Source organism: Pelophylax lessonae (genome assembly GCF_965119305.1).
Source record: "Pelophylax lessonae genome assembly, chromosome: 1".
Lineage (NCBI taxonomy): Eukaryota > Metazoa > Chordata > Amphibia > Anura > Ranidae > Pelophylax > Pelophylax lessonae.
This window is the reverse complement of record NC_138768.1, coordinates 814,332,086-814,476,264: the sequence shown is the minus strand read 5'-3', so window position 1 is coordinate 814,476,264 and position 144,179 is coordinate 814,332,086. Positions and strand designations below refer to the sequence as shown.

The window sequence follows — 144,179 nt, the reverse complement described above, 5'->3', positions numbered from 1 at the left end:
TGTATGTATATCACACGTACACAACCACACTAGGCCCCAATTACTATTGTTTGTACCCCTAAAAGGCTAGGAGTAGGGGGAGTATGGAACAGGCAGCACCCTCAAACCTTCAGAAGTATGAGATGAACCTCAACAACTTGGAAAGGTGGATCTCTCTCACACGTACCAACACAGACTATCCCCCAATTTAACTGATCCCCAAAGGTTTTTGATTAAATAGCGGAATAGAAAATATGATCCCAAAAAAGTGTATGTATATCACACGTACACAACCACACTAGGCCCCAATTACTATTGTTTGTACCCCTAAAAGGCTAGGAGTAGGGGGAGTATGGAACAGGCAGCACCCTCAAACCTTCAGAAGTATGAGATGAACCCCAACAACTTGGAAAGGTGGATCTCTCTCACACGTACCAACACAGACTATCCCCCAATTTAACTGATCCCCAGAGGTTTTTGATTAAATAGCGGAATAGAAAATATGATCCCAAAAAAGTGTATGTATATCACACGTACACAACCACACTAGGCCCCAATTACTATTGTTTGTACCCCTAAAAGGCTAGGAGTAGGGGGAGTATGGAACAGGCAGCACCCTCAAACCTTCAGAAGTATGAGATGAACCCCAACAACTTGGAAAGGTGGATCTCTCTCACACGTACCAACACAGACTATCCCCCAATTTAACTGATCCCCAGAGGTTTTTGATTAAATAGCGGAATAGAAAATATGATCCCAAAAAAGTGTATGTATATCACACGTACACAACCACACTAGGCCCCAATTACTATTGTTTGTACCCCTAAAAGGCTAGGAGTAGGGGGAGTATGGAACAGGCAGCACCCTCAAACCTTCAGAAGTATGAGATGAACCCCAACAACTTGGAAAGGTGGATCTCTCTCACACGTACCAACACAGACTATCCCCCAATTTAACTGATCCCCAAAGGTTTTTGATTAAATAGCGGAATAGAAAATATGATCCCAAAAAAGTGTATGTATATCACACGTACACAACCACACTAGGCCCCAATTACTATTGTTTGTACCCCTAAAAGGCTAGATGAGGAGTAGGGGGAGTATGGAACAGGCAGCACCCTCAAACCTTCAGTATGAGATTGTGTTCACTGTACCCCACAAAGATTGAGTTCACTGCACCCCACAATGATTGTGTTCACTGCACCCCACAAAGATTGTGTTCACTGCACCTCACAAAGATTGTGTTCACTGTACCCCCCAAAGATTGTGTTCACTGCACCCCACAAAGATTCTGTTCACTGTACCCCACAAAGATTGTGTTCACTGCACCCCAAAAAGATTGTGTTCACTGCACCCCAAAAAGGATGTTGTTCACTGCACCCCAAAAAGGATGTTGTTCACTCCACCCCAAAAAGATTGTGTTCACTGCACCCCACAAAGATTGTGTTCACTGCACCCCAAAAAGATTGTGTTCACTGCACCCCAAAAATGATTTTGTTCACTGCACCCCAAAAAGGATTTTGTTCACTGCACCCCAAAAAGGATGTTGTTCACTCCACCCCAAAAAGATTGTGTTCACTGCACCCCAAAAAGATTGTGTTCACTGCACCCCACAAAGGATTTTGTTCACTGCACCCCAAAAAGATTGTGTTCACTGCACCCCAAAAAGGATGTTGTTCACTGCACCCCAAAAAGGATTTTGTTCACTGCACCCCAAAAAGATTGTGTTCACTGCACCCCACAAAGGATTTTGTTCACTGCACCCCACAAAGATTGTGTTCACTGCACACCAAAAAGGATTGTGTTCACTGCACCCCAAAAAGATTTTGTTCACTGCACCCCAAAAAGATTGTGTTCACTGCAGCCCAAAAAGATTGTGTTCACTGCAGCCCAAAAAGATTGTGTTCACTGCAGCCCAAAAAGATTGTGTTCACTGCAGCCCAAAAAGATTGTGTTCACTGCAGCTCACACACAGAAAAATGGATGTGGATCACTGACACCTGCCTATCTCCAATCCCACACCACACAGCAATATCGATTGTAGTTTGTAGAACACAGTTTCCCTAAAATTCAGCAGACTCTGTCCCTAACAGGATTGAGAAGAGATCGTAGATCAGGATTGAGTGCAGACCCCACCCCCCACACAGCAATATCGATTGTAGTTTGTAGAAGACACTGACCCTATATAATTCAGCAGACTCTATCCCTAAAATGCCTACAACTCGCCCTGCCTAAACACTCCGACCTGTCCCTCAATTCTATCCGGACACAAATGGTTTTTTCCTGCCTATCTTTCCCTAATCAGCAGCCAGCACGTTGATGTGTGCTCTGTCCCTGAATCTAAGCAGCATAATGACGCCGCTGCGGCTGCCTCGAACTTATAAAGACTTGGTCACATGCTTCAGACGGCCAATCACAGCTACTGAGACATTTGCAGGCATGGCTGGGATGGCTTAAGGCACACCAGTTAAACGATTGTTGATTGGCTGTTGAAAGCCCGCCATGAAAAGAGCGCCAAAGCATGCAAAACCCGGAAATAAAACGACCGAACACGGATTTTTACCCGAACATACAGTAAAGTGTCCGTGTCCGTGTTCGGGTACAAAAAATCCAATTATTCGGTACGAACACGAATAATACAGTCCGTGTTCGCTCAACACTAGTTGCTGGTTTAAACAGGGAGCAGCTGAATCAGTCTCTGAATCAGTCTCAGGTGTGCTGACATTGATATTTTACCATACTGCTTTGTTGTATGTCTCTAGGAAGTCTTTATAAGTCCTTCTAATAAACAGTAAAATGACAGTAGGTATGATATAGAAAGAGGGTTTACTCCTCTGTGACTCACGGTTTTGTAGACTGTCCCTTTTTAAAAGTTTTTTTTTTTTTTCCGTTCGTCTTTAGACTGTGTACTCTCCTGTCTCCTTAGCTTCCAGCCCTCAGGCATCAGGACATCAGCGTCTCCAGATGGGTGGGCTCAGATGGACCTGGCAGCTCTCTTGGGGTCCGCTCCCTCGGGACCTGCTCGCCTACGAACGTTTACCGACCATGTCCGGCCCCCCGCGCTGGCGGTTAGCAAGGAGGTCTCTCCTGTCGCCGCTATGGCTGCTCACCTGCGTTCCCGTGCAGGAGACAGGGCTCTCCAGCGCCGACTCCGTGTGCTGTAGGCGTGCAGGACTCCTCCGAGTGTTGGTGCTGCATGAAGTCGTAGCTACAAACTATGGAGGGAGACGTCAGGGAGGGTGGGGGGGGGTCAGCAAGGTTCTCCGCTCACAGTGCCCGCGCTCATCCCCGGGAGCTTAGGCATCCAGAGTCTGGCCGGAGGTGGGTCGGGAGCGGTCAGGATCCTTGGTGCCTCCATTCAGCAGGAGATAGCCCTCTCCCCCTCCGTCCTACGTGCGTGCCGATAGGCTCCTCCCCCTCATGACGGCGAGGTAAGTATTTCTTCTAACAGGTAAGTGCAACAGTTCAGAGGCTTTCCATTGTGGAATGTACTAGCCGGGGGTGTCACAAGGGGGGTGCGGAGGGGGCGGACCACACCAGGGTGACACCACTCTGCCTGCCTCTGCCCAAGCTCCCAATCCGCTTCGCTCTATGTGGGTAGCGGCCCAAAATCCCGGTCTGTGCATCCACGGCAGGGTTGCTGGCTGCAGTGGTAAGCAGAGAGTGTCGGTACACTCTCTCTTACACTGATCAGAGCCAGCAGTGACAGCCAGATCTCCTCGCCTGCCCCTCCCTCTCCTCTCACACTGACAGGACGGGAGAAAGAGAGACTGAGCTAGATCTACTCTTCCTCCTCCTCCCCCTCCCAATCAGATTGGAGTTTGGGCGGGGAAGAACAGCTGCGGGGAACAGCATGGAGAATGAATGTGGACTAGGATATGCAGGCTGCATAAGCCTCCTTCCTTACTGGGGTAAGTTCACTATCCATTCATTCACCCCCTCCCTTCTCTCTCCTGCCTCTAAATCAGAACAATAATGTATGTGGTCTTTTTTTTCCAATTTTGTGTAGATGCATTTGTTCCTTTTTGTTTTGTTTTTTTTTTGTTTTTTTTTGTTCAATAATGTAAAGGGACCTCAGATTTAAAGGGTGCTCCGCAGACCCTGTTGTAGGGGGCTTTGGTGAGCAGAGACCCCTTTACATCAGAGATCCCCTTTACACCAGAGTCCACAGCATTCCCCCTTACATCAGAGCACCCCTATAAATCGGGTTTCCTAGAGCACCCCCTTCCATCAGAGACTCTTCCATCTGCAGACTCTGATGTAAGGGGGGGCTCTACGGACTGTGATATAAGGAGGGCTCTGCAGACTCTTATATATGGGGGCTCTCTGGACTCCCATGTAGGGTACTCAGGGAACCCTGGCTACCAGAGACCCCCTAATATCAGAGTTCCCCTTTACACCAGAGTTCTCAGTGTCCCCCCTTACATCAGAGTTCTTAGTGTCCCCCCTTACATCAGAGTTCTCAGTGTTCCTCCTTAAAGCGGAGTTCCACCCAAAAGTGGAACTTCCGCTTTAGGGAGTCCTGACCCCCCGACATGCCACATTTGGCATGTCATTTTTTGGGGGGGGGAGCGGGTACCTAGTTTTGACAGGTACCCGCTCCCACTTCCGCTCGGAGCGCCGCGGCGCCCTGAGCGGAAGTTCTCCTCTCCCCCTCCCTCCCTGCAATCTTCTGGGACACGTCAGAGGTCCCAGAAGATTGCCGGCCAATCACGGCGCGCAGCGCGACTCGCGCATGCGCAGTGGGTACCCGGCTGTGAAGCCGCAAACTGTAACAGCCGGGTGCCCACAGCAGTGATGCCGGCGCCGAGGGAGAGGATCGAGGCTTCCGGCGGCCGCATCGCTGGACCGTTGGACAGGTGAGTAAATGGCTGGAACTCCGCTTTAAATCAGAGTCTCCAGAGTTCTCTCTTACATCAGAGTCTGCAGAGTCCCCCTTACAGTGTAAGGGAATTCTGCGAGTTCAATTGTAAAGGGGAGCTCTGTAGATTCAGATGTAAAGGGAAAACTCTGCAAGTTCAGATGTAAAAGGAAAACCCTGCAAGTTCAGATGTAATGGGAGAACTCTGCAGATTCAGATGTAAAGGGGAACACTGGGAGTTCAGATGTAAAGAGGAATTCTGCAGATTCAGATGTAAAGGGGACCTCTGCAGATTCAGATGTAAAGGGGACCTCTGCAGATTCAGATGTAAGGGAGGACTCTTGTCATTAAATCCATATGATTAGAAATGTTATTTAACGATAAAATATATGTATAGTGTATACAACCAAAAAAATTTCTGTGTGCCACTAAAGTGTTCATGTTTGGCATGAAAAAAAGGTGGCAACGCTATCCAAGACAGCATGAAGGGGGCCACTGCAGAATATGTGAAAGGGTCCCACTGCCCCGGAATCAGTGGGAACGGCCTGGGTTCTGAGGAAAGGCCAGAGGCCTGGGACCAGAGGTCAGGGGGGCCCTTCATGTTTTGTGCACCGGGGCCCTGAAAGTCGTAGTTACGCCACTGGCTATGGGATATGATATTGTAATTTAAAGGTCATTTTAATTCTCCTAGTGATTAATGTCGCTATTTCCATTACATTTAGTGTTATATGGGAGCTATGATTTACGAAAAAAAAAAAAAAACATTATTAAAACGGGTTGGGGTGACACCGCACCGGTACTAGCCCTGACTGTCCCGGGGGTATTTTTATCTAAATTTGACCCCCGAGGCCGGTACTCCGCTTTAATGACCAGGCCATTTTTTGCAATACGACACTGCTTTACTTTAACTGATAATTGCGCGGTTGTATGACGCTGTACCCAAATACAATTGATGTTCTTTTTTTCCCTCATAAATAGAGCTTTCTTTTGATGGTATTTGATCACCTCTGTGTTTTTTAATTTTTGACCAACAATTAAAATAAAAAACAATAGGTTAGAACTTTGCATCCTCCTACTGGAGGCTTCAGATAAACATCTAAACTACTTAATACAAAAATCCTACTCCCAGGCAAACAAAGCCGGTCAGTTTTTAACAGATAGAGTAAAAAAAAAAAAACAGGCGAAATCTAGAATCCCATACCTCGTAGACCCCATCACTAAAGCCAAAATAACACACCCACAGGCCATAGCTGATGCCTTTGCGTCTTTCTACAGCTCCCTGTACAACCTAAAGGATGACCCCCCAAAGGAACACCAACCATCAGCAGTAGCTATAGAGCAATTCCTAAATGCCATTAATTTACCGTCACTTTCCGAATCCCAGCTGGCCACCCTTAATACACCCATATCGCTTGATGAGGTCAAACATAGCATTAAAACCCTGCCGAAAGGCAAATCACTGGGCCTTGACGGCCTCCCCAATGAATATTACCAGCTATTTCTCCTACATATAGGGCCTACGCTGACAGCTGTTTATAATAAAGTTATGACTGATGCCAGCCTCCCCTCTGATATTTTGAGCGCACACGTAGTCACCCTGCCTAAACCTGGCAAGGACCCTACCACTCCGGCGAATTTTCATCCCATTTCCTTGCTGAACTCGAACGCCAAAATTTATGCGAGGATACTATCTAAACGCCTTCAACACTTTCTCCCCAAATTAATAGCTAAGGACCAAATGGGCTTTACCCCCGGTCGCCAGACCTCTGACGCCACCAGACGAATGGTAAATATTCTCCACCTAACACACAAAAGTAAGACCCCAGCAGTCCTCCTAACTCTTGATGCCGAAAAGGCGTTTGATAGGGTCCACTGGGGATACATGCAGGCCACATTACAAAAATTCAGTTTTTCAGGCCCTATCCTTTCTGCAAGCCTCGCTAAGGGCCTGGCGTAAAGTTACTGGGCCTAATAATGACCATGCACTTATCCCCACCAAAACTATTACGTCCTCGATCCTGCATGTGCATCTGCCTGACCTCCCCTCAAGCATCACTGCCACAGGGAATATTACTTCCATACAGCACCTCTACGAGCAAGACATCCTGCTATTCCCTGATCAGATACAGACCAAATATCATGTACCATGCTCTGGGTTTTTCCAAATATATCGTATACACCACTTCATGTGCCAACACCCTGTTTAGAGCACTAGAGTAGAGGGGAAAGTATGGGATCTACTCACGGCGGCTCCCATAGATTCGCCGAAGCTGTCCAACTTTTACCATGCTATTTTGGACAACGACACATTCTTTAAAACACTAACCATGTTCAAGTGGGACAGAGATCTCAGGGAGAGCTTCTCGGTGTCTCAATGGAGACGTGCATTATCGGAAGCCAACCGACACACTCACTGTGCCAATCATTGGGAGATGACCCTCAAACTCACCCACAGATGGTACTACACCCCATACCGGTTAGCGGGCTTTTCCAACAAATACTCCCAACTGTGTTGGAGGGAATGCACCTGCGTGGGCACACTATTTCACATAATGTGGTCCTGCCCGTCTCTTACCAGCTTGAGGAACCAAGTGTTCAGCTAAATAGCGAAACACACGGGATGCATAATCGCACCTAACCCAGCTCTAGCCATTCTACACTTAGGTATTGACAACCTCCCCCTAGTATATAGACCGTGGACCTCGCACGTCCTGCTAGCCACTAGAACGCTCATATTGAGGAAGTGGAAGTCCACTGACACACCTAACATGTCAGAAGTGATTTCATTGTTACGTATGAACTATCAATTTGAAAAGTCTCTTGCGACTAATAACTCGCAGCTACAGAAATTTACTAAGTTCTGGGACTTCTGGTCCACTGATTGAATGTTATGTTATGTCATGTTCTTGAAGTTTAACTGCATCTCAATGTATATGCTTGTTCACAGTGATTGCCATGTACTTGCTATATTGAAACGCTATTTGCTTTCTTTTCTGTTTGTTTTGCATTTACCTCAATAAAAATTATTTTCAAAATAAATAAAAATAAAAAACAATAAAACAATTTCTGCTATAAAACCTAGCCAATGAAAAAAATTGAAAAAAAAAATCGAATGTCTATTTTAAAAGGGAAAGACAGAGCAAGTTGTATGGAAGGTGTGTTTCTTTCCCCTCTTTTTTGTTTTTGTTTTCTTTAATAGGAGGTGTTATTAGTAGTTCTATTTTTTTTGTATTAATTAGCCAGGTAATTCCCAAAGGCTATGGTTTGTACCTATACATTTACATTTTTTAATAAAAAATAAATTTTCAAAAAAATATAATAAATGTATCAATTTAGGGCAATATGTATTCTGCTACATATTTTTGCTAAAAAAAAAAAAAAGAGTATATTGATTGGTTTGCGCAAAAGTTATTGCATCTACAAACTAGGAAATAGATGTATGGCATTTTTATTTATTTTATATTTTTTTACTAGTAATGGCGGGGATCAGCGATTTTTAACGGGACTGCAACATTGTGGCAGACAGATCGGACCCCTAACTGACATTTTTGACACTTTTGGGGGGACCAGTGACATTACTACAGTAATCAGAGCTAAAAGTATGCACTGTTACTGTAATAATGACACTGGCATGGAAGGGGTTAACACCAGGGACGATCAAAGGGTTAAGAGTGTCCCTAGGGGATGCTTTCTAACTGTGTGGGGGATGGACTCACTAGTTGAACACAGCGACCCGTGTTCCTATATAGCAGGAACACAAGATCCCTGTGTTCATCTCTAAAAGAACAGCAGTCTGCCTTATTTACATCGGCAGACCGCCATTCTGTCCCTCTGGGGAGCGAATGTGGGTGGCCGGTGGACATTGCATTTGCCAGACCCGCTGATTGGCTCCCCCTTTGGCCAATCTGCTGGATATCTCATGAAACTAAGTACAGGTACGTCGTTTCACGCAATAGAGCTGACTTGCTGCAGTATATGTACTGCTGGCGGTCAGCAAGTGGGTAAAAACACTATATATAGCTGGTTGTTAAGGAGCGTGACATGAAGCCGGTCACTGTATCAATAACAACCAATGAGTTATCAGCTGCCAGCAGCTAAAAAGCTTGTTAAAAAAACTGTGTGGTCCCCCCCAAAATTAATACCAGAGCCTTATCCACCGCCCAGCGGGTCAGGAAAGGGAGGGGATGAGCTCTGCCCCCTTCACCCCAAAGCACTTTGTCCCATTGTTATCAGAATCTGGAAGCCCCCTGTAACAAGATTCCGCCCCCCCCATGTGAATGAGTATGGGGTACAACATAGTACCCCTACCCACTCACCAAAAAAGTGTAAAAGTGAACAAAGACAAGAGCCAGTTTTTGACAGTTCCTTTATTAAAAAATAAAAAAACATGTGCCTCATTGTAGATTCATCAATCCCGATGACGACGCCACCCCTGGACCCAAAAAAGCTCCACTCGCCATGAATCCTTCAGCGGTCTGCCTGCCCCCCAAGTGTGACATTTCTTAAATAGCTATGAGGCAGGGGCCACTCAGGGACGCCACCTGGTGGCACCACTCCCTGTGATGTCAGGGGCCAAGTATGCACCGTTCGATGACATCACAGGGGGCGGTGCCTTCAGGTGATGTCGCAGAGTGGTTACATCATTCAATCACAGTGCTCTGTGAATGGGAAACTACAAGTACCGACAGCCTTTGCTTCAATTAACTACCAAGATGCTGTTGAGCGCTTTGCTAGTTAAAGCGGAGTTCCAGCCATTTACTCACCTGTCCAACGGTCCAGCGATGCGGCCGCCGGAAGCCTCGATCCTCTCCCTCGGCGCCGGCATCACTGCTGTGGGCACCCGGCTGTTACAGTTTGCGGCTTCACAGCCGGGTACCCACTGCGCATGCGCGAGTCGCGCTGCGCGCCGTGATTGGCCGGCAATCTTCTGGGACCTCTGACGTGTCCCAGAAGATTGCAGGGAGGGAGGGGGAGAGGAGAACTTCCGCTCAGGGCGCCGCGGCGCTCCGAGCGGAAGTGGGAGCGGGTACCTGTCAAAACTAGGTACCCGCTCCCCCCCCCCAAAAAATGACATGCCAAATGTGGCATGTCGGGGGGTCAGGACTCCCTAAAGCGGAAGTTCCACTTTTGGGTGGAACTCCGCTTTAATTCCCTCTTCCTGTCAATGTGTATGTGACTGTCCGTACAAGGTACAAGCAGACAGATACACAGACAAGTCTACAGGAGTCCTGCATGGCACCCTGCTGATTGCAGGTGCAATGCTTTACAGGCTCCAAGTAAAAAAATAAAAATAAATGCACATTTCTTTACCTGCAAAAAGATGTGCATTTATTATTTTTTTTAAAAAAAAGATTGAACTTATCCTTTAACCACTTCAATACTGGGCACTTTCACCCCCTTCCTGACCAAGCCAGTTTTCATTGCTGTCACACTTTGAATGACAGTTGAACGGTTATGCAACACTGAACCCATATGAAATTTTGATCATTTTTTCCACACAAATATAACTTTCCTGTGGTGATTTATTCCCCTCTGGGTTTTTTCATTTTTTGCAAAAAAAAACGCAAAAAGTCCAAAAAATTAAAAAAAACAAAACTTTTTTTTAGTTTCTGTTATAAAAATTTGCAAATAAGTCGTTTTTCTTTTTCACTAATGTGCACTGACGGGGTGCACTGATGGGCACTGATGAGGCAGCACTGATAAGGCTGCACTAAAACGTAGCACTGATTGGCACTGATAGGCAGCACTGGTGGGCACTGATAGGTGGCAGTGATAGGCAGCACTGATAGGAACTGACAGGCAGCACTGATGGGCATTGATAGATGGCACTGATGAGGAGGTACTGATAGATGGCACTGATAGGAAGTACTGATGGGTAGCACTTATAATTGGGGCGTTGATGATGTAACGGATCAACCGGCACCCCGACTGGGTACCTCCGCTGACGGATGCTCCTAGTGCTTCCCGAGGGCTCCAAGCACTCCACCAGACACCATAACCACCTCAGACTCCACGAAACGACGCAGCTTGGTTTGGGTCTCACCGTCCCCTACCCACCCTGGACCTACGACAAGGCTCCAGGTTCCAGTGGGTGAACCTCTCTTTTCTCAGAGAGTGAAGCAGGAACAGGAACAAGCTCTTACAAGAGCTTAGTGATTATCCAAGGGAGTATGAAGAGCATAGCAATCCCTTGTAGCAGGTTCCCCCAAGACTTCATGAAGGGGTAAAAACAGACTGTTTATTCAAACACATGCACAAAGAGATATACAGTGTGGGACAATCCCCCCTCCCCCTTAGCAGCCAATTCACATACACATATACATCCCATAATAAGTTTATCTTAAGGCAAACAGGAACAATAGAACAAAGGAATACAGGCACTTACCAATAACAAACCCCACTCATCTCACTATCTAGCAATCTGAAAAGTCAAACCATTCGTCTTCCTACATTTCCTGAGAGATATTGCTGACAAATATTACTGTCTCATCTGAAGCAATTCAAACCATTAATTATCTGTTTTTTCACTTCCAGTGATGGTGAATACGGTCACAGATGATCAGTGCCCTGATTATCTGTATAAATGTCCCCTGTCACGCTTGCCAGTTACCGACTCTCCTTTCCTCAGATTGTGATTGCCTGTAAGGAAGGTACTGCTGATAACCGGCAAGTCTGTTTATATTGTGATCAGTTGTGATTGGACACAGCTGATAACATGGTAAAGGGACGTTGTGATTGGCCCTTTACTGCAACCTGTGATCAGCTGTGTCTAAATGCGTGATAATGAACTGGTTAAAGAGGAGATGTTGCTAACAAGGTTGGCATTGTCTAAACCTGCCGCCACACATTCTGTACAGAAATAAATCCACAAAAAAAAAAAAGAAGAGGAACTAAGGTCTGCAGATAGTCACCTTCCTTCCCTCCAACTTCCTTCGCTCAGTTTCTTCGCAGGTCCTCCACCATCTTAGGTGACCGGTAGGGAATAAAGTAACTGTCATGCAGGTCAGTCTACATTCTGAACAGCAGGTTTGTTTTATTTCGGGATAGACATAGCATGTCTGCTCTAAGTTTTTTATTTTCACACTTCAGTTTTGTTTTAAAGTGATAAACTATCACCTTGTAAAACAACCCATTCAGTTTAAAATAGAAATGAAAGGCAAAACATCTGTATATAAATATAAAAAACATTATAAATACCTTTTTTCCCTTTTTTATATATGTAGCAATATCCCTGTAGATGTTGCTGAAGTTATGGTTCCCCAATCAGTTTTGCCAACCGTCAGTATTTTTACTGGCAGCCAGTAAAAAATGGGCATTTTTCTCCTGCCAGTAAATGCCAGTGACAGGAAAAGGTTGCCAGTAAAAAAATATGGCTGTGATGCTCAGCTTGGAACCGGAGCTGGATGAGACCATTCGAGTGTCCTGTCCCTAAGCATATATATATATATATATTAAATATATCTGCTTTAATACCTACTTTAAATCCTGTAATTTTAAATTGTAATTAAAACTGTCATTTTGTAACTTTTGAAAATGCCAGTAAAAACTTGGCTATGCCAGTAAATTCTTGGTGTTGTGTCAGTAAAATAAAATCTGGAAGGTTGGCAACACTGTCCCCAATCCCCACTGCTGCACAGCCATTCACATAGCATTTCATTCATTCACTCCAAAACAGAAAACAGTCCTTGGCCTGCTTTTCTTGTTTTATTAGGGGACGATAACTTGGATGGGGTAGGGAGTTATGGGATGCCCAATTTGACAATGTCCAGAACACAGGACAAGGGACAACTTCCTCTCTATTTACAAAGATCCTCTTCTTCCTTCCACCTGCACACACTTGGTTCCTCTATGCACAGCTCCTGCTGATTCACTCTTGAGGGAACTAACAGATGTATTGCTAGTTCAGCAAAGGCCCATTACAGGCAGGAACTTGCAATTCCTTTGACAAAGTAGCACAATTGGAGTGAACAGCATGACACATTTCCTCCTGCTTTCTGTGGCCACTGATCCCAGCGCCACTTGCTTGCAGAATGCTAGTCCACCTAGCTGCCACCAGCCGCACCTGGCTGTCTTCCTTCCCAGTCCTCCTGACTGGCTCTCTGCCCCAGTCTTGCCTGACTGACACATACACATGGAGATTCCCCAGGGCAAGATTAGATGAAGACTTGGCACACTGCTGTCTTCAAGAGAGACCTGCTACAGATGGCAGTCTCTCCCCTTGTCTGTCGGTGCACAGTGCTGATCTACTCACTGCCTCTCCTTGCTCTCTCCGATGCCTCTCAGGCTTGAATCCCTCCAACTGTCTCCTGTGATAGGATCCTTCCAGGCCCGCCTCCTGAGCTCCAGCCGGAGGTAACCCCCCCTTCCCCTCCCCGTGTAAGGGGTCTCTCAAGAGCCACCAACAGCCTCCTTTAGGACTGCATCTCCATTTGCCACCAGACTTCCGTGCTGCTACGACCAATGTCTATTTATGGGTTTTCCAGTCCCCTGCCAGGCCCACTCCTGGGGTTTGGCCAATAAATATTCATAGCAACCCCTCCTAGCCTCCACCCACTAGTTCTAGAATATTTTCCAATGTCCCAGAAACAGGGGGAGGCACCAGAGAGTTGCCAGGATGAGTCATCCAGCCCTTGCCGCTAGTAACCCTGACTCAGATTTAATGACTCAGGCCTGACCCAGAGCCAGCTATGTTTTTCCTACTCTCACCACTAGTAGCACACACTACATAAGTGATCACATTCCTTCTGGTCTCAGCTGCATAATGTGCACACAGAGCTGAGGGAAGCAGCAGCACACTGGCCTTCCCAGTGAATGGCTGTGCAGAGAGTGTGTGTCAGCAGAAGTTTGCTCATTGGAGGAGAGCAAGCTGAGTTCCCAGCACAGGTAGAAATCTGACAACCCTGTGCTCTCACACCTAGTGGGGTCAGTTTTTGATAGGAAATAAGGGGGGCTGGCAGGAACATCAGGGATTTCACACAAAGAAAGGAATACAAAGAGGATACTTTTTCCTACAAGTACATAGTACAGCAGCCACATATCAGGAATATGACATTTTGGGTTTACATATTATTTTAGCTCAACTAAAGAACTAAAGACACAGAATAAGATGTGCAATTACAAGGACATTGTACTAACAGCCTCTATAATCACAGGCTTCTTTGTACAGTTGCAATGTCTTATAGGAGTTGTAAATTCTCCTAGTACTTTTTCACCTTAATGCATTCTATGCATTAAGGGAATAAAAAAAAAATGTCTGCCCCCCTCAACCCCCCTTTTTCTTACCTGAACCCAATCGTTCCAGCGATGAGCCTGAGCCCAGCTGTTCCAGCCGCTGTCTCGGGTCCTCATTGGATAGATTGATAGCAGCGAAAACTATTGGCTCCCGCTGCTGTCAATCAAATCTAGTGGAATGGAAGCTAGGGGGCAGGGCCGAGTCTTGTTGTCTGTGTCAATGGACGCAGCAGCTGGACTTGTGAGCGCGCCCGCATGGGTGCCCCCATGGAAAAAGGCTCTCCATGGGGGCACCTGATGAAGAGGAGGATAGGGGCTGCTCTGTGCCAAACGCTTGCACAGAGCAGGTAAGTATAACATGTTTGTTATTTAAAAAAAAAAAACAACACTAACCTTTATAATCACTTTAACTGCGATCATGCGACCACTGTGATTGGCTGTCACAGTGGTCACATGATTAGGAGCCCGATTGTTAATGGGGGCAGAGAGCTGTATCTGAAACACGGGCCGCCCAGTGACGCATATGTACAGCATGTAGATGTTAAGATTTATGTGCGGCTGCAAAAGTATGGGTTTGGTGGACAGCAACAGGTTAGTACAACTGTGCAGTACAATATTGTTATCTGCAATACTATTCTGTGTTGACACGCTGAGGGGTGTGGCTATTACTAAGCTCTGCCAACACGGAGCACTGGAAAAAGCTACTTTAAGGCTTTTCACAGCAAAAATTTGTCACAAATCAGAACATGCAGTGATGCAGGACTACAGAAAGCTAAGGAATACTGCGCTGATTAACCAAGGATTGTAAAGGAGCAGCCAGCACAGCAGAGGACAGTCTTTATACAAAATGAAAACAATATGTGCGGCGCTATTATATCCTAGATAGCACTAGTGATTGAAAAATAAATGTGCATAAAATCACAAATCAACGATGAATAGTTGATAATAGAAATCAATAACTGTTATCACCAAAAAAATATATAGTGTAACTATATACAGTATCTCACAAACGTGAGTACACCCCTCACATTTTTGTGAAAATTTTATTATATCTTTTCATGTGACAACACTGAAGAAATTACACTTTGCTACAATGTAAAGTAGTGAGTGTACAGCTTGCATAACAGTGTATATTTGCTGTCCCCTCAAAATAACTCAACACACAGCCATTAATGTCAAAAACCACTGGCAACAAAAGTGTGTACACCCCTAAGTGAAAATATCCAAATTGGACCCAATTAGCCATTTCCCCTCCCCAGTGTCATGTGACTCGTTAGTGTTACAAGGTCTCAGGTGTGAATGGGGAGCAGGTGTGTTAAATTTGGTGTTATCGCTCTCACTCTCGCATACTGGTCACTGGAAGTTCAACATGACACCTCATGGCAAAGAACTCTCGGAGGATCTGAAAAAAAGAATTGTTACTCTACATAAAGATGTCCTAGGCTATAGGAAGATTGCCAAGACCCTGAAACTGAGCTGCAGCACGGTGGCCAAGACCATGCAGGGGTTTAACAGGACAGGTTCCATTCAGAACAGGCTTCACCATGGCCAACCAAAGAAGTTGAGTGCACGTGCTCAGCATCATATCCAGAGGTTGTCTTTGGGAAATAGGCGTATGTGTGCTGACAGCATTGCTGCAGAGGTTGAAGGGGTGCGGGGGTCAGCCTTTCAGTGCTCAGACCATATGCCGCACACTGCATCAAATTGATCTACATGGCTGTCGTCACCCCTTCTAAAGATGATGCACAAGAAAGCCTGCAAACAGTTTTCTGAAGGCAAGCAGACTAAGGACATGGATTACTGGAACCATGTCTTGTGGTCCGATGAGACTTATTTGGTTCAGATGGTGTTAAGCGTGTGTGGCGGCAACCAGGTGAGGAGTACAAAGACAAGTGTGTCTTGCCCACAGTCAAGCCTGGTGGTGGGAGTGTCATGGTCTGGGGATGCCGACACTAGGGAGGTACAGTTCATTGAGGGAACCATGAATGGCAACATGTACTGTGACATACAGAAGCAGAGCATGATCCCCTCCCTTCAGAGACTGGACCGCAGGGCAGTATTCCAACATGATAACGACCCCAAACACACCTCCAAGGCGACCACTGCCTTGCTAAAGAAACTGAGGGTAAAAGTGATGGACTGGCAAAGCATGTCTCCAGACCTAAACCTTATTGAGCATCTGTGGGGCATCCTCAAACCGAAGGATGGAGGAGCGCAAGGTCTTTAACATCAACCAGCTCAGTGATGTCGTCATGGAGGAGTGGGAGAGGACGCCAGTGGCAACCTGTGAAGCTCTGTTAAATTCCATGCCCAAGTGGGTTAAGGTACTACTGGAAAATAATGGTGGACATTTTCACTTAGGGATGTACTCACTTTTGTTGCTAGTGGTTTAGACATTAATGGCTGTGTGTTGAGTTATTTTGAGGGGACAGCAAATGTACACTGTTATACATGCTGTACACTCACTACTTTACATTGTAGCAAAGTGTCATTTCTTCAGTGTTGTCACATGAAAAGATATAATAAAATATTTACAAAAATGTGAGGGGTGTACTCACTTTTGTGAGATACTGTAAGTAATAAAACATAGTGCATATGATAAAGTGAGCTACATAATAGTACAATGGTACATATTGAATTTACCATGACACTGTTATACAATAAGTGATAGAAAAGGAAAAAAGAAAAAACCCATGAATAAAAAAGTCCAAACCAGTGTGTAAACGTGAATTTTCAATATGTGATCCAAGTGAATGTTGAATAACACTGTGAATAAATCCACCACCAACATTGGAGGCTTCCTGAAACAAGTAGACCCAGTTTAGCATACGCCTATTGGGTCAACAGAAGCAGTGGTGTATATACACCTAGTAGGGAAGGGGAAAAGATGAAATCTCTCCCGCCACTTTCCACTCTGCTCTCCGCACACCGGAATACTCCACATCCACCCTCAATGGAAACAGCTCAATAAGGGATCCACCGAATCACAGTTAAGCAAGGATCGAATCTTCTCCAGTTAAGCTCAATGGATAAATTATCCAGAGGAGAAAGACAAAAAAACCTCCACATAGTGTAAAACCGTACAATAAAGGGGTTTATTAAAGGTTAAGAACACTTACAATTCGGTAGATAAAAAACGCACTTTTAATTTAGTATTCTGTCAGCAGCATCGAACGTAATGGCACAGAGCTAGACCCGACGCGTTTTGTCTAACAAGCCATCATCTGGGGTATGAGACCATTATTGTCATTACGTTTATATATTAAAATGTGACCCCAATTATGACAGATTACCTGTAGCACCGCGGACATAAGTGTAAACCATGTCTTCCGTGTATCAAACAACAAAGATAAAAAGAAAAAAGTGATGCAGGACTACAGTATACAGAGATAAAAAGGTGTGGGACTTCAGTTGGGCTTTAACAGAATTAGACCAGTGTTGGGGTAGTTACTCAAAAAATTTAATTAGTTACTAGTTACTAGTTACTTCTGTAAATTGTAATGAGATTACTTTACTAGTTACTGCATTTGAAAAGTAACTTCACTACTTATTACTTTACTTTCCTCTTTCTTAATTGACCGTGTAGAAGAAGATACATGACACTCTTTCTGCATAGAGTTTATTGTATAAACACAGGCTTTGGGAAACATGAGAACAAAACCTGAAAAAAACAGAATAAAACATAAAGTGCAACAAAAAGTCATAAACTTCATCCCTCTCTATTCTTCGAAATAACAATTGTATCGCACGGCTTGGGTAACGCAGGAAAGCGTGTTCCTATAGCCTAGTAAAGTAGTGTAGTTACCTCCTATAGCCTAGTAAAGTAGTGTAGTTACCTCCTATAGCCTAGTAAAGTAGTGTAGTTACCAATATTAGTATTGTAACTAGTTACATTACTTAGTTACCAAAAAAAGTAATGTAGTTACTGTAATTAGTTACTTTGTAACTAGTTACCCCCAACACTGAATTAGACACAGCATATACAGAGGCCAGAATAACGGAGGGTGATTGGATATGAACATACAGAATATTATCTCTAAATCTAACTTTATACTGTATATCCTAATGAATTGTTGTGGGACTAGTAATCATATCATCTGCAGCTGTCTAGGCATAGGATTTCATCAAAATTTTACAGACATAACTGATGAATGAATCAACTCACAGACCGTCCACTCCTTGGAATTCTGCGATCATTGTTATATCTTGTTTGGGAGTGGTGATTAGGCAAAAAAGGCATTCATAAGGAATTTAATAAATCTTCCAAACATGATATGTCCACAGTCCGTGTAAGTTTTTGAGAGAAGATAAAATAAGATACGAAGATAAAATATCAGTTATCTAGATACACAGAGTTGAATTACAGATATCAGATTCAACACTTTGCAGAACTTAAAAATGTATTCTAATGACAAGAGAGCTTTGGAGAAGCATGATCAGAAGAATGTTTCAACCCTTCGGCCATGTCAAACTAGTGTTTTCTGGGGGCATGTTTTTGGCCCTCCAGTTCCTTCCTATTAGTCATTGGCCAGTAAATGAATTTAAAGTATAGCAAAATCCCAAAACTTTTATTTTTATTTTTGGAAAGCCCCTCTTAGACAGCTATCACCAGAAGTGTCCCCACTTGGAGATTTCCTGTTACAATTTTTAAATTGCTTTCAGTCTTGGTGAACACTGTGACCATTTTGAGGGTAATTATAACATATAAGGACACAGAGATCACACAACATGTCTATATTTATTCCAATACTGAAAAAAAGACTGTGGATGTTCAGAAGCTCGTACCTGCTCCTTGGTAATCTTCCTAGGAATGGTGGAAGGGCATATACCCAGGGCTCTCCATATACAATTGTAGCTTCAAACTTGGAAGTAGAAGTCCCACAAAACCTCATTGAGAGCTCTCTGTGGAATTTGTTCTTTCTTTGTCTGGCCAATACACAGGCAAGCATTGCAAAGCAGGGTTGTGGAACAGGTACAGTTCTTAAACAGAAAGTCAGTATTTACATCTGTATTTTCCTGGGTTCTCCACCTTCTGGACTTTCTGGAAGATGGACACAGATGAGTGCAGGCATGGCTAGACACACACCTTTGTATGGCAATGTTAGTGTCAACATGTGTTTAAAGAGGTTGTAAACCCCCAAAAAAATTTTTTTTTCTTTTTGCAACCTGCAAGAGAAACACATAATGAGCTAGTATGCATCGCATACTAGCTCATTATGAAATACTTACCTTAGAACGAGCCCCCGCCGTGCAGTCCGCTTACCTGCATGACGGGCGACATGTCCAGTTGCCCGTCTTCCGGGATCGCGGCATCCGGCCATCTGATTGACCGTGGCCGCGGTGACGGCACTCCACGGAGCTCTGAAGGAGCGGCCGTTCCTTCAGAGTGCATGCGCCAGTGACGTCACTGAATGCATGTAAGGTAAATATCTCCTAAACGGTGCATGTTTAGGAGATATTTACAGTACCTATAGGTAAGCCTTATCATAGGCTTACCTATAGGTAAAAGTGTCAGAGGAGGGTTTACTTCCTCTTTAAACAGCCACATCAGCCCTTTACTGTATTTGGCATCTCCTAGCCAAAAGTCTTACCTAAACTCCACCCTTGTCCCCAGCTGAACTCCACCAGCTGGAGGGCAGCTCCAAAATTGACTGATTTCAACTTCCCGATCCCCATTAAACAACTGACACCATGGTGGGAAGCCAATACCACCACATGGATACCCCAATTTTTGTAGTCATTTCATAGACCCCCAAAGGCCCCCTATCCCACCAGCCTGCCATGACAATCAGCTACAAAACCAACTGACATAACATGAGGACAAGCAGGTGGTGCAACCCTCTTCTTTGTTGATCTTTTGAAAAAAAGAACTCCTAGCACAGCCCGTGCAAGTCCTGTTGCTTCTTTCTTCCACCTGACCTAACATTTTAACTCTTTCCTAGAGACTATCCCCTCCTCCAGTCATGCAGCCCTGCTGTTTATTTCCTCTGGGTCTCTCTTTAAAATTAGAAGACCTCTGCAGAAAGAATAAACTTATAAAACTGTTAGCATCAGTGCAAAGTAGGACCCAGCAGCACCTGATATATTTTCAAATACCAGCAGACACAGCTAGAAATTAACTTAAATTGAGCTTGGCCCTGCCCCTTACCTCTTCCCATGACTGACAGTGAAGCCATCAATCATAGCAATGAGATGTTGAGATATTAAAGGAAATAATTAGTTAAAAATGGTCACACACACATAACAATCTGGCTGTACAATATCTGGGCTATCTGCTTAAGATTTTCCAACAACTTTGTAGTGTGAGGGCCTACCTAAACAATCTATTTCATCTGTATCTAGTAAGGTAGGCCCTAACACTTTAAAGTTGCTTATAAATCTACAGGGAATTGTACAATTTGCAATGTATTGGGCTATCTTTAATTACAGGTGTTCTATAAGGCCCAAATGAGCTTTCAGTTTAAATCAACTATTTACAGTATATTCGATTATTTCATCAAAAGACTAGTGGTGTTATATACTGTATAAATATGTTAATACCAGTGGCGGCTGGTGAAGTTTTAAGATGGGGGGGCGCAAGACCCCGCCCTTCCATTTTGACCCCTCCCATTTCTCAGAAGCCACACCCCTTATAGACTCCACCCATTTTGTCCCCTGTATTTTGCTTGCGTGAACCAATTATTCCAATATAACACATATTAAGGGGTCTCTCAGTACTAGTATAATTCCATAATAGGGAACAGGGGCCCTATTATGGGATATACTGTGAGAGACACCCTATTATGGGATACATGGACTGAGATTGGCACAAACCCCACAGTACAGACCCCTCCAGAACAAACGCGCACAAACAACTCAAGCACAAACCCAACAGTACATGCCCTCTAGCATAAACCCCACAGTACAGGCCCCTAGCACAAACCCCACAGTACATGCCCCCTTCAATATAGTGACCACCAGTATAAATGCCCCCTTTCAATGTAGTGACCAGCATACATGTCCCCAATGCAATGACCAGTATACATGTCCCCAATGCAGAGCTATGCGTGCGTGCCTCCAATGCAGTGACCACCAGTATACATGTCCCCAATGCAGAGCTATGCATGCGTGCCTCCAGTGCAGCCAATAAACATGTCCCCAATGCAGAGCTATGCGTGCTTGCCTCCAGTGTAGCCAGTAAACATGTCCCCAATGCAGAGCTATGCATGCTTGCCTCCAGTGCAGCCAGTAAACATGTCCCCAATGCAGAGCTATGCATGCTTGCCTCCAGTGCAGCCAGTAAACATGTCCCCAATGCAGAGCTATGCATGCGATGCGTGCCTCCAGTGCAGCCAGTATACATGTCCCCAATGCAGAGCTATGCATGCGTGCCTCCAGTGCAGCCAGTATACATGTCCCCAATGCAGAGCTATGCATGCATGCCTCCAGTGCAGCCAGTATACATGTCCCCAATGCAGAGCTATGCATGCGTGCCTCCAGTGCAGCCAGTATACATGTCCCCAATGCAGAGCTATGCGTGCGTGCCTCCAGTGCAGCCAGTATACTTGTCCCCAATGCAGAGCTATGCGTGCGTGCCTCCAGTGCAGCCAGTATACTTGTCCCCAATGCAGAGCTATGCGTGCGTGCCTCCAGTGCAGTCAGTATACATGTTCCCCAATGCAGAGCTATGCATGCGTGCCTCCAGTGCAGCCAGTATACATGTCCCCAATGCAGAGCTATGCATGCGTGCCTCCAGTGCAGCCAGTATACATGTCCCCAATGCAGAGCTATGCATGCGTGCCTCCAGTGCAGCCAGTATACATGTCCCCAATGCAGAGCTATGCATGCGATGCGTGCCTCCAGTGCAGTCAGTATACATGTTCCCCAATGCAGAGCTATGCGTGCGTGCCTCCAGTGCAGCCAGTATACATGTCCCCAATGCAGAGCTATGCGTGCGTGCCTCCAGTGCAGCCAGTATACATGTCCCCAATGCAGAGCTATGCGTGCGTGCCTCCAGTGCAGTCAGTAAACATGTCCCCAATGCAGAGCTATGTGTGCATGCCTCCAGTGCAGCCAGTAAACATGTCCCCAATGCAGATCTATGCATGCTTGCCTCCAGTGCAGCCAGTAAACATGTCCCCAATGCAGAGCTATGCATGCTTGCCTCCAGTGCAGCCAGTAAACATGTCCCCAATGCAGAGCTATGCATGCGTGCCTCCAGTGCAGCCAGTAAACATGTCCCCAATGCAGAGCTATGCATGCGTGCCTCCAGTGCAGCCAGTAAACATGTCCCCAATGCAGAGCTATGCATGCAATGCGTGCCTCCAGTGCATCCAGTAAACATGTCCCCAATGCAGAGCTATGCATGCGATGCGTGCCTCCAGTGCAGCCAGTATACATGTTCGGATGTTCCCCAATGCAGAGCTATGCGTGCGTGCCCGACTGAGAGTGCACTTACCTGTGAGTCACGGCAGCTTCTCCCTCTCCTCTTCTTCGTTCGGCAGCGGGAAGGTGAGTGGCGCTTCTCCCTCTTCTGCGGCGGGTGACCGGCGCGGGCTTCTTCTCCGGACTGGACTCCAGGTCTTCGGCGGCGGGAAGCTGACCGGGCGGTGACGGTGAGTGACTGATGCACGCACCGGCACCGCCCCCATTGCGACGTCAGCGGCGTCGCAATCGGATGTCCTGGATGATGATTGGTCCAGGCTGGAGACTGGACCAATCACAGCCAGGAATCCACAAAGTGGGGGTGTGCAAGCGCTGTGCCCCGCGCCCAGGTTACGCCCCCAGAAGGCAGCCAATCAGCGCCTCTTGTGGGTCGTAACCCCACCCCCCCCCCACCCCCAGCCTCCACATAGGCCGGCGGCGGCGAAGTTTGCGAACGCAATTTTTTTTTTTTAAAACGTTATTGCTCATTTTGTCTTTTTTTTTATTATTTATTTAGGGGGGGCGCCTATGCACGGGCCGCCACTGGTTAATACTCATACGCATATACCATGACCTTAAAGTGGTTGTAAACCTCAGTCATGAAATCAGATCTAAGCGTATATATCTGTAGTGTTTACTTGTCTATCTCCAAAACGTCATTTCTCTCTGGTGCTTCATTCCTGTTATCACTTCTGAGAAGTTTTCCCCAACACATGAGATAAACTTGTGAAAGGGGAGGGAGCTCAGAGCTCAGCACACAGCTTGTCTATTCAGAACACAGCTCTGCATGTTCCTTTGTTTCTGTGCAGTGTGTGAAGGGGGTGTGTCTCTTTCCTCCAATCAGCTCTCACACACTGTAACTGCAGCTCTCTGCCCCCTCCTCTGTGATACTGTCAGATGCAGAAGGATTTTATCACAATTCTGCACATTAGAATGGATGTAGTCTGTAGAGTAGCAAGTAAAACGTATGTAGGAGGATTTGCTGCATCTCTGTGTATCTCATGAGGCCAGTCACTTCACTAGGTATGTGAGAGGGTTTACAGCCACTTTAAAGACACAGTTCTACCATTAGATACAGATATACTCGTATCATTACTACATATTCCTGAATATATACAGGCATTAAATGGATGCTGGATTCAAAAATTACCCCTAATTGGTGAGGGTTCCCTCACCTGTTAAATCCAGGGGTAAATGGTAACTGCTGTTTGTGGTTTCTGATTTTCTCTGGCTTACTACAGGCATGGACTAATTCTAAATGAAGTCTGACTACTGAGGGGCTTGCCTTTCCCCCCATAAAGCCTGACAGGTCACTGCTCCAGATTCCAGCCCGGTTGTCTCCCTAGACTAGGGTAACCAGACATCCCCAGTTTCCGGGGACAGTTCCCGGATTGAGGGCACTGTCCCCGGACCAAGTCTGTAACTGGTTTTGTCTCCGGCAGGAGCGGAGCCAGGTGGGTGCTTGGGTGTTCTTAAGCACCCCCAAAAATTCTTTAAGCACCCTCATAGCACCCCAAAATGCAGATGCCACTACTTGCATATATCAATTTTTTTTTCCTTTTTTTTGTAACTGCACATCCTCTATTGATTCCAGAAGGCTGTGAACTCTTTTTTTCCTGTGGAGGGATACAGCTGCTCTGGCAGCATAAGCTAATAATCTTTAGTTAGACCCAGCAGCCTGATTTCAGAGGCGGATGGATATACAGCCTCTCTGCTGCTTCCTCAGCCATAGAGAAGACATTCTACCCGCCCCCTTCCTCAGCCTGCCTAATTCAACTTCTAAACTAAGCTGTATCAGGAGGAGGTGCCAGCAGAACAATAGGAGGGGGATAGGAGAGGAGTGGAGAGAACACAGCCTGCTATAAAGGATGGATTACAGGAGGCAGACAGATCATTTTTCAGCCTCTGCAGTGAGTCCGCTAGTCTAAAAAAACAGCTTCTGCCAGCAATGAGACAGCAGAGGCTGTTTTCACAGTGTGTGATACAGATATTTAGAAGAGCAGCACAAGGACAGGATGTCTGTGTGTTCTATCCCTCCCTTCCTCTGTCCATCCATCCCTCTCTCCATCCATTCATCCCTCCTTCCATCAATTCATCTATCCCTCCATCCCTCCCTCCCTCTATCTATCCCTCCCTCCATCTATCCCTCCCTCTATCCATCCCTGTATCCATCCCTCTCTCAATCCATCCATCCCTCCCTCTTTCCCCCCATCCATCCCTCCTTCCATCCATCCATCCCTCAATCCATCCCTCCTTCCATCCCTCGTTCCATCCCTCTTTCCATCCATCCACCCATCCCTCCCTCTATCCATCCCTCCCTCTATACAACCATCCCTCCCTCCTTCCATCCTCCATCTATCCCTACCTCTATCCTCTATCCATCCCTCCCTCTATCCTCTATCCTCCATCCATCCCTCCCTCTATTTATCCATCCCTCCCTCTATCCAATCACCCCTCCCTCCATCTATCCATCCCTTCCTCCATCCATCCATCTTTTCCTCCATCCATCCCTTTATCTAACCAATCATCTAACCATCCCTCCCTCCATTCATCCAATCATCCATCCATCCCTCCCTCCATCCCTTCAACTATCCCTCCCTCATCTATCCCTCCATCTATCCAACCATTCCCCTGTTCCATCATCCAACCACCCCTCCCTCCATTCATCCCTACCTCCATCCATCCCTCCATCCATCCCTCCAACTATCCCTCCCTCCCTCATCCAACCATCCCTCCATCCATCCAACCAGCTCTCCATTCATCCAACCAACCAACCAACCAACCATCTATTGTTCCATCCATCTAACCATCCCTCCTTTCCTCCATCCACCTGTACCCAAATAAAATGAATGTCCTTTTTTTTCCCCCACAAATAGAGCTTTCATTTGGTGGTATTTGATCACCTGTGCGATTTCTATTTATTGCGCTTTAAACAAAAAGGTGCGACAATTCTGAAAAAAAAAAAAAAAACAATATTTTCACTTTCTGCTATTTAACATTCCCAAAAAAAAATTTAAAAATCAATTTTTTTCATCCTTTTAGGCCAATTTGTATTCTACTACATATTTTTGGTAAAAAAATTGCAATAAGCATATTTTGATTGGTTTGCGCCAAAGTTATCGCCTCTACAAACTAGGGAAAAGATTTATGTCATTTTTATTTTATTTTTTTATTTTTTACTAGAAATGGCGGCGATCTGCGATTTTTAGCGGGACTGCGAAATTGTGGCGGACAGATTGGACCCCTATCTAACATTTTTGACACTTTTGGGGGGACCAGTGACATTACTACAGTAATCAGTGCTAAAAATATGCACCGTTACTGTAATAATGACACTGGCAGGGAAGGGGTTACCACAGGGGTAATCAAAGGGTTAAGTGTGAGCCTAGGTGGTGTTTACTAACTGTGAGGGGGATGGGCTTGTGGAATCAACACAGAGACCTGTGATCCTATATAGGAGGATCACAGGCGCTCTGTGTTCATTCCAGCGAGAAGAACGGTCTGCTGTGTTTACAACAGCTGACTGTCGTTCTCTCTCAGTGGTTAGTGATCACGGGTGCCCGGCGGCAATCTCGGCCCAGTGCCTAGTGGGGGTGGACGCATACTCGCCCCCAGGAGCGCTCCTGCGAACCGACATACCCATACGTCGGTTCGCGCAGCTGAGCCAGCCTGCCTCAGTATATCTGCAGTAGGCGGTCAGCAAGTGGTTAAATAAGGATAGCTTCAGATAACAGAGACAATCACACCGTTCTATTTTTGAATAACCAAAATTGTAAAAAAACTATTTGTTTTTGTTGCCCCACTGGTATAAAAAAATATGTTTTGCTATACCAAAATTGAGGAAGTCTTTGTTTTGTATGAAACGATGATGTAATAGCATGTAGAGAAACAAGGTTTATTTACAAAGTATTTTCAGTGGTTGCCACAGTGGTCACAAGACCCAGACGTGTATTGACTGACCCATTTCTGTTGGGATCATGGCTGTCCAGTGAAATCATCAAACAAGCATTGACTTTGACATACTGTATTGATGTCCTAAATGAGATGCAAGCCTGATTATGATATAAGCACTGCAAGCATACCTCCCAAATTTCTGAGATGGGAAACATAACATTTTGTATATATCTAAGCATTGCACACACTCTAGCTGCACCAGGAGCAAGAAGAAAATAAAAGTGAAATTATAAACCATAACAATGAGCTTCTCTTAATTACTTTCATTTGGTCTGAAAATATGCAACAAAAATCTAATCATATGTGTTTATTAGGCTTAAAAAAAAAAAAATCTATTTGGTCCCAGCTAGAATTGAAAACCTCATCCCAGTGTTTTTGGAAATGTGGCCAAGTAGGCTCTATGATTTATATATGGTGGCAATGCCCCAACCCAGATAGCAAGCAATTGTGCTGCAAGTTTAAAAATGACTTACCAAGCTATTGCTAGGCTTCGCAAGCTTGTTGCACAATTACAGTAATTCGGCATTGCACGAATCCAGATTCACTTTCTTAGCAAACTTTCTGCAAGTCTGCTGCAAGTTCTGGTTCGGTTGTACAATAGTCATCCCACCACAGGGGTCACTGTGGCTACATTTTCATGCTGTAGACTTGCTGAGCTCTTGCTGTAGACTCACCACTGCAACTTTGCTCTTGCTAGAGATTTGCCATGCAAAGTTTCAACTAGAACTTGTGCTTCAAGTGTTCTGTAAGCGTATAACTTGCCAATGAAAATGGGCAGCAAGGTAACAGACTTACAGTTTAACACTGACACAATTTTGTGGCAAGTTATTCTTGCTATCTGGGAAAGTGGCTTGGCTTTGGATTAGGACGTTCAACCTCATTCGTTCTGTCAAAAGCCAAAATATTTCTAGGAAGCCCGAAAGTGCCCTCTTTCAAAAATAGGCGATGATATCCCTAGCAGCCAAGTGGCCATTGTGCGGTGTTGGAACCAACGAAAGCCAAACTTGACTATCTGAAACAAAAATTAAACTGGATCTTGATCAGTGATAAGCTAACATTTACTCTCCATAATAATCAAGCTACATATGATAACACCTGGCAGCCGTGGATACAATATCTCTCGGTGAATGACTGAGCTGGAGGGGGGCAGTCACTTTCGCTCTTCTCTTTTCCCATTTCTTTATTTCTGTTTTCTTTTTATAAAATGCTCAGGTTTGGAGCTGCTTGCTCCTTGTTTTTCTACATTCTTAACCACTTTAAGACCGGAAGTATTTGCCCCCTTAATGACCAGGCCCTATGTTGCGATTCTGCACTGCGTTACTTTAACGGACAATTGCGTGGTCGTGCGACGCTGTACCCCAATAAAATTGACGTCCTTTTTTTCCCACAAATAGAGCTTTCTTTTGGTGGTATTTGATTACCTGTGCGATTTTTATTTTGTGCTCTAGAAACAAAAAAATAGCGAGTTTTGAAAACAAAACAATATTTTTCAAATTCTGTGATATGACATTCTAAAAAAAAAAAACATTTAAAAATCTAAATTTTTTAACATTTTAACCACTTTACGACTGCTCACAGTAATATTACTGCGGCAGAGTGGCTCGTTATCGTCTGACGACGTAGTACTACGTCGTCAGACACTCCCCCTTCTGGGCGGCGCTTGCGCGCCGCCGGAGGCTCGCTCCCACTGTTTTCATTCACAGCGGGAGTCGGGCCAGGGGAGGAGCAGCGGCGATCGTCGGGGATCGAGTCTGGAGATCCGCCCGCTGTGTGTAAACACAGCGGGCGGATCTCCATAGTGACAGGGAGTGACAGATCGGAGTGTTCAGCATAGCTGGACATCCGATCTGTCCATGACTCACTCAGTCACCTCCCCCCCTACACGTCAGTAAGCACCAGGCATACATTAACCCCTCCCTCTCCAATAAAATTAACCCCTTCCCTGCCAGTGTCATTTTTACAGTAACAGTGCATATATATAGCACTGATTACTGCAGTAATGTCACTGGTACCCCCAAAAGTGTCAAAAATGTCAGTCAAGGGTCCGATCTGTCCGCCGCAATGTCGCAGTCCTGCAAAAAAAATCGCAGATCGCTGCCATTACGCGTTAAAAAAAAAAACACCAAAAATGACAGAAATCTTTCCCTTTGTTAGTAAACGCAATAACTTTTGCGCAAACCAATCAAAATACGCTTATTGCGATTTTTTTTACCAAACATAGGTAGCAGAAAACAAATTGGCCAAAAATTTTTTAAAAAATAGTTTTTTACATCTTTTTCATATAAAAAAAATGTTAAAAATATTGTTATTTTTTCAAAATAAACGCTCTTTTTTTTGTTTATAGCGCAAAAAGTAAAAATCACACAGGTGATCAAATACCACCAAAAGAAAGCTCTGTTTGTGGGAAAAAAAGGACGTAAATTTCGTTTGGGTACGGCGTCGCACGACCGCGCAATTGTCAGTTGAAGTCACACAGCGCCGAATCGAAAAAGTGGCCTGGACGGAAGACAGCAAAATCCTCCGGTGGTAAAGTGGTTAATGCCAATTTATTTTCTGATACATATTTTTGGTAAAAATAATTGCAATAAGCGTATTTTGATTGGTTTGCGTAAAAGTTATCGCGTCTACTAACTACAGGAAAGATTAATGTTTTTTGTTTTTTTTTTTACTAGTAATGACGGCGATCTGCGATTTTTTGTGGGACTGCAACATTGCAGCAGACAGATCGGACCCCCAACTGACAATTTTGACACTTTTGGGGGTACCAGTGACATTACTACAGTAATCAGTGCTACATATATGCACTGCTACTGTAATAATGACACTGGCAGGGAAGGGGTTAACCCTGTGGGTGATCAAGTGGTTAAATGTGAGCCTAGGGGAGTGATTCTAACTGTGGGGGGGGGGGGGGTGTGGCTTCTGAAATGACCATAGAGACATGTGATCCTATATAGAAGGATCACAGGGGCTCTATGACCATTCCAGGGAGAAGAATGGATGGCTGTGTTTACAACAGCCGACCGCCCTTCTCTCTCAGTGGGGAGCGATCGTGGCTTCCCCGCTAACAATCGGGGGTGCGACCACGCCGCTGCTGGCGCGCACTCGCCCCCTAGCTGCCACCAAGCGAGAAACGTATCCATATGTTGTTTTTCCTGTACGAGTCACCCAGCCACCGTATATATATAGTAAGCAGTCGGCATGTGGATAATGGTTCATTGTATAAGGTTATGCAAGTTGGTTGACAACCAATAAGTACTTTATCAAATAAATGTTTTGTTCACTGTCCTGGTTGACGTGGATTACACCACAACTAGAATATGGTTGCTCTTCAATTGCAATACAGATGTCATCTCACCATTATTGTCTATATTTTAATGGCTCTTTTTCTGTGATATTTCCGGTCGCCACCATTATGGGCAAATGTACACATTACTACCTGAAAATATTTAGAGAGAGTCTGCATGCATAGCACACTTTCTGTGTGACAATGGTAACAATGCTTACAGTCAGTGGGCATTGTCATCCTGAATGTGTTACTGGTAGGACCACCAGGTAAAAATACATTAAAAAAAAAAATAAAGGACTACTGTATATTTTTGTTCTTGGGTTTGGGGCAATTAACAAAGTGCTGTATATATTGCCGGTGCTATATAATATGTTGTAAAAAATGTAAAAAATAAAAAACAAAACGGACCACTGCCAGTTTGAAAAATGGGTCCCTAGTAGCCCCATTTTTTTTTTCTATGGTGGTGAGTAGAGCTGCACAATTAATCATTAAAAGATTGTGATCTTGATTCCACCGCCTACACCAAGCATGTCCAACCTGCGGCCCGGAACCGCAGGCAATGCGCCCACTGCCCCCTGACAATTTTTTTTAGTTTTTTGCTGGGGAGGAAGGAAGTTGAGTCGGGGGCACGGCCACAGCGGTTTCCAACCAACTGTAGACAGAGGCTGCCTTGGAGGGGAGGGGAGGGGAGGGGAGGGGAGGAGGGGAGGGAAGGGGAGGGGACGGGAGGAGGGGGAGGGCGAGCACCGCCGGATTACAAACAGAGGGGGGATCTCCTGCTTACCCGGCGACCAATGTCATACGAAGCCCCGCCTCCATGACTGGCTCCTAAGAAAGACAGCACATTGGTGACGTCTATCATAGGAGCCGGTCCAGGAGGCAGGACTTAATATGACAGCGGTTGCCGGGTAAGCGGGAGTTCCCCGCTCTGGGTAATCCAGCGGCTTTCCTCTCCATTGCAGACTGCATTGGATGGGCTTGAACTGGTGAGGCTACATTGGATGGGCACTGGTCAGGCTGAATTGGATGGGCACACACTGGTGAAGTTGCATTGGATGGGCACTGTTTAGGCTGCATTGGATGGGCACGCACTGGGCTGCAAGTGTCGTGCGATCTTCCGACTGCTGCGGGAGACTTAGGATATCTGCAGTCAGTGACAGAGCCACTGCTTCCTGTATAGTTCCGGCTCTGTCACAGGTGGAGTGATATGAAATGCACTCTACCTGTGACAGGAGCCATACAGGAAGCAGCGGCTCTGCTCTCTACTGCAGCCACTGCTTCCTCCAGCAGTACCCGACGTCATGACCAGCAGTACCCGCCAGCAGTCGACAAAATGAGTAGAAAAGGTATGTGCATAAATATCCTGTTTTTATTTATCTGTAATGGTGTGCCAGTGATATCTCTGTGTTTGGACTTTGCTTTGGATGGCGCCATCTGTGTTTTAACTACAGCACCCATAATATTTTAGGTCTTTGGCTGTAAGGAGTATGCTGAATTACATAAATACAAATATATATTTTAAAGGCAGGAATGATCATTAACCTGCCTTGCATTTTTCTTTCTAATTAGTGTAATAATCTGAAGTATTGAAGAAAGTTGTATAATATAAAGTGATGTAATATAAACAACTTTAGCAGTCAAAGCATATTTAAAGTGGAAGTAAAGTCAGCTATATTTTCTTTAATTTAACCGCTTGCCGACCGCCCACAGTATATTTACTGCGGCAGTCAGCCCCTCCTGGGCAAAGCTCCCGCCCCCACTCGTTCACGGCCATCCCCGCACGAGTGACCGGCGGCTCCGATGTCTGCCGGTCACTCGCGATCTCCCGCTGGAGAGGGAGAAAGGCAGGCGGCTGATGTAAACAAAGCCGCCTGTCATTCTCCCTGGTAACTGCAGAGATCATATGACCCTGCTATGTAGGATCATATGTCTCTGTGGTTACATCACAAGCCACGCCCCTGGACAGTTAGAATCATGCCCCTAGGGGCACACTTAACCCCTTGATCACTAATAAAGTTAACCCCTTCCCTGCCAGTGTAATTTTTACAGTAACAGTGCATATGTATAGCACTGATTACTGTAGTATTGTCACTGGTACGCCCAAAAGTGTCAAAAATGTTAGTCAGGGGTCCGATCTGTCGGCCGTAATGTCGCAGTCCTGAAAAAAAAAAAATCGCAGATCGCCGCCGTTGCTAGTTAAAAGAAAAAAACAATAAAAATGACATAAATCTTTCCCTTAGTTAGTAAACGCAATAACTTTTCCCTTATTGCGATTTTTTTTACCAATAATAAAATTTTGATTTTTATATTTTTTTTGTGAATTTCATATAAAAAATGTGAAAAATATTATTCTTTTTTTAAAATTGACGCTCTTTTTTTGTTTATAGCGCAAAAAATAAAAATTGCAGAGGTGATCAAATACCACCAAAAGAAAGCCCTGTTTGTGGGAAAAAAAGGACGTCAATTTCATTTGGTACAGCGTCGCACGACCGCACAATAGTCCGTTAAAGTCACACAGTGCAGAATCGCAAAATAGGCCCTGGTCTTTGAGCAGCCAAATCCTCCGGGGCTTAAGTGGTTAAGGCCCCCCAGGTGGGCTATGCCATAATAAACTAGTATGCACAGCACATTTGTACATTATGGCAGACTTACCTGTCATATGGTGTCTTCCAGCGCAGCGCTGAGACCGATCTGGCGGGCCGCAGCGCTTCCATCTTTGCCCTATCTTCCTTCCATGTCCCGTGCCTTCGGCCAATTAATAGGCCAGGCTATAATGATGCCAGTCCCGCACATACGCACAGGATTCACATCACCGCGGCAAGGATCGGGGGGCTGATCAGGGCTGTAAATGTTCGCTGCCCTGCGCATGGGCGGCTCAGTGAACATGACAGCTGACAGGTAGAAGGATGCATTTATGTCAGAAGAGACCAATAGGGTCTCTTCTGTCATAAATACCCTGTCTGTCAGCCATTTGATGTAAAAACAGGGTTAGCTCGCAGGTGTCTCATCTAAAGTTCCAAAGATGCCCATTTTTTGTACCTTGTCTAGAGAGGGTAACCAGATTGGTGACCAGGTGTTTCTCTGCTGCAGTTATGTGAAAGACCGCCTAGCACCCAGCTTGGGTACTTCCACCAAGATACACTCAGGAACCAGGTAATATAGCTGAGCGTTGCACCCAAGAACTAGACGACACTGGCTTAGGTGCAAACTGAAACTGACTTTATTAGAAATTTACACAGAATATATACCACAAAAAAAAAAAAAAAAAGGTAAGAGCTTGATCACATTACCCTAAACAATACAAACTGCAAACAGTATTTCTAATGAACAGTCAACATAAACAGTAAGCTAATTAAAGAGTAAGCTAATTAACAACTAGTCACCTAGACAAGCCTAGGTGACTCAGGTCACTGCCCACCCACACTGCCCACCCAAACAGTGCTTTGATTAATCAGGGATCCCACCCCACCTCAGATTGTCCGGCAACAGTCTACAACAAAACTCATACAATGTTTCTGCAATCTGAAAAAGTGGAAATAATTTATCTTCATAGATTTCTTGAGGAATATTCTTGATAAATATTTATATCCCAAGTGGAGGGGCTTCTCCAACTCAGTCTGCAGGAGAACCACCATATTTCCTCTGACTATTAACAAGATTAATATTACACCTTTCCATTCCCTCCAGAAAGGATACTTTTTTGTCCTTATTCAGAGAATTATTCTAAGCCTCGCACTCAGCATTCATCACATTGTTGTTCATTAGGGTTGAGCGGACACCTAGATGTCCGTGTTCGACGGGTTCGGCCGAACTTTAAAAAAAAGTCCGGGTCCGTGTCCCGGACTTTTACCGAACTTTTCCCGGACACCGAACCCCATTGAAGTCAATGGGGACCCGAACTTTAAGGCACTAAAATGGCTCTAAAACACCAAAGGAAAGGGCTAGAGTGCTGCAAATGGCAGCAAAACGTAATTAAGAGCATGGCAAGTGCTCTGCAAACAAATGTGGATAGGGAAATAACTTAAAACAACAAAAAAAAACAGAAAAATAAAACAATGTTCTTCTTCATCTCTGAAGGACGAGGCCCATATGGAGTAGGAGGGAGGTTGAGGTGGTGGTGGATGTGGCGGTGACATAGGCGTGCGCACAGGGTGTGCTGGGTGTGCCTGGGCACACCCTAATCACCTAGGGCACATAGCATTGCCAGTGAGGAGATGGGAAAGATCTCCCTGGGACCTGCTCTGCTCTATTTCTCCTTGCCTACAGGTACATGGCCCCGATACATTACTCTCCCTGCTGGCAAACACATGCATGTGTATTTCAACTTTGGGGTGCACACCTTAATGCAATAGGCTGCGCACACCTATGGGCGGTGTAGGTGGAAGCGGCGGTGGAGGAGGACCAGGGCCGGATTAACAGCATCATGGGCTTGGTGCTGAGGATTTTGAAGGGCCTTAAGGGCCGTGCCTTGCCATGCACCCAGAGGAGGAAGGGTGCAGCCATGCATGCCTAATTCAACATGGGATGCTGTCTCTGAAGCCCATAAACACATCCATGCATCGCCAACTGTCCCTCCTTGTCCGGCCTTCACGCTGTGTGGGGAGGTTCTGAGGGTGCTGCCTGGGGAAGCGAGCATAGAAGCCAGACTTCTGTGTTTACAAGTGACAGAAGAGCGGTAACAGTGAATATGGCCAACCCGGGGCCTATATAAAAGGTAGGGGCCTGGAGCTGCAGCTCCAATAGCCCCTACATTAATCTGGCCCTGAGGAGGAGGACGAGGTAGCCAACACTGCTTCTTTTCAAAAATTTTAAATGAGGGTACACCCCAAAAGAGTGAGAAAGAGCAAAAATGGAACAATGGGTGGGTAAGGTCGGTATCCATTGCTATTCTGCATAAGGTACGGAAAAGTCCCGTGGGATCCATGCCTGGTTCATTTTAATGAACGTGAGCTTGTCCACATTGTCTCTGGACAGGCGGCTGCGCTTGTCTGTTATAACGCCCCCAGCCGTGCTAAATACCCGTTCAGATAATACACTGGCTGCAGGGCACGCCAGCACCTCCAAGGCGTAAAGGGCAAGCTCAGGCCATGTGCCCAATTTGGAGACCCAGAAGTTGAAGGGGGCAGACCCGTCATTCACTACATGTAGGCGTGTGCACACATACTGCTCCACCATGTTGGTAAAATGCTGCCTCCTGCTAAGACGTTCCATCTGAGCTGCTGGTGCTGCTGTTTGTTGTGGCGTGCTGACAAAGCTTTTCCACATTTCGGCCATGCTAACCCTGCCTTCTGAGGTGCTGGCGGTGCCCTGGTTGCGTTGGCGACCTCCTCCTCCTCCTCCTCTGCCTTGTGCTTCCACTGTGGCCCCGCTGTCAGATGGGAATGCCAGCAGCATGGCGTCTACCAGCGTGCGCTTGTACTCGCGCATCTTGCGATCGCGCTCCAGTGAGTGAATTAAGGACGGTACGTTGTCCTTGTAACGGGGATCCAGCAGCGTGGCCACCCAGTAATCAGCACAAGTTAGAATGTGGGCAACTCGGCGGTCGTTGTGGAGACACTGCAGCATGTAATCGCTCATGTGTGCCAGGCTGCCCAGAGGCGACGAAAGGCTGTCCTCTGTGGGAGGTGTATCGTCCGTGTCCTCTGTATCCCCCCAGCCACGCACCAGTGATGGCCATGAGCTGGCCTGGGTGCCACCCTGCTGTGAACATGGTTCCATCTCCTCCTCCAGCTCCTCCTCCTCCTCATCCTCCTCATCCTCCAGAACTGTGCCCCTGCTGGACAATTGCGTCCCTGGCGTTTGCGTGTGCAGGAACCCACCCTCGGAGCCCCTTGCGAATGACTGCCCTGAAAGCCTTGGAAATGTTACCTCTTCATCCTCCTCCTCCTCCTCATCCTGTGCCACATCCTCTTCCATCATCGCCCGAATTGTTTTTTCAAGGAGGCATAGAAGTGGGATAGTTAAGCTGAGAACGGCGTCATTGCCACTGGCCATGTTGGTGGAGTACTCAAAACAGCGCAACAAGGCACACAGGTCTCGCATGGAGGCCCAGTTATTGGTGGTGAAGTGGTGCTGTTCCGCAGAGCGACTCACGCGTGCGTGCTGCAGCTGAAACTCCACTATGGCCTGCTGCTGCTCGCACAGTCTTTCCAGCATGTGCAAGGTGGAGTTCCACCTTGTGGGCACGTCACATATGAGGCGGTGAGCGGGAAGGCCGAAGTTACGCTGCAGCGCTGCCAGGCGAGCAGCAGCAGGGTGAGAACGCCGAAAGTGCGCACAAACGGCCCGCACTTTCTGCAGCAGCTCTGACATATCGGGGTAGTTTTTAAGGAACCTCTGCACCACCAAATTCAGCACATGCGCCAGGCAAGGGATGTGCGTCAAACCGGCTAGGCCCAGAGCTGCTATGAGATTTCGCCCGTTATCGCACACCACCAGGCCGGGCTTGAGGCTCGCTGGCAGCAACCACTCATTTGTCTGCTGTTCCATGCTCCTCCACAACTCCTGCGCGGTGTGTGGTTTGTCCCCCAAACAGGCAAGTTGTAAAACTGCCTGCTGTCGTTTACCCCTGGCCGTGCTGAAGTTGGTGGTGAAGGTGTTACGCTGTCCGGATGAGGAGGCGGTAGAGGATGAGGAAGCGGAGTAGGAGGAGTTAGGAACAGGAGGCAAACTGAAGCGCCCTGCAATCCTCGGTGGTGGAAGGACATGCGCCAAATTGCTATCCGCCTCAGGCCCATCCGCCACTGCATTTACCCAGTGTGCCGTTAGGGAGATATAACGCCCCTGACCGTGCTTACTGGTCCACGTATCCGTAGTTAGGTGGACCTTGGCACAGATGGCGTTGCGCAGTGCACACCTGATATTTTCCCCCACTTGGTTGTGCAGGGAAGGGATGGCTTGCCTGGAAAAGTAGTGGCGGCTGGGCACGACGTACTGTGGGACAGCCACCGACATAAGGTTTTTAAAACTGTGCGTCTCCACCAGACGGAATGACAGCATTTCAAAGGCCAATAATTTTGAAATGCTGGCATTCAGGGCCAGGGATCGCGGGTGGGTAGGGGGGTACTTCCTCTTCCTCTCAAGTGTTTGGGAGATGGAAAGCTGAACGCTTCCACGGGACATTGTGGAGATGGTTGTTGGTGACCCAGGTGGTGGTGTTGCTGACAGATCGTCTGTTTGCGGGGTGGCAGGTGCCGGTATCACTACAGATGTGGCTGGAGCCGCCGAGACTGCAGCAGAAGAGGAAGCAGGATGAGCCAGAGACGTTTCTTGGTTTTGAAGGTGTGTACTCCACTGCAGCTCGTGCTTTGCACTTAGATGCCTGATCATGCAGGTTGTGCTCAGGTTGAGAAGGTTTATGCCTCGCTTCAAGCTCTGATTGCACAGGGTGCAAACCACTCGTGTCCTGTCATCAGCACATTTTCTAAAGAACTTCCACGCTAGAGAACTCCTTTGAGCTGACTTTGGTGCGCTCGTTCCCTTGCTGCGTTGGGCAGTAGCGGGCGTAGTGTCTAGGGCACGGCCGCTCCGCTTCTGCACCCTGCTCCCTCTTCTGCTGTGCTGGTGGCTCTGTGCGACCACCGCCTCTTCCTCCAAACTACTCAGGTCACCTGCATGACGTTCATTCCATGTGGGGTCGAGGACCTCATCGTCCTCCACATCATCTTCCACCCAGTCTTCACCCCTGCCCTCCTTGTCGGTCTCCACAATGCTGAACGCCGCAGCAGTTGGCACCTGCGTTTCGTCATCATCGGAGACGTGCTGCGATGATCCTTGCATGTACTCATCTTGAGAAATAAGTGGTTGGGCATCGCTGCACTCAATCTCTTCCACTTCTGGGGCAGGGCTAGGTGGATGGCCCTGGGAAACCCTGCTGACAGAGTCCTCAAAAAGAATAAGAGACTGCTGTATGGCTTGGGGCTCAGACTGCTGGCCTGATTTGCAAGGGGGTGAGGTGAAAGACGGTTGGACATTGGCTGCAGGTGCCAACTCTGACCTTTCTGCAGTAGACTGGGTGGGAGACAATGTGAAGGAACTGGAGGCACTGTCAGCAGCAAACCAATCTACTATCGCCTCAACTTGTTCTGGCCTCATCACTTCTAGGGGCGTTTGATGCCCTACCAAATACTGATGCAGGTTCTGTCGCCTACTCACACTTGAGGAAGGTGTTTCACTTGTGCGTGTAGCTGGCACAGATCGACCACGTCCTCTCCTTGCAACAGGAGCTCTACCAGCAGCACCACGACCCAGGCCACGGCCCTTATTTGACGGTCTCCTCATATTTCTGTAATTTAAGATCTTGCCCTAGAAAGGTTTTTATTGAATAGCGGAATAGGAAATATGATCCAAAAAAGTGTATGTATCTCGCACGTACAAAACCACACTAGGCCCCAATTACTATTGTTTCTACCCCTAAAAGGATGGATGAGGAGTAGGAGGAGTATGGAACAGACAGCACCCTCAAATCTTCAGAAGTATGAGATGAACCCCAAAAACTTGGAAAGGTGGATCTCACACGTACCGACACAGACTATCCCGCAATTCAATTGATCCTCAAAGGTTTTTATTGAATAGCGGAATAGGAAATATGATCAAAAAAAGTGTATGTATCTCGCACGTACACAACCACACTGGGCCCCAATTACTATTGTTTGTACCCCTAAAAGGATGGATGAGGAGTAGGAGGAGGAGTATGGAACAGGCAGCACCCTCAAATCTTCAGAAGTATGAGATGAACCCCAAAAACTTGGAAAGGTGGATCTCACACGTACCGACACAGACTATCCCGCAATTCAATTGATCCTCAAAGGTTTTTATTGAATAGCGGAATAGGAAATATGATCAAAAAAAGTGTATGTATCTCGCCCGTACACAACCACACTAGGCCCCAATTACTATTGTTTGTACCCCTAAAAGGATGGTTGAGCAGTAGGAGCAGGAGTATGGAACAGGCAGCACCCTCAAATCTTCAGAAGTATGAGATGAACCCCAACAACTTGGAAAGGTGGATCTCACACGTACCGACACAGACTATCTCGCAATTGAATTGATCCCCAAAGGTTTTAATTGAATAGCGGAATAGAAAATATGATCAAAAAGAAAGTGTATGTATCTCGCACGTACACCACCACACTAGGCCCCAACTACTATTGTTTGTACCCCTAAAAGGATGGTTGAGCAGTAGGAGGAGGAGTATGGAACAGGCAGCACCCTCAAATCTTCAGAAGTATGAGATGAACCCCAAAAACTTGGAAAGGTGGATCTCTCTCACACGTACCAACACAGACTATCCCCCAATTTAACTGATCCCCAAAGGTTTTTGATTAAATAGCGGAATAGAAAATATGATCCAAAAAAAGTGTATGTATATCACACGTACACAACCACACTAGGCCCCAATTACTATTGTTTGTACCCCTAAAAGGCTAGATGAGGAGTAGGGGGAGTATGGAACAGGCAGCACCCTCAAACCTTCAGAAGTATGAGATGAACCCCAACAACTTGGAAAGGTGGATCTCTCTCACACGTACCAACACAGACTATCCCCCAATTTAACTGATCCCCAAAGGTTTTTGATTAAATAGCGGAATAGAAAATATGATCCAAAAAAAGTGTATGTATATCACTAGTGTTGAGCGAACACGGACTGTATTATTCGTGTTCGTACCGAATAATTGGATTTTTTGTACCCGAACACGGACACGGACACTTTACTGTATGTTCGGGTAAAAATCCGTGTTCGGTCGTTTTATTTCCGGGTTTTGCATGCTTTGGCGCTCTTTTCATGGCGGGCTTTCAACAGCCAATCAACAATCGTTTAACTGGTGTGCCTTAAGCCATCCCAGCCATGCCTGCAAATGTCTTAGTAGCTGTGATTGGCCGTCTGAAGCATGTGACCAAGTCTTTATAAGTTCGAGGCAGCCGCAGCGGCGTCATTATGCTGCTTATATCAGGGACAGAGCACACATCAACGTGCTGGCTGCTGATTAGGGAAAGATAGGCAGGAAAAAACCATTTGTGTCCGGATAGAATTGAGGGACAGGTCGGAGTGTTTAGGCAGGGCGAGTTGTAGGCATTTTAGGGATAGAGTCTGCTGAATTATAGGGTCAGTGTCTTCTACAAACTACAATCGATATTGCTGTGTGGGGGGTGGGGTGAATCTGCACTCAATCCTGATCTACGATCTCTTCTCAATCCTGTTAGGGACAGAGTCTGCTGAATTTTAGGGAAACTGTGTTCTACAAACTACAATCGATATTGCTGTGTGGTGTGGGATTGGAGATAGGCAGGTGTCAGTGATCCACATCCATTTTTCTGTGTGTGAGCTGCAGTGAACACAATCTTTTTGGGCTGCAGTGAACACAATCTTTTTGGGCTGCAGTGAACACAATCTTTTTGGGCTGCAGTGAACACAATCTTTTTGGGCTGCAGTGAACACAATCTTTTTGGGGTGCAGTGAACAAAATCTTTTTGGGGTGCAGTGAACACAATCCTTTTTGGTGTGCAGTGAACACAATCTTTGTGGGGTGCAGTGAACAAAATCCTTTGTGGGGTGCAGTGAACACAATCTTTTTGGGGTGCAGTGAACAAAATCCTTTTTGGGGTGCAGTGAACAACATCCTTTTTGGGGTGCAGTGAACACAATCTTTTTGGGGTGCAGTGAACAAAATCCTTTGTGGGGTGCAGTGAACACAATCTTTTTGGGGTGCAGTGAACACAATCTTTTTGGGGTGGAGTGAACAACATCCTTTTTGGGGTGCAGTGAACAAAATCCTTTTTGGGGTGCAGTGAACAAAATCATTTTTGGGGTGCAGTGAACACAATCTTTTTGGGGTGCAGTGAACACAATCTTTGTGGGGTGCAGTGAACACAATCTTTTTGGGGTGGAGTGAACAACATCCTTTTTGGGGTGCAGTGAACAACATCCTTTTTGGGGTGCAGTGAACACAATCTTTTTGGGGTGCAGTGAACACAATCTTTGTGGGGTACAGTGAACAGAATCTTTGTGGGGTGCAGTGAACACAATCTTTGGGGGGTACAGTGAACACAATCTTTTTGGGGTGCAGTGAACACAATCTTTGTGGGGTGCAGTGAACACAATCTTTTTGGGGTGGAGTGAACAAAATCATTTTTGGGGTGCAGTGAACAACATCCTTTTTGGGGTGCAGTGATCAAAATCCTTTTTGGGGTGCAGTGAACACAATCTTTTTGGGGTGCAGTGAACAAAATCCTTTGTGGGGTGCAGTGAACAGAATCTTTGTGGGGTGCAGTGAACACAATCTTTGGGGGGGGGTACAGTGAACACAATCTTTTTGGGGTGCAGTGAACACAATCTTTGTGGGGTACAGTGAACAGAATCTTTGTGGGGTGCAGTGAACACAATCTTTGGGGGGTACAGTGAACACAATCTTTTTGGGGTGCAGTGAACACAATCTTTGGGGGGTACAGTGAACACAATCTTTTTGGGGTGCAGTGAACACAATCTTTGTGGGGTGCAGTGAACACAATCTTTGGGGGGGTACAGTGAACACAATCTTTTTGGGGTGCAGTGAACAACATCCTTTTAGGGTGCAGTGAACACAATCTTTGTGGGGTGCAGTGAACAACATCCTTTTAGGGTGCAGTGAACACAATCTTTGTGGGGTACAGTGAACAGAATCTTTGTGGGGTGCAGTGAACACAATCTTTGGGGGGTACAGTGAACACAATCTTTGTGAGGTGCAGTGAACACAATCTTTGTGGGGTGCAGTGAACACAATCATTGTGGGGTGCAGTGAACTCAATCTTTGTGGGGTACAGTGAACACAATCTCATACTTCTGAAGATTTGAGGGTGCTGCCTGTTCCATACTCCCCCTACTCCTCATCTAGCCTTTTAGGGGTACAAACAATAGTAATTGGGGCCTAGTGTGGTTGTGTACGTGTGATATACATACACTTTTTTTGGATCATATTTTCTATTCCGCTATTTAATCAAAAACCTTTGGGGATCAGTTAAATTGGGGGATAGTCTGTGTTGGTACGTGTGAGAGAGATCCACCTTTCCAAGTTGTTGGGGTTCATCTCATACTTCTGAAGGTTTGAGGGTGCTGCCTGTTCCATACTCCCCCTACTCCTAGCCTTTTAGGGGTACAAACAATAGTAATTGGGGCCTAGTGTGGTTGTGTACGTGTGATATACATACACTTTTTTTGGATCATATTTTCTATTCCGCTATTTAATCAAAAACCTTTGGGGATCAGTTAAATTGGGGGATAGTCTGTGTTGGTACGTGTGAGAGAGATCCGCCTTTCCAAGTTTTTGGGGTTCATCTCATACTTCTGAAGATTTGAGGGTGCTGCCTGTTCCATACCCCCCCTACTCCTCATCTAGCCTTTTAGGGGTACAAACAATAGTAATTGGGGCCTAGTGTGGTTGTGTACGTGTGATATACATACACTTTTTTTGGATCATATTTTCTATTCCGCTATTTAATCAAAAACCTTTGGGGATCAGTTAAATTGGGGGATAGTCTGTGTTGGTACGTGTGAGAGAGATCCACCTTTCCAAGTTGTTGGGGTTCATCTCATACTTCTGAAGGTTTGAGGGTGCTGCCTGTTCCATACTCCCCCTACTCCTCATCTAGCCTTTTAGGGGTACAAACAATAGTAATTGGGGCCTAGTGTGGTTGTGTACGTGTGATATACATACACTTTTTTGGATCATATTTTCTATTCCGCTATTTAATCAAAAACCTTTGGGGATCAGTTAAATTGGGGGATAGTCTGTGTTGGTACGTGTGAGAGAGATCCACCTTTCCAAGTTGTTGGGGTTCATCTCATACTTCTGAAGGTTTGAGGGTGCTGCCTGTTCCATACTCCCCCTACTCCTAGCCTTTTAGGGGTACAAACAATAGTAATTGGGGCCTAGTGTGGTTGTGTACGTGTGATATACATACACTTTTTTTGGATCATATTTTCTATTCCGCTATTTAATCAAAAACCTTTGGGGATCAGTTAAATTGGGGGATAGTCTGTGTTGGTACGTGTGAGAGAGATCCACCTTTCCAAGTTGTTGGGGTTCATCTCATACTTCTGAAGGTTTGAGGGTGCTGCCTGTTCCATACCCCCCCTACTCCTCATCTAGCCTTTTAGGGGTACAAACAATAGTAATTGGGGCCTAGTGTGGTTGTGTACGTGTGATATACATACACTTTTTTTGGATCATATTTTCTATTCCGCTATTTAATCAAAAACCTTTGGGGATCAGTTAAATTGGGGGATAGTCTGTGTTGGTACGTGTGAGAGAGATCCACCTTTCCAAGTTTTTGGGGTTCATCTCATACTTCTGAAGATTTGAGGGTGCTGCCTGTTCCATACCCCCCCTACTCCTCATCTAGCCTTTTAGGGGTACAAACAATAGTAATTGGGGCCTAGTGTGGTTGTGTACGTGTGATATACATACACTTTTTTTGGATCATATTTTCTATTCCGCTATTTAATCAAAAACCTTTGGGGATCAGTTAAATTGGGGGATAGTCTGTGTTGGTACGTGTGAGAGAGATCCACCTTTCCAAGTTTTTGGGGTTCATCTCATACTTCTGAAGATTTGAGGGTGCTGCCTGTTCCATACCCCCCCTACTCCTCATCTAGCCTTTTAGGGGTACAAACAATAGTAATTGGGGCCTAGTGTGGTTGTGTACGTGTGATATACATACACTTTTTTTGGATCATATTTTCTATTCCGCTATTTAATCAAAAACCTTTGGGGATCAGTTAAATTGGGGGATAGTCTGTGTTGGTACGTGTGAGAGAGATCCACCTTTCCAAGTTGTTGGGGTTCATCTCATACTTCTGAAGGTTTGAGGGTGCTGCCTGTTCCATACTCCCCCTACTCCTAGCCTTTTAGGGGTACAAACAATAGTAATTGGGGCCTAGTGTGGTTGTGTACGTGTGATATACATACACTTTTTTTGGATCATATTTTCTATTCCGCTATTTAATCAAAAACCTTTGGGGATCAGTTAAATTGGGGGATAGTCTGTGTTGGTACGTGTGAGAGAGATCCACCTTTCCAAGTTTTTGGGGTTCATCTCATACTTCTGAAGATTTGAGGGTGCTGCCTGTTCCATACTCCTCCTCCTACTGCTCAACCATCCTTTTAGGGGTACAAACAATAGTAGTTGGGGCCTAGTGTGGTGGTGTACGTGCGAGATACATACACTTTCTTTTTGATCATATTTTCTATTCCGCTATTCAATTAAAACCTTTGGGGATCAATTCAATTGCGAGATATTCTGTGTCGGTACGTGTGAGATCCACCTTTCCAAGTTGTTGGGGTTCATCTCATACTTCTGAAGATTTGAGGGTGCTGCCTGTTCCATACTCCTGCTCCTACTGCTCAACCATCCTTTTAGGGGTACAAACAATAGTAATTGGGGCCTAGTGTGGTTGTGTACGTGCGAGATACATACACTTTTTTTGATCATATTTCCTATTCCGCTATTCAATAAAAACCTTTGAGGATCAATTGAATTGCGGGATAGTCTGTGTCGGTACGTGTGAGATCCACCTTTCCAAGTTTTTGGGGTTCATCTCATACTTCTGAAGATTTGAGGGTGCTGCCTGTTCCATACTCCTCCTCCTACTCCTCATCCATCCTTTTAGGGGTACAAACAATAGTAATTGGGGCCTAGTGTGGTTGTGTACGTGCGAGATACATACACTTTTTTTGATCATATTTCCTATTCCGCTATTCAATAAAAACCTTTGAGGATCAATTGAATTGCGGGATAGTCTGTGTCGGTACGTGTGAGATCCACCTTTCCAAGTTTTTGGGGTTCATCTCATACTTCTGAAGATTTGAGGGTGCTGCCTGTTCCATACTCCTCCTCCTACTCCTCATCCATCCTTTTAGGGGTACAAACAATAGTAATTGGGGCCTAGTGTGGTTGTGTACGTGCGAGATACATACACTTTTTTTGATCATATTTCCTATTCCGCTATTCAATAAAAACCTTTGAGGATCAATTGAATTGCGGGATAGTCTGTGTCGGTACGTGTGAGATCCACCTTTCCAAGTTTTTGGGGTTCATCTCATACTTCTGAAGATTTGAGGGTGCTGTCTGTTCCATACTCCTCCTACTCCTCATCCATCCTTTTAGGGGTAGAAACAATAGTAATTGGGGCCTAGTGTGGTTTTGTACGTGCGAGATACATACACTTTTTTGGATCATATTTCCTATTCCGCTATTCAATAAAAACCTTTCTAGGGCAAGATCTTAAATTACAGAAATATGAGGAGACCGTCAAATAAGGGCCGTGGCCTGGGTCGTGGTGCTGCTGGTAGAGCTCCTGTTGCAAGGAGAGGACGTGGTCGATCTGTGCCAGCTACACGCACAAGTGAAACACCTTCCTCAAGTGTGAGTAGGCGACAGAACCTGCATCAGTATTTGGTAGGGCATCAAACGCCCCTAGAAGTGATGAGGCCAGAACAAGTTGAGGCGATAGTAGATTGGTTTGCTGCTGACAGTGCCTCCAGTTCCTTCACATTGTCTCCCACCCAGTCTACTGCAGAAAGGTCAGAGTTGGCACCTGCAGCCAATGTCCAACCGTCTTTCACCTCACCCCCTTGCAAATCAGGCCAGCAGTCTGAGCCCCAAGCCATACAGCAGTCTCTTATTCTTTTTGAGGACTCTGTCAGCAGGGTTTCCCAGGGCCATCCACCTAGCCCTGCCCCAGAAGTGGAAGAGATTGAGTGCAGCGATGCCCAACCACTTATTTCTCAAGATGAGTACATGCAAGGATCATCGCAGCACGTCTCCGATGATGACGAAACGCAGGTGCCAACTGCTGCGGCGTTCAGCATTGTGGAGACCGACAAGGAGGGCAGGGGTGAAGACTGGGTGGAAGATGATGTGGAGGACAATGAGGTCCTCGACCCCACATGGAATGAACGTCATGCAGGTGACCTGAGTAGTTTGGAGGAAGAGGCGGTGGTCGCACAGAGCCACCAGCACAGCAGAAGAGGGAGCAGGGTGCAGAAGCGGAGCGGCCGTGCCCTAGACACTACGCCCGCTACTGCCCAACGCAGCAAGGGAACGAGCGCACCAAAGTCAGCTCAAAGGAGTTCTCTAGCGTGGAAGTTCTTTAGAAAATGTGCTGATGACAGGACACGAGTGGTTTGCACCCTGTGCAATCAGAGCTTGAAGCGAGGCATAAACCTTCTCAACCTGAGCACAACCTGCATGATCAGGCATCTAAGTGCAAAGCACGAGCTGCAGTGGAGTACACACCTTCAAAACCAAGAAACGTCTCTGGCTCATCCTGCTTCCTCTTCTGCTGCAGTCTCGGCCGCTCCAGCCACATCTGTAGTGATACCGGCACCTGCCACCCCGCAAACAGACGATCTGTCAGCAACACCACCACCTGGGTCACCAACAACCATCTCCACAATGTCCCGTGGAAGCGTTCAGCTTTCCATCTCCCAAACACTTGAGAGGAAGAGGAAGTACCCCCCTACCCACCCGCGATCCCTGGCCCTGAATGCCAGCATTTCAAAATTATTGGCCTTTGAAATGCTGTCATTCCGTCTGGTGGAGACGCACAGTTTTAAAAACCTTATGTCGGTGGCTGTCCCACAGTACGTCGTGCCCAGCCGCCACTACTTTTCCAGGCAAGCCATCCCTTCCCTGCACAACCAAGTGGGGGAAAATATCAGGTGTGCACTGCGCAACGCCATCTGTGCCAAGGTCCACCTAACTACGGATACGTGGACCAGTAAGCACGGTCAGGGGCGTTATATCTCCCTAACGGCACACTGGGTAAATGCAGTGGCGGATGGGCCTGAGGCGGATAGCAATTTGGCGCATGTCCTTCCACCACCGAGGATTGCAGGGCGCTTCAGTTTGCCTCCTGTTCCTAACTCCTCCTACTCCGCTTCCTCATCCTCTACCGCCTCCTCATCCGGGCAGCGTAACACCTTCACCACCAACTTCAGCACGGCCAGGGGTAAACGACAGCAGGCAGTTTTACAACTTGCCTGTTTGGGGGACAAACCACACACCGCGCAGGAGTTGTGGAGGAGCATGGAACAGCAGACAAATGAGTGGTTGCTGCCAGCGAGCCTCAAGCCCGGCCTGGTGGTGTGCGATAACGGGCGAAATCTCATAGCAGCTCTGGGCCTAGCCGGTTTGACGCACATCCCTTGCCTGGCGCATGTGCTGAATTTGGTGGTGCAGAGGTTCCTTAAAAACTACCCCGATATGTCAGAGCTGCTGCAGAAAGTGCGGGCCGTTTGTGCGCACTTTCGGCGTTCTCACCCTGCTGCTGCTCGCCTGGCAGCGCTGCAGCGTAACTTCGGCCTTCCCGCTCACCGCCTCATATGTGACGTGCCCACAAGGTGGAACTCCACCTTGCACATGCTGGAAAGACTGTGCGAGCAGCAGCAGGCCATAGTGGAGTTTCAGCTGCAGCACGCACGCGTGAGTCGCTCTGCGGAACAGCACCACTTCACCACCAATAACTGGGCCTCCATGCGAGACCTGTGTGCCTTGTTGCGCTGTTTTGAGTACTCCACCAACATGGCCAGTGGCAATGACGCCGTTCTCAGCTTAACTATCCCACTTCTATGCCTCCTTGAAAAAACAATTCGGGCGATGATGGAAGAGGATGTGGCACAGGATGAGGAGGAGGAGGAGGATGAAGAGGTAACATTTCCAAGGCTTTCAGGGCAGTCATTCGCAAGGGGCTCCGAGGGTGGGTTCCTGCACACGCAAACGCCAGGGACGCAATTGTCCAGCAGGGGCACAGTTCTGGAGGATGAGGAGGATGAGGAGGAGGAGGAGCTGGAGGAGGAGATGGAACCATGTTCACAGCAGGGTGGCACCCAGGCCAGCTCATGGCCATCACTGGTGCGTGGCTGGGGGGATACAGAGGACACGGACGATACACCTCCCACAGAGGACAGCCTTTCGTCGCCTCTGGGCAGCCTGGCACACATGAGCGATTACATGCTGCAGTGTCTCCACAACGACCGCCGAGTTGCCCACATTCTAACTTGTGCTGATTACTGGGTGGCCACGCTGCTGGATCCCCGTTACAAGGACAACGTACCGTCCTTAATTCACTCACTGGAGCGCGATCGCAAGATGCGCGAGTACAAGCGCACGCTGGTAGACGCCATGCTGCTGGCATTCCCATCTGACAGCGGGGCCACAGTGGAAGCACAAGGCAGAGGAGGAGGAGGAGGAGGTCGCCAACGCAACCAGGGCACCGCCAGCACCTCAGAAGGCAGGGTTAGCATGGCCGAAATGTGGAAAAGCTTTGTCAGCACGCCACAACAAACAGCAGCACCAGCAGCTCAGATGGAACGTCTTAGCAGGAGGCAGCATTTTACCAACATGGTGGAGCAGTATGTGTGCACACGCCTACATGTAGTGAATGACGGGTCTGCCCCCTTCAACTTCTGGGTCTCCAAATTGGGCACATGGCCTGAGCTTGCCCTTTACGCCTTGGAGGTGCTGGCGTGCCCTGCAGCCAGTGTATTATCTGAACGGGTATTTAGCACGGCTGGGGGCGTTATAACAGACAAGCGCAGCCGCCTGTCCAGAGACAATGTGGACAAGCTCACGTTCATTAAAATGAACCAGGCATGGATCCCACGGGACTTTTCCGTACCTTATGCAGAATAGCAATGGATACCGACCTTACCCACCCATTGTTCCATTTTTGCTCTTTCTCACTCTTTTGGGGTGTACCCTCATTTAAAATTTTTGAAAAGAAGCAGTGTTGGCTACCTCGTCCTCCTCCTCAGGGCCAGATTAATGTAGGGGCTATTGGAGCTGCAGCTCCAGGCCCCTACCTTTTATATAGGCCCCGGGTTGGCCATATTCACTGTTACCGCTCTTCTGTCACTTGTAAACACAGAAGTCTGGCTTCTATGCTCGCTTCCCCAGGCAGCACCCTCAGAACCTCCCCACACAGCGTGAAGGCCGGACAAGGAGGGACAGTTGGCGATGCATGGATGTGTTTATGGGCTTCAGAGACAGCATCCCATGTTGAATTAGGCATGCATGGCTGCACCCTTCCTCCTCTGGGTGCATGGCAAGGCACGGCCCTTAAGGCCCTTCAAAATCCTCAGCACCAAGCCCATGATGCTGTTAATCCGGCCCTGGTCCTCCTCCACCGCCGCTTCCACCTACACCGCCCATAGGTGTGCGCAGCCTATTGCATTAAGGTGTGCACCCCAAAGTTGAAATACACATGCATGTGTTTGCCAGCAGGGAGAGTAATGTATCGGGGCCATGTACCTGTAGGCAAGGAGAAATAGAGCAGAGCAGGTCCCAGGGAGATCTTTCCCATCTCCTCACTGGCAATGCTATGTGCCCTAGGTGATTAGGGTGTGCCCAGGCACACCCAGCACACCCTGTGCGCACGCCTATGTCACCGCCACATCCACCACGACCTCAACCTCCCTCCTACTCCATATGGGCCTCGTCCTTCAGAGATGAAGAAGAACATTGTTTTATTTTTCTGTTTTTTTTTGTTGTTTTAAGTTATTTCCCTATCCACATTTGTTTGCAGAGCACTTGCCATGCTCTTAATTACGTTTTGCTGCCATTTGCAGCACTCTAGCCCTTTCCTTTGGTGTTTTAGAGCCATTTTAGTGCCTTAAAGTTCGGGTCCCCATTGACTTCAATGGGGTTCGGTGTCCGGGAAAAGTTCGGTAAAAGTCCGGGACACGTACCCGGACTTTTTTTTAAAGTTCGGCCGAACCCGTCGAACACGGACATCTAGGTGTCCGCTCAACCCTATATATCACACGTACACAACCACACTAGGCCCCAATTACTATTGTTTGTACCCCTAAAAGGCTAGATGAGGAGTAGGGGGGGTATGGAACAGGCAGCACCCTCAAACCTTCAGAAGTATGAGATGAACCCCAACAACTTGGAAAGGTGGATCTCTCTCACACGTACCAACACAGACTATCCCCCAATTTAACTGATCCCCAAAGGTTTTTGATTAAATAGCGGAATAGAAAATATGATCCAAAAAAAGTGTATGTATATCACACGTACACAACCACACTAGGCCCCAATTACTATTGTTTGTACCCCTAAAAGGCTAGATGAGGAGTAGGGGGGGTATGGAACAGGCAGCACCCTCAAACCTTCAGAAGTATGAGATGAACCCCAACAACTTGGAAAGGTGGATCTCTCTCACACGTACCAACACAGACTATCCCCCAATTTAACTGATCCCCAAAGGTTTTTGATTAAATAGCGGAATAGAAAATATGATCCAAAAAAAGTGTATGTATATCACACGTACACAACCACACTGGGCCCCAATTACTATTGTTTGTACCCCTAAAAGGCTAGGAGTAGGGGGAGTATGGAACAGGCAGCACCCTCAAACCTTCAGAAGTATGAGATGAACCCCAACAACTTGGAAAGGTGGATCTCTCTCACACGTACCAACACAGACTATCCCCCAATTTAACTGATCCCCAAAGGTTTTTGATTAAATAGCGGAATAGAAAATATGATCCAAAAAAAGTGTATGTATATCACACGTACACAACCACACTAGGCCCCAATTACTATTGTTTGTACCCCTAAAAGGCTAGATGAGGAGTAGGGGGAGTATGGAACAGGCAGCACCCTCAAACCTTCAGAAGTATGAGATGAACCCCAACAACTTGGAAAGGTGGATCTCTCTCACACGTACCAACACAGACTATCCCCCAATTTAACTGATCCCCAAAGGTTTTTGATTAAATAGCGGAATAGAAAATATGATCCAAAAAAAGTGTATGTATATCACACGTACACAACCACACTAGGCCCCAATTACTATTGTTTGTACCCCTAAAAGGCTAGATGAGGAGTAGGGGGGGTATGGAACAGGCAGCACCCTCAAACCTTCAGAAGTATGAGATGAACCCCAACAACTTGGAAAGGTGGATCTCTCTCACACGTACCAACACAGACTATCCCCCAATTTAACTGATCCCCAAAGGTTTTTGATTAAATAGCGGAATAGAAAATATGATCCAAAAAAAGTGTATGTATATCACACGTACACAACCACACTAGGCCCCAATTACTATTGTTTGTACCCCTAAAAGGCTAGGAGTAGGGGGAGTATGGAACAGGCAGCACCCTCAAACCTTCAGAAGTATGAGATGAACCCCAACAACTTGGAAAGGTGGATCTCTCTCACACGTACCAACACAGACTATCCCCCAATTTAACTGATCCCCAAAGGTTTTTGATTAAATAGCGGAATAGAAAATATGATCCAAAAAAAGTGTATGTATATCACACGTACACAACCACACTGGGCCCCAATTACTATTGTTTGTACCCCTAAAAGGCTAGATGAGGAGTAGGGGGAGTATGGAACAGGCAGCACCCTCAAACCTTCAGAAGTATGAGATGAACCCCAACAACTTGGAAAGGTGGATCTCTCTCACACGTACCAACACAGACTATCCCCCAATTTAACTGATCCCCAAAGGTTTTTGATTAAATAGCGGAATCGAAAATATGATCCAAAAAAAGTGTATGTATATCACACGTACACAACCACACTGGGCCCCAATTACTATTGTTTGTACCCCTAAAAGGCTAGATGAGGAGTAGGGGGAGTATGGAACAGGCAGCACCCTCAAACCTTCAGAAGTATGAGATGAACCCCAACAACTTGGAAAGGTGGATCTCTCTCACACGTACCAACACAGACTATCCCCCAATTTAACTGATCCCCAAAGGTTTTTGATTAAATAGCGGAATAGAAAATATGATCCAAAAAAAGTGTATGTATATCACACGTACACAACCACACTAGGCCCCAATTACTATTGTTTGTACCCCTAAAAGGCTAGATGAGGAGTAGGGGGGGTATGGAACAGGCAGCACCCTCAAACCTTCAGAAGTATGAGATGAACCCCAACAACTTGGAAAGGTGGATCTCTCTCACACGTACCAACACAGACTATCCCCCAATTTAACTGATCCCCAAAGGTTTTTGATTAAATAGCGGAATAGAAAATATGATCCAAAAAAAGTGTATGTATATCACACGTACACAACCACACTAGGCCCCAATTACTATTGTTTGTACCCCTAAAAGGCTAGATGAGGAGTAGGGGGGGTATGGAACAGGCAGCACCCTCAAACCTTCAGAAGTATGAGATGAACCCCAACAACTTGGAAAGGTGGATCTCTCTCACACGTACCAACACAGACTATCCCCCAATTTAACTGATCCCCAAAGGTTTTTGATTAAATAGCGGAATAGAAAATATGATCCAAAAAAAGTGTATGTATATCACACGTACACAACCACACTAGGCCCCAATTACTATTGTTTGTACCCCTAAAAGGCTAGATGAGGAGTAGGGGGGGTATGGAACAGGCAGCACCCTCAAACCTTCAGAAGTATGAGATGAACCCCAACAACTTGGAAAGGTGGATCTCTCTCACACGTACCAACACAGACTATCCCCCAATTTAACTGATCCCCAAAGGTTTTTGATTAAATAGCGGAATAGAAAATATGATCCAAAAAAAGTGTATGTATATCACACATACACAACCACACTGGGCCCCAATTACTATTGTTTGTACCCCTAAAAGGCTAGATGAGGAGTAGGGGGAGTATGGTACAGGCAGCACCCTCAAACCTTCAGAAGTATGAGATGAACCCCAACAACTTGGAAAGGTGGATCTCTCTCACACGTACCAACACAGACTATCCCCCAATTTAACTGATCCCCAAAGGTTTTTGATTAAATAGCGGAATAGAAAATATGATCCAAAAAAAGTGTATGTATATCACACGTACACAACCACACTGGGCCCCAATTACTATTGTTTGTACCCCTAAAAGGCTAGATGAGGAGTAGGGGGAGTATGGAACAGGCAGCACCCTCAAACCTTCAGAAGTATGAGATGAACCCCAACAACTTGGAAAGGTGGATCTCTCTCACACGTACCAACACAGACTATCCCCCAATTTAACTGATCCCCAAAGGTTTTTGATTAAATAGCGGAATAGAAAATATGATCCAAAAAAAGTGTATGTATATCACACGTACACAACCACACTAGGCCCCAATTACTATTGTTTGTACCCCTAAAAGGCTAGATGAGGAGTAGGGGGGGTATGGAACAGGCAGCACCCTCAAACCTTCAGAAGTATGAGATGAACCCCAACAACTTGGAAAGGTGGATCTCTCTCACACGTACCAACACAGACTATCCCCCAATTTAACTGATCCCCAAAGGTTTTTGATTAAATAGCGGAATAGAAAATATGATCCAAAAAAAGTGTATGTATATCACACATACACAACCACACTAGGCCCCAATTACTATTGTTTGTACCCCTAAAAGGCTAGATGAGGAGTAGGGGGGGTATGGAACAGGCAGCACCCTCAAACCTTCAGAAGTATGAGATGAACCCCAACAACTTGGAAAGGTGGATCTCTCTCACACGTACCAACACAGACTATCCCCCAATTTAACTGATCCCCAAAGGTTTTTGATTAAATAGCGGAATAGAAAATATGATCCAAAAAAAGTGTATGTATATCACACGTACACAACCACACTAGGCCCCAATTACTATTGTTTGTACCCCTAAAAGGCTAGATGAGGAGTAGGGGGGGTATGGAACAGGCAGCACCCTCAAACCTTCAGAAGTATGAGATGAACCCCAACAACTTGGAAAGGTGGATCTCTCTCACACGTACCAACACAGACTATCCCCCAATTTAACTGATCCCCAAAGGTTTTTGATTAAATAGCGGAATAGAAAATATGATCCAAAAAAAGTGTATGTATATCACACGTACACAACCACACTAGGCCCCAATTACTATTGTTTGTACCCCTAAAAGGCTAGGAGTAGGGGGAGTATGGAACAGGCAGCACCCTCAAACCTTCAGAAGTATGAGATGAACCCCAACAACTTGGAAAGGTGGATCTCTCTCACACGTACCAACACAGACTATCCCCCAATTTAACTGATCCCCAAAGGTTTTTGATTAAATAGCGGAATAGAAAATATGATCCAAAAAAAGTGTATGTATATCACACGTACACAACCACACTGGGCCCCAATTACTATTGTTTGTACCCCTAAAAGGCTAGATGAGGAGTAGGGGGAGTATGGAACAGGCAGCACCCTCAAACCTTCAGAAGTATGAGATGAACCCCAACAACTTGGAAAGGTGGATCTCTCTCACACGTACCAACACAGACTATCCCCCAATTTAACTGATCCCCAAAGGTTTTTGATTAAATAGCGGAATAGAAAATATGATCCAAAAAAAGTGTATGTATATCACACGTACACAACCACACTAGGCCCCAATTACTATTGTTTGTACCCCTAAAAGGCTAGATGAGGAGTAGGGGGGGTATGGAACAGGCAGCACCCTCAAACCTTCAGAAGTATGAGATGAACCCCAACAACTTGGAAAGGTGGATCTCTCTCACACGTACCAACACAGACTATCCCCCAATTTAACTGATCCCCAAAGGTTTTTGATTAAATAGCGGAATAGAAAATATGATCCAAAAAAAGTGTATGTATATCACACGTACACAACCACACTAGGCCCCAATTACTATTGTTTGTACCCCTAAAAGGCTAGATGAGGAGTAGGGGGGGTATGGAACAGGCAGCACCCTCAAACCTTCAGAAGTATGAGATGAACCCCAACAACTTGGAAAGGTGGATCTCTCTCACACGTACCAACACAGACTATCCCCCAATTTAACTGATCCCCAAAGGTTTTTGATTAAATAGCGGAATAGAAAATATGATCCAAAAAAAGTGTATGTATATCACACGTACACAACCACACTAGGCCCCAATTACTATTGTTTGTACCCCTAAAAGGCTAGGAGTAGGGGGAGTATGGAACAGGCAGCACCCTCAAACCTTCAGAAGTATGAGATGAACCCCAACAACTTGGAAAGGTGGATCTCTCTCACACGTACCAACACAGACTATCCCCCAATTTAACTGATCCCCAAAGGTTTTTGATTAAATAGCGGAATAGAAAATATGATCCAAAAAAAGTGTATGTATATCACACGTACACAACCACACTGGGCCCCAATTACTATTGTTTGTACCCCTAAAAGGCTAGGAGTAGGGGGAGTATGGAACAGGCAGCACCCTCAAACCTTCAGAAGTATGAGATGAACCCCAACAACTTGGAAAGGTGGATCTCTCTCACACGTACCAACACAGACTATCCCCCAATTTAACTGATCCCCAAAGGTTTTTGATTAAATAGCGGAATAGAAAATATGATCCAAAAAAAGTGTATGTATATCACACGTACACAACCACACTAGGCCCCAATTACTATTGTTTGTACCCCTAAAAGGCTAGATGAGGAGTAGGGGGGGTATGGAACAGGCAGCACCCTCAAACCTTCAGAAGTATGAGATGAACCCCAACAACTTGGAAAGGTGGATCTCTCTCACACGTACCAACACAGACTATCCCCCAATTTAACTGATCCCCAAAGGTTTTTGATTAAATAGCGGAATAGAAAATATGATCCAAAAAAAGTGTATGTATATCACACGTACACAACCACACTAGGCCCCAATTACTATTGTTTGTACCCCTAAAAGGCTAGGAGTAGGGGGAGTATGGAACAGGCAGCACCCTCAAACCTTCAGAAGTATGAGATGAACCCCAACAACTTGGAAAGGTGGATCTCTCTCACACGTACCAACACAGACTATCCCCCAATTTAACTGATCCCCAAAGGTTTTTGATTAAATAGCGGAATAGAAAATATGATCCAAAAAAAGTGTATGTATATCACACGTACACAACCACACTAGGCCCCAATTACTATTGTTTGTACCCCTAAAAGGCTAGATGAGGAGTAGGGGGAGTATGGAACAGGCAGCACCCTCAAATCTTCAGAAGTATGAGATTGTGTTCACTGTACCCCACAAAGATTGAGTTCACTGCACCCCACAATGATTGTGTTCACTGCACCCCACAAAGATTGTGTTCACTGCACCTCACAAAGATTGTGTTCACTGTACCCCCCAAAGATTGTGTTCACTGCACCCCACAAAGATTCTGTTCACTGTACCCCACAAAGATTGTGTTCACTGCACCCTAAAAGGATGTTGTTCACTGCACCCCACAAAGATTGTGTTCACTGCACCCTAAAAGGATGTTGTTCACTGCACCCCAAAAAGATTGTGTTCACTGTACCCCCCCAAAGATTGTGTTCACTGCACCCCACAAAGATTGTGTTCACTGCACCCCAAAAAGATTGTGTTCACTGTACCCCCCAAAGATTGTGTTCACTGCACCCCAAAAAGATTGTGTTCACTGTACCCCCCAAAGATTGTGTTCACTGCACCCCACAAAGATTCTGTTCACTGTACCCCACAAAGATTGTGTTCACTGCACCCCAAAAAGATTGTGTTCACTGCACCCCAAAAAGATTGTGTTCACTGTACCCCCCCAAAGATTGTGTTCACTGCACCCCACAAAGATTCTGTTCACTGCACCCCAAAAAGGATTTTGATCACTGCACCCCAAAAAGGATGTTGTTCACTGCACCCCAAAAAGGATTTTGATCACTGCACCCCAAAAAGGATGTTGTTCACTGCACCCCAAAAATGATTTTGTTCACTCCACCCCAAAAAGATTGTGTTCACTGCACCCCACAAAGATTGTGTTCACTGCACCCCAAAAAGATTGTGTTCACTGTACCCCCCAAAGATTGTGTTCACTGCACCCCACAAAGATTCTGTTCACTGTACCCCACAAAGATTGTGTTCACTGCACCCCAAAAAAGATTGTGTTCACTGCACCCCAAAAAGGATGTTGTTCACTGCACCCCAAAAAGGATGTTGTTCACTCCACCCCAAAAAGATTGTGTTCACTGCACCCCACAAAGATTGTGTTCACTGCACCCCAAAAAGATTGTGTTCACTGCACCCCAAAAATGATTTTGTTCACTGCACCCCAAAAAGGATTTTGTTCACTGCACCCCAAAAAGGATGTTGTTCACTCCACCCCAAAAAGATTGTGTTCACTGCACCCCAAAAAGATTGTGTTCACTGCACCCCACAAAGGATTTTGTTCACTGCACCCCAAAAAGATTGTGTTCACTGCACCCCAAAAAGGATGTTGTTCACTGCACCCCAAAAAGGATTTTGTTCACTGCACCCCAAAAAGATTGTGTTCACTGCACCCCACAAAGGATTTTGTTCACTGCACCCCACAAAGATTGTGTTCACTGCACACCAAAAAGGATTGTGTTCACTGCACCCCAAAAAGATTTTGTTCACTGCACCCCAAAAAGATTGTGTTCACTGCAGCCCAAAAAGATTGTGTTCACTGCAGCCCAAAAAGATTGTGTTCACTGCAGCCCAAAAAGATTGTGTTCACTGCAGCCCAAAAAGATTGTGTTCACTGCAGCCCAAAAAGATTGTGTTCACTGCAGCCCAAAAAGATTGTGTTCACTGCAGCTCACAAAGGATTTTGTTCACTGCACCCCACAAAGATTGTGTTCACTGCACCCCACAAAGGATTTTGTTCACTGCACCCCACAAAGATTGTGTTCACTGCACACCAAAAAGGATTGTGTTCACTGCACCCCAAAAAGATTTTGTTCACTGCACCCCAAAAAGATTGTGTTCACTGCAGCCCAAAAAGATTGTGTTCACTGCAGCCCAAAAAGATTGTGTTCACTGCAGCCCAAAAAGATTGTGTTCACTGCAGCCCAAAAAGATTGTGTTCACTGCAGCTCACACACAGAAAAATGGATGTGGATCACTGACACCTGCCTATCTCCAATCCCACACCACACAGCAATATCGATTGTAGTTTGTAGAACACAGTTTCCCTAAAATTCAGCAGACTCTGTCCCTAACAGGATTGAGAAGAGATCGTAGATCAGGATTGAGTGCAGATTCACCCCACCCCCCACACAGCAATATCGATTGTAGTTTGTAGAAGACACTGACCCTATAATTCAGCAGACTCTATCCCTAAAATGCCTACAACTCGCCCTGCCTAAACACTCCGACCTGTCCCTCAATTCTATCCGGACACAAATGGTTTTTTCCTGCCTATCTGTCCCTAATCAGCAGCCAGCACATTGATGTGTGCTCTGTCCCTTAGCTAAGCAGCAGAATGACGCTGCTGCGGCGGCTGCCTCGAACTTATAAAGACTTGGTCACATGCTTCAGACGGCCAATCACAGCTACTAAGACATTTGCAGGCATGGCTGGGATGGCTTAAGGCACACCAGTTAAACGATTGTTGATTGGCTGTTGAAAGCCCGCCATGAAAAGAGCGCCAAAGCATGCAAAACCCGGAAATAAAACGACCGAACACGGATTTTTACCCGAACATACAGTAAAGTGTCCGTGTCCGTGTTCGGGTAAAAAAAATCCAATTATTCGGTACGAACACGAATAATACAGTCCGTGTTCGCTCAACACTATTGTTCATCATTAGAGAATGATCTGCTCTCTTCATGGGATCAGAGGCTTAACTAAACTCTTTTCCATGCACTGACTGAGAGAAGCAGACAAAATCCCCAGTCTCCTCCATGGGCAATAATCAGTGGGTAGGAGGCTAGCCCCTAGTCCCCTCCGAAAGCCTCTCTCCCAGTTGGGTTTGTCACAAACAGCCCAGCTTGGCCACCATCTCTTCCACCAATATGTGAATGGACAGTGATGAAACAGACTAATCAAGTCATCACTTTTCTCTCTCCTCCTGTCAGCATGTTTCTTATCAGAATGTGTACATGCAGCAGAGGCTCCTTGTTCTTACCTTCCCTTTCCTAGTTTGAGTTCTGCTATACAGAGGAGGCCAATGCTAAGACAAATTCAGGAAATTATACTAGAGGAATTTAATATTTTATAATTACGATTTACATTTTTTGCAGTACATAACTGCATTCATTGGAGTTCAATTTAAGGATACAAGAGGGCAATGGCAGCTCCCACATTTTTCTTCTCATGAATTCCCTGTAAGAATTAGAACATACCTAGATTCAAGTGCCTTCTATCTGCTCTGCTGACTATTTCGGAATCAGAAAGTTACTATTCTGGTGACACACACTAGACAGTGCCAGCAGGTGCTGCAACAGAAGATTACTGAGCACCAAAATATCCTCTCCTCCCTCCCGGGTGATGATGATTTACTAGTCAAACAAGCTCTGGGTAAGGTTGCCTGCCTTCCAGAGCCCCTCTCCAGCCAGCCTGTATTGTGAGGATACAATGCATGTAAAGGCCTCACAAAAGGACAGACAGACCTAAAATTCTCCTAGTGTTTTAACGTTAATAAATCTTCCATGCTGGCTTAATGATGAATCTCCAGCCTCCAAACACCTACTGGGACTCATACTGCTCATATTTACCAAATGTCCCTGAAGGACAAGAGCCATTCTAAGATCTAAGAACTTGTCCATTAAAATGTCCCGGGTTTTTTTGCATATATCCATATTATCCTAATTATTGTCATTGTACATGAATTGTCAATGGCTATGTTTATTAAGTGCCAGCCCACTCAAACCTTTTGGCCGTCATGGGTTAATATACTAAAACTGGAGAGTGCAAAATCTGGTGCAGCTGTGCATGGTAGCCAATCAGCTTATAACTTCAGCTTGTTCAATTAAGCTTTGACGAAAAAAAAAAAAAATGGGAAGGTGATTTGTTTCTATGCACAGCTGCACCAAATTTTGCAGTCTCCAGTTTTAGTAAATTAACCCGGTCGTGTTAGCACATTCATATCAAAATTGGGAGTTACTGTAGAAGGATATTCCACCTTTTGCAAAACAAATAATATATGCACCGTATTGAAAAATAAATAAATGCGCATTTATTATTTTTAATAATTGGAGCCTACAAAGTATTCCATGGTACTCAGCAGGTCCCTGCAGATCATTCCTCCAACCCCAGGTCCTTACACAAGTATGGAACTTTACTTACGGAACTGGATAATGTTATTTTGATTTCTACAAGCTAAAAAAATTAACACTATGCTGCATGAATTGAGGTAGAAGGGGGCAGTCTGAGGGTGGAGGCTGTAGAAAGTGACCATATTTCATGGTAAACCCTACATATGGGTGTAACGTGAAACAAGGTCAGAAAGGAGGAATTAGCCTTTAATTTCAATTTTAGCTGCCAATCAGATTCTTCCTTTAGGGCATGTCTGATGTTGATTTGTTTCTGGGAAGTGACTCCAGCTCTAAGAACACATAGATGTATAAGACCTATTTTGGTTTGAGGAGTTGCTGTTCAGTTGGGTTATTAATCTGCTTCCTCGGGTGTACGTTCCCTGTTCTATCCACCTGCCATGGCCATCACATGGAGGCTTCAGGCTGCCCAATAGGATTTTCATTTATTTACCTTGTGTAGAATGCAACATAAAGTGCAAAAAAGCCTCCATGGTGAGAGGTACCCATGTCAAGTACTCTAGATTAAAAATCTTGTTGCAGGAGTCTGCAAGGTCTAAGAGAAATTCTAATGGATGTGCATGTGCATCAAAAATATTCATTTTGGAGTGTCCTAAAATGTATAATTTAATATATACAGCCTGCCTATAGAAAATGCATTGGCCATCAGGAAATCTTGTTATTATAGGTCCTCAATGCCTGGCAGCAGTAGAAATAAATCACACAGGCCGTAAAGTATATCCTTAGTCAAAACCTTTTTTGTTTTTTTAAATTGAGTGCTGAAGAGTAAGAATCCAGTTTTTATTTGTAGTTCATATTCCGCTTGGAGAGATTCAAGTAAGAGAAATTCAAAAAGTTTAGAGTTGTCCCCAGAACAAGAGAACAAGAGGTAAGGGAATTCTTCTAATGGGCCTACTGTCTAATAGTAAAACCCCTCACTTTCCTCTAACTTCCTGTTGCCTGTCTAGGAGAGGAAGTTAAGGGAAATGTTCTCAGTGATAAAAACAACAAGAAAATAACCTGGCAAGGGTTTTAACTCTTCCCAACTTTATCCAAAACCTACCCGATTTCTCCCTGCTGCAGCCTGTAATACAGCTTGATCTTGTCTTCCCACTAGCCTGTGAATGGACAATGAAGGAAAAACAGGTACATGTGACATGGTGACAACAAGGGAGCACATCTGGGAGACAGTTTTCATCCTATAACAGGGTTAGGATTATGGCTAAACCTAACCCTTAGTACACACGTGTCAAAACACAAGGCCTCAGGGCCGAATCCGTCCCTCTAGGCCATTTCATGTGGCCCTCACACCTCTCCTGCAGCTGCAGCAACCCCTTCATTGTTGCCCCCACCTTGCCTCAGCAGTTAGCAGCAGAGAGAAGGACAAAACTCCTCCACAGATCCTTCACTTCTCCATGCAGCCACAGAAAGACTTGAATCTACCCCCCCCCTTCACCGCCTCAGCAGTCCGCAACAGGGAGGAAGACAGATCTCATCCTCCAGATTCTGCATCTCTCTTTGCAGCCAAAGCACCCTCTCCTCTCCATTTCCCCTGGTCTTAGTATTCAGTGCACTCCAGCCCTCCTCTGGACCTCCTCCAGACTCAGGGGCGCACTGTCGTGCAAGGGAGGGTGAGGGACTCTTGACTTCTGATGGTGGAGAGGGGGGGTGCTCTTGACACCTGATGGTGGGGGAGGGGGGGTGCTCTGGATATCCAGTCTTACAGATACAACTGGCCCTTTGAGGGCAACCGCAATCCTAATTCGGCCCGTGATTAAATTGAGTTTGACACCCCTGCCTTAGTACCTTCATGGTTTAAGCACTAGTTTTTGAAAGCTGCAGATTAAAAAATATTGAAATCAACTTTTAAAATAAGATTAACATTTTATGTTTTTTGAGATTTAGAGATTAGTTTGAGATCTACTTTAAAGAAGAACTCCAGGAAAAATCTAAACATTTCAAATCTGCAGGCAAAAAAGAAGTAAAGTGCAAGGAGGTATATGCCACCTTGTAGATCTCTCATTTGCTTACAATTTACTGGCTCACTGAGCGCTGATTGAATAGTTTTCAGTTTACTCCAGGTGTATACTCTAAGAGAGGAAACATACGGTTCTCCTACACAGACCCTGCTCTAACCTCCCCTCGTCCATTCACAGAAAGCTTTGGATTTTGTAAATGGGTTGATAGAATGCAAAGCCTTCTCTGATTGGGCAGGCAAGAGGAGGTGGGGTTTGATAAGGGGGTTAGAGTGCAGCTGCAGACAACACAGTGGCTATCACCAGAGGTAAGGGAAAATCTTCCAATGGGGACACCTGTCCAAGAGGAGAACTCCCAGTTGTGTTTTAGGGGGAGGAAATGAAAAAACATTTCCCCAATGGTACATATACAAAAAAAAAACCCTGCCAGGTGGGTTTAACAATTCCATACTCTATCCAAAAACGAAATGAAAAAGTTTTGGCTATACATACTTTATAAGGGACATGCATGTATTAACGCACAACAACAGTGTGAATCCAGCCAAATCCTTTCCCTCCTAGAACCCTTGACACCGAAAGATGGTGTGTTATTTGGGGAACCATTTGGATTTTGACTTGTTTTAGAAGAAAATTCCCCAGCAAAGAGCTACTGGTTTGAAAAGCTCATGCTTTTTACCACTACTGTAGGATGGTAACCTGAAAAACACTGGAAGCATTTCAAATATTTCAGTTTCTCTTCAGGCAAGGAAACATTTAAACTAACAATGTTAGTAATGTAAGTCGTTTGTTACCTTGGGGTTTTGTTGTTTTATTTTTATGTTTTATACTGATCTTTTAATGTGCCCATCTTCTCTTGTTGCTTTCAGGAGGTGATGGAAGGTCAGCATTCATTCAGGACACGTGTATGGAACTTTTCAGTACTTGTACAAGCTGTCACTTTGGAAGCCTTTGCCATATGCTGTCCTGTCTAGACAGTGAAAGACAGCGGATGACATGCTAGTACAACGCAGCAACATGCAAGCGTGAAAATATTGACATAGCAAGCCCAGATGACTATTATGTGACCTTGTAGCATTGAGGGCCCACAACACAGCAGAAGAGCAAGGTTTGAAAGCAGTAATAACCTATTTTATCCTCCCCTGCCCTACAGCTTAGTGTGCCAACAAACACTGCATAATGGTGTGCCACATGACCAGTGCCTTGGCAGCGGCCACATAGTGTCTACCAATGAACACCGATCTTCCCTATGACACCTGTCAAGTAATCCACCACCACTGGAGGCAGCCAAATATAGTTTGATATCTTAGGATATAGCAGGCAGACGAAGGAGTAAAGTGGTTACACTTCTAACTAATTCGAATTATAATTACAAAATAAGTAAGTATTACGGGCTTGTATCTTGGACATAAGCATAAACTTTTGCCCAGACAACAATAGAACTTTGCAAACAGAGCAGAAAGAAAGTGTAGTATAAGACATCTGGTGTAGTGTAGGTGCCCCAGTGCTAATACGTATGTGAACTCTAACTACTAGAGTCACCTTGAGTTAAGTACCAGCAGTAGGGCACAATAGATCAGGGTCTAATGCCGTCTAAGCCTGGAATGTGTGTGAAAGGACGCTGGGGAGTTCTGGTTAAGCCAGGTTGGGTTGCCATTGCAGGTATTCCCTAAGGTGATCAGTGCTGGGATCCTGGAGGCTGGGCAGAAATGGGTTAAAGAGCAGCTATGCTCCTCCACTTCCCAACAAATGTGAATATATACAGTATTTCTAGTATAAAAATGTTGCAGGCATTCATGGTTGATTTGGATGGATGATTGTGCAGTCTTAATTGGATATTTGTTGGTTTAACCCTCCTAGGGTGCCTCCAAACTTTCTAAGCAGAGGACCAGTGTACTGTCTTTCAGAATTTACGGGGCCAAACTGTGGCCAGTGGGAGTAGAAGATGCATCATCATTGGTTCTAGTGGGAGGAATAGTGCCCCATCAATGGTGTCAGTGGGAGGAACAGTGCCCAATAGTGCAGATAAGGAAAAGCAAAGGGACACAGTTTCGAGGCCACTGCTCCAATATGCTCTAACCACTGCTCAGGAAATGTCAATAGAAGCGCTATCCACCTAACAAGGCTGTAACTTTTCTGCTAGCTTAAGGGTCATGATTTGTTGGCTAGTCTCAGAAGGCTTAACCTCCCTGGCGGTATGATTCTTTTGGATTTTAGGTGCTGTAAGCGGCACATTTATTTTGCATGTAATTCTTAAGAATGAGCAGCCCAAACCAACTATTTACATATGATTTTTTTTTTACTGTGCGTTCTTCTTTATACATCTCGGGTATGATACATTTTGAATCACAAAATGATAAATTATAATATAATAAAAAACTATAAATAAGTTAATGTATACATATACATATATTATATATATATATATATATATATATATATATATATATACATATATATATACACGTATGTATGTATGTATGTATGTGTATGTATATATATATATATATATATATATATATATTTATATATATATATTGTGACAGGAAGTCAGGTAAATCTGGGAATGTAGTCACTGAGAGGAGACACATTCCCACCTGCTTTGAAAAGTTCACTGATACTATAGGGTGTTGGCTGAAAAAAGAGCCAGCAGGAAGTTGAAAACCATTCAGCTGTTCAGAATGAGGAGATCAAGGCCTCTATAATTTGTCCAGAGAAAATCTATTGAGTGCTGCCTCCTGTCGCCGTGTAGGCTGGGAGAGGAGGACAGACATACGTGTACCTCCCGACGCCGTGTGGGCATGGGAGAAGGACTGCTGCCGCCTGTCGCCGTGTGGGCTGGGAGAGGGGGACAGTCGGATGTGTGCCTCCCGACAAGCTGGTGAGCATGGGAGAAGACCCCCTACAGCGATGTGAAGCTAAGGAGGGTAACCACGAGTGAAGACGTCTCAAAGGTGAGAAGACAAAGTGTTCCATGTGAAGAGTGTGAAGAGTAAAGGATCCTGTTATAAATGAACATGTGTTGATGTGAAAGAAACAAAGGGACATGTTCAATGGACAATGTTTGTGCTGTGTGAAAAGCAAACAAATGGACATTTGAGTGTCTGCTGTAGGATCAGCAGTGTCGGCCCAACAGTAGGTTGGAAAGACTTCTTAGGTAGGTTCCAGCGTGAGAAGGTAGCCGCCCACAGAGGCAAGGATTTATTTTGTCTTTTATTTTATTTTGGCTGTTTTGACGCTTGCAATTGTGTGAAGTAAATTGCATGAATAAATCAGTCTTGTTTTCAACCTCTGCTCGGCTATCTCTCTGTGAAAACGCACCCCAAAAGGGGTCATCCACACCCGCCACCGAGCTAATCCCTCACATATGGTGGAGGTATGCAGTGGGCAGAAGCAGCAAGATCCCTGCAAGGAAGTGCAAATGTTTGATGAACTTTGTCTGGTGCATGAGATTGCACAATCTATGTGTGCAGGAGAGAAGATCCTGACAGAAAAAAAAAAAAAAAAAAGTGTTTTAAAGAGACAGCGGTCTCAAAATTATTTGATGAACTTTGTTGTGTCTGGTGCAAGTGACTGCACAAACTGTGTGTGCAGGAAAAGAGATCTTGCAAGAGAGAGAAAAACTACATGTGTTAAAGAGACAGTGGTCTGAAAATTTTTTGCTGGACTGTGAAAAATTTGTTTGTGGAGTTATTGAAGATGGGGCGTTCAAAACGCCTGAAAAATGCAAAGATAGATGAAATGAGAGACCGGATTCTATGGATGGAGGGGATGTTACCGTCTGAACCAACCCCATCCATGCCTAAAGAGAGTCTACTAAAGAGGAAGGTTGTTGTCCCTAGCAACACTGATGAAACTGCTATGGAGACGCAGTGTGCTCAGATGAAAAGTAAGCTCAAAATGGAGGAGATGTTGAAACAACTGATTATATCAAATACAGCTCAACAGCAGGCAAATGCAGCTCAACAGCAGGCAAATGCGGATTTTCAGCGGAGCTTTGCAGCTCAACAAAAGGCTCATCAAGAGAGCATGGCAGGCTGGAAACAGAGACGCCAGCAGCCAATGGAGGCCATCGGTTTGGAGGATACCGAGTATGTGTGCAGGGCTGAGTTGGATGCCTTGCAACGGAAAATGGAAGAAAAGGAACAAGCCTTGGAATTGCTTAAAATGGAGCATAGAAACTTGCAGGAAATGAATGAACTACTCAAGTCTCATGTGTTACAGTGGGAAGAATCCACTGCTCTTCTTTTGGTCGAGTTGCAAAAACGCAGAGAGACTATAATGGAGAAAGATACCATCCTCATGGAAAAGGAAAGTGAAATTCAGACTTTGCAGAAGCAAAGTATGGGTGATATGTTGGAGTTGAGTAATCAGCTGGAAAAAAGTCTTCAGTGTTTGGAAGTTACAAAAATAGACCTGCAGGAGTCGCAGGAACAGAATGTCGCTCTGAAAACGACATTGTCTCTCAGCGACAACGAGAAAAGTGAAAGAGAGGCTAAATTACTGAGTACTGTGTATGAGCTCACCACTTTGAGCAATGTGGTAGATGAATTACGTGCAGACTGTGAAAGTTGGAAAGGTGAAGCCCAACGTTTCCAGCAGCAGTTAAAGGAGAAAGAAGCCTGTGTGGCAGAATTACATTCTTATTCCCAGATGCTAGCCAATGAGGTGAAGGCTCTTATGCAGGGAAAAGGAGATTGTGAACATAAGAGGGAAAAAGTAGAGGCACAGCTTCTGGAATCGCAAGTCAAGGTGTCAGAAGGTGACCGATTGTGTGCTAAGCTGTCAGAGAAGGCAAACCGACTGCAGGTTGAGTTGGACAATGTTACAAATCAGCTTTCTCAAGCAGACAGCAAATCTAGAGAAATTGCGGAAGATTTTTCTATCTTGGAATCGCAGCTGCAAGACACGCAGGAACTCTTACAGGAAGAGAGGTGTCAAAGGCTGAGTTTTAGCACAAAGCTCAAACAAATGGAAGATGAGAAAAATGGCTTCCTGGAACAATTAAAAGAGGAGGCGGAAGAAAAGAAAAACCTATCAGAGCAAGTCGCAACATTGCAAGCTCAGATAGCGGATATGAAAAAACGCATGGAAGAAAGCGTTGGTTCATTACAGTGTGTTGAAGATGTGAAAAAGAAGTTTGATCAGATGCTTGGTGAAGAGAAGACTGTGTCTGCAAAATATGCAGAAGAACGCGCACGTGCAGAAACGGAGGTGCGTGATAACGAGAGCAAAGCCCTGTTCTTGGCTCGCTCTTTGGAGGAAGCTCTAGAGTGTAAGGCTGAACTAGAAAGTGTTAAACAGCTACGTACAGAAATGGAAGAATTGGTCCGCTCCAAGGATGATGTTGTGAAAAGAGTTCAGGAGCTAGAAAAGTCTAAGCGAGCCTTAGAACAGCAAGTAGAAGAGATGAAGATTCCGTTGCAGGAACTGGAAGAGGAATTCCAGGCAACAGAGGATCTGTCCCAAAGAGGGGATAGTGTGCCTGATGCAGTTTTTAAAAGGATCAGTGTTTTGGGGTCTGTCCTGAGTGAGCCTCAGAAATGTGATGACACGTGGCTTGAATCACCCCTTTGGAATAAACCGTTCCTTCAAAAACTTCAAGCATTGGAAAATGTATCATTAGAACTTCAGCAAATAAAGGAGTTGTGTAAGAAATGTGATGATTTCTCAGTTCAGGCTGAAAACCTAGTGGAGAAAACTAAAGCGGAGAAAACTAAAGCAAGTGATATAAATCTGGGAGGAAAAAGCAAACGCCACCTAGTGGAGAAAACTAAGGCTGTTGGTGAAAACGTGAAGCAAATGAATAAGTGCCTTTCAGGGAGTGTTTCCAAAATGGAACTGGTGAAAGACGGGTGGCAGAAGTTTGATCGTGATCTTGAGATACATTCCATGTGGAATTCAGATAGAGAAAAGGAACTAGGTGACCTTGAGCGGTCAAATAGTTCAGCAGAAAGTGCATTGAAGAAACCTGTAAAAGAATGTGTTGCAGTTCCATGCTTCTTCACTGATGCAGAGAGGAGGTCTATAATGGATACCACCCAGATCGCTGGGTTCAACTGTGTTGTTGCCTTTAACCCCTATGTTGGTGGAAGGAAAGTTGATGATGTTCTGGTTGGCTACTTCTGTGAAGAGTTTGGCAAGAAATATAAACTGAATATCAAATCAAATAGTAGGCCTTTACTGCGACTCGCTCAGGAGGGCGAAAAGTTTAAGAAGTTGATGAGTGCAAATGCTTCAGATCTGCCTATGAATATGAAATGTTTGAATGATATTGATATCTCTGGGAAAAGGAACAGGGGTCACTTTGAAGAAATGTGTGACAGCCTGTTGTCTCAATTGGAAAATCCTCTGCACAGCATCTTAGAGCAAGCAAAGCTCAAGAAGGAAGATCATTCCCTTTCACAACAAAAAGTCAATGATTGTGTACAGCTGTATGGAGAGGCAACTCAAGTCACAGAGGGATGTCAAGAGTCCCTACTTGGAACAAAGCTTAGTGAAGCAAAGGTTCTCAAAGTTTTGTGGAAAACATTTATGGATTGCAGAGAGAGGCGTCTTAAGAATGTTGAAGACCTTAAGACTAGCCCAATTGAGTTGCCTATGGATCACGGTCCTCCATGGTGGATTGGACAGACGGTTATGAGGGACAAGCTGTCTGACATTTATGAGAAAGCTGTCAATGAAGATGACAGAAACGAGAAGGAGCAAAATTATGCCAAAAATGCAGTTGAAGAATGTGTATATGAGATGAGAGACAAACTGTGTGGCATTTATGAGAAATCTGTCAGTGAAGATGACAGAAACAGTTTCATCCGGAAGCTTGAGGATAATAGGAGGCTTATCAGTGAGTCAGCAGTGCCTGACACATGCGTGCCTGGAAATATGTGTCCCAACCCTAGGGTTGAAACAAGAGGGGGGGGTATGTGACAGGAAGTCAGGTAAATCTGGGAATGTAGTCACTGAGAGGAGACACATTCCCACCTGCTTTGAAAAGTTCACTGATACTATAGGGTGTTGGCTGAAAAAAGAGCCAGCAGGAAGTTGAAAACCATTCAGCTGTTCAGAATGAGGAGATCAAGGCCTCTATAATTTGTCCAGAGAAAATCTATTGAGTGCTGCCTCCTGTCGCCGTGTAGGCTGGGAGAGGAGGACAGACATACGTGTACCTCCCGACGCCGTGTGGGCATGGGAGAAGGACTGCTGCCGCCTGTCGCCGTGTGGGCTGGGAGAGGGGGACAGTCGGATGTGTGCCTCCCGACAAGCTGGTGAGCATGGGAGAAGACCCCCTACAGCGATGTGAAGCTAAGGAGGGTAACCACGAGTGAAGACGTCTCAAAGGTGAGAAGACAAAGTGTTCCATGTGAAGAGTGTGAAGAGTAAAGGATCCTGTTATAAATGAACATGTGTTGATGTGAAAGAAACAAAGGGACATGTTCAATGGACAATGTTTGTGCTGTGTGAAAAGCAAACAAATGGACATTTGAGTGTCTGCTGTAGGATCAGCAGTGTCGGCCCAACAGTAGGTTGGAAAGACTTCTTAGGTAGGTTCCAGCGTGAGAAGGTAGCCGCCCACAGAGGCAAGGATTTATTTTGTCTTTTATTTTATTTTGGCTGTTTTGACGCTTGCAATTGTGTGAAGTAAATTGCATGAATAAATCAGTCTTGTTTTCAACCTCTGCTCGGCTATCTCTCTGTGAAAACGCACCCCAAAAGGGGTCATCCACACCCGCCACCGAGCTAATCCCTCACAATATATATACATGTATGTGTGTGTATGTACGTGTGTGTGTGTGTATATATATATATATATATATATATATATATATATATATATACGTGTATATATATATATATATATATATATATATATATATATATATATATATACATAAAAAGTACAGTAAAACAGCAGGAAAGGGCACTGGGGGGCAAATTAATGTGAATTCATTTTATTTTGCATTGTATCAGTGTGTTTGGTGTGTTTTACATTTGAATTTGCCGCCGGTTCCACACCCCTGCGAATGTCACGTCGCAGGAGACGGAAGCCGGGGCACACGGAGCATCGGGAGAAAGCTCCGCCGCCACACACTGCCGGGATACATCGCTGGATCCCGGTGAAAAGGTAAGTAACCCCTCTACCAGGATCCAGCGATTTTCCTAGCATTACCCCGAGTGTGGCTCGGGGTTACCGCTTTTGGCACTGAAATTTAACTCTGAGCTACACTCGGGAATACCGCTAGGAAGGTTAATGCTACAAGACTAATGTCCCCAGGGAGGAGTCTCTAGGAGGTATACCAAGACAGTTTTGAGTGGACTAGCTTTGGCTAGTACTCCATTCCCAACTGAAAACCTATGAGTAATTTGATGTCGAAAGATTTTAGTCTTGTATGAAATGTGGACGCTAAGGAAACATGCACACTGGCAATGGGCTGTGTTTACATTGTGTTGATTTGAAATTGTAGTGTATTTGCTTAAGACACAATTGAATTGTGCCTTGGAGTATTTATGAGATCATTTGTATTGTCAATGCATATACAGTGCACATAATTGTGTTTAATTTTCATTAAAAGCAAACAGAACATTCTGGACATTGTACCATTGGCCCAGGGCTGATATGCTTATATGAAACATAAGCACAGTCCAAATGCCAATGTGCATGTCCTTTCACACAGGCGTTCCGTTTGTCCATTTTTTCTTCGTCCATTGACAGATGATAAATGGACATCCATGTATTCCTTTGGGCAAGCGGATGTCAGCGGATGATCATCCTTTGACATCGACCTTCATTAACATCCGTTTTTTGAAACAGATGAAAGCCCTATTTTTCTTCAGTTTAAAAAACGGAACCGGACCTAAACGGATGTCAACAGACAAACAATTTGTTTTTGCATCTGTTGTTAGGAGCCGACACCCGGTGCCCCCTCCCCCCCAACAATAACAGTCCACATGCCCCACCCAAAGCACCTTGTCCCCATGTTAATCTTTGCCACAACCCTGGGCTGTGGGATTCCGTGGGTGGGGGGCTTATCGGAATCTGGAAGCCCCCTTTAACTAGGTACATAGTACCCCTACCCATTCTCCCAAAAAAGTTTAAAAAGGAAGTAAAGACAGTACACGCATTTTTGACAATTCCTTTATTAAAAATTTTCAAGAAAAATGTGCCTTGATGTCAATCATAATGCCCGCCGCCACCACCGGACCCGAAAAAAAGCAGTAAAAAAACTGCCAGTCTCATTGAAGGCTGCCTGCCAAATGCTCTTCTGGCTGACATTTCTGAAATGGCTAGGGGGCAGAGTCACCTGATGATGTCAGCAGATGACCCCGCCCCTTGTAATGTCATCAACTCAGCATTCCTCGCTCAGTGACGTCACAAGGGGCGAGGTCAGCCGCTGAAGTCATCAGGTGACTCTGCCCCTCAGTCATTTTAGAACTGTCAGCCGGAGGAGCAGGCATTCGGCAGGGAGCCATCGACGAGACTGGAGGGTTTTTTTTTTCTTTTTTTGGGTCTGGCAGTGGTGGTGTGATTGATGATAGATCTACATCGGGGGACATTGTTTTTTTTTTTTTTTTTAAAGGAATTGTCAAAAACTCATGTACTGTCTTTATTTACTTTTTACACTTTTTTGGTGAATGGGTAAGGATACTGTGTACTCCATACTCATTCACATGGGGGGGGCGGAATCTGGGGGCCCCCTTGAAAAAGGGGGCTTCTAAATGTCTTTACGCCCCCCCGTCTGCTGACCCCCACAACAATAGCCCAGGGTTGTGGGGAAGAGGAGGCCCTTGTCAGAGCCCCCCTGCCCCAAAGCCCCCCCCCCATGTTTAGGACATGTGGCCCGGTATAGTTCGCTTCCCCCCCTTTCCTGGCCTGCCAGACTGCATGCTCAGGTAAGGGTCTGGTATGGATTTTGGGAGGGACCCCATGCCTTTTTTTTATTTTAGCGTGAGGTTCCCCCTAAAATCCTTACCAGACCCGAAGCGCCTGGTATGCTTTAGGGGGGACCCTCATGCTGTTTTTTTCACAATTTTTTTATTGCAAGCAATGTTTTTTTTTTTTTTACATTCAGCAAACCCTGCTGACAGCTGATGACTCATCGGTTGTTAAGGAATGCGGCCGCCGGCTTCCCGGCCCCCTCCTTAGTAACCTTTTATTCAGCTGTCAGCGGAGAACCCCGCTGACAGCTGATGAGTCATCGGTTTTTGGGACGCTGGTGGAAGTTTATGTTTTTTCTTTCTTTTTTCGGGTCTGGCAGTGGCATCGAGCATTGTGATTGACATCGGGGGACGCTGTTTTTTATTTTTTTAATAAAGGTATTGTCAAAAACTCAAGTACTGTCTTAATTTACTTTTTAAATTTTTTTGGTGAATGGGTAGGGGTACTATGTACTTTGTTAAAGGGGGCTTCCAGAGTCTGATAAGACCTCGGCCCGCAGACTCTCACAACCACAGCCCAGGGAAGAGGCCCTTGTCACCATCAACATGGGGACAAGGCGCTTTGGGTGGGGCATGTGGCATGGTTTGGTTCAGGGGGGGGGGAAGGGGGGGCCGTCTCCTAACAACAGATGCAAAAACAGACCGTTTGTCCATTGATATCTGTTTAGGTCAGCTTCCGTTTTTTTTTAACAGAAGAAAAATAGAGCTTTCCTCCATTTCAAAAAATGTACGTTAACGAAAGCTGTTGTCAGCGGATGTCAATGGATGATCATCTGCTGACATCCATAGGAATATACGGGTGTCCGTTTTCATCCGTCAATGGACAGAGGAAAAATGGACAAACGGAACGCCCATGGGAAAGGACCTTAAGGCTTCAATTGAACTGCATTGGTTCTTCTGTATGTTTTTTCTGGCAGCATCCTACCTGTGATTGAGGGTCAATTGGAAGACACCATAGAACAGTGGTTCTCAGTTTTATGGAGAGTAGGGCCTGGTAAATTTTTCCAAAACTTTCCATACCCAACACAAAAAAAAATTATATACTCATACAGAAAAGTATGGGAATGTAAAATATGTATTGGGATGCTAATAAGTTCTAGATGGGGTTGTGTGTCACTGTGTGGGGATAGGGGTTCTGGATGGGGTTAGGTGACTTCGCAGCACACTTGATGGTCATGTAAGGAATAAGGTTTCTGGAGGGGGCTGGTGGAATCTGTGGGGCATGGGGTCACTGGTGGTGGTTGGGGATTTTACAGGGGCACTGTGGGAGACTAGAGGGTGCTGCTGGGGATAGGATCCACTGTAGGAGGTTGGGGGCAGTTTGGGACAGTGTTGGAGGTCATGTGCACTATGGGGGGTTGGAGACTGTGCTGTAGGCAGGAGAATGTTCAAGAATTTTCAAGAAAGCCTATTATATTGCATTGTCAAAAATAACTATCCTGCCCTAGAGTGACAACAATCACTTATTGTACTGTATCTATATAAGAGCAGCATTCCCACCCTATGAAAGGAAGTGTGCTAGGACTACAGAGCACCCCCCAACCTAATTTCCATGCTCTTTAGTTTACAGAGGTGAGATAGGCAGAACCGATAACATTGTTTGAAATAAGACTGCAGAGTGTACAGTACACAGGACAGCACTGGAGTTCTGGCGGGATAAATGCTTTTTTCTTTTTCACAGATTTAAGAAAAGACTTTCATGGTATATTTACCATTTATTATTATATTAAAAAAAGGTATGTATACTAATTTATTTTTTACAGGACTAGATAGGTTAGTGTTAGATTGTGGATGCCTGTAGATGTATCGTTTTTAGCACAAGGGTGGACTAAAGCTGGATACACACTATCCAACTTTTGTTGGTAGATTTCCTTCAGATTTACCTTTTCTATGTAGTACAAGGGCCGGCCAGATTGCATACAAGATACAAATTGAAAGTGTTTAGGTTTGACCTCATATTATATGGTTTTGGTAAGTCTAAAGGAAAAAGTCTTCAGAAAATCTTATAGTGTGTATGGCTCATTACTCTTTCAAGGTTTGCACCTAAGCTTTGAATATTTACAACCAAAGTCAGTACTCATTGTCGCTGGCAGACATTTTTCAGAAAATCCTTCACAACTCACGTCATGAGCAATAACTCCCCTTTCTCTACAGAGAGGGAAGGATCCTTTCAGGATATGTTTACATAATTCAAACATCTCCAGTGGTGCTGAAGAGTGGTGCTGTAATCTTGGGATCACTAGATCACTTTCTTCTTTACTTTGGTAGCAAACAAAGTAATCACATGACCGACACTTACTACTACTGTTAGAGAGAGCACAGCTTTCGACTAATGTGTCCTCTGCCATGGGCTCTGGGGGCCATTTTGGAAGAGTCTGTGCTTTGAGAAACTAATTTTAAAGTGGTTCTAAAGCTTTAAGGGTTTTTTTTTTCTTTTGCCTTAATGCATTCTCTTCATTAAGGTAAAAACATTGTGTGCAGATGATCCCAGCCCCACCATGCTTACCTGAGCCCAGCGGCTCTCTCGTGTCTCTCTCCTCACTGGGCAGACTGGGCATTGGCTCCTCACTGGGCATTGGCTCCTGTTGCTGTCAATCAAATCTTATGGTGATGGAGGGGTAGGGGGGGAAGCCCCACTGTCTGTGTCCGTGGACGCAGGCTGTGGGATGAGGAGCAAGCCCACACGAGTACCCCATACCTCCCAACTTTTTGAGATAGGAATGAGGGACACCTATTAGCAAAAGTATGTAGGCATAGGATACACCCCCCTGCCACATCCCCTTAAAGGAAAATAATACAAAAACAATTATTAAAAGTTATTTTTTACCACTACTATTCCTTTATACTGGCTTTTGAAATTAACAAATGCAGCAATTTATAAATTGAATGAAAGGTTGAGCACTTTTTGAAAGATAAAAAAATAATTGTATATACAACTATATAGATCAGACCAAAATAAGGGACAAATGGGGAGGAAAGCAGGACAAAGGGACTTTGTTACAAATCAGGGACAGTCCCTCAAAATCAGGGACTGTTGGGAGCTATGGTACCCCCCAACCCCCCCCCCCCCCCACAGCAAAGGGCTTGCTGGGGGGTACTGAGCAGGGGGGTGGAGCCAGGAGCGCCAGCAGGGGACCCCAGAAGAGGAGGATTGGGACTGCTCTGTGCAAAAACATTGCACAGGGCAGGTAAGTATCACATGGTTGCTTTTTAAAAAAATATTTGAAGGTGCAATCTGTGTCACAAAGGGACCCATGCTTGGGGAAGTGGCCTACTGGGTCAGAGCTCTGTTGGCACTAGAGAGTTTTAGTACCTGATCCTTGGAGATAAGTAGAGTCTACTAGCTGCATGGCCAAGAGCAGTGTCCAGTGGTTAGCAGAGTGACTCCCATATAAAGAACATGATACTCAATAGTTCATGGAAGACATGTTTGTGTGATTTCCTACACAGTAAAATGATTGTGTTTCACTGGAAACGCATGATCAGCCCCTTATCGGGAGAGCATGGAGTGCCAAAGCTGTGTGCCCTGCTGACCCTTTGGTGGAGTGTTCCAGTCACACCGATAGTTGTAAAACACACAGAGACGAAGTTGCATGACTTTGGTCTATGTAATAATTGGCTTAAGGAAGCTAAAGTCTTAGTCATTCAATTGGCCCCAGGCACTTGTCCTCCAAGTAGGCAATATATCTTAGATATCCATTAGTGAACATATATGGCAGTAAGCAAGCAGTGAAAGGCCTGTAAACAAAAGGTCCTTGTTTTGTGTTTTGCATGTTCAATCACTGATGACATATACAATATCCTTATAGTAAGACATTTCTGAGGCTCTTCTGAGGGCCCCAGGGTTGTAAATTACCACTGACATACCCACAATTCACATGGCTGGGTCAATGTGACAATTTCATTACGCGCAGTCTCCAGAATACACCGTCCATTCCCACCCAAATTACAAGAAAGTACAAAGTATAATGTTACAACAAGGGTTGTCCAGGTAGTGTGGTCAAAGGAGTTCTAGAGCAGTTTGCTTGCTAGCATCCTAATAACAAAAAAAAAAAGAGAAGCATAGGCTCATTTATGAGCAGCTAATAAACCAATACCTTGCCCCCCCAAAAAGACACAGAAGCTTATTAAGTTGGAAATAGGGAAAGACCACAGCTTTATTGAACTTTGCAAAAGTAACAACTTTCCAAATGTAAAGAGGTAAACTTATGCGCTGTATTGAGGTAAATGACCTGGTAGCTAATAACAGCAGGGGGCTGGTAACACAATGGGAAAGGGGGGGGGGTTGGAACTCCTCCAAAGTGAGCTGCTGATTTAGATAGTGTCCCCACTTATCTAATGTAATAAAGAAGAAGTTAAATCAGCGCTAGACTCTGAATGAGGGGGACCACCTCCTCTATCTTCAATGTACAATGTCGGATAATCACCAGTAACTAACAATGATCAAGTGGTGAATAAATAAATATAAATATATAAGTGAATCACAACTAATAGTGAAAACAAAATATATATAAAAAACAATAATATAATGGATGCAGTATAAATATCAAATGGTGAGTGAACTTCTGAGTCCTATCCAGAATCTTCATATAGCTCACAAGTGACTCACAGTGAATAATGACAAGAACAATAATCAATATCTATAGATGTGCAAATAACAATAGTGCTAAAGTGAATAATGCAAAAATGTGCAGCAGTGCCCAATTGGAAGTGCTGAAAAAATGTCCACAAAATCACTTCTTATATAAGTAACAGTCCCATAGGATAATTAAAGTGCTAAGTGCCAACCAAAAGGCTATCTCTTCTAGTGCAATCTGAAAGGTGAAGTTACACTTCCAACAACAATATGGTGGTGAGTGTGTCACGGTGAGCTTACAAATCCAACACCAGGTGCAGTGGCCGCTCACCTCCACAACACTCACAAAGAGCGTTTAAATCTATATCTCCAGGTTCCTCTCCTTAATCTTCCAATATGTATCTCCTATCGTCCCACTGTTATGGATCAGGTGGTTTTAACTCGGTCCAGGCAGACAGTACTTAAACCCTGTAGCTGGTGCTCAAACAAGAGAGACTCTCATAGTGCAGTATGCCGGGTATACTTTATTCATGCCCAAATGCAGACTACTTACAATTAAGCAGATAAAAACATGCAGACAGTCTCCTAGTGTGACCGCGGATGCGGTGAAATCCGAAGCTTCCGGTCTCGGCCGACGACCGGAAGTGACGTCAACACGGCTTGTCCCACAACAATTTAGAAGGGCAAGGCAAACAGGTACTGTGGAAATAATAATAGTACAGGCACAATTTCTGAGAATGCAATTGCACACAGTGAAATGTGATGAGGCAATACTGTAACAAGCTTAACAGAAGAAAAATGTAACACTCTTTACCTGTCTTTCTCAACTTTTTTTCAGTCTCGGCACCCTTTAAATATATGTCAAATCACAAGGCACCCCAATCTAAGATTTTAAAGTTACTTATCAGTGAGAAACCTGATATTGGGAGGATGCACACAACCACCTTGAATTAACTTCACTTCACCACCCCCCTTCACATCAGGGGTCCCCCCCCCCATGACATCAGAGCCCTCCTTCACATCAAAGTATCCCCATTAACATCAGAGTCACCCTCACACATGAGAGCCCCAATCAAATCAGAATACAACCATCACATCAGAGTCTCCTCTTTACCATAGACCCCCCCCCCTAAAATACATAGGCCCCTTAATCACACACTCCCCCCAATTACACAGTCCCCTTCTCACATCAGAGCCCCACCTTTTCACTGCAGCAGGGGAGGATGTGGAGCAGGTCTGAAGGTGGCAGATTTCTGTCCTCTCCTGAATGTTGGGGGCAGCCTTGGTGAGGAAGGACCAGCCACCAACATCATAGCAATAAATTAGGTTTCCTTGCTCAAGTGCGCTGATGGCAAACCTTGGCACCCTAGATGTTTTGGAACTAAATTTCCCATGATGCTTATGCACTCTGCAGTGTAGTTGAGCATCATGGGAAATGTAGTTCCAAAACATCTGGGTCGCCAAGGTTCGCCAACACTGCCCTAGAAGGTCATTGAATTTTTGTGTGCTGCTGGCTTGCCCACCCACATCATGGCAACTTATGATACTGATCAAGGGCAAATTAGGTCCCATGCTCAGGGAAACCTGGTTGAGAAACACTGCTCTATACCGTTGTCAGGCAAAACAGCACAAGTATCAATAAGTGAGGACACCCAAAAGGTCCCTTCTCAATGTCTCTGGGTAAACCAGCGTCTCTCACACTAAAAGGGAATTTACCTAGAGGGATGAAATTCTAGGGCACAGCACTCAAATATATTCGTAATCCCAAAAGAAGCAACACTGTCCAAAAGGGCACTGTTACTCTTCCCTCTATCTATCCTTCATTTACTATAGAATACTTCGCTCTTGGGGACAAGAGCATTTGTGTTGTGTTACTTGGCCCTTAAGGACAGGGCCTAATTTTTAGGTGGGGGGGGGGGGTGTAGCACCCTCCAAGTAGGCTGCTAGGCAAATTTAGTTTTAAGCTCATTCTGTAGTCAAAGGAACAGTGATTGTTTGCTCTAGTCTGTTGAGGGTTTCACAGGCTGGGAATTTGATTACTTCCCCTTGCCTCTGGAAGAAGCTTCCAGAACATGTGGGGATATTCAAATGAGCAGCCTGAATATTTATCATGGCCTGCCAATCTCGGGAGAGGAGTGTCCAGAAGGTGGCTGGGGGCTGATAAATTGTCTGAAACCCTGGAGAGGCAGGATCGGCCTGAAGGCCTTGAGTGATCTTCTGAGGAACTGGCTGTAGGACTTCATCATTGGGATTGGGCTGGACAAGGATTGTTCCCCTCGCTGGACCATGTCCGGAGGAAGTTGGAAGGAATGCAATTGTCCTAGGGACTTGTGAGTAATGACCCAGAGTTGATTCTTGGTGTGCTTTTGGCATATGCTGTAAGTGCCAGAGGTATTTTGGACTGAGACAACTCTCATAGAGTCTCAGAGTAGTGGCCAATCCCCTGCCCTCAGCAGAATCCAGAAATGTGAGCATAGAAAAGAGTTTACTGTGCAGTGTTTTGGAGTATCCCATGCCCTAACCCCTCTCCTTTTTAAAGATATTCAAGAAAAAAATACTAAAAAGACATCCCCTAGACCACCTCTGTACTGAACCTGTTACTCTGTACTGAACCTGTTATTACTAGCGGCCCCTTCGGGGATAGTGCTTCAAAGGTTTTTACAGGTAAACATCATGCATAAAATACATAATGCACATTTAATATGTGAAGATTTTTGTTGAAATGGTGTAGAGGACAAGGGCTCCCTAAATGCTAGTTTCAACTGCCTAACTATTCCAAGCATTAAGAGAACAAATATGGACAATAGACATTTTTCCCTCGAGGATCATTTTAATGAAACAAAATGTTTATCCTTTAGATTAAGAATTTAATTGTAGATAGCAAAGCTCACTTTCACAGAGGTAATTGTGGAATATTAGGGTGTAACTCAATATCCTGGAACATGGGTGAATGACACAGCTATTGCTCCGGAATGCATTCAACGATTAACACACCATGCCACTGCCAGTAAGTGTTTATTGTAATTGGGAGGGTATAGTCACAATGAAGTGACAGTAAAGGTGCTTTCTGTGTTTTAGGAAAGAAATGCACATAATTCTTATGTTTGGAATTAGTTTGGAATATAATTATTTGGCACAAACCTTTAGGTGTTTTTCACACGGGTGTTCCATCAGTCTGTTTTTCACACTTGATTAGCTACAGTATCTCACAAAAGTGAGTACATCCCTCACATTTTTGTAAATATTTTATTATATCTTTTCATGTGACAACACTGAAGAAATGACAATTTGCTACAATGTAAAGTAGTGAGTGGACAGCTTGTATAACAGTGTAAATTTGCTGTCCCCTCAAAATAACTCAACACAGCCATTAATGTCTAAACGGCTGGCAACAAAAGTCAATACCTAAGTGATAATGTCCAAATTGGGCCCAAAGTGTCAATATTTTGTGTAGCCATCATTATTTTCTAGCACTGCCTTAACCCTCTTGTGCATGGAGTTCACCAGAGCTTCACAGGTTGCCACTGGAGTCCTCTTCCACTCCTCCATGATGACATCATGGAGCTGGTGAAGGTTAGAGACCTTGCTCTCCTCCACCTTCCATTTGAGGATGCCCCACAGATGCTCAATAGGGTTTAGGTGTGGAGACATGCTTGGCCACTCCATCACCTTTACCCTCAGCTTCTTTAGCAAGGCAGTGGTCATCTTTAAAGTGTGTTTGGGGTTGTTATCATGTTGGAATACTGCCCTGCGGCCTAGTTCTCGAAGGGAAGAGATCATGCTCTGCTTCAGTATGTCACAGTACATGTTGGCATTTATGGTTCCCTCAATGAACTGTAGCTCTCCATTGCCAGCAGCTCTCATGTAGCCCCAGACCATGACACTCCCACCACAATGGTTGACTGTAGGCAAGACACACTTTTTTTTGTACTCCTCACCTGGTTGCCGACAGACACGCTTGATACAGTAGTTCCAGTAATCCATGTCCTTAGTCTGCTTGTCTTCAGCAAACTGGCCAGAAAAGATCAGCCCCTGGGGGAGGAGTCAGTGCGTAAGGTGGTCGCAGTCAATTGGATCAGCGGGATGGGGGTCGGGCCTGAGCTCACTAAAGTTATTCCCCCATGGTATTCTGGGTCTTTTGAATTCAACGCGTGGATGAAAGAGCTGCCCATTCTCCCGCCCCCTTTTTTGTTGGTCTGTCACAGCTTTAGCAGCGGGCGGTTTTTTGATCTTGCTAGCATTAAAACTTGGTAATGGGCTATGTCCTTTGCCTGGAAGTTGGAGTTAGTATGTCCAGCACTTATGGTAAGGACAGGCCCCATTTGGAATTTAATGGTTAGACGTGCTCACAGTACAACTGTGAACGGCACTGGGTTAAAGTGTTAGCATGTTCTGTGTTGGAAATTAAATAAAGCTTTGGCCTTGCCCTTTCCAACTCAATTGTTGTAAGCGTGGTGTTTTGGTACTAGGGAGGGGGCAAGGGAGTTAAAATAGTTTTTCCTAGGCGTATGCGCCTCATCAGTCATGCAACATCGTTTAGCAAATGCATGACAGTGACATTAATTCTTAAAAGCATACCTACACATCTGCTAAGGTGCACAAACATTGCATAGTGCCATAGCACCATGCATTTCGATGCAGCAGAATTTTTCAAAAGAGTCAGGAACGTCTTTTGCGATATTCTTGCGCATAGGGCAGCCCATTGTAATGAATGGGTTGCCCTACACACGATGCGTGTAAATGCATGTGTGATTCTTAGCACCTGCATGATGTGATGATGTGTGGAGGTAGAATTGCATCATGTCCTGTATTATACAGAATCCTTATGGATATCAGGTTAAAAAGCTTGTAGGCAGGTGCAGTCTGCTGTCTACACAGCAGGTGGCGCTCAATCACAGCAACACTGCAGAGGGAGAGGAAGTCAATGTTGGACAGGGTTTCCCTTATGGTTTCCCAAATCACTGGGGCAGCGATCTGATTGGATGGTGGCCGCTCATGTGACTCTGGCAGCCATCTTAGGTGTGGCAGAGTCTATTTAAGACCTTGGCCCCTGGGTTTGGCACATTTTATGCGAGTGGGAAAAGGTACCCTATTTGTGAGTATCAGCGATAGGGAAAGGTTCCAGACGAGAAGGAAAATTGTAGGGTCTCATCTCTCTGGATACCTTCCTGATTGGGCACAAGATAGCCAGGCCGCATTCTGCCCCCTCTCAAAAGACACCATCGGTTTGCCTTGATCCTACTTCTTCACAATATTGGGACTGTGAGTGTGCTTGACAAGATAGCTGTCCCACTGGGTTTGTTGTGAACTGTTGCTGCATTACTTCAATACAAGTTTTATATTTCACCTGACTGTGTGAATTATTGCCGCCGCACCACGCTGCATCCCACTTACAAACTGTATCCTGTATTGTCTTAGTTTGTCCTGTAATTCTTAATTTCCCCTCCTTCTTCCCCTTCCTCCTTACCCAAAGTGCACTGTGCCATGAACTGACAGTTCCTCCGCTGCACTTCACCAATCACCAACCATAGTCTGCACAAGGAATGCCCCTGACCCTAGCATAGGCTGACCAGAAGGTAGGTCTTTGAGCCTGGAGTGGAAAGAATTGGTGTCCGCTAAGCATCTTTGTCTGAGGACAGTGAAGAGTACACAGAGAAGAGATTGTGATCCACCTTACCATGTTGTGTTACATGGGTGCATGGTATAAAAGGGTTGATAATCTCTGCAGACTCCATTGCACTCCCCTGCTTTCTGCCTGCTTATTGTATTGCTAATGGTCAGTGCCAGGATGATGACCACCCCAAGTCTGTCTCCCCACCACAAGAATATTTACAATGAAATTAAATTATTTCTGAGCACTACAACTAAAAACAGTTTACTTCATTTTTAACATTCAGAGCAACAGTTACTTCCTGAAATCCCTCTGCCCTTAGCTCAGGCATGCAGGCAGGACAGTGTGCTTAGCTGAGAACACCCCTCCTCCAGATTAGAGACAAAAAAAATGCCCCTGAGGACTCCTGGGATGTATGGCATAATTTTGGCCTAGGCCAGAAACCAAGACACCCTGAAGAAATGTAAAAAAATAAAAGTTTAAAATAAGTCAATATAATATACTTTTCTATCTATTTACTAAGGCTAGCAGCATAAGGATTACAAATAGCTAATTTAGATAGAAAGTTTAGTTTTGCTATGCATACCTCTCATCCATCACACCATCCTGTTGTAAGCTTGATTTCACCTTTTAGCTGGCAACTCTGTATTAAATCAGATTTCAGGTACTGTATATGTTTGCTAGCTGAACTAAGATTTTTTTTTTAGAAATGTTGAAATACACTATATTACCCAAAGTATTGGGATGCCTGCCTTTACACGCACATGAACTTTAATGGCATCCCAGTCTTAGTTTGTAGGGTTCAACATTGAGTTGGCCCACCCTTTGCAGCTATAACAGCTTCAATTCTTCTGGGAAGGCTGTCCACAAGGTTTAGGAGAGTGTCTATGGGAATGTTTGACCATTCTTCCAGAAGCGCATTTGTGAGGTCAGGCACTAATGTTGGAAGACAACAACAAAAAAAAAAAGAAAGGGGTGCACCAACCAAGTGCATTACCACTAAAAATATTTTTTTAAGTTATAAAAGGTAAAACATTATACTCACAAAGCAGATGTGAATATTGCACATATCAACATGTTCAACATCGGATCTCCAAGGTAGCCAGGGTACTATGCAATGCTGGATGGCATGCTGTGTATCGCATGATAAACCACTGTGGCTAGGCTGACGCGTTTCGAGGACGAGCCCCCTTCCTGAGAGCCAAGGAATGCTGTATTCCTTGGCTCTGAGGAAGGGGGCTTGCCCTTGAAACGCGTCAAACTACCAACAGTGGTTTTTCATGCGGTACACAGCATGCCATCCAGCATTGCATAGTACCCTGGCTACCTTGGAGATCCGATGTTGAACATGTTGATATGTGCAATATTCACATCTGTTTTGTGTCTATAATGTTTTACCTTTTATAATTTTAATAAATATTTTTAGTGGTAATGCACTAGGTCGGTGCGCCCCTTTCTTTTTTGTTGTTGTTTTCTAGTGGTTTCGGATACCCTTGATCCTGAGGGAGCAGATAGACCATTAGTCATGCCCATCCAAGTCCGTTGGAAGTGTTCCTCTTTCCCCCCATAATTTTTTCACTCGAGCGCAGGAGAATTGTTTTACATTACTGATGTTGGAAGATAAGACCTGGCTCGCAGTCTCCGCTCTAATTCATTCCAAAGGTGTTCTATCTGGTTGAGGTAAGGACTCTGTGCAGGCCAGTCAAGTTCCTTCACCCCAAATTTGCTCATTCATGTCTTTATGGACTTTGGTTTGTGCACTGGTGCGCAGTCATGTTGGAACGGGAAGGGGCCATGCCTACTCCTGAAAAACAACCCCACACCATAATCCCCCAATCACCAAATGATTTGGACCAGTGTACTAAGCAGCAGCAGACTTGCAGATCGGCAGACTCCTTAGAGAAAAAATGTAGAAAAGGTAGACAGCGGTACAAAAAAGGATCCTTTAGGCTGGATCCAGCAATCTGTACTTTGTAGCAAAGGCTGTCTCCTATAGCAACAATATTCAACTCATGGAAGGTGCAGGAACTCTCTGGATGATTCCATCTTGATGCTTTCCCAGGCTCTCCATGGTTCCCCGATTCATGGCAGAGTAACCTCTCGTACTTCATCTCAGGTCTCCATCCTTTCCTTCATGCCTCCAGGTAATGAGCAGGCTCTCCCTTGCAGAGCCCTGAGCACATGGCTAGGCCTCAGACTTTAGGTCTACCCAGCAGCAGCTGTTCCTGACCCACCCACTCATGGAAAGGACCAAGATTACCTGACTTCCTCCAAATAAATACCTTCTCCCAGCATGCTAAGCGACCAGTATGATTGGCTGAGAAAAGTATACATATTCATAACCTAGACCTACTGTTATTCATCACACTAATGCCAAAGGTAACAGTGCTACCTATTGACAAAAGGGAGAAACCACAGTTATAGTAGGCTTAGGAGGAAAATCCAGTGATCCCAAAGACTACAAATTAGTTAGGCTAGCTACCACCTAGCACAGCTAAATGTATTAGCAACCCTGTTTAGGACTACAGGTCTTTTTTATTTTTCAGAGAAGTGTTCTTTAAAAGAAATAATTTCAGTGTGTATGACCCCGGTACTCCCTAGCACCGCTGTATCATCATCCATAATTAGCTCCAGCTCTTGAACTGACATGACACGGCATATTAATGGGTATAAGTAAGCTGATGTAAGATCTCAGTCTCAGCATTAATGTAACCAACAGCTACATGATCCTATATTTGGGAACAACTGAAAATACCATTCCAGTTCATCACCACCAACAGGCTGGAAAAAGGCCATGTAGGAGAGCTGGTAACTGAATACTTATTATTGAATATCCTTGGAGTGAGGAACAACTTCTAGGTGTTCCTTTGGATAAGAGTTTGTTAACCGGTTGCCCCGGCCAGGCAAAGTGATGTATGGGTACGTCACTTGCCTGTCACTTGCTTGTGAGCTAATAGCGGGCTCCCCGGCTCGTTCCCTAGGAAGTCCGTGCGTGTGACCAGCGGACCCGATGTCCGCCGGTCACTCGGCGATCGTCGGTGGAGAGGGAGAAAGGCAGGCGGCTAATGTAAACAAGCCGCCTGTCATTCTCCCCTGTGTAGGAATAGTGATCATATGGTTCTACTATGTAGGACCGTTGATCACTGTTCCTACACCAGTAGCCATGTCCAATCACAGTTAGAAGCACGCCCCTAGGGACACACTTAACCCCTCCTTCCCCAATAAAGTTAACCCCTTCCCTGCCAGTGTCATTTTGCAGTAACAGTGCATATATATAGCACTGATTACTGCAGTAATATCACTGGTAACCCCAAAAGTGTCAAAAATGTCAGTCAAAGATCCGATCTGTCAATGTCGCAGTTCCCGCAAAAATAATCGCAGATCGCCGCCATTACTCGTTAAAAAAAAAAACACCAAAAATGACAAAAATCTTTCCCTTAGTTAGTAAATGCAATAACTTTTGCGCAAACCAATCAAAATACGCTTTTTGCTATTTTTTTTACCAAACATATGTAGCATAAAACAAATCGGCCTAAAATGTTAAAAAAATTTGATTTTTACATTTTTTTTGGGGGGGAATTGTATATAAAAAAATTTGAAAAATATTGTTATTTTTTCAAAATTGATGCTCTTTTTTTGTTTATAGCGCAAAAAGTAAAAATCACACAGGTGATCAAATACCACCAAAAGAAAGCTCTGTTTGTGGGAAAAAAAAAACGTCAAATTCGTTTAGGTACAGCATCGCACGTAATTGTCCGTTAAAGTCACACAGTGCCGAATCGCAAAAAAAACCCCTGGTCGGAATGGGGGTAAAATATTCCGGGGCTTAAGTGGTTAAAGTGACACTAAACAATATCCTTATCCTCCAAAAATAATCCATACGCATCCACTACTTAATGGCCCTTTGATCTTTTTTCATGAAATCTTTTCATAATTAGTTTTGTTGCCTTCTGCTTTGGGATGTTATTCAGAATGAATGGCACTGCAGCAAACCATCGCCATTTATTGTATGATTCCGTGCATTGCAGTAACGCACAACTTCTGGTACCCAGTGCAATCTCCAGAACACTGTACAGTCACAGAGATCAAGTTAGAGTCTTTACACCCCCAGGACAACTGCGCACCTTCCAGAATCCTCCAGACACAGTCAAAGTTAGGGTCTTAACGCCCCAGGACTGTTGTGCACCTTCCAGCATCCTCCAGACACAATCCAATCCTTCTCAGATCTTATTTTAGAAATCCTCCATTCAGTTCCAGGTCCTAGCCCTGCACCCTCCTGATACCTTACAGAAATGCAAACCCAGTCAATAAGCTGCCTGAGGGGCAACAGTCACCCTAAGGCTGGTAACTTTCCTTACTGGGGAAAGACAATCTTTTCAGGGCTCCAGACTATTTATCAGCTGCCCAATCACCGCCTGGGTGCACCTCTCCAGAGATTGGCTAGGCGCTGATCAATGTTTAGGCTGGCCAGATGAATTTTCCCTCCCTAAATTCCAGAAGCTTCTTCTAGACTCTAGAATCTAGAGGCAAGAGGAAGCAATTGAACTCATAGCCTCTGATACCCTGAACAGACTAGGCCAAAATTTTCTTCCTCCCTTGATTACAGAAGGAACAAAAACTAAACTTAGCTAACATCCTTACTAGGAGGGTGCTACAGTTGCAAATGGTACCACGTACACAATGAGTAGACTCAAGTGTCAGTCTACTCTCATTGTTATGCCCTGTGCTCACTACCTAACTTTTGCTCTCTGGCTGCCCAAGGTGGAACGCCTTCTACAGCCATGCTTGGTGGTAATATAATCCTGGAAAATTATGAGAATCAGTAACATTTTGGATGTACCATAACTTTCTGTTTCAGTGATAATGGTCACTGTAGAAATGATTATGCATATTCTGCCCAGCAGGGACACAAAAAGCGATAAAAACCTGCCAGGTGTTTTAACTTTTTACTACTGTATTCAAAACTAAAAAAAACATTTTTGACAAAAGATACACTTTACATATACAGATCAGGAGGTCTCAGCAGCACTCTTGGAACTCTGAATGTAAAAGCACAATTTTAATATGACATCTCATGGTGCCAGCTGTTCACCATCAACCTGTGTATGTGCTTAGTACCCTACTACAGCACAAATATAAAAAAAAATTAAATAAAAAAATAAAAAAATAAATCTGCGCTGAGCTTTTAGGGGAACTGCTGCAACCCAAATCCTGGAATGTTCCTTTAAATGCTGCAATGCTCGGCTGCGCACGTATAACTTAGCGCTAAATACCAGTGGAAATCACAATGAAGTGCAAATATAACTAAAAATTAATAAAATGATGTGAAAAATAGAAATGCACAGAAAACATACAATCCACTGAAAGATATCAATATAAACTACAACAACGTGCATATGCTACTGAGTGCAAAATACATGTGAAAAATAAATATACATGAAAACATGTGCAAAAAACATATAGTCCACTAAAAAGTGCCAATTGAAGAGTACTTTGTGTTCAACGATGCAAAAACTGCATAGGTGCTCTACTGTGAGGTGCTCCTCATTGGGAGTGGATGGTCTCTTACAATAGTGTATTGATCCCGATTACAAAGGAAGCCAGCAGCGAGTCTCCTGGGTGATGATGTCAATAGACACAAATATCCACGCATGCCTCAAATGGAAGAAGCTCATCATATGGCCAAACATGAAATAGGGAGAAGCCTCATATTGTGAATCCATAAAAACATTATATTAAAACATAAACAGATGTAAACTTACTAGAAAGCAGTAAAATCGGACATGGAAAAAGTCCCCCGTCTAATCGGCCGTAATGACGTCACACTTGCTCCCATCCGACGCGTTTCCACAAAACTGTTGTGTTCTGGGTTTGGAAGAACAGAACAAAAAAAGTTGCTAGACCTTTAAATGACTGCTCCTTTAACCACTTGCCGACCGCCGCACAACTATCTACGTCGGCGGTCAGCCCCTCACAGGCAAACTAACGTAGGGCTACGTTGCTTGCTTGTGAGGGTCTAGGGAGCGAGCGCGCGCCCCCGGAGGCGCGCTCCCGCTCCCGCGTCGTCACGGACCCCCCCGCGCGTGTGACCAGCGGACCCGATGTCCGCCGGACACTCGGCGATCGGCGGGGGAGAGGGAGAATGTCAGGCAGCTTGTGTAAACAAGCTGCCTGTCATTCTCCTCGCTGTAAAGACACTGATCACATGGATCTACTATGTAGATCCGTTGATCAGTGTCCTTACAGCTCAAGCCACAGCCAATCACAGTAGAAAGCACGCCCCTAGGGACACACACAGCCCCTCCCTCCCAAATAAAGTTAACCCCTTCACTACCAGTGTATTTTTACAGTAACAGTGCATATATATAGCACTGATTACTGTAGAAATGTCACTGGTAACCCCAAAAGTGTCAAAAATGTCAGTCAAGGGTCCAATCTGTCCGCCGCAATGTCGCAGTACCGCAAAAAAAATCGCAGATCGCCGCCATTACGCGTTAAAAAAAAAACAACAAAAATGACAAAAATCTTTCCCTTTGTTAGTAAACGCGATAACTTTTGCGCAAACCAATCAAAATACGCTTTTTGCGATTTTTTTTACCAAACATAGGTAGCATAAAACAAATTGGCCGAAAATGTTAAAAAATTTTGATTTTTAAATTTTTTTTGGGGGGAATTTCATATAAAAAAATGTGAAAAATATTGCTATTTTTGCAAAATTTACGCTTTTTTTTGTTTATAGCGCATGATCAAAAAATCGCACAGGTGATCAAATACCACCAAAAGAAAGCTCTGTTTGTGGGAAAAAAAGGACGCCAAATTCGTTTAGGTACAGCGTCGCACGACCGCGCAATTGTCCGTTAAAGTCACGCAGTGCCGAATCGCAAAATACCCCCTGGTCGGAATGGGGGTAAAATCTTCCGGGGCTTAAGTGGTTAAAGGATAACTCTACTTTCGTGGGGGGAAAAAAATAGCAAATAAAGAAAAAATAATATAGCGTATAAAATTGCGACACAAATCATATTGTAATTGAATGTTATTAAAAATGACCTTTTTTTTTCAATCTGCAGCCTTGTAATTTTCTTAAAATGCAATTTCCTATATGGCAATCTGGAGGTGTTCTGTACAAAGAATGTATAATATACACCCCCCAGAAGCATCATTTCCTGCCTGTGTGATTGGCTCACTGATATTCTTAGAAATCTGCACTAAGATACAAGTCAGATTTCAGGCATCCCCTGCAAAAAAAAAAAGTCATTTTTAGTGGGATACTCCCGATAGGAACACGTCTAAAGGGATGCAGGCCCAGCAGCTTTCATCATTAGTGCCCTGCAGGTGCACAGCTGATTGATAATTAGGAAACCACTCCCATTGGACTTACTTTCTCACATGGGCACAGAAAAACACACAGGGATTTCTTTAGAATAACAAAAGGTAGGAATCTGCAACAAAGGTTGTTATAATCCTTGTATTGTACATAAATCACCTAGAAGGAAACATTTTTTTCTCAACAAAAGTGGAGTTTCGCATTAAAGACATTGTGCACTCAAATGTTTTTGTTGTTTTAACTAGGTATTAACTACTTGACCTCCGGAAGGTTTTACCGCCTACACAAAAAAATAAATACATTTAACTACATACATTTTGAAAAAAAATTATATTTTCTACTTTCTGTTATAAAACATATTCAATAAAATTTAATTTCTTAATAAATGTAGGCAAACATGTATTCTGCTAGACGTCTTTGGTAAAAACCAAACTGCATTTTTTGGGACACTTTTTTTTTTTTGAAAAGGTATACTTTATTTTGCATAATAAAATATCCAAAAAAACAAATACCTAATCAGGGTACATGCTATCCTGTCCTGCAACGCAGAGCACAAATACACTACATAACAATACATTTTTAATCATACAATAAATACATTCACTCTTTGGTATGATGCCTAATGTGTTGTGCGGAGTAAAGGTACCCCGAACCATCACATCATGCATGACGCTGCTTACCCCGTAAAGCATTTACTAGAAACACATTACTATGTACACCTTACTGAACAGTGCATGCATCGTTTCAAACATAATACAATTCAATAAGCAACGGGTGTGATAGGGGGTAGGGAAGAGGGATAGGGGAGGGGAATGAATTCACAAGCCTGCAGCTTTATTGAAAGTATAAAGACACACAAGGGAGAGTGGGGGAAAGGGGAAATCTTCGGACCTCCTTTTCCTCATTGAAATCCACCAAGTTATAGTCTTTAAGCAAACTGTGAACCAGTCTGCGACAGTCCTCAATGGACACCCTCTTCAGCTGGTGGATAAGGCGCTTTCTGGCGCACCATAAAGCGTTCTTGAAAGCAGCACAACACCCGCCAGGCGTTGTCAATGTCCTCCTGGGAAAAAGTTACACAAAAAAAGTCAGTTCAGCACACCAAAGTGTGTGATGGCATGGCAGTCTCTGGTACAAGGTCTTTGAGTTCTTGTTCCAAGGCCCTCAACAGGCCCTGTGCAAAGCGGCACTCCCAGAAAACGTGCAAAGCAGTTTCCTCCTGGATGATGCAAAATGGGCAGTGCCTGTATCTGCACAGGTTTCTGGCATGCATAAATGTCCTGAGAGGCAGCCCTCCTTGGATTTCCATCCATGCCAGATCTTTGTGCCTGTTAGTGAGCCCCTTTGAAGAGCCATTCTTCCAGACCACTTTGCAAGTGGCTGAGGGTAGGCCTGGAACAGTCTCCACAGTGTCCATGGCTCGGATCAACTTGTAGAGAGTTTTTGGCTTCCACAAGTCTGGCTTAACTCCATGCAGCCCCTGCTCCTTGATAAACTTAAAAGTGTACCAAGGAGTGTCCCAGTTGTAGGGGATGGAACTGTCCCATTTGTCCCATCCAAAGGACCTCCAAAGAGGCAGGAGGAAGAAATGGGACACGGAGTTACCACCAGAGTCCAAAGTTCTGTCCACCAAAGTCCTGCGGTTGAAGTTGCAAGCAAAGAATACCCTCAATAGTGTAGCGATGTTGGGCACACCCTTGCTGCTCTTGAGGGGTTCTTAAACATGACTGGCCGCTTCCCTCTGTCCATTTTGGAGCCCCAGATGAAGTGAAACACCACCGTGGTGATGGCCTTGCAGGTGTTGACCTCAGGGGGGGGGGGGGGGTCAGGCCTTGGCGAGGTACTGCATCACAGGGAGAATCTCGCTGCGGAGTACCAGAGTTTTTCCTTTGATGGTGAGTTCTCTCAGGCTCCATATTCCAAACTTTTGTATCATCTTGGACAGTTTCTCCTCCCAAGACTTCAGGGCTGCGCCCTCAGCTCCAAACCAGACCCCAAGAATTTTGATGAAGTCTGTCTTGACGCTGAAAGGGACAGATGCAGAAAAAGGCAGGAACCACCTCCTGAAGAGCATGACTTCTGACTTCCCGCAGTTGATCTTTGCCCCTGAAGCTTTGCCAAAGTCCTCACAGGTCTGGACGAGTAAATAGATTGAGCGCCGGTCAGCAAAGAACACCATCACATTGTCCATGTAGAGTGAGCACTTGACTTCCTTTCTGTCCAGGCCCAGTATGGTGATCACTCCGATCTCTGGGTTCCATCTGATGCATTCGGCGAAGAGCTCTATACAGCAAATGAAAAACAGAGGTGAAAGAGGGCACCCTTGTCTGACCCCAGAGAGAACAGGGAAGGGGTCAGTTTTCCAGCCATTCACCAACACCGTACTACAAACGTCATTGTACATCAGGTTAACGTACGAACAAAACACTTCCCCAAGACCAAACCTGCACAGAGCTCTGCACATAACCTCATGGGAGACACTGTCAAAGGCCTTTTCCTGGACAAGACTGACCAGGGGCACGTTCACTCGGCGTCCCTGAATGTACTGGACCGTGTCCCGGATAAGGGCAAGACTGTCCGCAATCCTACGACCAGAAATGTCGCAAGTCTGATCCGGGTGGATGATCTTTCCGATGACAGATATCAACCTGTTGGCTAGGACCTTGATGAGGACTATGTAGTCCATGTTCAAGAGAGAGATGGGATGCCAATTTTTCAAATCACATCTCTCCCCCTTCTGCTTCAACAAAAATCATCCCCTCCCTCAGCGAGGGAGACATTCTGCCCTCCACCACCATCTCCTCATAAAACTCGAGCAGGTCTGGGCCCACGAGAACCCACAGCACTACACTCCGCTGGGAGACCATCGCAGCCTGGGGTCCTGCCCCACCTAAAGGATCTGATGGCAGAGTGCAGCTCCTCCAATGCCAGGGGAGCATTGATGGCTGACTAACCTGCAGGATCAATTTGGTTAGTGATACCTGACAAGAACCCGTCGGCTGCAGTCCTGTCTGCTTCTTTAGGGGAGAAGAGGTTGATGTAGTAGTCGCTGACCACTTGCATCACAGCCTCTTTCTCCATTTGGAGTGTTTGGGACACTACCTAATGGTGGACACTAGTACTACTGTAGTTCTGATCGTGATCAAGATACTGATCCATACAGACACTATACTGGTAATGGCAGTGATCAGAGACTTATGGTGGGACTGTGATAGTGTGGTGGAAAATCTAGCACTAGCTGACACTGACTAAGAGAAATGCTAACTGACGCTGATGTTGCTAGTGGCAGTAATACAAAGATCAGTGATAATATTGTACACTGTACTAATGTGGCACTGGCTGGTAAGGGGTTTAGACACAGAGAAAGAGATGTACACCGCTCAGGCAGTTGGAACTTCACAGCCAGCCATGGGTGCAGGACCTCGGATCGCCACCGCAAACAGGATACAAGAGAAATGGCGGCACACCAAGTGATGGCTCACAATGAAAGGATTAATTGAACAAGGATTCAAGGTACAGTAAAATGAATGGTGGACATGTTTCACTCGAATCACAGTGTGCTTGTTCATTACCAGTAGTGTAGTTAACAAGCATGCTGTGAGTCGCGTAAAACATGTCCACCATCCATTTTGTTGTACCTTGCATCCTTGTTTAATAAAGCCTTTCATCGTGAGCCATCGCTTGGTGTGCGGCCATTTCTCTTGTTTCCTGGTAAGGGGTTAACATCTAGGTCAATCAAGGGGTTAACTGTGTGCCTAACAAGTGTAATGTGTGCTGCTTTTTACTAACAGATTTGTCTGTTTTATCTCTCTGAAATCAGAGTTGATTTTAGGGAGAATAAACCTACAGAACGCTGTCTGTGCACAGAGTTCTGTGTGTTTCTTAACACAGAACTCTGTGCTGTGATTGGCCACAGCGGATCAGCAGGTGTACAGCCATAATCATTTGGCTGTACCCTGCTGACAAACTTGTGCTGTGTACAAACTCTGGGCCAGCAGGGGGTGCGCCAAACCAGGAAGTACACTGCGATATAAAGTTACATCACAGTACCTTGCTGTGCTGGCCACTCGCATTAAATCTACTGTGAGCTGGTCGGCAAGAGGCTAATGTAGTTATAGTCCCTATGTTGTTTGTTTGCCTTACCCTGTAATGATGGGATCACATGTTGTGGCTGCAGTTTGTTGTATAATTTCAAATGAATTCCCCTATGTCATTCACCTAGCTTGTCCCTATTCGTCAAAGGGACAAAACCACTTACTGTTCCTGTCCTGATCACACAGCGTCCAATCCATGCATTGCCGACTACTCTGTCAAGTCACAAATGTGGGAGTGCTGGTGTAAAAAAAAAAAAAAAAACATTTTCTAGCTGTATGGTGATCTCTTTATGTGTCTGTGAATGCACTGCCTGCTTATGTCTGTGTCAGATCTATTTACTCACCTGCATCAGCGCTAGACTGAGAGACCCAGGAACTGTGATATATGTAGTTTCTTTACAGGAAATGTTAGTTCTCACACTACAGACAGAGGTCTTGAATTACCTGTGCAGTGCCATGCCTCATGTTTGACTACAAACAGAAACTGCTAACACTGGAATGTGAGCATTCTACTATGGGCTGTATGTACAGGGCAACAAATTACACCATGAAACTATATATTCAATGCACATCTTATGCAGGTGAAATACACAAGGTGCAGGTAGGAAAGCTGCCATTGCTGGGTTCTCCTTCTGAAAGCACTCCTTCTGGCTGTCATCCTGATCCAATGGCTTTAATATTTTTTGAGTCATTGACCCAAAACAAGTAGGTAGGTCAGAGTTCTTGTTTCACCCTGACTAAACTTGCTGCATGCTTATTCTGGCGGTTGGCTAAAATATTCTAAACCCAAAAACAACCAAACTATTTGCATTTTCAAAAGCTGATCAGCAGTGTCAACTTGTGTGTATGGTTCCCAGGCTTTCCTTAACATACTTTGTTCATGTGCATACAAGAGGAAAGCGTGCTGTCTATTATTGCGGTACACTTCTAATGATTGGGTTTACTTGTGCTGACTTGTGTGTTCTATGGAGTAAATATATATGTTAGCAATGTAAATTGTGCTTGGAAAAACCCATGGGCTATAATTTCACAGCCAGCTGCTAATGCTGAAGCTTGCGGCCAGGAACAAGGCCATGAAAAGAAGCATGTTTGTGAACATATGGTGTGCTCATACATCATGGTTTTAGGACTAAGGAGTGAGCAGAAATGAAAAATCCCCCCCCCCCCCTTTTTTTTTTTTTTTAAGGAAAAATTCAATCTTAATAATAATAAATAAATGGATTTCAATAAGGAAGTGATAAAAACATATTCTCTTGCTCTGGCACAGTAGTATACATTTTAGCCTCACTTTTAATATTCCTCATTCTTGCTCTCAACAACTTTTCTCAACCAGGCTTCCAGGGAAGCGTAGGGTCCCTCTGAGTTTGGTAGGGGCTCCTTGAGTAATGAACAATTGTAAGTTGATATCCCACTTACACTGATCAGCATGTATATGTAGCCAGGCGCTGGCAATATCACTTTTGCCATCATTGGACACTCTTTACTGAACATTATGTACTAGCTCCCTCTAGTGTGCTAGAATAGGAATTGGTAGGTATTTTGTTACAGTAAGCAAAATGTTTAGGCTTGGCTGGCAGCCAAGCCTGTGTTTTATCTGGGTCAGGGGAGTGACTCAGGGAGGCTGGTATGACTGACAGGCAGCATCTCTGATACCTCCCCTATTTCTAGAAACTTGGAGAAGATTCTAGAAGAATGGGAGTGGAGGTTAGGAGGTGCTGCCTGGAGTATTCATGAGGGCCCTGACCAATGCCCAACAGATGGGTTGGCAGGGGGCACGCCCCCTCAAATACTCTGGGTCAGCTCAGCTGGGTCAGTGGAGTTTAGGTGGAAGTTGGAGATGGAGTGTTAGGCTGTCAGTGGCCCTTGGGGGAACCCCCTAGTCTGGGGGGCTGACTTTGGGCCTGGGCTCGGGTGCGGAAGGGAACCTCTTCAGGACACACAGGGGTGTCCTGACCGGAGGCACGAGAGCAGGAGAAGGACTGCTGGAGAACACTGCTGGGCAAATCTCTAGGGAGGAAGACGGCAAGGTGGGCTGGTGAGTGTTATAGTCGGGAGAGGACTGAGAGGCATGCCTGAGAGGACTTGGTAAGAGAAGTCTGGGATTGATACAGAGTCCATCTAGGAGCGTGATGGCGAACCTCGGCATCCCCAGATGTTTTGGAACTACATTTCCCGTGATGCTCATGCACTCTGCAGTGTAGTTGAGCATCATGGGAAATGCAGATCCAAAACATCTGGGGTGCCAAGGTTCGCCATAACTGGTCTAGGAGGACTGTGGAATTTTAGCCAAGAGGGCTGAAGAAAGGGGCAGCTGCAGCCAGGTGGGTATTCACCATCACCAGCAGCTCCTGCTGGGGGAGTGCTACAATTACATTGAGCTTTGTTCCCTCTAGTGCCCAGCACAGGGATTATTGCATAATTTCCTGACTGAAGAGATAGAGACCACTACTGAAAGCAGGGGATTGTGGGACATGTAGTTCAGAAAGCCGGGATTCCAATGGATCTAATGCTGCTGCAAATTACAGGTACTAGCTGGCTGGAGAGTAAAAGAATTCTGGGTGAACAGATAAATAGAACCGTCCGGGGAGGGGCTTGGTCTCTTGGGACATGGAATTTTACAGCTGCAGGAACATGAGGCCAGTCTCCCTGACTGATGTGAGTGAGCGCCACAGCCTGGATGGTGCGGAGGGCCTTTCCATGAATGAGACTTATCCCTGAAGGCTATTCAGGGCCACTTTCACCTATACCCACACAGACACCGTTGAACTCCTGGGTCATCAGGTTGCCAGTCAGGCATTCTTCATCTGACTGCAGTTCCCTCAAGAGCCTGTTCTGGGACATCCTTCCCCCATGAGCCTTTGTATCTTCAGGATTTGTGACAGGGCAGAAGCCCATCCTTACTTTTACATTTAGAGACACTGCATGCAGGCATTTCATACCACCCTTTACTTTATCAAAAGGCCTTTCACTGGGAAACACCTTGCTCATCATATCCACCTTTGTTGGTCGCCATTGCACAGCAACATCTTTGGGCCTCTTCATAGCTAGCTGGAGATTTCCGACACCCTTACTTCAAGGACTTCTTCACACAAAGGAATCAGCCTACAACACCTATTTACATTAAAGGGGAACTCCTCCTCAATTTTTACATATTGTGTTTTGTTTTTGCTTTTTGTCTGTGGCATCAGGGCATAAAGGGAGCTAACTGACAAAAAGTCTTCTCAGCACCCTCTTGAACCTGGGGTCAAAGGTCCCCCTTAAAAATTGTTGGCCTCTATTGTCAGGTTCATTGTTATTGCCATTTCATTGCATATCACTATCATTTTGTTTTCTGCTAACGTTGCAATTTGGGGAATACCAACATTTCACATTCTTCTTTCCTTTGTTCCCTCAAGCATTTTCAGTAAATTTTCAGTTCTTTGGTGTCTTTTGCATTTGCATTTTCTCTTTGCATTATGTCAGAACCCAGGGTGTTAGGGGTGTCGGGAGGCTTGCAAGGTCAGGGCAAACTCTGGGGACAGTCATATTCCAGCGGCCCCTACGGGGGAGGCATTACATATGAAATTCCTCATTTTTTTTTTTTATTTCAAACCTAATACTGAAACATAGAGGAGCAACAGCAGAAAAAGATCAAGTGGTTCATTAAGTCTGCCCCATTTTTATTTTTTTTTTTATCATATATATATATATATATATATATATATATATATATATATATATATATTTATTTTTATTTTTTTAACTTTTCTGACTTTTCTGTGTATAGATCTATGTTTGTCTCAATAAAAATATTATTATGAAAATGATTTTCTTGTATAGAGCAGAGGGATGATAAAATCTGCCTTGTGTGTTTAATACGCTAGGGAGGGTACATTCTTTATTCTGTTATTTAAAGTTTTCTACAACTTATGATCATGTTAATGTACTGTGAGCTGTAAGATTAATTATTTTTAGCAGTGGTTCCCTGAGTTCTGAAATTTATTTCAAGGGTTCCTCCAACATTAGAAGATTACCCACTTGCCGACCACCCATCGCAGATATACTGGCTTGGCTGCGTAAACCGACCGCCCCATTTTGAAGCGGGGAAGCCAATCCACGTGGGTCGACGGCTGCGATTGCTGTCCAGGCACCCGAGATCGCTCCCCGCTGAGAGAGAACGACGGTCAGCTATTGTAAACACAGCAGACCGCTGTTCTCTCTGGAATGAACACAGAGCGCCTGTGATCCTCCTATTTAGGATCACAGGTCTCTGTTTTGATTCCACAAGTCCCTCATCCATACAGTTAGAAAACACTCTCCTAGGCTCACACTTAACACTTTGATCACCCCTGGTTTAACCCCTTTCCTGCCAGAGACATTATTACGGTAACAGCACATATTTTTAGCACTGATTACTGTAGTAATGTCACTGGTCCCCCCCAAAAGTGTCAAAAATGTCAGTTAGGGGTCCGATCTGTCTGCCGCAATGTCGCAGTCCCATTTAAAATCGCAGATCTCCGCCATTACTAGTAAAAAAATAAATAAATAAATCTTTCCCCTAGTTTGTAGACGTGAAAACATTTGTGCAAACCAATCAAAATACGCTTAATGGGATATCGTTTTTACCAAAAATATGTAGCAGAATACCAATTGGCCTAAAAAGATGAAAAAAAAAATAGATTTTTGCATTTATTTATTTTTTTTGGGGAGGGGGGTGAATGTTATATAGCAGAAAGTGAAATATTTTTTTCTTTTCAGAATTGTCGCTGTTTTTTTGTTTATAGTGCAAAAAATAAAAATGGCAGAGGTGATCAAATACTACCAAAGGAAAGCTCAATTTGTGGGGAAAAAAAGGACATCAATTTTATTAGGGTACAGCATCGCATGATCACGTAATTGGCAGTTAAAGTAAAGCAGTGCAGAATTGCAAAAAATGGCCTGGTCATTGTGGGGGCAAAACCTTCCGGCTCAGAAGTGGTTAAAAAAGGCTGCTCTTCACATTTGTGTGAAGAAGTGATAGGTCCCTTCCAAGGGAAGGCTTGTGTACTGATCTTAGTATCCATAGAATAGATACAGCTATGAATGCGCAATCAAGATTTCTTTAATCCTTTCTTTAATTGTATTTAGCTGGACTGGTTTTGTTTTAACTACCTCCCATCCGCGCTGTAGCCGAAGTACGGCTGCAGTGTGGACTCACATTTTCGGGAGGCCGTCTTTAAACGGCCTCCCAGACACAGGCTCCCCGCGCGCTCCCGCGAGCGCGCATCGGGGAAATTCTGTGTCGGCCGTGTCCCTTGGACACAGCCGATCACAGATCGTGGTGAATGGCCAATCACAGCGGCCATTCACCACGTGATCGGACCGTCCAATGAGAGATGATCTCATATGTAAACATATGAGATCATCTCTCATCGCCAGCTCTCCTTCCTCACACAGAGACTGCAGTGTGAGGAAGGAGAGAGCCGGTCAGCTGTCTGGGACAAAGAAAAATGTAATCAGGGCACTGATCACCAGTGCCCTGATTACACAAGGTAAATGAAACACACTAACTGCCCACCATCAGTGCCCACAGTGCCCACCATCAGTGCCCCCCATCAGTGCCCACAATCAGTGCCCATAGTGCTGCCAGTCAGTGCCCATCAGTGCCTGCTCATCTAGGCACTGATGAGCACTGACTGGCAGCACTATGGGCACTGAGTGTGGGCACTGATGGTGCTGCCCATCAGTGCTCATCAGTGCTGCCCATCAGTGCTCATCAGTGCCACCCGTCAGTGTCAATCAGTGCCACCCGCCAGTGCCCATCAGTGCCGCCCGTCAGTGCCAATCAGTGCCGCCCGTCAGTGCCGCCTCTCAGTGCCCAGCAGTGCCACCTCTCAGTGCCCAGCAGTGCCGCCTATCAGTGCTCTATCAGTGCTCATCAGTGCGGCATATTAGTACCTCCTCATCAGTGCCACCTCATCAGTGCCCATAAGTGCCACCTCATCAGTGCCCATAAGTGCCACCTCATCAGTGCCCATCAGTGCAGCGTATCAGTGCCCATCAGTGCCGCCTCATCAGCGCACATCAGTGAAGGAGAAAAATGTATTTATTTTCAAAATTTACTCGCAGAAAATAAGAAAAACTTTTTTTTTTCAAAATTTTCTGTCTTTTTTCTTTTTTTTTGTAAAAAATAAAAACCCAGATATGAATAAATACCACCAAAAGAAAGCTCTATTTGTGTGAAAAAAATGATAAAAATTTAATATGGGTACAGTGTAGCATGACCGTGCAATTGTCAAGTGTAAGAGCACTGAAAGCTAAAAATTGGTCTGGATGGGAAGGGGGTTTAAGTGCACAGAAGGCAAGTGGTTAATACTGGCATGTTATTTATTTTTATTTTTTTTTCAAAACGTTTTTATTGAATAATTAAAGATACAATACAGCAAAATTAACAACCATATGCAAGTAAACATACACATACAGTATATACCAAAACAATTGAGTTCCCCCACCCACATTTGCAGACATAGAAAGGCCAATAAGACCCAGGACCAACTCAAGGCAATTCAAGCTCCAATCTATGCGTATTGGTCCAGGAGCATCTTTTAAATCTTGCATAGAATGTATAACCAGTAAGGGTATACCAAGACCAGAGAGGGGAGGGTGCAGGTCCAAAGTCCCTATCCCCAAAAATGTGAAGGAGTATAAAAACACAGTTACAAACCCGTATATCATAAGAACATGAAACAAAAAGAGAACCACTGTGAGGCACTCTAAGCAAAAGGGTCATGACCTTGCTCGTGGACGTGCTCCGGGCCCAACCGGCCCAGGCACAGCAACGGGGGGGGGGGGGGTTGAACCAAAAAGAGGGAAAAAATAAAAATAAAAAGAGAGAACAAAAAATGGTCGTCGGGAAAGGCTGTGGAAAGGTGCGAGCCGTGAGGACCAGCCAGACAGGTCGGAGCACCTAAATGAGGTATGGAGGGGGGAAGGAGGGAGGCAGGGCAAGGAGGGGGAAGGGGAAGGCGGGGGAAGGAAGGGGGAGCCAGAAGAAAGAGAGAAGGGGAGAAAGGGAAAAAAAAAAAAAGGAATAAGAGCTAATGCCAATCCGTATGCAATGATAGCCAACATTAATAGAAACATTGGGAATGAGGGTGTCGATTCAGAAAACCAATATAACATCTAAGTAGCCCCAGAACGGGATGCCAAACCGAAAGGTATCAATAAAAGATCAAACGCAGCTTACGCGTTAAGTGTAGCAAATTCCGGTGTGGTTGTGAAGTGAGCCCAGCACGCCCATTTCTTGTGATATTTAGTGGGGGTGTCATTGGCAATATGAATGAGCTCCTCCATTTCCGCGATAACAGCAATTCTACGCAGCCACTGTTTAATCGTAGGTGCCTGTGTTGAATTCCACAGAACAGGAACACATTGACGCGCAGCATTGATCATCTGGGCTGTAAGCGATTTCGTATAGGAAGCATGTGAGGAGGGGGAATGGTGCAAGAGGAATTGAGCCGGTGAGAAGTCCAGATCATTCGTAGTCACCTGCTTGATAAGTCGGTGGACCTCCATCCAGAATGCTGTCAATCGTGGGCAAGACCACAGAATATGGAGGAGAGAGCCAGTGTCCGCTAGACACCTCCAACAAGTGAAGGGTACGGAAGGTGTGATCTTATGAAGGAGCGTCGGAGTGCGGTACCACCGTGAAACAATTTTATAACCGTTTTCTTGGGTCGTAACGTTCCATGAACACTTGTGGTTTTTCAAGAAGACCTGCTCCCATTCGTCCTCGGAGAATGAACAGGCCAGTTCCTTCTCCCAGGCTTCACAACGGGTACGAATAAGCTGACCCGAGTCTTCAAACAGGAGAGAGTGCGTGATGGAGATTAGCCTACGGAGGGGGCCTTCCTGCTGACAGAGCCCATCAAACGTGGTCGGGGAATCCCGACAGGGGAACCTCCTAATAAATGCTTGCACATAGTGGGCCAGCAGAAGAAAGGACCAAGGTGGAACGAGGGGTTTCTTTGCTTTCTTAGCAATAGAGGAGGCCGAAAAGACCTCCACTCCGTCGCTGACATGGTGAATGCGCAGTTGTTCCTGCGGCCAGTGGTCAAGTAAGTAATGATGGTGCATGCCGGGGGGAAAGTCAGGATTAAGTTTGAGCGGGGTCATCGGACCCTGGGCCCTCGAGACACCACGCGTTTTGCATGTTGTGCCAAAAGATTGGAGAGTTGGGCCAATCAGAGGGTGAAGCCGAAGAGAGGGCGGCAAATGAGTGGGACTCAACCACGGGGACGTAGCCAAATCGAGTGTAGTAAAGCCACCTTCCAGGGACACCCAGTCCTTGTACAGCTTATGAACGTTCCAATCAATGATTCTGGTTAAGTGGCACGCCATGTGATAATTTTGAGCGTCAGGAAGACCAATACCCCCTTTGTGTTTGGGCAAGCAGAGGAGGTCATAATGTATACAGAGATGTTTATCATTCCATAAGAACGCGGACACAAGACGTTTATAGTCCCCAAAGAAGGTCCGCGGAATTGCCGCAGGAACTGTTTGGAGAACGTACAATAGCCTGGGTAGAACGTTCATCTTTAAGACTGCAGCGCGCCCAAACCAAAATAGAGGCAGTCGAATCCAAGCGAGGAGATCCTGTTTGATTTTGGAGAGAATCGGGGGAAAGTTCCGGAGGAATAAGTGTTGCAGATCAGCCGGAATCTGTATGCCCAAGTATGTCAAGGAGTCTTGCTTCCATACAAAGCGAAAGTTGGTCTTGCACATTTGCACCTCTTGAGGGGATAAGGAGACATTTAGTGCAAAAGATTTGGCAAAATTGATTTTCATGTTGGACAAAGAGGTGAATTGACGAAACTCCTGCATGACCGAAGGAAGAGTAGTAATAGGGTCAGTCAAAAACAGCAAGAGATCGTCTGCGTAAGCAGCCACCTTGTATTCCTTGGAAGCAAACTTGACCCCGCGAATAGATGGGTTATCTCTAATACTGTTCAGGAAAGGTTCCAATGTCAGCACAAAAAGTAGGGGGGACAAAGGGCACCCCTGTCTAGTCCCATTACGGATGGGGAAGGCATTCGACAGGGTGTTGTTGACCCGGACCCGAGCACTTAGGGATAAAGCCAACTTGATCGAGATGTATCCCTTTAGAGAGGAGAGGAAGCAACCTGTTCGCCATGATTCTAGCAAAGATTTTTATGTCCACATTCAGCAACGAGATAGGCCTATAATTGGACGGAGAGGTCGAGTCCCTCCCCTCCTTCGGGATAACAACTATGTGCGCTTCAAGCATACATGGTGACAGGGGCTGGTCTGCTGAGAGAGAATTAAACGCCTCCAGAAATGGGGTGGACAAAACATCGGCGAAATGGCATGTTATACTTCCTTTCTTTCCAGGCTATTTTTTTAGTTTTCATTGCTATGATACTTTGACTGACAATACTCAGCCATGCATCACTGTGCCAAATTCATTTTTAAATATAATTTTTGTATACAGATTTATTTAGGTGGTTTTTAGTAACCACCTGGGTTTTTAATGTTTTACTTTATAAAAGAAAAAAGTCCATAAAATATGCCAAGACATTATGAAAACACACCAAAATTACCACCTTTTCAGAAAGTAGACACACCAAGGTCCTCCCATGCTGGTTTTGAGGTGGTTAAGTCAGAACTGCAGCTAAACACAAAACTAAGTAATATTTATTTAAAGTTGTAAGAATACTCATGTATGATACTTACTCTATGTATGTTCTAGGGATACATGGCAAGAAATCAAGATACTCAAACAATGGTTTAAAATATAATTAAAATACAAGGTATAATGGTATGTACCAATAATGCAGCTCACAACATCAATCATCATCATGAAAGAAACACTCAGAGAAAACCCAAAATGTCTATAAACCTTACAATAGATGCACTGTAAGGCCTCATGCGTACTGGGCATTTATCTTCTGTGAGTCCAATCTCTGCATTTTTGAGCTTCTGGAATGCACACATGCAGCATCCGATCCCCATTTAATGAAGCCAACCAAAGTCTACGACAGGCTGAAATAGGCGGTGGCTGGATGCTGCACCAAGTTGTACTTGCATTTGGCGCTGTATGCATTCAGGGATGTTTTCGTGGAAAGCAGGTATTTTGCACTCTGGGTATACATCTCTGAACGCATAGGGTCCTAAATGCTAGTATCACTTGGTACAGCGTCCAGTCCCATTTAACCTCAGTGTATTTCAGTCTGTCATAGACTTTGACAGGCTATAGTCAGTAGGGCTGGATACTGTAGCTGTGTGTGGGTAGGTGCAGCATGGTGCGGAGGCAGAAAACAGATGCAGAAAAAAGAACTATTTTGAAATTGAAGTTCAGCAAAAAGCAAGTGGGATGGCTACCCAACCGGGAGCACTCACGGGATGTAACAGCGGTGAGTAGTAGCTGAAGGTCTCTGGTGTGCCAACAACATCTGTCTTGAGAGGCTGAATTTGACCTGGCTGGTCCATACCCAAATCTGGCGGCTTCTAGGTAGGATGGCGTGTCCCAACACTTTCCCAACGCATCTGGAACCTCTCCCTGATGCTAAGCACTATCCCTGACAGACGGGTGACCTGTCCCTACTCTAGCCACATGCAAAATGTGTGCCAAACCCAGGGGCCAGGGTCCTAAATGAACTCTGCCTGACCCAAGATGACAATCAAAGTCAAATGGGGTGCCAGCATCCAATTGGATGCTGCCTCTCTGTGACTGAGGAGATCATAGAAGAACTAGGTTCCTCTCGACTTCATCCTTCATCTGCATTGCTGCTGTGGATGAATGCCCCCTGCAGTGGAGAAAATAGATGCACCTGCCTACATGTGCCTCCCATGAAAACCCCAGAACTGGTCGCACAGGGGCTAAATATCCAGTGTGCATGTGACCTAATAACCTCAATCAAATGTAGTTATTGAACCTGGTTCCTTGAACAGTCATTAACGACCTCTATTATTTCATAGCATGGCTATTCTACTCAGAGAAATAAGGTGGCTACCTTGTGGCTTCTGCAGCTCTTGTTAGTGGTAATCCCCCTTTAAGTTCAGTTTTACATTTTAAAAATAAATCACCTTACAGTTATTAAATCAAAAGCTTTTGTTATAATACTTTATTCTCTCAGTACCACCTCCACAGCCTTACCACAACAGGATCCAACGTTGCCCCTCTTCCAGGTTTATTGACACCCATTAAAGAAAAAACTTTTTCTGTGTATGCAGGGAATCAAGGACCTGTCCTCTTAGGGTTGTGTCATCAAAGCTTATGTTATTGCATGAGCACCAATCTCTGAAACATTCAGGACCACCCAATGCTGGTGAAAGATAAGAATCTTTGACACCACCTGACTGGACCAAAGACTCATAGAAAAAGGGTATGTATGCAAAATACATTTTTGAAAGATGGGGGGCAGGGGGCCCATCCTGAAGATGGGATTTACCTTATATCTGCTTTTTGTTTTTAAATGAAGGGTTTGGGGGGAAAAAAACATTACCTGCAACAGCAAATTATCTAGGAAATGATGTAGAGGCGGGGCCGCATGTTTTCATAAAAAAAAAGTAAATAAACAAAACACAACAAAAAAAGATGGTGCTATTCATGTAGGGAAGGGTAGGAGGGGTGGATTGGAGGGAAGTTTTCTCAGAGGGAGAAGGTCCGCTTTAACCACGTGCCTACTGCGGCAGTGCTCCCCTGGGTCCAGCGACGTAGACCTACATCGCTCCACTCCTAGTGGTCTCGGCGGCGCCTCCCTTCCCCAATCATCGGGGAAAGTGTGAGAAGACCCGCCTGCTTATGTAAACAAAGCAGGCGGATCTTCTCAGTGACAGACAGGGAGAGATCACAGGATTCAGCATAGCTGAACCTGCGATCTCTGTCTGTGTCACAGAACCCCCCCCCCCCACACACACACACACACACACACACACGTCAGTAAGCATGAGGCATACGTTTAACCCTTTGATCACCCATAGGGTTAACCCCTGCCCTGCCAGTGTCATTATTACAGTAACAGTGCATATTTATAGCACTGATTACTGTAGCAATGTCACTAGTCTCCCCAAAAGTGTCAAAAATTTCAGTTAGGGGTCCGATCTGTCTGCCGCAATGTCGCAGTCCCGCAAAAAATCGCAGATCGCCGCCATTACTAGTAAAAAAAAAAAAACAATAAAAATGACATAAATCTTTCCCGTAGTTAGTAAACACGATAACTTTTGCACAAACCAATGAAAATACGCTTATTGCGATTTTTTTTACCAAAAATATGTAGCAGAAAACAAATTGGCCTAAAATGTTAAAAAAAAATTTTTTTTTTTTGGAATGTTATATAGCAGAATGTTTGTTTATAGCGCAAACATTTAAAATCGCACAGGTGATCAAATACCACCAAAAGAAATCTCTATTTGTGGCAAAAAAAGGACGTAAATTTTGTTGGGATACATCATCGAACGACTGCGCAATTGTCCGTTAAATTAACAAAGTGCCGAATCGCAAAATAGGGCCTGGTCAGGAAGGGGGTAAAATCTTCCGGTCTTAAAGTGGTTAAAGTGGAACTACAGCTAGAAATCCTTGTACATTCATTACACACCCCCACCCTATATTTTCCATGTAGACTTCTAGCCGATCTTGTGACATACCAAACCATTCCTCTTCTTTCCCAGGGGGTAGATCATGGACAACCTGGGCTCAGGTAAAATGGGATGTTGAATGATGCCGGCTGCCTTTCAATCTGAAGGGGACCGGCAGCACTGGATGGAAGGTGGGGCAATGCTGTAGCATAGAGAAGGTAAGTGGAGCTTGGCCATATTTTTTTTAATATAGAAGGGAGGATCCCAAAAAAAGAAAAAATACATTCGGGAATTCCTCTATACAAAGTTAATTCTAGCCCAAACTTAATTTAATGATTTGGATATATGGGGAAGGTTAAGAACCTATATCATGGCTTTTGTTGTTGTTACAAACATATACTATACTTATATAGCACTGTCAATTTATAAAGCAATTTACATACTGTATATATTGTACAGTCACATCTGTCCCTGCCCTCAAGGAGTCCCTAACTTAGCTTTATTCTCCGGTCGATTTGGACAGGAGCTAAATAACCTACCAGCATGTCTTTGGAGGAAACTGGAATACCCACGCAGGCACATGGATTACATTCAAACTCTCTGCAAGTAGTAGTGCCATGGTTGAAATTGAAAGCAATAATCCCAGTGCTATTAGGCGGAAGTGCTAACCACTTAGCCAATGTGCTGCCTGCTGCCCTGTCCTTTCTGCCCCCAGAGATGCAACAGGAAGCATGTGGGAATTTTCCCCCCAAAAAAGGAAATCTCATCCCTGCCAGCTGTACCCAATGGATGATATCCCCTTTGCCCCTATTCCAGTAACAACCATACAGTTTTGTATTACCCTGACTGTCTCTCCCAGTTACAGTGGTAATCTGGGTAAATAAAAGTTAGCTATTCCCTGCAAGGACACATACTGTATGAATACCTCTATCCCTTCTCAACTCTACCTAAAACTAGGAAAAGTTTTGTCTGTAGGTATACTTTACCAAAAAAAAAAAAAAAAAAGAAGAAATTCCCAGCTCAACTTACTGACCAGCCTACAATCAAACAAATGATCCTGTCTAACAGTATGTGTTAAAAACAGGGGTTTCATTTGTACACATTTGCAAGTACATGCGTAAGCTACAGAGCCCCATCAAGGCACCCCAGTGTTACCTGTAGTACCTAACTCTGAATTTTGAGAGCCTCCAAAGTGGAAGCACATGCATTATAATGGATAGGCAGAGGGCAGATGAGTCTGGAGGGAGCTCACCCCTCCTTAAAGGCATAGGGATGCACTAGACACCCAGCATATAGCACCATGGCAGCAAAGGTGTCCAGTGCGTCCCCTCACCAATATTTCAACAGTACAAACAAATGGTCACTGTCCTCACTTATAACTGGCCTTTGCAGGAAGGGGCACTTTGAAGGGTGATGCATGCAAAACAAAAAATTTTTTCTACTTTACCAAAAACTCATACTTTGCGTTAACCACTTGCTGACCGCCCCACGCAGATCTACTGCGGCAGGGCGGCTCGGCTGCGCATCATCACGTAGATCTACGTGATGATGTGCACGCGGTCTCGGCGTGTGATTTCACACAGCGGGAGCCAGACCGCGGGAAGAGTGGGCGCGATCGTCGCCGGCCTCGTGTGGTCTTCAGGGAAACTGAAAGGAGAGCTGCCTGCCTATGTAAACAAAACAGGCGGCTCTCCTATCAGACAGGCACAATGATATTGTGTGTCTCAGCTAAGCTGAAACACCGATCTCTGTGTGCCTGCCACAGAACCCCCACCCACAGTTAGTAAGCACAATTTAGGAGTTCGCTTAACCCCTTGATCACCCCCAGTATTAACCTTTTCCCTGCCAGTGTCATTTATGCAGTATCAGTGCATATTATTTAGCACTGATCAATGTATTGGTGTCACTGGTCCCCAAAAAGTGTCACTTATGCCTCGTTTCCACTGAGCGGTACGGTACAGTTCGGTACAGTTCAGTACGGTTTGGTACGGTACACCTTGATCAGGTTTGCGTCTCCACTGTCAACAGTACCTAAGCTCAACAGTACCTCAACAGTATAGCTCCACCCTGTTGGTACGGTACTAATGTGCTTGGTACCCCAACGAAAGGGTACCAAAAAAGTGGTACGGTACAGTTCGGAATTAGGGTACCATTTACAACTTTTGACAATGTAAACAGCAAAAATTGCGTACCGTACCGAACCGTACCGTACCACTCAGTGGAAACGAGGCATTAGTGTCAGATATGTCCACCGCAATGTCTCAGTTCTGCTAAAAATCGCTGATCGCCGCCATTACTAATAAAAACAACAAAAAAAAGTCCAAAAATCTATCCCATAGTTTGTAAACGCTATAACTTTTGCGCAAACCAAATAATATGCGCTTTTTGGGATTTTGTTTACCAAAATTATGTAGCAAAGTACAAATTGGCCTAAACTGATAAAAAAAAAAATATTTTTTAATTTTTTTTTATTGGGAATGTTTTATAGCAGAAAGAAAAAAAATATTGTTTTTGTTTTTTTTTTTTTCAAAATTGTCACTATTTTTTTGTTTATAGCCCACATTTTAAAAACTGCAGAGGTGATCAAATACCATTAAAAGAAAGCTCTGTTTGTGGGGAAAAAATAGGACATTGTATTTGGGTACAGCATCACACGACCGCGCAATTGTTAGTTAAAATAACGCAGTGCTGAATCGCAAAAAATGACCTGGTCATTAAGGGGGTAAAACCTTCCAGGGCTGAAGTGGTTAAACATTGCAATATTCCACATATAGAACTTTCTGCATCCACTACAGTGTCTATTATTTAGAAGTCTGGTGGTGGTATTTGACAGGTGGCAGTCGGATTATTCAGCCCTACCTCTCTCCCACACACTAAGGGGTGTCAGAGGTCTCTAGTGCATTTTCACTGCAGACACATACTGGATTCCTGGGTATCACATATCCATGCCTGACACTGGCCGCATGGGATCAATTTATGGTAACAAAAGAGTTAAGCCCATGGGAAGTTCCACAACTATAATTAGCCAGTAAGTAAAGAAGTTGTCTATCAGTCAGGTCCCCACTCTTTGGGTTTCAGACGTGCCCCTCTACTGCATTCCTAACTGAAGTTTTATTTGGCAACCATGTTTTGCTTTAAGGACACTAAAGTGGACCTTTATGAAATAACATCCTGCCTATGTCCTTAACACCATTTGCCATTATATTAATATACAGCGCATCCAGAAAGTATTCACAGCGCTTTTTGCACATTTTGTCATGTTACAGCCTTATTCCAAAATAAATTAAATTCATTATTTTCCTCAAAATTCTACAAACAATAACCCATAATGACGTGCCAAAAAACGTGAAAGAGGTTTGTTTGAAATCTTTGCAAACTCATTCTGGAAATCTGTACAGTTCTATGCTGGGGAAGCAGGGCTGGAAGGGAGTTAGGTCTGTACTAAGGTGCGGGGGTGGGGAAGGGGGGGGGGGTGACACCATGTTTTACTACACCAGGTAACACCAATCCTAATGGCGCCACTGCAATCCACATTTGGCCATAATGTGGATCATGACAAAAGCCTCTAGTTGGCTTCAGAATAATGGGTGTGCATAACATTTGTGTGGACTGTACAGGTGCACAGGGGCTCATTAATAGTAAATATGGGTGGAAAAAGTGCTGGGACCCCCAACCCCACACTGTCACATAGGCTTGCACAATGCTTACTTCAAGGGTGGGGGAAAAGTGGAAGGCTTTCTCCAAGATGCTCCAGCTAGGTTCCTGGTTTATAACATGTTAGATCTGTCAGGAAGCAAGCACTCCCTTTCTGACCAACAATAAAGCCATGTACACACGATCAGATTATCGAACGATCTGTCATCTGTTTTTTGTGGCATGCTCGTCTGATGTGGAAAGTGAAGAGGTTATTTTCATACGAATTTTCCCGTACGACAGAATTCTACTTCAGAAGTGATGTCATGTGTTGAATTGCTTTGTATGTGTTCTTTCGTCTCTGAGCATGCCCAGTCTTGCTCTTAAGATTTTTTTCCATCAAAAACTGTACTAATGAGACGATAAATCGGACGTTGTGTTGACGGACGATAAAAATCAGGATTTTTTCAGCCGAAAAGTCTGAGTCGGCTGTCGAAAGCACCATACTAACAATCCGAAAATCGGCAGATCGGTGGTCGGACGAAATTTCCCTTGAGATTTTCTTATCGTGTGTACGGGCCTTTAGACTTGCAGAATGGTTGTTCCATTCACTCTTGGCATAATTTGGTCAGGAAGTGAAGAGCATGTTCGTTGTCTGACTCAGCTGTAGTGTATTCTAAGTCTGAGTAGTAGAATAGGAGGGGGTCAAAGACTGTCCTCCACAATAACCCTTTGGAAACTGCATACTATAAACTGTCATGGAAAGAACCAAAAATACAAAGACAGTTCCAATAATGGACAAATGGAAGTATGCAGTTTGGTTCGGTTACAGGAGAGCACCAAACATGGTGAGCAGGCGGACTCAAGCAGGAATGATAAAATAAGTCTTACTTTTTTAGAAATATATTTATCTGAGCCCTTTTTGGGGGCTGTCTTCCACTGTCCACTGTCATAATTTGAAGTCTGAAAAAGCACATGAGATTTAGGTCACGTGAACACAGGGCGTTTCTACAGCTGCTTTTAGGAGCGTAAGGCGTTTTTTTTTTTTTTTTGCAGCTTAAAAACGCCCCTCCATGTTATTCTATGGCATCATGCACACACAGGTTTTTAGGAGCTGTAAGTGGCATAGCTTTAAAAAAAAAAAAACCCGGGCCAGAGTGTTCTGGAGCAGCAGCGTTAAGCTGTAAAAACGCTTGACGCTGCTAAAGGCTGCTTAACACCGCATACAGCATTAGGCCACATCAGACGTTTTTAAGCTGTAGAAGTTGGATTTGAGGTTGGAAAATAGAAGAGGGTAGAGAATTAAAAACTCTTTTAAAAGCGCATTTTTACAGCTGCTTTTTCCTAGCGTCACAACTGGTTTTGCAGTGCCCCGTCACCGTGTGCATAAGGCCTTAGTGAACTGGGCACCAGACATACATATATAGCTCTATCCTGTTTGACCCATGGAGAGCACTCAAAATTAGACCACTGTTGATCTTGAATGAAAGACATGGCCTAGAAGAGTCTGAAGTTGAAGTTTACGGGTAAGTGAACTGAAAGTAGATTCTGTAACAATGTTGCAATTATATAACCAACGACAATATCTGTCCAGGGTTGGAAGAGTGGGAAGTGGTTGGGAGTGATTAGGCTGCAGACCGCCATGCCCTTGGGAGATGGGGTAATGACAGTAATTGTAATTTTATTTTAGACATAGGGAGCATGGATTGACAGCCTGTGATGTCAGCCATAGTGTAATGACAGCATAGGACGGAAACAGTGCTGCAATCAGAGGAAACAGATGCTTATCTGTCACCATTTTCCATTAAATTAGATAACAGCCATAACAGGAGAGAACTTTCATCTGCTTTCCCTGGATGAACAAGTCATGGACTAACAAGTTTAAAGAGAACAAATACTTCTATGTGTTAGCTGTAGTTTCTCATACAGCATAATGCTCTAATACTGTTGAGTAACCAGTTAAAGCCAAAATCAAATCACTAAAATTGCATATATATACTAACATGTTAATGAAATTTCAGAAGTTGTTTTCAAGTTATTTACCAAGACGCTGTCATCTTGTCCATGCTAAGCAAAATAACAGTGCCTCTAGAAAGCAACCCTGACCCCTGTATACTCACATTACCAGTGTTCCCTCGATGCTCCTTCCCTCTCTGCAGCCAGGTACAATACCTGGTACAAGCGGGTATGTGGCAAAATTGGATGACTGTAGGGGCGGGGTGGTCTGAGGGGGTAGGCCCTTGTACTGTTACTTTGCCATGCATGCAGCTCTTTACATTTTTAGGTTTCATTAATGATTATTTGGCAATCCGAGGAGGACTGACTTGAGGGCAGGAGGGCATTTTCTTTTAAATAGTCTAAATAAAACTAAAAAATATCACAAACAAGAGTATACCATTTCAACGTATATGCATATATATGTATGAGTGGACTACAGCAGTAGTTACTTGGAAGGTAATTTGCAGCTGAGTGCTCCTTATTAATAGAGATGTGGTGAACGTACCTGGGTTTGGTTTGAGGCAGGTTCGAAAGAATATGACTTTTCGGCAAATATGTGCCAAAGTAAACAAAAATTTAAAAAATTCTGCCTGGCAGGGAGTAGTAACTTTAATAATGCTTTAAGTGAAACATTAAAAATGCAAAATTCAGGGTTTCAGATAAGCAAGTGGCTCAATCCTGTCCAATACCGACCACCTCCTCCTTTAAATATCTTGGTATACAAATTATTCCAGACCTTACTGATTTTTGTCATATAAAAATAACCCCTCTACTTGTCTGTTTTAGAGATAAGTCCAACATATGGAATAATTTAAAGCTGTCGCTAATAAAAAAAAATCCAATCTTGGTAAAATTATATTTACTTTATTTCCTGCACAACTCTCATGTAGTCATACCCTTGAAGGTCTTCTGAGTCATCTCTATCTTCAGGTCCCTGCTTTGGCATAACCATCCACCTAGAATAAAATTAGAGCAGCTCCTGCGGCCCTAAAGATGGTGGCAGTGTGGCTCTCCCCAGTCTGTAGATATACTACTTGGCTGCCAAGCTACAGCATCTGGTAGCTGGTATGGCCAGAGTAGATGGATCTGCCTCCTCCAAACCAGACCCCACAGTATCAATTCTATTGCACCATACGCCTGCACAGGATCTTCCTTCAAGACTGGAGTCACTTGTTTTTTTGTAACTACAACAAATTGCTCCTAACATTTGCTCTAGTGCAACAAAAATAGAACAAACTCAAGCAGATCTAGAAGGTTACTGCTTTACTATGTTCAGCCCAATCTGGTGAAATGACAACTACATGGAATTAGCTAAACTACAGTTTGGCAATAAATGGAAGGAATGAGGAATCGCAAATCTCTTTCAAATATTTTCCAAAGGCTCCCCAAAAGTCTTCCCGAAGCTTAGTGTAAAATTCAATTTAACCTTACATATGTACTTCCAATATTTGCAGCTTGACTACGTGGTCAAAGCCCAAGACAGCACATATGAGTGGAGGCTGTCCACAACCCTCATTTTAAATTTTTTGCAAAACATAGAACCTCCAAAGGTTTCATATACCACTGTTACACTATGCAGCTCACCACTTATCCTGAGGGTTTCCCCACTAGAACAACTGGGAAATGGGAGACTGATGTGGGTACCGCGATAGAGCACCAACGGGAGACATATCTGCAGGCTGTGCCATTATGTTGAAATACAATATCAGTGTGTGGCACCCTAAAATTGTAGAAAATTTTTAAAAGAATGTGGCTGCCCCTTTATAGGTAAGCTAAACACCTTTAACTATGCAAAATAAAAAATGTATAGATAGTGCTCACATGCATAAAAAAAAAAAGTGAAAAACAGCACCTTACAATAAACAAACAATAGTGAATGATGCTCACATACATGCCCTATACACTCATGAATAACGTAAATGCAAAGGCAATGTGGTTAAGATATATATATATAGATAGATAGATAGATAGATAGATAGATAGATAGATAGATAGATAGATAGATAGATAGATAGATAGATAGATAGATAGATAGATAGATAGATAGATAGATAGATAGATAGATAGATAGATAGATAGATAGATAGATATAATATATAAAACATAAAGTCCAGTGTGACTGTCCCAATACCAATGGTGCTCAAATGGTGAATGTACACTCACCAGAGGTGTTTGACCCCTTTTTACTGGTAGGTCAAAGTAGGCTTAGGAAACCACAAAATAGCTGGGATCCCTCTGATGAGAAGCTCCACTTCATTCCTCCATTAGAGTCAAAAACTCCACAGGAAATGACTCCACAGGAAGCAAGATTAAAAAGTAACGTAGAGTAGTATTTTATTTGTAATTGGTGTTAAAGCATAACAAATAGGAATTGCATTCACATGTATTAGTGCCCATGCACCAGCACTAGTTTGTATAGCTTGTGCAGATATCAAATGGCTTCTCCAGGGCTGGTGTGCGGTCCAAGCCTCGTTTTGACTAACCAGCCCAGAAATTATGTCACACGGGCAGTGGTGTAGCGTGGGGGGTGCAGGGGGGGCCGGCCGCACCGGGCGCAACATCTGGGGGGGCGCATCCGCAGTGTCACTCTGTCTGTCTGACTCTGACATACACAGTTCACACACTGTCTGCGGCTGCCTCCATCTTTAGGCTGGGAGATGTCCAGCATGGCCGCCCTATGGCTGAAAATGGCGGGTCGGGCGGGGCTGGACTGTGCCTCACCTGTCCATTGGTATAGGGTGGGGTGGCGTTGAAAGCCAAGCCCCGCCTATACCGCCTCTCCTCACTGCTCAGTCAGTTTAGCAGCGAGTGAGTCAGCAGCCTGGCACTTTTTTTTTTTAATAATTTTTTTTTTAATAATTACCTAATTAGAGCCAGAGGCTCTAATAGGCTTCAAAAAAGGGTGGACCCGGGGCACCCATTGTGTGACAATTGCAAATGAAAATTCGCTATTGTCACACGGATCCTTCTCCTGGCCAATTAGGAAGCAGGTCCGCTGGTCTGCATTGAATGGGGGCACACTGGTCTCTCTGCATTGAAAGGGGGCACGCTGGTCATTCTGCATTGAAAGGGGGCACGCTGGTCATTCTGCATTGAAAGGAGGCACGCTGGTCTCTCTGCAATGAAAGGAGGCACGCTGGTCTCTCTGCATTGAAAGAGGGCACGCTGGTCATTCTGCATTGAAAGGGGGCACGCTGGTCATTCAAACTTGTATTTAGATGCATTTACTTTAATTACATCAGTATTTTCATAACAAATAATTAGGGGGTAAGCACATGTATTGATCCTATACCTTAGGTAGCGCATTGGTTCTCCCCCATACTTAGGGGGTAAGGGTTTCTTTAACTAATCTAGTGGAAGAGACTCGAGTGCTAAAATCCCGCGGGTTAGGGGGCGCAAATTACTTGCCTTGCCCCGGGTGCTGACAACCCACGCTACGCCACTGCACACGGGACCCGAAAGTGACGGATCCCCACTCAGACGTACATTTTACCGTTATGGCTCCTCAGGAAGTGAAGAGCCGCCATTTCCTGTTTCTATTTATAATGGAGAAAAGTTTCCAATTGGTTGGTCTCCTCAAAAATGGAGACCAGTGAACTAAACTATACAAATGCCTAATTTGGATTAAAAACCTAAATCCGCTCAGGCTATATACACTTAACAACACTTAATCAGATAAAAGCTGTTAAGTGTGTATAGCCTGAGCGTATTTAGGTTTTCAATCCAAATTGGGGATTTTTATAGTTTGGTCCACTGGTCTCCATTTTGGAAGAGACCAACCAGTTGGAAACTTTCCTCCATTTTAAATAGAAACAGGAAATGGCTGCTCTTCACTTCCTGAGGTGGCCATAACGGTAAAGCTTACTTCGGAGTGGGGATCCGTCACTTCCGGGTCCTGTGTGACATTATTTTCTGGCTGGTTAGTTAGAATGAAGCTTGGACCACACACAAGCCCTGGAGAGGCCATTTGATATCTGCACAAGCTGTACACACTAGTGCCGGTGCATGGGCACTAATACACATATTGTTTTAGTGCCTATTGTTATATTTTTAACACCAATTACAAATAAAATACTACACTATGCTACTTTTTAATCTTGCTTCTTGCAGAGTCTTTTTCTCTGTGGGTTTTTTATTATAAGGGAGGAATTTAGTGGAGCTTCTCATCAGAAAGATCCCAGCTATTTTGTGGTTTTACAAGCCTACTTTGATCTACCTGTAAAAAGGTGTCAAACACTCTGGTGAGTGTACATCCACTATTTGGGCACTAGCAGTGAAGATTAAGAGCATCTAATCACTGAAGCAACCATTGGTGTTGGGACAGTCACACTGGACTTTATCATATATATATATATATATATATATATATATATATATATATATGTATATTGTGCCATTATGTCTGCTACGCTCCCACTAAACCCCCCTCAAATCTTTTTAAAATGGGCATGGTCCAGGATCCTATGTACAGTGGTTATCGCAGGGAATATGGAGAACTTATACACCTATTGTGCCATTATCCCAAACTACATCTCTAGTTGGTAGGAGTAATGAACACTTTAAACAGAGTATTTACAACCAATACACAGATTGACACAAAACAGTGCATCCGGGGTATATTGAAGACCCTTAATGTGCAAGAATTTCACAGAGAGGCTATTTTTAGAGCTCTATTTCAGGCCTCTAAGCTCATCTTAGTGCATTGAAAGTCTGCAAAGCTGCCTTCATTAACCAAATGGATTTAGTATGTTGGTGACACCCTTTGGTTACAGCATTACACATACCTGCACAAAGGTTGCCCATGCAAATTTGAAAAACTTTGGTAAAACTGGTTGGATACATCAACCCATTGGACCTTGTGATTCGCAGGCCTTAAATTCATTGGGGGAGTGAGGACACTAGGGGGCAGTGCAGCACGGCCTACATCACAGCACCTGCACTGCTGCAGCAGGGAGACTGGAATGTCCACTCACCCTCGGCTTCCCACTGCTGATCACTGAAGGCTTTTGGGGAGAGACTGAGGGGACCCCCCCTCTCTACAGTGAGCGGTCACAGCAGCATCCCAGGGACTGGTGAAAGGGCTTTGCCCCAATTGCTGATACTACTAGCATGGACTGAGCAGCTGAGAGCAGGACAACAAGTGTACCCAATCCATTCTTCATCCATACTGTACTCTATATTGCACTTATTTCATACCTAGACTGCACCTATACCACATTATATAGAACCTTTACCACATCTGAACCATGTCTACCTTGCACCTGTGCTGAGACTATACCATACCTATACTATACTTCTACAACATGCAAGTTAATTGGGACTGTCATTAAGTGCAAAGATACTCTTAAAGGGCCCCAGCGATGTCTGGCAGAAGAACATCTTAAAGGACTGCCCCTCTAGTAATAAATATTCTGCAAGCCCCTTTGCTCCCCTGCCCCCTCTGCCTATATCTCCCTTTCTTTTGGACAGTGCTTACCCAGTCGGTCTAGGACTAGTGTCGCTACCATAAATATGCTCTGGCAGTATAGTTCCAGCAATCAGTAGATTAAACTTTACTAATGCTCACTGCTGCACTTTAGGTGACCTTGCTACTGTTTATGCTGATCTTAACACCAAATGTCATCCTATGCCTAGTCCCTACTGTTAGTCACATTGTATGCTAAATTGTGTTATTACCAATGTTAATCCATTTTATGCTTGCCTAGTTACCAACCATATATTAAGTTTGCCTTTACTGCCTGGTTTAGTGCCTGTTTCCTTTGATATAGCACTACTATTGGGTACTAAGTATTATTTTCAGTGATTTCCTGGGATATTGTATGCTTTTACACTCTTGACCAGGTTTTGACAACCTGGTGTGTCAGATGGGCTGAAGTTCTTAAGAAGATGAGGCAAAGAACAGAGCACCCATCCCTTCCAGTGGCTCCTACGGAGGTAGTTATACAAATACATATTGTATGGGTTGAACAGAAAACTTTCCCTGCTAAAACAGGCTCTATCTGCATCTTTACACAGTGACAGACAATCACTCTGTCACAATATACTGTATGTTCTTGCTGGAGCACAAGATGAATCTAAATATGATAACCTCCAGCAAAGCTGGATTAATGGATACAAGGGTACTTGATTTTCTATTTTTAAAGATACGAGGTACAGGTTTTGGTCAGGTTCAAGTATGGAAATTAGAGCAGGGGAAATATAAAAATGTTTATTGTTTAGCTGTCATTCTTATCCTTGGCTCACTACTTATCGAGTCAGGACACACGATATGCATATACTTATTCCAGGTCAGTGACTTACCAAGTAGTGAAAGAAGGATGAGAACTTCTACCTTCGATAAGTTAGCAATGGAATACCCATATTTCTGTCCTCACAACCTCCTTTACTTTGTTCCTCCTTCGCCTTCCTGCACGGGCTGATACTGTTTCTCAGGCAAACCCTTAGAAATCAGAACTCTTTCAATGAAAAGTTCATTCAGCATTTGATATTATACACCTTTAGCAGATCGAAATTACTGAGATTGTCATGCTAAGCTGCCCATAGGCAATATACAAACTAGGAGACCATTGTGTATGTCAATGGCTTATCAAATTCTTGACTTCCCTAGCGAAATATTAAACCTTACAAAATTCATACACTGTTATTGTTTTTGTTATACCGTACTTGTCTTGCTGTAATATGGAAAAAGTATGAACTTCGTCTTCATATGAGTTCAAGAAGATAATACAATGAAACCACAATGTAAATATTTAAGCCTAGGTTTACTCTGTTCCAGGACAGCGTGTAAATTGCATGCACCCACAAGCACCCAGAGCCAAAAAGTGCTGCTCATTTACAGATGCATAGGGGTGTATTTAATTCCTAACGGCACCCCCACGCATCAGAAAACACAGTGCGCATGGGTGCAGGAAACACCATGATGCAAAAACACTATGAAGTTTCTGTGTGTTTGCATTTTAGAAGATGCAGGGACCTTTTCCCTGTGTTTCCTTCAGGTACAAAAGCCCATTCAAATGAATGGGCTGCTGTGCCCACACAAGCATGTGAGCCTAGCCTTAAGCAGGTTTACTTTAATGGTGGTGTAGCATTGCCCCCATGAGGACTGCTGGATTGTTCACCTTGGGATCCCCCTGGGTTACCGATAGCAACTTCAGCATGCACAATTTAACTCTGTACTCTCTGGCTCAGTCAATGAACAGTCTAGGGGTTATAGTTGTTTTTGGGCTTTTATTTAAATTAGGGATGAGAGAAGGGAAGAGTGGGATACTCCAACTTGAACTATTCACAGTAGATGAGGATTCCTGTCTGAAAATGCAGCCAGGCTTCTGATTCATCTTGCCACTTGAATTTAGGTTTAAGCCTCTATGCAGATGACTTGTTGGGATGAATTATCTTCAGGATACACACCTAGTACCCCTTTTCACTCGACACACTGACACCCGTCCTTTGACTATCCTACACCAGGGTGGCCCCCCTCAGGTCAGGCCCCTAGACACGATCCCCTGTACTCACTATACTGTTTTTTCGAGGGTCTCCAGTGTCTCTAACCCTCCAGTCAGCTCTCATGGACCTCTGGGTTCAGTTCCTTCCTTCTGGTCCCCAGGCCGACTGCCTGTGACCGCATGCCACTGCTACAAAGGAGGAGGCAGTCGCCACCCTCCCTGTGGGACTCCGCTCACCAGCCAAAGACCCCGAAGCACACATGCTCTTGGCTTTTATACCACAACCCACAATGCACTGAGACAATTAGTCTGTGCCAATCACTAGAGCTGTATCAAAGCCTGTGTACCTATTGGTCAGATTTCCTCCACTGTCCAATATGCCTCCCTATTGGGCCAGTGTGGAACACTCCCTAGACCAGATGAATCACACACTGAGCACCATGAGCAGACCTAACTCACAGATCCCGCTCTCTGGTAGGCAGAAAGCAATACAGATTTGCCTGATGCTCATCTGATAGTCAGACAGAGCCAAATACTATACTCTCTCACTACCCTGTTTCCCTGAAAATAAGCCCTATCCCGAAAATAAGACCTAGCATGATTTTCAGGGATGGCTGCAATATAAGTCCTACCCCAAAAATAAGCCCTAGTAAAATCCTTGATCTCAGCCCCTCCTTCTGCAGTATTTGGAGAGGGAAAGTAGAGCTCTGGAGGGTCACGTGAGTGTCCAACGGCGCTGTAAATAAGGTATTTTCCACAATAAAGTTACAAAAGGAGACACACTGCACATTACATAATCTTTTTACAAAATTGATTACATATTTTTACAATGACTTTATCCAAGGTTTATTTTTGGGATTACAGAATGTCATAATGCTGACTCCTGAGCTGACAGGGAGAGAACTTTTTTTAACAATTTTTTATTTTATTCCAGGTTTTTTAGAACATAAAGAGGGCTAAATGACACAACACAAGCACTGTGCTGTCTACCATGCTTTAAAGGATCAGGATATTTATTTATTTTAGGGTTACAATCCCTTTAAGATCGTCTTTTTACATACCATAAATAAATAAGACATCCCCTGAAAATAAGCCCTAGTGTGTTTTTTGTAGCCAAAATTAATATAAGACCCGGTCTTATTTTCGGGGAAACACGGTAGCACCTACCTAGGAGGGTGCTACAGTGGCATCAACAGCTGCTTATACTCGTTGCTTCCCCACCTTTCCACTTACCATGGGAAGCAAATCGGAAAACTTGGTACATCATGGTCTACTGGTTGGTCACATGACATCTCCAGATCCCTCCTCTTCTCCTCTGGCAGTGATGGTGACAGTCTGCTCTCTTCATTTTTTATATTTATCACATGCTTTCTGTGAGCTGTCTTCAGCCATGTGAAAATGTGTTTAGGATTCAGGAGGGGAGAAAGAAAGGGAGCTTTGTCTTTTGTTAGAAAGCTAGGTGGGCAAACATTTAACACTCACAAAATACATTTAAGAAAAAGAAAAAGACCTTTCAGGAACTTCTAAACCCTATTTTATCCTGAGGAAGGTATAACAATAGTACAGTTTACTTTAACTGAGTCAAAAATACTTTCTGGCACATAAAAGCAATTCATTGGATCAACATTTTACTGCTTATTTCTTAGTTAAGCACTTGCCAACTGGGCACTTATACCCCGTTCCTGCCCAGGCCAATTTTCAGCTTTCAGCACTGTCCATATTTTGAATGACAATTGCGCATGCAACACTGTCACCAAACATTTTTTTTTTTTCACACAAATAGAGCTTTCTTTTGTTAGTAGTTAATCACCATTGGGTTTTTTTTTTTTTTTTCATAGTTTGTTATAAAAATTTAGCAAACGGGTAATTTTTCTCCTTCACTGATGTGCGCTGATAAGGCTACACTGATGGAGCAGCACTGATGGGTATTGATGGGCATTGATAGGCTGCACTGATAGGCACTGATGAGGTGGCAGTGGTGGGCACTGATGGGGAGGCACTGATGAGGTTGCACTGATAGACGGCACTGATGGGCACTGATAGGCAACACTGATGGACACTGGTAGGCGGCACTGATGGGCACTGGTAGGCGCCACTGACAGGTGACACTGATGAGAAGGCACTAATGGGCATTGATTAGCAGCACTGATGAGTGCGGATTGGCAGCACTAGTGGGCACTGAGTGACAACACTGGTGGGCACAGATTGGGGCACTGGTGGGCACAGATTGGTAGCACTGGTGGGCACTGTTGGAACTGCACTGGTAATCAGGACACTGATAATCAGTGCCCTGATTATCAGTGTACATATACCTTTTAGAGAAGCTGATTATCGTCTCTCTTCTCCTTTCCTCATGCTGTCAGCATGAGGAAAGGAGTGCCAATAACCTGCTTCTGTTTAGATCCATGATCAGCTGTGATTGGAGACAGCTGATCAGGTGGTTATGAGCTGCTGATTCGCTCTTTACCTCAATCTGCGATCAGCAGTGTGCTCCAGACACTGCGATCACAGAGTGCGCTGCCCTGCAGCGGATGAACGACGGGCAGAATCATGGCACGCCATCATATGATGGTGTCCCAGAACTACCTGGCTGCGCTGTACTCGTCTTTCGGCTATAGCCCAGTTGGCAAGTGGTTAAATGTTAAAAAAAAGGGTGTATACATAACTTAACTCAGCTCTATGAGAACTCTTGGATGTTAGCCATCAGGTCCGAAACCAAATTTGTTCAATTGTTTCTGAAAAAAAAAATCAACAATGAAATGTTGAGCCAAATTGTTTTCGCTAATTTTGGGCTGTCTGTGTCCCCATTGGAGAAATTCTTTCAGTTTCTACAGTTGTGAACTTCATCATGAGAAAAGAAAGTAAAATTAACTGTAAAATGCGGGTAATGGGTGCCTGTAGAGAAAAACAAACTGTGCAGCTTTAACTAAGGTTGAATAATGCTCTTGCTTTAGGTGTAGGTCATTTACATACTTCTCAAAGCCTGGCCAAAAGAATTCCCAGAGATAACATCATCTTGTTCTGCCTTGTTGCTAGGTCGTTGCTAAGACACTCCCAGCCATTACTGCTCAACCCCATCATCCCAGAAGCGAGCTTTCAAACTCCCACTTGTGTGGTCCACTATCTCTTCCATCGTAGGTAGCATTGCTGAGCTCAGAGCCACTGGGACAGAGAACAAGAGAACATATGCAAGGGTGTTTGAATCGGTGTCTTAGTAAAGATCTAGCAACAAGGTAGAATGGGATGATGTAATCACTCGGAGTTCGTTGGTCAGGCTCCATGAGGTGCGTAAATGGCCAACACCTATAGCAAGGGCATTATTTAACTTTGGCCAAAGCTGCACAGTTTGTTTTTATCTATAGACACCCCTTATCTACATAGTGAATTTTATGGTAAAGGTGAATTAACACTCTAATGTTTAACTAAAGGTAAAACTATTTTAGTTTTAGATAGATTTAAAAGGGATCAGAACACTAGTTTTTCTTTGCTGTCAATATCCCATTAAGGTGACTCCCCGTCCCCTTCTCTATTTGTCCTGTTTACTGTTATCACTGAGAGTAAAAGTAAAACAAAATCCCAAATTTTGAGTTGTTACAGAACAGGAATCGAGTGACAATCTTTCATAGGGAACACTAGCATACCTCCCAACTTTAGAACTTCAGAATGGGGACACTTGAGGTAGGAAGTGACCTGCGGCATGCGTAGTGGGGAAAAATGGGGTTGGCCGAATGCTTATGAGTGGGAGGAACTGAAGGGGCATGGTTAAGAAAAAAAAAAGAAAAACGTGTGCTTCCTTGTACTTATAAAAAAAGCTCTGATTGCTGTGCTACAAGCTTGAGTCTCAATGACAAAAACCCCAGCACAATCATTAAAAAAAGAATAAACAACTTCAATTACCAATGGTTTTGCACAAACTGTGGAAGAGTGCGCCCCCCTCGGAATCTCAACTTCCCCTTTAAAGTGGTTGTTGAGCCACTTTATACCATCCTGTCTGTTTAATAATCCTGTACCTGTGCCCCTGTATCTGTGTTTTAAAAAAAAGCCGTTCTTTACAAGTTTCCGAGCGCCGATTGCCCCGCTGACATCAAGCGTGAGGGGAGGAGAGAGACAGTGGGTCACATAAGTGGCGATTTTCACTCTGAAAACTTGTAAAGAAGTAGGAACAGCTTATTTTATAAAACACAGACACAGGGGCACAAAGGACTATTAAACAGACAGGATGGTAATGGTATGAAATGTCAGCAGCAAGAGGGGAGGGGGGTGGGCAGTGGGCACTGACACAGTCAGGAGAAGGCAGGCAGGGAGAAAAGGGTGAGAGAGCACAGAGGAGGGCAGAAGAGCTTCGGATGACAGAGGCACATAAACTGACCACGGTGTCAGGACTCAGCAGCCATGGCATACCGTGGTCAGTTTACAGAGGGGAGGACATAGCCAGGCAGAATCAGCCAGGTATTTTAGGTGATAGAAGGGGCTAAATTACACAACACAAGCACTGTGCTGTATAACATGCTTTGAGGGAACAGGATCAATATATTTATTTTTTTAGGTTAACAAACGCTTTAAAAATAAATTCTGCCATTTCCCCTTTAGAAATAAATACTCGCGAGTCGCAGCTCGCGCGGTGATTGATGTCAAAAGCTGCGTGGACCACTGTCCTTGGCCCCGGCGCTATCATTCTAGTAGAGGGGGAGCCTGGGGCAAGAAAATTGAGGAGATTTGCAGCCTCGTGCACAGAGGCACAGCACGCTACATCACAGCACATACTGACGTCGCATGAATGCGTGAACGGACCGAAAACAGAGAGGGTCCGCTTTGCTTCCCTCTCTATAGCAAAGCAAAAGGGTCAGCCCAGGCCCAGCCTGCCAAAAGTCTAATGCCCACAACTGAAGCAGCCAGCCAGCCAGCCAGTAGGCTTGCCACCTACTGGAGCCAGCCTGGCTAGCCAGCCACCCACAGACAGGTGCCAGCTACCCACCCACAGGAGCACAGCCAGCCACCCACAGGTGCCAGGCTGTCAGCCAGCCACCAGAGGTACCACACTACCACCCAGCCACCACAGGTGCCAACCAGCCACCCACAGGTGCCAGCCACCTACCCACAGGTGTCAACCAGATACCACAGGTGGTGCCAGCCAGCTACCCACACATAGGTGCCACCCAGCCACCACAGGTGCCAGCCAGACATATATCTTATTTGTCATCTGTTAACACCAAATGCAGATTCTACATGTGTTTTTTTTATAATTCAGTTGTAGTGCCTTGATCATTTGTGTATGAATAATGTGGTGCATTCTATGGTGTCAATTGTGTACACATAAAAACAGATTAGAAATTGCTAAACAGACAATGGCAGCTTGATCCTTCTATTAAGCTTTTGCATCAAGTTTCTCAAACCTTTGCATGCCTGCGCTTAATGTGATAATGACTAAGCCCCTCCCCTTCAAAAGGGGCAGAGCATGGGTGACCTTAAAATTATGTCTCCCCCCCCCATGAAAAAAGTTCAGTGGATGCCCATGAGCTTCAGTAAGGACACCTCAGGATCCTTGGACAGGTAAGGGCCCTAATGGTAAAAGTCAACAGCTAAAGTATTTGTAGCTACTTACTTCTAATTTTTTGCTGGGGAGCGGTACTCCGCTTTAAAGCAAAAAAAACTTCAGCCTTTACAACCAATTTAACTGGTAATCAATGCCTAGCACATAGCACAGTTGGAAAAAAAAATAATAATAGTTTTTTGGCATTCCAAGACTATGAACTTCTATGCCAGTTCAACTCAATACTTTATAAAGTGTGCCTAAATTTAAAAAATAAAAATTGTGTTTTTATAAGATAAATTTTCTATTCCTCATTGAGAGCAAACCAACATAGGACCGTTAGTAAGATGTGTGTTTGGCAGAACATAAAAATCAAATTTCATCATACAGTTGAAAACATAGAAGAAGCTCCATAAAATGTTTCTGACCTTTCCTACATTAGACACAAAGTAAAAGCTTGTGAATACAACAAGCGTACTGTGTATTTGGAGGCTTTTGCATTTTATGGGGTGTTTTAGTTCAAGATTTAATGTATTCTTTGGCCTTAAAAGGCCGCCCAGCCACAAAAAGACTCCTCATTCATCGACTCTTTCTATGAACTTCTTGAAATATGCTCTGCCTCTCTTTCTGTGTGTTGAAGTACACAGCAGCTGTTCAGTAACACCTCAAAGCTCAAGATAGAATGTTTTGTTCTTCCAACAATGAAGCTAATTCCCCTTGAGACTGTAGGCTATCAGGCTTACACAAGCTCGGAGTCTAGTACCTATTTCAAGAGGCCTCTAATAAACATGTAGGCCTAAAACTGGAGCATTTCACAGGAAGGTTTTTTTCAACCACCCCCGGGGGGAGCACCTTTCCTTTCACCCGAACTAGATTTCCTCTCCCTCACTTTTTCCACTCTCTCCTTTTGTGTCTCAGTACAAAGCTGTAATCTCATCCAATTTAAATGGTAAACAAAGGCCCATGAACAGAAGCAATTAGGATGTAATTCCTCAGAAGGGGATATTCATTATGAGGGGTTAACGACTGGTCTGTTGCATCTCTTTGCCCCAGACAATTCGTTCTGGAGGTGTCCTAACAATGGAATGATAACGGCTCATCCTCAAAATGAAAGGAAAGTGTTTTTTTTGTTTTTTACTAAGGAGTTTGTTTGTTTTCACCTAATCCATTTTCCTTAAGAATATATGAGTAAATTGGCCATTTTTTTTTTCCAAAAAGAGTGGCCATTGGACCTACTGAAAGTGGAGAAAGCCAATTCATAATCTGAACATTCCAGGACTGGCATTGCGGCCTATTAAATCACTTGAGATCTCGGAAGTATGCCGAAAAAGGAGGGAAGCCCTAGCCCATACCCATACCTGTTATAACAGTTTATAACTACGGTATTTAAAATTACTTTTGGTACTTGAGCGCTGGAGAGCGCTCTATGAAAGTTGCTGAATACCATATAATTTTATGTTGGCATCGGAACCATAGCACGTTGGCAAGATTGGTTGATGATTGGACAGTGCTGAACTGGCCAATATGAATATTTTATGTTGTCCCAGGCTTGTTTTATTTAGTTACTAACAACATATGTACTTATTGAACTAGAATTGCAGATCTAAACATTTATGCAGATAGTATATATCGGACATTATGGGGAAAAAAAAAAAAAAAGGGGGGGTCCTGATAAAGTTAAAGTTCATTAATTGTATGGGATCCTTGGCCCTCATGTGCAATATTTAAAGGGAGGTTGCTATTTTAGCTTGTATTGTTCTTATACCACTAGACTTGTGTTAATACATTTTTGTATAGTATTTATTTTGGACTAACTGTGTCTTGGCACCTAAAAAATCCATCTTTCTCTATGCCAATGTTTGCTATATAGTAACTAGAATGTGATGTGATGCTCTAAGCAACCCATTTATTTATCATATTTCTTCCAGTCCTGAAAAAGTGGTGCTTTGCCATGAGACGTGTTGTTAATTTAAAGTGGTTGTAAAGGCAAAAGGTTTTTTACATCCTATGCATGAAGGTAAAAAACCTTCAGTGTACAGCTCCCCCCACAGCCCCCCAAATACGTACCTAAGCCCGATCTCCATCCAGCAATGTGCACAAGACCCGAGGCTCTCCATGGTCTCTCCCTAGTGATTGGCTGAGATGCAGCAGCAGGAATCCTTGGCCCCCTGTGGTTGCCGTGGGACACTCCCTGCACCTTAGCTGGGTTGTTACAGACCCGAAAAGTTGCAAGTACTTTTGATACTTGGGTTACTTACTGGTACCCAAGAATACTTATTTTCAAATTAGATTACATTTGTTTGTCTATCTACATGTAGCACCCTCCTAGGTAGGTGCTAGGAAAAACATTTATGTGGCCCTGTCTGCTTATCAGGGGGACCTGATTCTGTTAGTGAGGCTGTCATGTGTTTCTAGGTGTGGTCTGTTGAGTCTGGGGAGTCTCCCCAATGTGTCCAATGAGGGCTCTTATTGGACAGGGGAGGAAACCTGGCCAATAGCACACCAGGGCTTATAGCTGTCTCAGTGGGCGGAGTTTGCCGTAATGCACCCTGGGATCGGATATAAGCCTGAGGGGAGCATGTGACAGGGGGTCCTTGGCTGGAAGCAGAGTCCCAGGAGGAGGCTGACGGCTATCTCTCCTCCTGTCAGAGCGAGTGAAGGTGTCCTGGGCAGTCAGCCTAGAGGACCGGAGGTTGAGCTGGGCTACAGAAAGAGGATCCACAGTGTTGCTGACCGAGTGGAGCTGCTGGGCAGGAGTTTCCAGGAAAAACAGTGTTGTGAGTACTCAAAACTGCCCAGGGGTCTGTCAGAGAAAGGGGGCCACTCCTGAAGGTCAAAGGGATCCGGGAGCCAGCTAACCAGTAGAGGAGGCTTAGAGAAAGGGGGTGCCAGTGTCTAAGCCCTGAAGATAATTGAGAGAAAGGGGGCGCCGGTGTGGGCCCTGAAGTGTTCAGCAGCGCAGCAGTATACAAGTAGCTACTTCAGCAAGAGTGCTTAAGGGAGCTCAAAGAGGACTTCTTTAGTCAGGAAGCAGTCACAAGTCAGTTCAGTGTTAACAGGCATCCAGCCAGCGTTAACCAGCGTCATGCCAGCGTTGATAGGCATTCAGCCACCGTCAAGTCAGCGCCAAATAGCTTTTTTCAAGTGTCCCCGCCAAATTGTGCATAGTTCAGTTCAAGGAGTATCCCACTCATCCCTTCTCCTATCCAAGTTACAAAAAAAAATACAAAACCCCAAAGATACTGGAATGGTCATTGTCTCACAATTGGAGAAACATGCTTAAATGTGCTGTTGTTGCCAGCGGTAACCCAGGGGCACCCATATCCCACAAAAACGGCTGGGAATTGTGCTACATACATTATTGTTTATTCTTTTTGTTTGGTATTTTTCTATTAGTATATAAGGCTCCATTCACACCTGGGCGTTTTTGAGTGTTTTTCAGCTCCAAAAACGCTCAAAACAAAACGTTCCAAAACGCCCAACAAGTAAAACCCCATTCATTTAAATGGCCCCTGTTCACATCTGAGCGTTTTGCAAAACACCTGTAGCTGAAAAAAGTACATGAGCTTCTTTTTGGGCTGATTACCAGCGTTTTTGATAGATGTCAATGCCTGCCTCCAAAAACAGCTGAAAAAAACGCCTGAAAATTGCGGTAAAAATCGCGGTAAAACGCTACGCTCAAGTGTGAATGCAGCCTAAAGGTAAAACATCCAGGTTGATTCTTTTATGTCCCTTGTGTTGGGGATACAGTGACATTGATGTAGGGTAGCCTTACCCTTTTACATCCTTCATACAGACCTCCAGCTTAATGCTTCTAGCCTGTATGCTCTTGTAAGTCAAATATTTATTTTTCAATGTATGGTCTGCTTTATGCTAGATTGTATGTATGTGAACAAGCAGGGGATTACCTTGTCTTGACAAAATATAGGTCCTAAACTTGCTATGGAAATTATTCCCTACTCTTAACATAATACAAGTACCCTGATCAGGAATTTCAGACGGACTACAGATACTTTTCTCTTGCCATTTGGGATCCTGGTGGGAAAGGCCGCGGACAGCACCACTCCTAGACAAACACATAATACGACATCCATTTGGCCAACTTTTTCCTGGCTCTACCATAAACTTTGTTCTACCTTGTGCGGTTTTCTATTCTATTGCTGCAGTCTTTTCATATTGCGGCAAATGTGTATATGCGGCCTTATACATCTGGAATCTTTATGTGCGAGATGTATCCCAATTGACCTTCGAGAAAGGCTTTGCCCGAAATGCGTCCAGTTTTTTGTTTGGGATATTCTATGCTCCGGCTTTGTACATTTTTCCAGTGATGTATTCCAGCCGCATGTATTGTCCATTGTGTTTTTAATTGATGTATGCTTTTTTCACAGTCTTATTACTATAGAAGTTGTTCGAAATAAATTTATATATTTTTACATTTGTGCATACTTCTTGTTGGATGGTTATTTGCCTCTAAAGTCCCGCCCCTAGGGGAATTATTTTCGTTTTTTAAGACTATATGAGGGATGTCGGCAATATCCATCTTGACACCACTGCCCGAGAAATAATTCTTTATTTATATATATTTATACATCCATGTTTTCCAGAGATTCTAATGTGATGACAACCTACTCTCTGGACCACGTTGGTTGATCCACATTTGTGTTGCTCGCTGTCCACGGCCATACAGTTGGTCCATATTGTCAGCCCTCTGGTGCCTTAGCCTCCTTTTGGGACTTCAGGTGGCCACACTTACTTGGAGACAGGGGGCCCACAGTAAGATCATTCCCACGATATAACCCAACACACTGGTCGTTCCTGACCTTTGGGACATACAGATATCTAGGACGGTGGACTCACATTTGCGGCAGACCAGCTTGTTTTTAACCACCCTACAGGCTTTACATTTATCACAAGACTAACCATAACACTTCCCAGTTTGAACCACCCCTGAAGAAGGAAATTGACTTTCCGAAATATATTGGGCACTGGTTCCTGTCATCTCATGGTTATGGTTGTATTCTTGATGATCATACATTGCCTGTTATGATTTTATCGTTTATATTTATATGTTTATCACTTTAATAAATGTTATAATTTCTTGCATAGATCTCTGAATCATTCATAACTGTGTGCCTAAAAAATCCCAAACCCAGGGGAATTTTCCTTTGTACTTGTATTCAGGGATGTGGCACATCTTTCTGGATCACCTATCACGAGCAAACCCCTTTAATGTGATGACAATGCCTACCATCTCCCTGAAGAAGACTGATTAAGTCGAAATGCGTCAATATTTTTGTTTACTGCTTTACAATGTGTAGTGTTTTTATGCTATTATGTTTTATGTTTTTCAATTCTGTCCCATCAGTTCTATTTGGGTGTGATTTTAACATTTATTTCAATAAAATACTTGTATTATACTTATAGCACTGTTGAAACAATATTCGGGCATCCTTAAAAGGACCTCTCTCTCCCCTCTGTTGTCTTTGTAGTATTTCTCATATGAGAAAAGTTATACCTGTGCTCAAATCCCAATAGCTTGTACATGTATTTAAATTATCAGGTGCTAAAGGGGTGTGATCAAATATTAACACAACAAATTCTGGTTGGACCCTCTGCACAATGCTACACCCTTTCCAGTAAACTATGCAATGAAAAACAAGCATATTTAGTTCACATATATTGCAAAACACATTTAAGCTGGCCAACTGCATCAAAGTAATCCCTCTTATGGCTAGTCCTACACTGCCTTGCCACTGCTAATGCTCTGGTGGACACCATGCCAACATGGCGATTAGGTTCAGATCTGGGCACTGACCTGTGTTACAACAGAGGTCCAAGCAAAGGTCTAGGTAGGCAGCAAGCAGCTGCCATGCAGTTTCCTGCACTATACAATGGGAGGGATACAAGCCGACCAGCCAGGTTTTGGCCTACGTTCCACCTACAACCAGAGGCGTCGCAGCATGCATCCCAGCCTGATGCATTTTGTCATCAACATGACGTCTTCAGGGGCTCAACATTCTTAAACTGTTACTAAACCCAGGACCCTACATTCACTATATCTGGTCTCCCACAGTACACGGGACATGGAAATCCAATTATTTTAGTAAATATAAACTGCTAAATACCTTTTCTCATCAGCAGTATATAGCAGACTTGTGACTTAAATCAGTGTCTGGTTAAATCGTGTAGGAGAAGTTTTCATTCTGCTCTGACTGACCTATGAGGCTGCAGGACCCCTGACCCTCTGTCTGGACAGTGCTGATTGGCTCTGTGCTGATCACATGCACCCTACAAAGAAAAAAAAAAACCTCTCTAGCAATACACACTAAACTGAGCATGTGAAGAGTGACTCCAAAGGCTCTGTCTTATTAGGAGATGGACTGGGGACAGTGTAGGAAGGAGAGGATCAGAGAAGACAGGATCAGACAGCTATTTTACACAATACGGAGGGTTAACCCCTTAGGTTCCACAGTAAGAATAACAAAGATGCTTTACCGCATATGCAGACTGATTTTACTGTTGTGGGTTTAGTAACATTTTGTGGCACTTTTTTTTTAAATTTATGTGTAAAAATTGAAAGTTGAATTAGTTGTCAAGGACTTTGCTGCCTGTCCATGACCCTAGCTTGGACCTGACTACTGTCTTCCTACCACCTGCCCAGAACCACTGCTCCAAACTCACTACTCCTCTGCCTAGCATTTTATGTACAGTTTTCACACCGTAGTTGTTCTGTCTTAGGTACCTCCTTTGAGTGGGACTCCTGAGCGCCATGACCTGGTTACAGTTTGCAGCAAAGAAATCCATGACCACTCAGGTTTCTGCCCCAGCTGGTCTTCATCATCAGGAGCTCTGGTGAAGAACAGCAGTCACATCCTCCATGCCTTCTGGTAGCCCACATCACCTGCCCGGGGGTGCCATGACAGATATGAACCTATTGCTCAGGTGACGAGTGTTAGACTGAACACAGCTAAATAAATAGTGAAGTTAACTGACAGGCTGGGTGGGGACTTACCATGAAGCTGCTGTATAAATAAGCAGATGGGACCCAGCAATGTCTATACTTCCCAGTCTGCACCAAGGTAGGAAGAAAACCACATGTTGGCAGAACTACAGGTAGAAGATCAGCTTTACTGCTGATTCATGACAGTACCCTCTCTCTTAAGACCCCTTCTTTGAGTGGGACCCCCAGCCTCTTATGGTTGCAGTGGCAGGGACCTCCAAACTAGAAGAGACAAGAAGAAGTGGCACTTTGGGGTGGCACTCGTAGGTCAAGAAAAAAGACTAAACTCCATTAGCACATTAAAATGTGTTAAACTCTCGCCCTATTACGGTAAATAAAATTTGGTATATTTGGGGTTGCTGCTAACACTGAATTGCTTATCCTGAGCAAAGAGTAGTATAAAGATGGGTATGGTAGTGTAGCGCTACGCCACAAAAGATAGATAGTGTATAATTATTTTCAAAAAGCTATGTAGAAAGTAATAAAGTGCAAATTGCTATATTTAATAAATATATATAAAAAGATGATCATCAAGATGATCATCAAAAACTAATACAGTGAATAAAGTGCAACACAGGTTTATAAAGTGGTTGAAGTGCAAAAACAGATGTGCAAAATAACAGCAGTGGTATGCAATACATGCAAAAAATTGAGAAAATAAAATAAAAATGATTTCTATAAAAGATAATTATAGGAAGTCCATGTGTCCAAATATCCTTTAAAATTGTATTGTGAATAAATCCATTCACTGAAAATGTTAGGAGGTATGTGGTGGTCTTCTTCCTTTAAATATCCCCAAAGTGCTCACTAGCCTCTCACCTCAATTCTTGCTTGTAATCAGCCTTTGTGGTTAAATCACTCTTTAGAAGATCATGGAAACTGCTAGCCACCAGCTGTCATCTTTACTTTATTTCCATTGGTGTGTGATCCCTGTCGCTGCAAATGTATCCTTCAGGGTCTTCCTATTTACTCTCCATTGTGCTTTCACCAATGTAAGTATAAAGGGAATTATCTCACAGTGTAGAATATTAAGGTTTTATTTAATGATATAACAAAGACTCACATTTACAGTATACAAATGTCAGCAGTAGTATGAGCGTTCTGCTCATTCCAGTGGTAACGACACTTCCGGTAGTCTCCGTCTATGTCCTACATGTTACGTCACGAACATGTGACTTCTTCTGGGGATGAAGTTCATAGAGCAAGTAGTCATAAAGTCTCTAACATTCTGCCATAATGTGGACCACCAGTACTGACTTTAGATAAAGTCTACAAGTCCTTATGGCCAGCAAGCTTGGAATTGTGCCCCATGCTACAATAGGAGAACCCTATGCACAACCTGCCTTCCAGGAGGAATCCTCTTCAAGTGTGCCATCAGGATCAAAGGAATGGGAAAGGCTTTAGCGCCCTCTACTCCAGGGCAAAAGATGAGGATGAACCTGGAAAAAAATCAGGCCCAGCAGGCCTGTTGAGGATTTAGTCTTCGTGCAGTTTGGAGATACAAGAGGTTCTTGTGATCAGAGTAAATGGTGATCAAAAAGAGTGCTTCCACAGGAAAGGGACTCCATTTCTCAAGGACAAGCTTTTCAGCCAACAGTCCACAATCTCCTATGGAGTAGTTATTTTCTGTTGGTGAAAATGTTATGGAAAAAATCCCCGAGAGCGTGACTTGCATAAGCTATGCCACTTAAGAAGGAAAAACACTAACCACCGCATAGGAGGCATTGACCTCCAGGAAGAATGATTTACCTGGGTCAGGGTGCAATAATACAGGAGCAGAAGTGAAGAGTTGCTTCAGGTAAACAAAGGCAAGAAGAGCCTCATCTGACCAGTATTGGCAGTTGGCTTCCTTCTTGTTGAGAGCAGTGATGGGTATCAAAATGAAGAAGTAATCTCTAATAAATTGTCTATTGTAGTTGGTGAAGCCTAGAAACTTTTGAATCATTTTCAGTTCTTGTGGCAACAGCCATTTCAAGACCGCAGAAAGTTTTTCTGGATCGATACAAAGACCCTGAAAAATAAAAACAAACTTTAAAGTGAAGACTGACATTTTTATAGAAAGATAGATTACGGTGACCAGAAAACGGGTACAGTCCCCGGACTGAGGACACTGTCTATCACCGGTTTTGTTCCCGGATTGGATTTGAACAGGGACTCGGGCAATTTAAAAGATAGTCAGTGCAGAATTTAAAAAAAAATTCTGAATTACACATCCCCGCTCCGCCGCTCCTACTAGCTTAGGGGGGTGTATTTTTTCCATTATCCGTGCCCCTTTCTGATGATCATGTGCAGGTTGGAGCAGAGTGACTATTTCTTCAGTTTCGGGCGCATGCCCATTCCGGTCCCACTCACATGTTCTTCTGCCTTGGTTCAAGTCCCAGCTATCCACCTGCCTGCCTATCTCTATACCTTCCCCGGTGGAGTGATCTTCCTCCGATCAGCTCCGCTCCACACCCAGTGGTACAGTGCATTGCGAAAGTATTCGGCCCCCTTGACCTTTTCGACCTTTTGCCACATTTCAGGCTTCAAACATAAACATATGAAACTGTAATTTTTTGTGAAGAATCAACAAGTGGGACACAATCATGAAGTGGAACGAAATTTTTTGGATATTTCAAACTTTGTTAACAAATAAAAAACTGAAAAATTGGGCGTGCAAAATTATTCAGCCCCTTTACTTTCAGTGCAGCAAACTCTCCAGAAGTTCAGTGAGGATCTCTGAATGATCCAATGTTGACCTAAATGACTAATGATGATAAATAGAATCCACCTGTGTGTAATCAAGTCTCCGTATAAATGCACCTGCACTGTGATAGTCTCAGAGGTCCGTTTAAAGCGCAGAGAGCATCATGAAGAACAAGGAACACACCAGGCAGGTCCGAGATACTGTTGTGGAGAAGTTTAAAGCCGGATTTGGATACAAAAAGATTTCCCAAGCTGTAAACATCCCAAGGAGCACTGTGCAAGCGATAATATTGAAATGGAAGGAGTATCAGACCACTGAAAATCTATGAAGATCTGGCCCTCCCTCTAAACTTTCAGCTCATACAAGGAGAAGACTGATCAGAAATGCAGCCAAGAGGCCCATGATCACTCTGGATGAACTGCAGAGATCTACAGCTGAGGTGGGAGACTCTGTCCATAGGACAACAATCAGTCGTATACTGCACAAATCTGGCCTTTATGGAAGAGTGGCAAGAAGAAAGCCATTTCTTAAAGATATCCATAAAAAGTGTCGTTTAAAGTTTGCCACAAGCCACCTGGGAGACACACCAAACATGTGGAAGAAGGTGCTCTGGTCAGATGAAACCAAACTCAAACTTTTTGGCAACAATGCAAAACGTTATGTTTGCGTAAAAGCAACACAGCTCATCACCCTGAACACACCATCCCCACTGTCAAACATGGTGGTGGCAGCATCATGGTTTGGGCCTGCTTTTCTTCAGCAGGGACAGGGAAGATGGTTAAAATTGATGGGAAGATGGATGGAGCCAAATACAGGGCCATTCTGGAAGAAAACCTGATGGAGTCTGCAAAAGACCTGAGACTGGGACGGAGATGTGTCTTCCAACAAGACAATGATCCAAAACATAAAGCAACATCTACAATGGAATGGTTCACAAATAAACATATCCAGGTGTTAGAATGGCCAAGTCAAAGTCCAGACCTGAATCCAATCGAGAATCTGTGGAAAGAACTGAAAACTGCTGTTCACAAACGCTCTCCATCCAACCTCACTGAGCTCGAGCTGTTTTGCAAGGAGGAATGGGCAAAAATTTCAGTCTCTCAATGTGCAAAACTGATAGAGACATACCCCAAGCGACTTACAGCTGTAATCGCAGGAAAAGGTGGCGCTGAAAAGTATTAACTTAAGGGGGCTGAATAATTTTGCACGCCCAATTTTTCAGTTTTTTATTTGTTAACAAAGTTTGAAATATCCAATAAATTTCGTTCCACGTCATGATTGTGTCCCACTTGTTGTCGATTCTTCACAAAAAATTACAGTTTTATATCTTTATGTTTAAAGCCTGAAATGTGGCAAAAGGTCGAAAAGTTCAAGGGGGCTAAATACTTTCACAATGCACTGTAGCTGGGGCCTGGAGAGTTGGACTGAAGAGGCTGTGAGGCGGCTGCGGCAGGCAGAGAGAGGCAGCTGAGCTCAGCAGGCAGTGTCCAGCAGCAGGAACAGAGGGGAAGCAGATCCCATTGTGGGGCTGCCAGTGCCTTCAAGGCTTCAACACAGGTGTGTTTTGGGGGTGTCTGTGAATAGACGACATTGCACTGTGTCTGTCTCTCTGACATCATGGATGGTAACATAACTCATAGGCACGGGGTGCTCTATCATGGCCCTGGCTGGCAGTGCACTGTCACAGTGTGTCACATAACATGGCTGCTGGGTGCTGATTTTGTTAACTTATTGGTCATAAGTTAATAAAATCAGCACCCAGCAGCAATGTTATGTGACACACTGTGACAGAGCCACCCAGAGCCATGATAGAGTGCCTGCTGCCTGTGAGTTATCATAATGCTGATGATCTTAACCGGTTGCTGACCATCCCATAGCAGATTTACTGCTACAGGGTGGTCGTGCTGCGCAGGATCATGTATATATACGTGATCCTGCATTTCTGGGTATCTGAACAGATCAGTGGGTCTCGCGGACTCAATGTCCGTCAGTACCCGCCGATCATTCTGTATGCTATGCTATGTAAACAAGGCAGAACTTCGTTCTGTCCGTATGATAGACATTGATCCTGTGTTCCTGAAAAGCAGAGACAGGGATCTATGCCTTAGTAAAAGCACCTACCCCACAGTGAGAAAACACTTGTTAGACACACATTTAACCCTTTGATTGCCCTGGATTTTAACGCCTTCCAAGCCAATGTCATTAGTACAGTGACAGTGCATATTTTTAGCACTGATCACTGTATTAGTGTCACTGGTTCCCACAAAGTGTTGAAAAGGGTCACTTACTGTCCGCTACAATATTGCCGCCATTACTGGTAAAAAAAAAATATGTCCTCAGATTTCAATTGAAAAATCTGGTCACCCTAAGATAAATAGATATGAGACTTATAGAAAAATAGTCCCTCTTAGTCAGTCCATAGTGAAAATATATCAGTGAACAAATGACAAGTGTAAGCAGTTGTCCAAGGCCATAAGCCAATCTTTACAGTGAAATCTCATTGTAAAAATTTCCATATCTAGCATTTCGACCTTTATAGCAAAATAGCATACAAAAGAGTGTCGTTTTGTAATTTTGCCTAATGTATGCTGCTTCCATTTTGTTCGCAGATAATTTGTAGGCGGTCATTGACCTTAAAACATGCACAGTTAGCCAGGGTCAGAAGTTTAATTAGCATGACGGCGCATTGCTTGACTCCGGTAACCTCATATTGATGCCACCATGCCCAAAGATCACCAAGAGACTTGAGAGAACATGACAGCTTGGCCCGGCCTTGATTTTGCAAATTCTACTTCTGAGGAACTCAGAAGGAAGAAGAGGGGTAAAAAAAAAAAAAAGAGAAACTATTGTTTCCGTGGCCTCTCACATATATAATTACATGTTTGGTAACGGTCTTTATTTCCTGTCTTCCCGATTTGGTGGTGATCTCTTGTCCTGAATAGCCTTGATAGCCCTGTCATGTCACAATTGAATTTACTGACGATGATTTCCCTGAGAATGCTATGACCCCCCTCAGCTCCCGCTGAGTCTCTTTCTTCGAGATGTTACAAGGAGCAGAATTTGAAGGCTTGGGTATTACACAATGCTAATGAGGCAGCTTGGAGTGCCCATTCTAACCGCCTGCTGCAGTATGCAAATATTCATGTCTGTGGGCTAATGAACTTTGCTAGGGCAGGAAGGAAATGGGGAATGAGCTGCACAGTTTTGTGTTCAGAGCTCTTAAGTTACATCTGGCATTTTCTGAAAGTATTTCCAATCAATAATAATTCTGAGCAGTCAGTTATTCAAACAATATGTGGGCAAAATTCCCATGCCATAATTAGATCATGCATTTATAACTCACAGCAAGCAGAATAAAATAAGACCAGCAGATCTAAATAGGAGTGATTGTATAGAAATTATTTAAACTTTAGAACATATGAGTAACTTTTTGAAAAATGATAGATAGATAGATAGATAGATAGATAGATAGATAGATAGATAGATAGATAGATAGATAGATAGATAGATAGATAGATAGATAGATAGATAGATAGATAGATAGATAGATAGATAGATAGATAGATAGATAGATAGATAGATAGATAGATAGATAGATACATAGATAGATACATAGATAGATAGTTTGGGTGCATTTACAACAAATTAAACTTGATAACATTTAAGGCAGCCTTTTTCAACCACCCTGGGGTGCCTTCAGGTTTCTTCAGGGGTGCCTTGGTAAAAATGCCTAAAAAATTGCCCAAAAATTGTATTTACCTCCCTGGCGGTATCCCCGAGCGTGACTCGGGGTGGATTTTTTAGTCTAGGATCGGTATCCCCGAGTCACGCTCAGGGTAGATGTGCAGAGAGCGCAGCGGTGTCTCTTACCTTCTCCTGGCAATCCAGCGATGATCTCTCATTGCTGTGACCGCCAGCCGAGATCCCCGCCGCTCGTCCGTCGGTGTGATGACTCCCTAGTTCCGTTCCCTGCAGCAGCAATGCTGCATGGGAGCGGAACTGGGAGGGAAATTCAAACGTTGCACCAAACACAAACACATAACACATTTATATTATATTATATTATATTATATTATATATATATATATATATATATATATATATACTGTATATATATATATATATGTATATATATATATGTGCACACACACATATATATATATATATATATATATATATATATATATATATATATACATATAACGCATGAATTATAATCTAGTCAATAATATAATTTTATTATATATATTATATAATAAAATTATATTATTGATTAGATTATAATTCATGCGTTTGTGTTTCAAATTTATCACATCTGGGATGTCTACTAGAGTCTTGTTTTGGTCAGGTTTAAGTCAGTAATTACTAAGAATTGTAGGCCTATAATACATAACGCCAAATTTCCATGAAAAAAATTGTACCGCTTTTGGTACATAATTCCTGACATAATCATACCGCCAGGGAGGTTAAAGCCAGCAGGTGAATGAAACTTGCCTTTTAGTAACACAAAGGTACAGGGTTTCATTGTCAACCATTACAACCTTCTAGGCGCCAACGTCCTAACAACCAATTATGTCATTGGTTGATAAGGAGGACGTCAGGCAACTGAACATTATCCTTGTTTGCCCCTCTTCTTTCAGCACTGAGGTCCGATGATGCATCGGTCCCCTGGCGCCTCTAACAGTGAGAACCAAGCAATCTAACACCGCAGATCGCTTGGTTCTCACAGCTCCATAAGCAGGGAGCTGGTGACTGCTCTGCCCCCCCCCCCCCCGCGCCCACTAGAGCGCTGGGCTGTGGAGGGGGAAGGAGAGGCCGGCTCAGGCTTTCAGCAGCTGGATGAGAGGCTGAGCCAGGGTGGTACCGGCATGTGGGCAGATCCCGACTCCATTGTCACGATCTTGCCCGAGCCTGGACCGCCTCTATGACATCAGCAGACAGATGACTTCAGCCCGTTGTGTGCTGAAAATGAGTACAGAACAAACTGCACTCCTGTGATCCACAGGAGAACTACAGTCAAACAAGCTCTGGTTGTACTTCCTTTAACTGAGTGAAGGCAAGAAACCGAGGGAGGAGAGAAATGTTGGAATACTAGTCAGTATCAGTGTGCAATGAAATATTTGTTTTAGAAGAATAAATCACTTCTAACATAGGGGGTCCTAAGAGTGTGGATGTTGCTGGGTTATGTTTAGTTTAGTTTACCATATTTTAGAATGGGGTGTCTCAGGATTGTGTACCTTGATTGAAAAAAGGTTGAGATAAACTGATTTTTTTTTGGTTGAAAATGTAATCTTTATTTGCATAAAAGATATACAAAAAACAATACTTTTGTCGGGGTACATTCTCCCCTGTACTGCGACGCAGCGCATAAATACACTACATTACAATACATTTCCGGTCATACTAATAAATACATTCAATCACATCCATTCATTCTGCGGTATGATGCCTGATGTGGTGTGCGGAGTAAGGATACCCCGTGCCATCACATCATGCATGACGCCGCAATACCCCTGAAGCATGAAACTAAATAACAGTGTCTATACGTTACGTTACTCAAACTGTATCAATACTAAAACATTTCAAAAAAGCAACAGGTGTGATGGGGGTTGGGAGAGTGGGGGTAGGGGGAGGGGGAATGAAATCACAGGCCCGAAGCTTTATTGAATGGACAAAGACACGCAAGGGAGAGTGGGGGAAGGGGAAATCTTCAGACCTCCTCTTCCTCCATGAGATCCATCAGGTTATAGTCTCTGAGCAGACTGTGGATCAGTCTGCGACAGTCCTCAATGGACATCCTCTCCCTCTGGTGGATAAGGCGCTTTCTGGCGCACCATAAAGCGTCCTTAAAGCAGCACAACACCCGCCAGGCGTTGTCAATGTCCTCTTGGGAAAAAGTCCCATGAAAAAGTCCATTCAGCACAGCAAAATGTGTGATGGCAGTCTGTGGGACAAAGTCTCTCAGTTCAGGTTCCAAGGCCCTCAACAGGCTCTGTGCAAATGAGCACTCCCAGAAAACGTGAAATGACGTTTCCTCGTGGATGATACAAAAGGGGCAGTGCCTGTATCTGCACAGGTTTCTGGCATGCATAAATGTCCTGAGTGGCAAACCCCCCTGGACAGCCATCCACGCCAGATCTTTATGCCTGTTGGTGAGTCTCTTTGAAGAAACATTCCTCCAGACCACTTTGCAAGTGGCTGAAGGGAGGCCTGGAACAGTCTCAGCAATGTCCGATGCTCTGATCAACTTGTAGATAGTTTTAGGCTTCCACAAGTCGGGCTTAACTCCATGCAGCCCCAGCTCCTTGATGAACTTGAAAGTGTCCAAGTAGTACCAAGGAGTGTCCCAGTTGTAGGGGATGGAGCTGTCCCATTTGTCCCATCCAAGGGACCTCCAGAGAGGCAGGAGGAAAAAACGGGACATGGAGTTGCCTCCAGAGACCGAAGTTCTGTCAATCAAAGTTCTGCGGATGCAGTTGCAGGCAAAGAACACCCCCAGTAACGTTGCGATGTCGGGCACGCCCTTACCGCCCTTGAGGGGTTCTTTGAACATGACTGCTCGCTTCACTCTGTCCATCTTGGAGCCCCAGATGAAGTGGAACACCGCCCTGGTGATGGCCTTGCAGGTGTTGACCCGGGGGGGCCAGGCCTGGGCGAGGTACTGCAACACAGGGAGGATCTCGCTGCGGAGTACCAGTGTTTTCCCTTCGATGGTGAGTTCTCTGAGGCTCCATAGTCCAAACTTTTGTCTCATCTTGGACAGTCTCTCCTCCCAAGACTTCAGGGCTGCGCCCTCAGCTCCAAACCAAACTCCAAGAATTTTGATGAAGTCCGCCTTGATGCTGAAAGGGATTGATGCAGAAGAAGGCAGGAACCACTTTCCGAAGAGCATGATCTCTGACTTCCCGCAGTTGACTTTTGCCCCTGAAGCTTTGCCGAAGTCCTCACAGGTCTGGACGAGCGAGTCGATGGAGCGCTGATCAGCACAGAACACCGTTACGTCGTCCATGTAGAGTGAGCACTTGACAACCCTTCTGTCCGGTCCCGGTGCGGTGATCCCTCTGATCTCTGGGTTCTGTCGGATGCATTCGGCAAAGAGCTCTATACAATAAAAATAAACTGATTTTAAAGACCTGCAGTCACCCCAGAGATCGTATAAACTCTGTAGTAATGATTCGATTGATTGTTATGGTCCACATAGACATTCCTGAAGTTCAGTGAGAGACAATACTTTATTATATTGTGGCAGTATGATGTGTTGTGAAAAAGTGCCAGAGCTACTATAATATAGTATATTGTACTATTATTATTATTACACGTCAGTTCTGGAACCAGAACAAATTGCTTTGCCTTACCTAGCCTCTCCTATCATGGCAAGCCTAAAATGTTCTGTAGCAGCCTGCCAAAAAAGTTAGGCCAAATTTACTTTTTGGTTTCACTGTACTTAGTAGGGTAAGGATCTGTTTTTCGTTGGTCAGATTTTCCCTAAGGTCAGTGCTGCTGTCTGTGTCTGGAAAAAGCTTCAAGAACATAGAATAGGAGGATTAACCACTTATTTATTAATATTTTTCAAACCCCCAGAGAATCAATGGGAAGGGGGTGCCCAGAAAGTAGCTGGGGAGAGAATAAATGTTTAGGGAGGCTTGTGCAGAGTGTACTTCTTCCGCTAGGAGGGTTAATTTTATCCTGGGGCTGCTGCCCCTAGGAGCCAGCTAAGTGTAAGACAGGAATTGCAGTTTGGGCCTCAGCTGGTGTTGGGCTGAGGGCCTGGAGAAGATTGCTAAAGTGACTTGCTGGGAAGAATTGCTTTGAGATTCCTGGTTTGGAGATTGTCTCTATCACTAAAAAGTGTCATGTGGAAGTCGGGTGGCAGACAGCTCCTGGGACAATGTGAGTAAGACCTGAGTTTGGGTCTGTCATGTGTGCTTGCTGCTATAGGATTTGTGCTAAGAAGTTTGTCCACCTATTGATTTCTTATCAGTTTGGAGAATCCTGCGCCTTTATCCCTCTCCTGTTCAAGATTTCTGCAAATAAAATCCACAAAAGACATGCCCTAGACCACATGTGTCAAACACAAGGTGGGCTGAATATTGCCCTCCAGGCCATTTCATATGGCCCTTGCACCTCTCCTGCAGCTGTGGAACCCCCCTTGTGTCTGCCCCTGCCCCAGTCTCAGCAGTTGGCAGCAGAGAGGAGAACAGAACTCGTCCGACAGATCCTGTTCCTTTCACCCCTTCATGTCCGCTTCCCCTGGTTTCAGCATTCAGCAGACTCCAGCAGATGGCTCTATACCTCCTCTGGTCCTCCTCCAGAACTCTGGACATCTAGTCTTACAGATACAACCGGTGTAACGTTAGAAAACCATACCTCGTGAAAATTCCATACCTCGTCACTTTCGGTGCACATACGTCATGGAACAGCTGAGCAGGTTACCATTGCGCATGCTCAGAGGTCCGTAGGGTAGGGAATTCTCACGGGGTAGGGTTTTGTAACGTTACACCACATCAGCTGTTGCCGCGGTAACATTAAAACATCTCGGCTGCAACATGAAATCATCTTCGCTCCTACCCCTGTCACTTCCCTGATCTCGGCTACTAAATGTAAAAGCGGAGGAGGGTCTATGGAAATATAAATCACGGAGCCGAGATCTACGTGATTTATATTTTCATACACCCGCCGCTTTTACATTTAGTAGCCGAGATCAGGGAAGTGACAGGGGTAGGAGCGAAGATGATTTCATGTTGCAGCCGAGATGTTTTAATGTTACCACGGCAACAGCTGATGAGGTGTAACATTACAACACACTACCTCGTGAAAATTCCCTACCCTCCGGACCTCTGAGCATGCGCAATGGTAACCTGCTCAGCTGTTCCATCACGTAGGTGTGACGTAGGTGCACCGGAGGTGACGAGGGTAGGGAATTTTCACGGGTAGGGTTTTTTCACGGAACATCGGCTCTTTGAGGGCAAACATAATGCTGATGCGGCCAACAATGAAATTGAGCTTTACATCTCTGCCCTAGACTGAGCCTGTGTTGTTGGCATGCTTGAAATTGTGTCTGTGGCAGGTAGCCTCTGTACTAGCAAGGGAGACCTTAGTATATTCCTTCAGGGGCTGAGCACTACAGTTCTAAAACCTCTTAGATTCTAGTTAATATTTACCAGGTTTGTTACCAGTCTATGAGAGTCCACAGACCAGAAACAATTACCACTGCAAGTATTTTTCTGGTTAGCAGCTTTTTATGTTCTAATCAGCCATACTTTCCAGAACTCCATAGACGAGAACGGGTAGAGTACGGCACTGTAATCGGGGGAACTCTTTACTGAAATTTAAAAAATAATAAGGAAAATGTCTCTATGGAAGATCTAAAAGGTCTTTCTGAACCAATAAAAATATCATATGACATATAAATTATTAAAAAAATATTTTCAATCCTTTTATCATATGTAATCTGATTTTTTATGGACCTGTAATAAGTTAAGAGATTTAATGACTACATTTGCAGACAGAGCATACAGATAGTTGGGTGCTTTAGCCTACACTACTGTTAAAAAAATAATAAAAAAAAAACTTATTAACATAATCGCTATTCACATTGTGATAATAGCCTAGGACACCGGGGTGTGGGAGAGGCAAGGAAATGGCTCTTCATTAAGACATAATTGGTTATATACAGAACAGACATGTCAGCCTCAGACATTGCCATTCCATAATGCTGATGTTTAAGCTGTCATGATGTATATTTCCAGCATGGGCATTGCAGAACTGCGTGACAATGGCCCATTGTCATTATAATGTGTCTTACAAATCTCTAACTGCATTAAATAAATCGCAGAGTGATGTAATGAGTGTTTGGGACAGTATATTGGGAATGAATGACATTTTTCCATTATGTGTTCACTTCATTGTATGATCTGTATGGTTTGCTGGATGTGCTCATCTCCGGGAATCATGGGACTGACAGGTTCACAGTTGCATTATGTCTGTGTTCGCAAGGATACAATAGATTCTGCTTGGTGTACTGTATGTAATAACATTTTATTTCAAGACCCCCTGCAACATATTACAGGTAGATTTGTTGGAAGGTGAAAAGGAAAACCATAATTTGGTCTTTAGGCAAAATGATGCCTGGAGACTTCCCCTTATGCTGTCCAAAGTGC

At 44.4% G+C, this 144,179-nt stretch overlaps 1 protein-coding gene and 1 pseudogene across 2 annotated transcripts; both read right to left on the bottom strand.

Annotated features, from left to right (window-relative positions):
- Positions 1–89,849: 89,849 nt before the first annotated feature.
- LOC309555477 (uncharacterized protein) lies at positions 89,850–141,097 on the bottom strand. The gene is made up of 2 exons (XM_082257505.1): positions 139,736–141,097; positions 89,850–89,972 (listed from the first exon to the last, which is right to left on the bottom strand). The coding sequence occupies exons 1-2, from the start codon at positions 141,026–141,028 to the stop codon at positions 89,916–89,918; spliced, it is 1,350 nt and encodes a 449-aa protein (XP_082113631.1). The 5' UTR covers positions 141,029–141,097; the 3' UTR covers positions 89,850–89,915.
- On the bottom strand, positions 90,175–91,155 carry LOC309550690 (annotated as a pseudogene). Its single transcript has one exon. The product of its transcript is annotated as an uncharacterized misc_RNA (transcript).
- Positions 141,098–144,179: the final 3,082 nt, after the last annotated feature.

Excerpts from the sequence above, each read along its gene's own strand:
- LOC309555477 (XM_082257505.1), bottom strand. The coding sequence starts at position 141,028 with ATGGACGACGTAACGGTGTTCTGTGCTGATCAGCGCTCCATCGACTCG. Across the intron at positions 89,973-139,735 it reads ATCTCATGGAGGAAGAGGAG|GTCCGAAGATTTCCCCTTTC; the intron begins GTCTGAAGATTT and ends GAGGAAAAGGAG.